At 48.5% G+C, this 121,896-nt stretch overlaps 3 protein-coding genes across 5 annotated transcripts; 1 reads left to right on the top strand and 2 right to left on the bottom strand.

Moving 5' to 3' along the window:
• Nucleotides 1–777: 777 nt before the first annotated feature.
• Nucleotides 778–25,791, bottom strand: ALDH2 (aldehyde dehydrogenase 2 family member; the record flags this gene model as incomplete). 2 transcript variants are annotated; one of them, XM_084253541.1, is made up of 13 exons in its annotated part: nt 778–1,082; nt 2,830–2,944; nt 4,392–4,549; nt 6,380–6,544; nt 8,682–8,866; nt 9,410–9,512; nt 9,627–9,740; nt 10,059–10,187; nt 10,983–11,094; nt 13,026–13,105; nt 14,114–14,254; nt 15,288–15,392; nt 25,666–25,791. In XM_084253541.1, 13 exons carry the CDS (start codon nt 25,789–25,791, stop codon nt 1,050–1,052), a joined length of 1,566 nt encoding a protein of 521 aa, XP_084109667.1. In that variant the 3' UTR covers nt 778–1,049. The 2 variants fall into 2 exon arrangements, with proteins under 2 accessions (XP_084109667.1, XP_084109668.1); XM_084253542.1 differs by lacking the exon at nt 14,114–14,254.
• Nucleotides 25,792–45,075: 19,284 nt separating this feature from the next.
• ACAD10 (acyl-CoA dehydrogenase family member 10) lies at nt 45,076–78,738 on the bottom strand (the record flags this gene model as incomplete). Its single annotated transcript, XM_084253691.1, has 20 exons — nt 45,076–45,216; nt 45,760–45,837; nt 46,871–47,014; nt 48,891–49,063; nt 49,726–49,884; nt 50,705–50,795; nt 50,917–51,054; nt 51,493–51,633; nt 56,584–56,978; nt 58,045–58,218; nt 59,685–59,830; nt 60,629–60,779; nt 65,490–65,671; nt 67,076–67,144; nt 69,021–69,162; nt 70,424–70,583; nt 71,519–71,677; nt 74,770–74,964; nt 76,532–76,680; nt 78,552–78,738. 20 exons carry the CDS (start codon nt 78,736–78,738, stop codon nt 45,076–45,078), a joined length of 3,174 nt encoding a protein of 1,057 aa, XP_084109817.1.
• Nucleotides 78,739–83,382: 4,644 nt separating this feature from the next.
• BRAP (BRCA1 associated protein) lies at nt 83,383–111,412 on the top strand (the record flags this gene model as incomplete). 2 transcript variants are annotated; one of them, XM_084254312.1, is made up of 12 exons in its annotated part: nt 83,383–83,464; nt 85,116–85,277; nt 85,944–86,133; nt 87,275–87,464; nt 94,159–94,272; nt 96,155–96,303; nt 98,952–99,027; nt 99,473–99,611; nt 99,947–100,056; nt 103,311–103,400; nt 108,617–108,720; nt 111,049–111,412. In XM_084254312.1, the coding sequence occupies 12 exons, from the start codon at nt 83,383–83,385 to the stop codon at nt 111,410–111,412; spliced, it is 1,770 nt and encodes a 589-aa protein (XP_084110438.1). The 2 variants fall into 2 exon arrangements, with proteins under 2 accessions (XP_084110438.1, XP_084110437.1); XM_084254311.1 differs by having other exon boundaries at nt 85,935–86,133.
• Nucleotides 111,413–121,896: the final 10,484 nt, after the last annotated feature.

Below are 121,896 nucleotides of genomic sequence, written 5' to 3'. Positions count from 1 at the left end.
AGGCCTGGGGTCAACTAGTACGAGTCACCCCCAAGACCATGTGCAAATTTTTACACAGAGGGTGTGTTTTCTTAAGAGAGGACAAACTTTTCCTCAAATTCTTAAAGAAAGCGATGACCCAAACCTGACCACAAGCCTATTGCAGTTCCCTCCTGGTGCTCCTATTCCGTGGCACACCAGGAAACCTGACTGCTTAGTTCTGATAGTAGTAATCGTCTGCCAGGTCCCAACCAAAGGAAGTCAGTGGTCCAGAGAGGAGACTCAGGCCTGATTACTGGAACTACAGCCCTCCCTTCACGAGTCCACTGACAGAGGCTTTCCCGCATGAGGCTAACTCCCTTGGTCTGACTGAGGGTCTAACACAACACTGAGAGCCCACCTTGGGCATCAGGGCCTTTCCTGGCGTAGCCCTCCCCAAGCTCAGGGATCAGGTCCTGCCTGGGACCTGGCACAGGGTCCTCCACGGGTCAACAGGCAGAGATATTTGTTCATTAAATGAAAGAACCAAAAGCTGTTCCCCTCAGTTGGGGATGGAGGGTGGGGATGGCTGGTAGGTGTCCACACATGACACTGAAGGTGTGTGACACGCCACGGGGAAGCCAGGTGGCAGCATCTCCTGGGGACATGGAGCTGGTGGAAGGATCACCCAACACGTGAAGAGCAACTCTGATTTTTAATGAGTTTTAAAAAGCAAGCACTAGCTGTTACCTTGAGATTAGCACAGTTATAAACAATAGCTTTTTCTTTCCTCTTAAAGTTACAGAAGTGAGTCAGGTGGACAGGATGAGGCATTTTAATCTGTCTTTGAGGCACCTCCAACCCCACCCAAGCTACTAACATCATTGCAGTTTAAAGGCTTTTTCCAAATACTCTTAACCCTACAGCTGCCCTTTTGTCATTTCACATTCTGAGACTTTCTTCATCCAAGAGAGCTGGGGGGAAAACTTCCTTTGAGGCTTTGAGCATACAAGGGCCATTTTTCTTAGTGTTGCTGCTAATCTTGTCGCTTTTTTGTGCTGCTGGATGAGCAGGAAAGCCAGCGTGGGCGCTTATGAGTTCTTCTGAGGGACTTTCACGGTGACCTGCAAGAACAGTGCAGAGAAGCTGAGTCCCACGCTGCCCTGGGGTCTGCACTCACTGGGCTACCAGAACACGAGTAGGAGTTCCCCTTCCTTCATTACTCTGACACCCCAAGAGCCAAGCGGCTAATACCAGCACCCAAAAAGAGCTGCGCTCTGTGTGAGCTCACACTGTCTCCCTTGAACCCAGTTATTCTGGGTTGTGACAGGGGTGCTACTGGTATCTAATGGGTAGAAGTCAGGCGATGCTATTCAGCACCGTATACCGCACAGGCCCCATACCAACTTCAATCCCAAATGTCGACCATGCCCAAGTGGAAGGACCCTGACCTGCACCTGTACTTTCCTCCAAAAGAAACAAAGCAAAAGCAAAACCACTGTGAGGCTCACAGGTGTCCAAATGTGAAGTGGGAAGATTCCAGGTTGATCTGGGATTGAATCCCACTTTCCCCCATGGCAACTATTCAGGACTATCCAGGGAAGGCCTGGTCTCGACCATTTCTCTTTTCTTTAAATATCAACTGTAGGGCCTCCCCAGTGGCGCAGCGGGTTGAGCACAGCACTGTGAAGCTGTCCGCAGCCTCCACGGCACCAGTTCAATTCCTGGCCAGCCAGGGAGATTCCCACATGGCGCGGCAGACCTCTCCTGTCTCACCCTCAGCAGTGCTCCCCTCAGCAGTGTACTTCGGTCCTTCTGCCTGTTCTGCTCCCTGCTCTATCTCTGGTGAATCCTCTCACCCTCCCGTACCTCTGGCCTGTACCCAGCTATTGTATAAATAAAAAGTAAATCTTTAAAAAAAAAAAATCAACTGTATGTTTCCTGGTTAAACTATAATTGGTGCTCATTACAGAGAGAAAATTATTTTCATTTCGGTGTGTTACTTTCCTGTCTTCTTCATATTTATAAATAAAGATATCTGAGGGGCTATACATGTACATGTATATTAATAGTTTTAAAATTGGACTTACACTGCATATATTACCTTGCACCCTGCTTTTTTACTTTAAAGGGTGAACATATTCCGTATCAAATATTCTATAAAAAGTTTAATGGCTACTTAGTCCTCCATAATTTATTGGGCATTTAGGCTAATTTTTTCCCTTTTAGAGAGATAAAGTTGTTATTAGCTTTATTTATATTTCAGATTAGTTCTTCAGGTTATATTCCTATCACTGAGACTGAAAACTAAAAGACAGGGGTATATTTATGGCCCTAGGTATCTAGTGCTGTATATGATTTTTTAAAAAAAAAAGATTGATTTATTTATGCTTAGAAGAATTGAAGTGTAGACCAGAGGTACAGCGGGTAAGAGGATTCACCAGAGACTAAGGAGGATTTATAGTAGAGCAGGAGCATTTACTGAAATATACTGCTGAGGGGAGCAGAGGGTGAGACAGTAGAGGTCTGCTGCGCCATGTGGATCAGCTCTCTGCCTGGGGATGGAACTCAGGCCACAGTGGTGACAGGGCTGAGAAATAACCCCTAGGCTACCAGGGAGGCCCACATGATTCTTATTAGAAGCTTTTCCTCCCTGCTTCATTCAGCCCCCTGGCATCTTCCTTTCTCTGTGGTTTGACAGAACCTGGCATATAACAAAAGGCACCACAGGGTCACGTCCCTAGGTATTTCTCAAGAGGCAGAGCAGAGGCTGGGTCTCTACCCTCTTTCTTAGCTTCTGTGGCTCAAAACAGGAAGCTAGGAAGAAACACTGGTGGAACCCAACAGGACAGAGCTGAGAACCATACTCACAGTTTTCACTTCCGTGTACGCCTGCAGGCCATACTCTCCCAGTTCCCGGCCATTCCCAGACATCTTGTAGCCACCAAATGGTGTCTGGGCCCCAAACACATCATAGCAGTTGACCCTGTCATTTGAAATGAGATTTCAGTATTGGGGGATATGTGTCAGCTCTCCTGTAGTGCTCTAAAATTTTACTGAGAAAAAAATGGGTGGGTAGAACCATTGTAATAACCAGACATAGGAGTTGACAGGAAGCCACATGAAATGAAGCCTTTGGTCATCTCGACCTTCATGGTGTGGTCAGAGATGGATGTCAATTGCAGGGTTCACCACATGTTAGTGTCCCATGTTAATGACTCGTTTTTGCTAATCAGGTGCTGAGTTTTTGTACTTTAAAAAATCTACTAAATTTTAATCAAATTTGAAAGTTACTTTTTAAAGGGGAGAAATCAATAATTTAAAGCATAATCATAATGTGTGCAACCAGCACCACTATCTCATCCAGAATATTTCCACAATTTCAAAAAGAACCCCATACCCATACAAAGTCAGTCCCCAACTCTTCCCTCCAGCTCCTGGCAACCACCAGTCTCCACACTGTGTCTATGAATTTGCCAATTCAGAACATTTCATATAAGCAAATCATACAATATGTGGCTTTTGCATTTGGCTTCTTTCACTTAGTATGTTTATATAGAGGGTAGCATGGATCCACAGTCATGTGTTGTTGTTTTATGAAGACAGTATGTTTGGGGAAAAGCACTGTAAGGTGATTTTGTTATGTAAACATCACAGTGTATTTACACAAATGTAGATGGTATAGCCAACTACACACCTAGGGTTTACACACAGGGACCATGTTGGATGTGCTGTCATTGACCAAAACATTATGAGGTCTGTGACTGCTTCATTCCTTTTCATGGCTGTGTGATATTCTATTGCATGGACAGACCACATATTGTTTATCCATTCACCATTGCTGGAGATTTCAGTTTATTTCCACCTTTTGGGTATCAGGAATATTCTGCAACAAACGTTTGCGTACACTTTTATGTGTGAACCTATTTCTCTTGGGTATAAACCTAGGAATGGAATTGCAACCCTATGTTCAACTTTTTGAGGACGTGTCAGGCTGTTTTCCACAGTGGCTGTCCCATTTTACATTCCCACCAGCAAGGTGTGAGAGTTCTAGTTTCTCCACATCCTCACCAACTCTTGGTATTTTCTGTTTTCAAATATCATATATCCATCCTGTGAGTGTGAAGTAGGTGCTAAGTTTCCAAGGCTAGTACTACATGTTGTAGGCCCTCAGCTCCGGTCTCCTGCATTATCACAGCTCAGTAGGTGGGAATCCATGCGCTTGTCCTCAAATAGCACAAGGGCGTAGGCACTGGAGAGTTTAACCTCCTGGAGAAGGGGTAGGAAATCTCTAATCTATCTGCTACACCACACCCTGACCCAGGAGGACCTGAACCTAGCACCCAAATTCTGGGATGTGTGCACTGGATTCTGGAACACCTGTCTTTGGACATCCCCACCTGGATTGTGAGGGACCATTGGGAGGCTCTTACCACACAGTTCCCGCCTGGAGGGCCTGAGACAAATAATTAGCCTTGTCCAAGTCCTTTGTGAAGACAGCAGCAGCCAGCCCATACTTGGAGTTGTTGGCTCTCCCGACTACTTCTTCTATGGTCTTGAACTTCAGGATCTGCATCACTGGCCCAAAGATCTGGGATGAGAGAACAGAGCAGGGGGACTTGGAACCACCAGCTGCCCAGCTTTCAATGTGCCGAGGACCCCAGATGTAGTAATGTGTCCCCAGACAGACCCTAACGGCTCTAGAGGGAGACAACCATTCCCAAGCTCACTGACACACAAAGGGGACTGGCCTCTCCTTGCCTTTCTCCTGGACGGGGCCATTTCTGCAAGGACACCTATCTCTGAGTGAAGGATGGGATTTAGAAACCAAGAGGTGGGAGCCAGGTGTGCTCATGGGAGGGAATGCTGCTTTCAGCCCGCAGAGGAGAGACTAGGGAACAGATGCCACAGCAGAAGGAAGGCTGGTGGGGAGGAGGTCATCAGGGAAAACCTTGAAGAAGGAACAGTCAGCTGTAGCGGGACAGAGACAAGCCAGAGGAGGGTGGGGGTGAGAAGCAGGCAGCCGGAAAGATCTAAGCACAAGCACACCAGTGCCATTCTCACATGGGTGCTAAGGAACTCAAACTTCTGGAAGGTTCCAGGACTGGGGAGTATCTAGACTGAGGTAGGAAAGGCTGCCAGAAGTGCCTTAGGGGTGGGCTAGGACTGTGAATTTGGACTCTAACAAGGTCCAAGAAAATCTGTGTCTGAGATCTCAAAGCATAGATGTACTCGTGATGAGAAAAGAGGCAGAAAAGAGTTCTGCCTCTTTTGCACTTTCATGTTTTATTTTGCATTTTCATGAAAGGGGTGACACCATAGTATTTTCCTGCATAAGGTGCTAACAGACTTAATCCTTGCTGGGGGTGCAGAGCAAGTCTGAACTGCACGAGGGCAGAGAACACCCAGCCAGATGCCCCTGGGATCACAGCCTCTGTAGAGACCTGGCACACAACAGGCATTCAGTCAAGATTTGTGGTGCAAAAGAATGAGACACAGGGCCTCCCATGGCGGCGCAGGCGGTTGAGTGCAGCGCTGTGAAGCTGTCTGCAGCCTCTGCAGTGCCGGTTCAATCCCAGCCGGCCAGCGAGGGTCCCACATGGCGCAGCAGACCTCTCCTGTCGTGCCCGCTGCTCCTCTCAGCAGTGTATTTCGTCAGTCTTGCCTGTTCTGTTCCCCGCTCTGTCTCTGGTGAATCCCCTCACCCTCCTATGAATCTGGCCTGTACCCCGGTTCTTGTATGTATGGATAAATAATTTTTTTTAAAGATTTATTTATTTATTTATATAAGTACTGGGTACAGTCAGAAGCACGGGAGGATGAGAGAATTCACCAGAGCCAGAGAGGGGAACAGAACAGGCAGACTGATGAAATACACTGCTGAGGGGAGCAGTGGGCGTGGCAGGAGAGGTCTGTCACGCCATGTGGGACCCTCTCCGGCGGCCAGGGGCCGAACCAGCACTGCAGAGGCTGTGGGCAGCTTCGCAATCCAGTGCTCAACTGCTGCACCACCAGGGGAGGCCCAAATAAATAAATCTTTTAAAAAAAGAAAAGAGTGAGACACAGCTCCTGCCCTTCATTCTTTCATGCCAAGGGGCAGGCATGTAGACCTTTCACTCTACAGGGAAGTCAGCCCTTTGGTCTAAACCAGTGTGCTTGCTTACTGGGCAAGGCACTCCTGAACTCATAACTTGCAGGGACCAAACACAATGGACTCTGGAGGCCATGCCAGAGAATACTCACAAATAGTGGCTAAAGAGGAAAGAAAGCACTGGGATTAAACAATTTGTAAATAATCTGTTCTAGGCATAGGGCCAGAATTTGGCCCAAAGTCAGTTGTTGGGTTATAATGTCAAGTTGCAGGACGGAACTGCCCACGTCTCCTCCCAAGAACATCCCAGAACATCGGCCCCACACTGACCTCCTCCTTTGCAATGGTCATGCCATCCTGCACATCTCCGAACACCGTCGGCTGGATGAAGTAGCCACGGTCAGCAGCAGCTCCTCCCCCACACAGCAGCTTCGCCCCCTCCTCCTTTCCAGATTTGATATAGCCAAGGATCTTCTTAAACTGAGTTTCATCCACCTATGGGAGCAAATATGTGTGTGTGCGGTTACCTATGGGGCAGGGAAATGGATGGGATCAAAGGAGTCTTTTTTTTTTCTTTAGCCACTTTATTAGATTTTAAATATAAGTTGGTATCACTTTAATAATTCAATAACCACAAATCACAAAGAAAAACAAGAACAAAAAAGAGCTGTTGGGATTCGCAGCAGCACTATTCACAAGAGCTAAAAAGTAAAGTTACCTGTGTCCATCCATGATAAGAGGATAAAGAAAATGCAGGCTGTCCACACAATGAGATAACAAGGAATGAGTATCAAGGCATGAAAAGAAACTTAAATCAAAGAAACATAAATGTACAAGAAGCCAATTTACAAAGGCTACATAGTATATGATTCCAACTGTATGGCATGCTGGGAAAGGCAAATCTATAGACAGTGAAATCTATAGAGACAGTGAAAATATCAGCCATTGCCAGAGGCTGGGGGAGGGAGCACAGAGGACTTTGAGGGCAGGGGGCTATTCTGTGTGACACTGTGATGGCAAGTACACGAATTATCCATTTGCCAGAACACAGAGAATGAACATCAACAGTGAGCCCTCTGGTAAGTGATGGACTTTGGCTAATAATAATATGTCAGCATTGGCTCATCAAGTACAGTAAATGTACCACACAAACACAAGAAGTCAGTAACGGGTGAGGGGGGTGGATGCAAAACAGTACGCTGGAACTCCGCACTCACTTTTCTATAAACCTAAACTATTCTAAAATAGGGAGTCTATTTTTTAAAATTCTACCTTGGGTGGCCCTGGAGACTTGGGAGTGGACACCAGAAGAGCAGACACGCTTGAGAATGGAGTCCACAAAGAGGTTCTTGTGGGCCCTAAAGAAGGGTAAGGACCCCATGGACAAGGACTGTGTGAGCAGGCCTGACCCTGGGACTCCTTCCCCTGGGAGGGGTGGCAGGACCAGGACAAAGTGACTGGCTGGGTCTAAGGACAGTGCTAGAAAAGGACCAGGAAGGGCCTCCCAGGTGGCGCAGCGGTTGAGCGCTGGGTTGTGAAGCTGCCCGCAGCCTCTGCAGCGCCGGTTCGATCCCCGGCTGCTCCCCGACCACCGGAGGAGGGTCCCACATGGCGCGCAGACCTCTCCTGCCGCCCGCTGCTCCCCTCAGCAGTGTGCTTCGGTCTTTCTGCCTGCTCTGCTCCCCGCTCTAGCTCTGGTGAATTCTCTCACCCTCCCGCACTTCTGACTGTTCCCAGTGCTTATATAAATAATAAATAAATCTTTAAAAAAAAAGAAAGAAAGAAAAGGACCAGGAAGAGGAAATGGCAGGGAGAGGCACTGTTTATTTTTCTTATAACCACTCTCTGGCACACCACAGATACTGCCCTTTTAACAAATTGAAGGTTTGTGGCGACCAGATGATAAGCAAATGTACTGGTGCTATTTCTCCAACAGGTCAGATGAGGGCTAGCACTTTTTAGGAATAAAGTAAGTAAAATATTTCGGAATTTTTTAAACTAAGGCATTTACATTTTTTAAAAAAACATAATGCTATTGCACACTTACTAGACAACCTAACTTTAATATGCTGTGGGAAACCAAAAACGTCATGTGACTTGCTTGACTTGCTTCTACTGCAGTGATTTGGAAATGAACCCACAGTAGCTCTGGACTGTGCCTATATAGTTTGGTTCATTAAAATGAATATGTGCTCAGGGTAAAAAAAAATTTTGATCCAACAGCTCAGAAGAATATAAAGTGAAACAAAATCCCTCCACATGCAATGGCGCTCACCCCACTGGGCAGACAGTCACGTGACAGATCTGTGTGTCCTGGTAGACAGATGCCTTTGGATGGCCAAAGTCCAGGAAGCAGTCATTCCTTGTACACAGACACCCCTAATATTTATTATGTGTATGTAATTGACAAAGTGCTTTCCTTCATTAATTTCCATCTCGCAATCACCCCATGAGACAGGAAAGACAGGCGGGAAGGATGGAAGAATGTGGCTCAGAGAGGGCATACAGCTCCCCGGGGATGCACAGCTGGTGGGAGGTAGCTCCCAGCCTGCCTGACTCTGAGTCCCAGGCCCTTTCTGCTTCTCTGTGCTGGTTGCAGACACCCAGGCCCGCCTGCCGCCATTGGGCTTACCTGTGGCCCCTGCTCGGTCCGGCTGTCAAAGGGGTTCCCCACCACCCGAGACTTGGCCCTGGTGACGCTCCGCTCCACAAACTCATTGTAAACGTCCTCCTGCACGAAGGTCCGAGAGCCTGCGCAGCAGCACTGGCCCTGGTTGAAGAACAGGGCGAAGTGGGCCTGCTCCACGGCCCAGTCCACTGGGGAGGCAGAAAGGCACTGTGAGAAGAGGACAGGCCTGCCTCCAGCGGCTGCCTACCCCTCCCCATGCCAGCCTTGGTGCCTGCTGGGGGCCAGCCCAGCATGGGAGCAAGACACACGCATCTCTCCTCAGGGTTGAGGCTGAGGGGCAGACAGACACAGAGAGCAGTGGTCATGCCCCTTGGAACGCAGCCCAAGGACAACCAGCAGCTAATGGCAGTTAGGAGAGAAAGCTCCCTGAGGGCAAACCCGGGAGCTCCTCAGCAGGACCAGGAAAAAGGAGGTGATGGACAGTCTAACAGAAGGTGAGCCGTTCAGCTGGGCAAGTAGCCTAGCGTGGCAGAATTGTAGGGAGCAAAGAGGAGAGAAACAAGGAGGTGAGATCCTACAGGCCACAGGCCATGCCAAGAAGCCCAGCCTCCGTCCTGAAGTCCTGGGGGCAGAAACCAACTCCAGTGGTCACTGAGAATTACAGAAGTGCGCGGAAGCAGTGTGAACAGCAAGTGGCTGACTTCACACTAGACTTCCTCACGGTAACTTACTGTCAGCATCCGACATGATAATGTTGGGGCTCTTTCCCCCCAGTTCCAGCGTCACCCGCTTGAGGTTACTGCTCCCAGCAGCAACCTGGATGAGGCGGCCCACCTGCAGGGGAGCAGAACAGACAAGCTCTTAGTGGGGCAGAGTTGGGGGAAGCAATGGCTGTCAAGGACATAGAACAGAGGACCCCACAAGCTGGTGGTCCTGGGGAGGGCTTACCTCAGTGGATCCTGTGAAGGCCACTTTGTCCACATCCTTATGGGAGGCGATGGCGGCCCCAGCCGTGGGGCCAAATCCAGGAATAATATTGACCACGCCAGGGGGAAAGCCGGCCTGCGGGCAGTCAGCCAGAACCATGTCATTCTCCTGCTCAGGAATTCTAAGTACTGCTCAGGAATTCTAAGTGTACAGCAAAGAACCTGTTTCCTGGGGTTCTCAAAGGCTGTTACCCCTTCCTCACTCAGGATTACCATTCCCTAAAATGGGCCCCGCAAAGAGGTCCATGTAGGCAACAGGTAAGAGGGGGTCACTAAAGTGTGGTAACTGACGGGATGGCATAACCCCTGCTCCACAAACACCACCCCCTACTGGGTCCCCTCCTCAACACTCCTTCAGAGGCAGCCAGCACAAGGGCACGTAGAGGTCACACACCTCCTTGATCAAGTTGGCCACATAGAGAGCGGTGAGTGGAGTCTGCTCGGCCACCTTCATCACAACCACATTCCCTGTCGCCAGGGCGGGGCCCAGTTTCCAGGCCTGCATCAGGAGTGGGAAGTTCCACTGCAAGAGACAACAGCTGATACCAAAATCCAAGCCGAGAACAAACTGGCAGCAGAAAGCAGTGCCCCAGAGAGAAGCAACCGCACCGAATTCTTTATTTTTTTTATTTTTTTTTTTAAGAATTATTATTATTTTTTTTTTTAAAGATGTATTTATTCATACAAGCACTGGGTACAGTCAGAAGCGTGGGAGGGTGAGAGAATTCACCAGAGCCAGAGCAGAGAGCAGAACAGGCAGAGTGATGAAGTACACTGCTGAGGGGAGCAGCGGGCGGCAGGAGAGGTCTGCGCGCCATGTGGGACCCTCGCCCAGCGGCCGGGGATCAAACCGGTGCTGCTGAGGCTGCGCGCAGCTTCGCAGCCCAGCGCTCAACCGCTGCGCCACCAGGGGAGGCCCCGCACCGAATTCTTTAAACCTCTCGTGGTTCTCCAAACCACAACTGCATTAATGGGCGAGGCCGGTGGCAGAGGAGAATAGTAGCAACTCACATTCGTCAGTGCTTTTTCATCGGACACCATGTGAAACCATCGCATCCCACCCTCTGGTGCAGAAACTACTTATCAGATAAGCGCCTGGGCACAGAGGGTTACTGGTCTTGCCTGAGATAAGAGAGTTCACAAATGGCAGGGCTGGGCTTGAACCCAGCTGATATTGTCAAGGCCCAGGGAGTCCGCCATGATCAAGGCCACCTTCTAATGTCCTCCCAGGTCCTCCCACCTTCACCAGGAGCCCATCCAGTACTGCTGCAGCGCCCAGTGCTCCCAGCAATCCCTCATCTGTAAGGCTGGCACTCACCGGAATGATCTGCCCACACACTCCCACAGGCTCGTGGCGGGTGTAACTGAAGAAGTCCCCATCAATGGGAATGGTCTTCCCGTGGTACTTATCAGCCCAGCCGGCATAATACCTTAGAGGAGAAAGGGCTGTCAGAGACCCTCTAAACCCTTCCAAAAAGAGAAGACTCCAACTGGTCCAGCTGGGTCTTTCTGACCATCACCCTTGCTCTCAACTTCTCCCCAGAGAGATTTAAATAACTGCTGGAGTCACAATAATCCAAAGAGGTGACTAAGCTCTGAGCCCCAGAGTCCCCAAGGATGCTTGTGAAAACACCAGATTCCACGCGCCCACTTCCTACCGACTCAATCTGGTTGTGAGACTGATGCCCAGAAACCCGTCTTTTTAATAAACATTCAGGTTATTAAAATGTGACTGCACCAGCACAAGGCCAGAGGTGAGTGTCTGGGAACATGGATTGGAATCCGGAAGAAAAGTGCAAACCTACCAGGCAGCTGGCACCATGTCAAGACTGGATGGCCCATCCCCAAACAGATCCTCAGCTGGGTCCCTCCCTGACCCAGGGATGCAGGGACAGAAAGCACAGCAAGTCAGAGATGGAAGAAAGGAACAGTCGTGTGTGCACGGGGAGTACTGGCTAGGTTCTCAGGGAACCAGGAGAAACAAGAGGTGGAGAAGGATGAAGCAAGTAGGTAAAAGCAGCTTTGTGAAATGGGTATCCGGCCAGGTTAGCTGAGAATAAAGGTGACCTGGGTTTGAACAAAGGTGACCTGGGTTGGATTTGTGACCAACTCATCCGCTCCCTCCCCTCCACATAGACCTCATGTGACTGGCGGTTATGCAGTCAGCACAAAGGCATGGCCCTCGAACTGTCGAACTGTCTGAAGGCTCTCCCTGACTTCACAGGAGGCAATCTGGGTCCTTGCAGAGTGTTTTCCATCTTGGCACTACTGTCACTTGGGGCTGGAAAATTCTTTGCTATGGGGGGCTGCTGTGTACACTGCAGGCTTTTTAGCAGCAACCAGGCTTCCTCCAGGATATCACCAGTCACTGCTCACTGTCTTCAGGGTGACGTGGCAGCCTGTGATGTGTCCACCCCCCACTTTTCCAGCACTGCTTCTCCCCCACGAACCTTGGTACAGGTAGTCACTGGGGAGCAAACTATATTTCACAAGGCTCTATCCGCAGGTAGTCAGGCTCCCAGCCAGCCCACTGGGGTGGCACTCGGCACCCAGAATTTGGCACTAGGACTTTGGTATTTGGCACTGGACTAGAGGGGTGCTGCTTAATCTGGCTGGAGCCAGACTGAGGAAGGAAGGCTGGGGTGGACAGCCAGGCTCCAAAAGGCAGACTGGCCCCAAAGGAAGCTGGAGGTGGTGGGAAGAATGAAGTGGCAAGGGTGGGGGGCAGCAGTAAAACTCGGTGGCCTTCAGGATTTAAGGCCCCCAACTCTGTCATGCCCTAGTCAGGCTGAGTGAGTTTCTGTTCCCAACCACCCAGAAGGCTCTTAATCCACCACTTACAGTTCTTGGTCATTAAAATATTTATGATTAAACTGCACCCAAAACTAACAAGAGGGAGAAAATAAAGAGCAGAGACACAAGAAATGAAGAGTGAAAAGGTAACGGAATCAACAAAACCAAAAGTTAGTTCTTTGAAAACATTTACAAAATGGACAGACCTGCAGCTAACCGAAGAAAAAAGGGAGAAGACACAAATCAAAAATGAAAAGTGGGGACATGACTAACAACCTTATAAAGGTTTTTTAAAAGATCCTAAGTGAATACCTTGAACAACTGTAGCCAACAAATCCCATCACTTAGACGAGACTGACAAACTCCAACACAACAAAAATTACCAAAACTGACTGAAGTGAAAGAGAAGCAATGGCTGGATTACAGCCTTATACTGAGGGATTATTCCCATGAGGTGGTGTCTAAACAGAACCCATTTCTCCAGCCCCATCATCCTTTTATTCTGTTCCCACCCCTTCAGGCACGCCCCTCCTCAGCCCCGAGGCAGCACAGGAAGCCGGAGCTGTACCGGAGACATTTGACGACCATGTCCAAATCCACCAGGTAGGAGATGACGTAGGGCTTGCCGTTGTCCAGAGTTTCCAAGGTCTAGGGACAGAGAACAAGGTCAGCACACATGTGCTGAGTCAAAGAAAATGAGGTGATGAGCAGTGCTGAGGCTCCCGGCCAAGAAGGGCGGCCCCTGGGTGCCAGCAGACATCACTGTGTTCCTGGGCCACTGTCCCTCCCTCGCTAAAATCAGAATGAATGAGGAGCGGGACGGGAGGAATCCTGCACCAGCTTTTCATATGATTATTTCACAAACACATTTTTCAAGCTTCTGCTGTGTCAATGTCAGATCTGGGAGTGAGGGGAAGACGAGTCATCACTCACCAGAGTTCAGGCCAGACCACAGGGGCAGGCTGCCCACCCAGACCGACCCCCACCTGAGAGTAGCCCCTAGGACAGGTAGGACGTGACAAAGCAAAGGGCTGTACAAATGGTGGTGGAGGGCAGGCAGGGCACTCCAGGCGAGAGAATGGCCCTCATGCCCAAAGGGAAGTGTCAGGAGTTGAGGGAAAGCTGTGGGGCAGAACTGCGTGAAGGCCATGGGCGAGCATGGCCGGGAGAAGGAGCCAGACCAGGCAAGGCCTCGTAGACTATGTTGAGGGAACAAGATTTTATATTAAGGATAGGAGATGCCTGGGAAGGCTTAAGAGTGGAGCACCATGGAATAATTTGCCTTCTAGAAGGTTCACTCTGGCTGCTAGGTACAGAATGAACTGGGGAGCGGAGAAGATACTACCTCCTGGTTTTCTCTGCCCCTGGTAGCCAGGGAGATGGCCCACCATACAGGGGTTCCAGGAGAGGTGTCTATCCCCAGGGTCCTCTTCTAGAAAGGCTCCCCTGCCATGGCTCTTCTCACTCCCCTCCGTCACCTCCTTTCTTAGCCAAATCCACTGCATCCAAGGTGATGGGTGGTGAAGGGGCACGCCCCCAAAGTGTCAGCTCTAGCCATTCTGACCAGGTACTTGCAGCAACGAGCCTCTCCCTGGCTGTTCACGGGAGGCTGGGCCCATCTGCCATGGGGATGAGAGCGGAAGAGCTGGGACTCACCGCCAGGTAGGTCCGGTCTCGCTCGATCAGGTCGGCCAGGCGGTGCAGCAGCCGGCCCCTCTCGGATGCGTCCATCCGGCGCCAGGGCGAACCCAGCTGGAAAGCGGCCCTGGCAGCCTTCACCGCCCTGTCCACATCTTCCTGGAAAACACCCACAGAGGCAGCTCAGGCCTTCTCAACCATAACTCCCTCCCAACACCACCTGTGGCTGCCCGGCGCACCCACATCTGCGGGGGTTCAGTCAGTGTCTCTGAGGAAGCCTGTCCCAAACCAGCCCTCCTCAGCCTCCAAGGCCGAGGCAGAGCAGCTTCAGAACCGAGTGGCAGGCTGCCTTCTCTCCGGGGGCCACAGTGGGAATGGGGATCCTGCCAGTTCCCATTTGTCTTTTCATGTCAAAATGCCCCAGTCGTGGAGGGAGAGGCACTCAAGGGTCAGTGCTTAGAATTTCACCATTTTCTCCCTCGGCTTCCTTCCAAGACCAGGCCTTACTAGCTGACAATTACAGGGTTAATCCACGTCCTTCTCCTTGGAGCAGTGAGACGCAGCTGGCGCCTGCTGCAGAAGGAGCTGTGTGTCAGGGCGGGCAGCCTGGTCTCCACTGACATTTAGCACAGCCTCCATCTGACCGCTCTCTCCACCAGGAGACAGTCATGCTTGCTTTCTGCAGAGAGGGTAAGGCCTCAAACAGGGATGGAAAGGATTGTCTTAAAGCAAAAGGCAGGAGGGATTCTTGAGTTATTAACGCCTTTCCTACTGAAAATGAAGTATTTTTCCTGAGTCTAATTTACAAATTTTAAAACTTTGTTCATTGCTATGATTATATATTATCGAAATGAAATACACCAGCACCACAGCTACATCTGGCTGTACCTCCCACCCCTGACCTTCAGCTCTCTGGTCTGCAAAGGAGACTGGATTAGATGCTCTTGAATTTGACCGCAAATCCACAATTCCACAACTGTGAGCATACTGAACCGGGGTAGAAGCTCGCACCTGTCTGTGAAGAAGACTTCGGTCCATTCATTTACTCAAGAAATTCAACTGGCACCTTTTAGTTGTGATAGTAATATACACAGGTGACGTTTCAGCCATACAAAGAACAAGTAGAAAGTACAGCCACCTTGCCTGCCCCCATCCTACTCAGCTCTGCCTGAGGAAAGTGACTGGTTCTCACCTTGTCCCCTTCAGCCACCTGACAGATGATTTCCCCAGTGGATGGATTGACCGTGGGAAACGTCTTCTTGCTGACGGCGTCGTGCCACTCATTATTTATGAAGATCTACAATGAGAAAGGAGAAAGTTCTCAGGACCAGCTCTCAACCCAGTAATGGCAAGAGATACAAAAGCAAGAACAAAGAAAGATTAGATATGAATGTGACCTGGAGGTTGAAAGCATGGGCCTTGGAGACCATTCAGGCTCTGCCCAGTGGACTTGGGTAAGTCATCTGACCTCTCGGTGCCTTGGCTTCAGTCGGGCATGTCTGTGCTACCTCAAAACTCAGTGGCTTCACATAATTTATTATTATCTCCTAGGGTTGTGTCCGCTGCATGGGCTCGGGCCAGGCAGGGCAGCTCGGGCTCACTCTTGTGGTTCAGAGCAAGGGCAGCGGGGCTCGACGTGCCACTGGCGTTGTCAGTTTTGTCTGGAACTGTTGTAGAGCAACCCCGATACAAAATGGGGTGCCTGACTGTGGGTCCTCACCCGCGCGCTTAAAAGGACTTATCAATGCTCTACTGCAGGCACACGTGAAAGGTTAATAAAAGGTTTATTTACAAGGGAAGGGGAAATGAGGAAATGTACAGCTCTGGGAGAAAAGTGGGAGACAAAGTTTTAAATGAGTCCTACCCGATCCGCCGATCAGGAAGCCCAAAATGGCGCTCTAAGAGCTGGCCGCCAGCCAGGAGCGGTGAAGCCGGGAGGCCAGCGATCGCGAGCCAGAGAGCCCAAGGCCCATGTGTTTGGTTTTTATATCCAACCTGGCTGCCCAACTCCACCCTCAGGTCCCAGCCACCTTCCCCTTGGTGGTGATGGGATTTGTCTTTCCCAATGTCTTGATGGCTTTAGTCTAGAGTGGGGGTGGCGTCCACAAAGCCTGTATGGGATTAGCTCAGGACATCATTTCCCCCTAACAGTACCACTGGACTGCGAGGCAGACTCAGGCTAGTCGGACTTCTCATTTGAACGGGCTTCCCACACAGCATGCTCCACGAAACTCAGGCAGAATTCACAAGGCTTCTTAAGATCTAGCTTTAGAAGTCCCACGGCCTCACTATCGACACCAGATTCCGCTGATCCAAGTGTGGCCCAGGCCCAGGCCAGATTCATGGGGTAGGGGTAGAGCCTGCACCTTTCCGAGGGGGAAAACAGCAAGTAACCTACAACCATCTTTCCTCTCCCTCACAACTACAGGGAGTTGTTGTGCAAATTAGATTTCTCTTTCAGCCATTAAGCAAATACTTAGTCAGGCATTGTTCTAGGGTGAGGACACAGTGGAGACCAAAACCAACAAGGTCCCTCCCCCATGGAACTGGCATTCTGGCAGGCACAGAAAACAAAACACAACCTCAGATTACAATGTGAAGTGCAAAGGAGGAAAGCAGGACTCAAAGGAGGGAGGTAAAGTGAGACTTTAGCTGGGGTCTAGGGGAGGACCCCTCCACGGAGCAATTTGACTTGAGCCCTGAAAGATTAAAAAAAAAGGAGGCAGTCACCTATAGGCAGCAGAATTAGCAAGTGCAAAGGCCCTGGGGCAGGAGTAGGTCTGGTGCATGTGCAGGAAGGAAGTACCAGCAGTTGGGGGTCAGAGAGGAGGTAGTCCTTTGAAGCCCTTAATCCTGCCCCAGGGGCAATCACTGTAGTTGCTGCCAAGAGAGCAACAGGACCAACTCTAGGGAGAGATTGTAGCTGGTTTAATGAGGCAACATCAGGGAGGCAGAATCTTCTTTACTTGCTCTGAGAAAGGATCTGTCCCCACAGCTGCTTAATCAAATGTCAAAGTTCGCTCTGTGCTCCCAGGAGCCAGGCCATGGTGTTAGGGGAGCTCAGAGAACTCTCAGCAAACTATCTGCCTCAGCTTGGAAAGATGGAGGGATCAGGGGGGAGGCACCAGTCACTTCACTGGGGCTGGAACAAAGGTCACAGGCTGGGCAGCTATTCACTCATCCAAGAACACTCTCTGCCTTCCTCAAGGGCTCTCCTTGCCCCTACACCCTGAGGTTGGCTTGGCTCTGGCTCAGGAACCAGTGAGTCCTCTGCAGTCACTCTGGGCCAGGGTCAGGGCCATAAAAAAGGCCAGAGGCCAGAGCTTGGCTCATGCTGTTCTGAAAGTCAGGGCCAGATAGGCCCAGGGGGCTGGCTGGCTCATTGGGGTCAAGAGCAAATGATTCTAGCTCTTGTGATTCTAGTTGCATCACACGGGGTAGGCACTTCCTCTATAAAGAGGGAGTCACTATAGGAACCTTTCCGTCAAGTGCCCAGTGAGCATGTGCACCGGCCTGGAGCGCAGCAGGTGCCAAATCCTTGACAATGGGATGGTGACCCGGCGACCCAGGAAGGGGCTGGTGAGGAAAGGGTCACCAGGAGTCATTCTCCCAGGTTCCATTTGGGTATTTGGGCACAATCCCACTCCTGCCATCATCACGATCACAGCCAGGCACCTAAGTCAAAAGGCTCTTGGCATCTGGCAGGGGGCAGCGGCAGACGCAGCCAGATTCCTTGGTTGAGTTGGTCCCCCATCAATCTTAAGGGAATACCCCCCCCCCAGGAGGGTGATGGTAGTTTCCAGTAGGGGACGGAGTTCAGGTTAGATGTGGCATTACTCCCCTCTCTGAGCGTGCCCTCCTCCTCCTCCTCCCAGGGAACATGGAGCTCACAGAGGGTTAAGATGACGACCTTGGAGGAGGCTGTCTGGTGGAACAAGCTCTGTAACCCTTGACTGAGTATCTGTCTCCACAATGCCCACAATGCCCCCAGCTAGGTGTATCATACCTACCACACACCTGCTTCACCAGGAGCTCTAGGAGAAAGGTCAGGAAAGGGACAGAGGAGAGGCAGGCGCCGGGCATGGGGGAGTCTGACTGCTTCTGATTACCCCCCACAGCCCCTCAGCCTGCCCCCAAGCAGGAGGACGGTCCACTTGGTCACCTGCATGTCCCAGAAACTGCTACTCATGATAAGGTGCCCCGATACCAAGGTCCTCACATACTTGGATTATTCCCATTTAAACCTCAAAGCTCACCCCTCCTCTCCAGAGTAGGACAGAGAGGTTAAGACACTTGCGGTCACTCAGCAGCAAGGGCAGAGACCGGACTTGAACCCAGATCTTAAGGACACCAAGACCTGTGTCCAACTCCAGCCTCCAGTCTGAGCCCAGCTCTGTTTCTGAGGAGGTCAGAACTCTTGTTTTCTATCTTTATCTGATTTTGAGTTTTATTCCAGGTGCTATTGATATAAAAAGCACCAGCCTCTAAGCCAGACAGATCTGGATTCAAATCATGCCTACCCCTCACAGGCGGTGACCTTGGGCCGGCCTTTGGAGGTTTCATAGGTTCCTAGGCTGAGGTGAGGATTAAATGCAAGGCTGTGAAGTTCCTAAGCCAGGACAACCCAGCACACAGTAGGTCTCACCAACACTTACCTCATTATTCCACATCCTACAGCTCTCCCCAGTTAAAGGTTTGGGGAAGCAAAAGCTGAAGTGGTTCTGTGTGTCTGCTGGTGTGGCCCTGCACTGCAGTCTGCTACATTAGTTTGCGATGAAAAGGTTTTGTTATTTCACAAACATTAAGGAAGCATGAAGTAAAGAGGTGGGCCAATCTGGCTAACCTCCCTGGGCCTCACCCCTTCCTCCCTGGGCAGGCCAGGCTGTGCCTGTTAGATTGGGACTCTGGAAAGTCCACTCCCCGGCATTCATTTGCTGGGTCACTCTCCATTGTTGAATTTTCAACAATCCATCTTTGTTCTCAACTGATAAGCTTGGGCTTGCAGGAGACTAGAATCTTCCTTCTGCTTAAAGCTCTCACTTCCCTGCTAGAGGCTTCAGTGGTCTCCCTCCCTCCCTTGTGGGGGAGGAGCTGGGGTTGGAACATCTCAGACAGAGCCTCAGCCCAAGGCCCAAGTTCTCACAGCAGCTTCTCTTGAATAAACATAAGGGGAGACTCCAGACCAAGAGCTTCATGACCCTTGCACGGAAACCCAAAGCCTGACTTATGTAACATGCTTAACCCGGTCACCCTGGGGTGGGTGGGGGTGGTCCCTCCCAGCTCACACTTCCTTGCAACAGTTTCTCAAAACAGAGCAGCTTCTTAGGGACATCAGGAGTTGATGCTTTACATTCTTACTGTTGGCAAAAAGCACAGTGCTTTTCCATTAAAATATTCTATTTTCTACACATTTCATAAATACATCACTTCATTTGCAAAAGTTGGACTCACATATCTGTGCAGTGCACAGTTTTACCTGAGTGCCAGCACCCTGCCGGGCACTGAGCCAAACAGCCAAGTCTTGGCTCCTTGTTAAGGTCCTGGGCAACAGAGCACATCAAACAGTGAGGTGTGGGCTGGGGGGCAGGGGCAGGTCTGAAGGAAGAGCTTGGGGACAGGAGGAACCCAAAGCAGCGGGTGAGTGGGGGACAGGGGGAGCTCTCTGTATTGTGCACATAGTAATGTGCCAGGAAGTGTACCTACTGTGTGTACAGCGCTGGTACCGGAGGGAACAAGACAGGTCATGAACTTCTTATTTCATAACTAGTTTTCCCAGTAATGCTGTATTCTGGGCACTCCCCAATACAAAGCCAACAGTTTATTAACCGCCTCCCATAAATGCACTGTCGGGACAGGACTGCATATTCCCCACCGCGCAGCTGCAAAAGCTCTCCATGTACATTTTTGCAAACTTGGGGTTGTTACCACATAGAAATTATTGCTGATGACAAGACCCTTCTTTGCCTTGGTTATCTGGTTCTCCAGGGCCCAGGGGATAACAAACTATAAACGGAAATGGGGGGGGGGGCAGGGGGCGCTTAGAAGCTGGGGCGGGGACAACACAGCAGGCCGCTCCAAGGCCAGGACAGAGCAGCAGCTTCCACATGCCAGTCAGCTCGGTGGCAACGGACAGTCATGATCTGCCCAAGGTCTCCGAGGAAAGGCTAAGTGATGTTCAGTAGCTCCAATTTAAGAAGGCAGGATCTTACAGTAGACAGAGATTTTGTTTTTAATTATTTGTTCTTATTTTAATCTGGGGGAGGAAGATTTTAGTTGAAGCTTTCCTGCAAGGAAGAATAAGGGATCTGTCACCCAGGAAATCTATATCCCTCGAATAGGATCCTTTCCCAAGGGCGAGTGAGTAAGTGCTGTGGTCTTCTGTCCTGTGGTGACTGTTGCTGGCACTTGCTTTTTCAGTGGCACTTAGGGAACTTGTATTCAATGAAAAGCAGATGCTGTCTTGTTTCACAAGCCCAGGGGCAGAAGTTCAGAATAAACACAGAATGACACACACTCACACTTCTCCAAACACTGAAGTCCAAACCTTGGGTTAGTTTTGAGTTGAGGCAAGGGCAGGTGTGAAGGGATATCCCGGCACTAAGCCCAAGGCTCCCCCGGCCCCCGTGTCTCAGGGCCTTTGGACATTCACCACCTCCGAGATGGGAGGGTTGATTCTGCTGGACACTGCCAGGCAGGCCGTTTCAACCTGTCCACCTGCCTATGGGCTTACAGCTGAGCAGCCTCCATCCTGCCGCAGTCACTTCCCTTCATAAATTTCCACATTCCCTGCATTCCCATTCATGTCCACTCCCTTTTCAAAAGGGACCCCTTTGAGGAGAAACATTGGGTTTCCACTCCTTGCTACGGGAAGACAAAACTGTAAGCATAGTTTCACAAAAGGTAGCCCTTCACATCTTCAATAAATATTTACTGAGCAGAGATTATATTCAGATCTTGGTGCTAGATCCTAGGAACACAAATGTAAACACAAACACAGCTCCTCCCTTCGGACTGCAAGTCTGTGATCCAATAGGCACGTAAATATAGCCTCATCCGAGCTTAGGGCCATGAGGTGGCGCCACGCACCAGAGGTAGACTGAACCCTGGTTCCAGGCCTACTACTTAATGGGAATGGGCCTCCCTGAGCCTCAGTCTCCTCCTGTAAGACAACTCGACTTGGCTCAGGGTCGCCGGTCAGATGAAAGGAGACAACGCAGGTACCAGTTCTCAGCACGGGGTCCGGCAGATCAGAAATGATGGATAATCATGACTATTGGATCAGTGGATAGGTAGGCCTAGCCACAACACCTACATCTTGTCTCAGCTTGCCCTCAACCCCATAATCATTCTTACAGCCCAGTCATCTGGGTCCAGATTCCAGGAGAGAGAAGGGTTTAACAGCTTAGTGTTCCCTTACAATTAACTGTCGCCAGGAGCAGAGCAGCCAAGGTGGAGCCAGTCATCCTCACATTCTCTGCGTTACCTGAATTTATTGTATCTACAAAGGGTCTTAAAAGGATCTTAAAACTCCTCAACAAGCAATAAAACTAACACTCGGAGGAGGGAAATTTCGCTGCACACATTCCACAGGCAGCCCTACTCCACATCACATCTCTCAGGCCTTGGCCCATTCCCTAAGACTCTCCCCAGGAAAACAAGAAAGAAGAAATTCCTATTCTGTTCTACATGCGGGCAATGATAACCTGCAGGGGTTGGATACATCAGAGGACAGTCACTTTTTTCCCTTCTTATATTTACTTCATATATTTTTAAAGAAATAAAATATTTATGTAAAGCTAAAGTCCCCTTAATCACTACTCCATAAGCAGATTCCCTGAGCAGCATGCAACAGGCAGTGCTGGAAATTCCTTCCACACACACACCTGGAACGCTGTTTTTGAGATCCATTCTTCATATCTTTCCAGGTAATTCCTTGTAACTATTATGGTACAAGGAATATTCCTCCCTATAAGATGCACTGATCACCTCTTCCCCCCTGGAAGGTAAAGCTGGCTGTATTTCCTAGCTTGCCTATTTCCAGCAAGTTTCTACCGCAGATTTCACAAGCGTAAGCAGAACATTTTACAGAGAGATCTTTTCTTAATTCCTTTTTTGTCAACTGGTTCTTTAGTTCCTGAGCTTTGTGGTCAAGAGACCAAAAACAGAGACACAATCACCATCAACTCTCATTCAACTTTACCACAACTTAGCTCGCCCTGCAGGAAACCAGCTACAACTGCAAGAGCACCCACAGCAGATGGAGTTACATCATCGTTCTCTCCTTAGCTCCACGGCAGGGGATGTCAGCTCTTAATTAAGGCTGCAGTAAATATGGAGGCACCGGAGCCACGAGGCAGGCCCTAGCTTAGGGCTGGAAGGGGAGGGCCCCACTTCACCTCACAGCAACCCTGTGACAGAGAGGGGGTTTTACACCCCATTTTACAGGTGTGGCAGTGAAGCAAGAGCTGAGTGACTACCACTTACCCACCTCATTTTCTCCATAGCTCGATGGTCTTGCACCATACTACCCATTTCACTTATTTGTCCACCTTCCGGGACACAAACTTCCTTGTTATTTTTTTGTTCCTTGGAACTGAGTTTGCTCAGGAAATGTCTGTTGAATGAACGAACCTACCCAAGCTGATAACAGCCAGCCAGAGGCAGGCAGCCTAGAGCTCAGAGTGAGAGATAGCAGCTGACATTATTTTCATCATTACTAATATTCTCACCATTGCCAACCAATTGGAATTGGGGGGTTGAAGGTGAAAGTATTAGCCGCAATCTAGAGGGACTAAGCGCAGAAACCACAGTCCCTTGGGTTTTTCTTTGAGTTGTCTTTCTCCAGATCTTAATTACTCTCCAAGCTAGGGAAGGAAAAAGAATGAAAAACAGTTTCCTTGACAGAGGTGTGTCCCTGAACTCACGAAGGAGGAGAAATGTTGATCTTCAATGGTCATTATCAGTCCCCGCCACCGGTCCCTGCTGCAGGGGGAGGGGGAGAATAATTTGTCCTAAAATCTAAGCGACTGAGTTTATCCCGCCCTGCATCCCATCCAGGGCAAGCAGAGGCAGGAGGATCCTAGGAAGTTGAGCCAAATCACTGCACTCAAATTCTTTTTTTTTTTTTTTTAAAGATTTATTTATTTATTTATACAAGCACTGGGTACAGTCAGAGGCACGGGAGGGCGAGAGAACTCACCAGAGCCAGAGCGGGGAGCAGAGCAGGCAGAAGGACCAAAGTACACTGCTGAGGGGAGCAGCGGGCGGCAGGAGAGGTCTGCGCACCATGCAGGACCCTCCTCTGGTGGCCGGGGAGCATTGGGGATTGAACAGGCACTGCAGAGGCTGCGGGCAGCTTCGCAACCCAGCGCTCAACAGTTGTGCCACTGGGGAGGCCCTGCACTCAAATTCTTTTGGGTGGAGAAACAGGCACGAAGGAAAAGACCTACTGCCTACCTCCTGGCATCCCACCCATTCAGGTGAGACATGACAAGCTTGAAGTGCAGCATTTCCCCTCCCATCCCCCGCCCATGTCCTCAGGTGAGAAAACCTGATGCCTACAGAAGCAACCTGAAAGCTTCTCCAAACAGCAGTTTTTTGGGCAACAGATTCCAGAACAGTTCATGGAACAACAAGGACCTATTAACGACCCTGCCCTGACTCCCGCAGGGAAATGTCCTGTTCTGTATGACATAGCTTGTACCTGGTCGGGGACTCAAAAGTTTAGTACTTTATGTCTTGTCTTTCCCGCCAGCAGTGTTTGCAACAACCCAACACTGAAATGAGCGCAAGAAGCTTCTTGTGGGGCCAGTTCCAGCAACGGGGAACACTTGAGAAGCCTTGGAAAGAATAAGCTGAGTGTAGGACTTGGATAATCCAGGCGCACAGGTCAAGGAGACAGGACTCCAGAACAGTAAGTGTTAAAATCTTGTCTAGGTAAGAACCACCCCCGCCCCATGTGGTTCCCGACACACTAGGACACACTAGAACGGTGCAAGGCGGCACCTACCTGGTAACAGTGCGCTTGCAGGAAGTGCAGTGGGGTGTGCGGGAAGCATTTGCATACTGTGGGCAAAAGTGTTACTCTTATGATCTCAAAAAATCTGGTTAAGAAAAACACAGGCAGGGAGGAGAATTTATTCCTGAGAGGAAGCCTCCTGAGACGGAGCCACGGACCAGGTCCAGATACACGTCTGGACTCAGTTCCCTGCCTCAGGTGAGCATGGAGGAGGAAGATCCTAATTAGACCTGTGGTCACCAAGGCTGGGGGCTGGTCACTCTCCCTTGAGGACATTTCTGCTGGATTTTTTTCAATACTCAAGTCTTCCAAGCACGACCCTCCTCCCCAGGCAGCCTACCCCCCAGCAGGTACTATGCAGAGGACCTCTGTTTTCTCAGGTCTTTTTTCCGTGGTAAAAGGCCTTCCGTAACATTCCTTAAATTGGGCAGAGGCACCTTTACCCTCTGGGTCAGGAGCAGACCTGCCTTTGAAAGTGGTCCACGAGGGGACCATTGCCTCTACCACGTCCTAAGTCAGTGACCCCTTACTCTACCAGGGTGGCATCAAGAGCACCACAGCCAGTTCCTGTTAGCAGCTTCCTCTTGAGAGTCTAGACACCACCCCCTCGCTTGCTCTGTAACTCCTGTCTGTTCATCTGGTAGAGTGGAGATAAGCTCCCCGCCTAACCACCCAAGCAGGTGACGGTGGTGCCCAGCCTGAGGATGGGCACAGAGAATCGGGCGGGGTCCTTCGTGCAGGGCGCCCTCGCCCTGTGCGCTCCCTCTGACCGCCTGTCCGCTGCACAAAAGAAAAGCCTCACGCTCCGGGAGGGCAGCAAGGACCCCGCTGCACGAAGTGAGCCTTCAAGATCCGCTTCCCCAGCCTCTGTGGATCCCAGCGCTCTCCCCAACTCAGAGACCCAAAGAGGAATATTCCAAAGTCCTGCTTGAGCAAGGCATCGCCCACTGGGAATGGGCGCCATCCTGGAAAGCCCTCCCTCGGTTGGGTCAAAGAACGCCAGCCCCTTGGCGGACGGACGCAGACGCCACTTGAGGCCTGAGCCCCGAGGCGAAGGTCTGCCCACCCGCGCCCAGGTCCCAGCCGTGGCAGAGCCCGGCCTCCCAGGGAGTTGGTGACCCTTAACTAGAAATGATCCCCTCTTTCCCCGTCTTTCCTCTGGGGCTGCCCTGGACGAGGGCAGGCCTCGGGGGGTAAAAGATGCGCAAGGAAAAGACAGGAAAGTTCTCGCACAGGGTCCGGGCGGACGCGTCTCTGCTGGGCGGCGGCGAGGACCGCGCGGGGTGAGGACACCGAGGCCCGACAGCCCGGCACGCTCCGGGGGCGCGGGGCGGCCGGACGCCGCCAGCCGAGCGCGCAGCCAGAGTCCACGGCGGGGAAAGGGCCGCGGGCTGCGCGGGGGGCGCCGGGGGCGCGCGCGCGGGGAGGGAGGGACGTGGGCGCCGCGGAGCCCTCGCGCCCCGAGTGGGTACACAGACCCCAGCCCCCGGCTCCCCAGCCCCGGGCGCCCGCCCTCGAGAACAAAGCGCGGGCTGGGGCCGAGCGGCCTCACCTGGTTGTGGAAGACCTCGGGCTGCTGGCTGGGCGACGGCACGGCCTGGGCGGCGGCGGCCGACAGCAGGCGGCGGCCCGGGCGGGGTCTCAGGCCGGCGGCGGCGCGGGCGGCGGCGCGCAACATGCTGCGGCGGGAGCGGCGAGCGGGCGGCTGGGGCGCGGGGCGGCCGGCGGGGGTCACTGCGCCCGCGCCCTCTCCCCGCCCCCCGCGCGGCCGCCAATGGGCAGGCGCGGGGCGGGGCGGGGCGCGGGGGGCGTGCCGGCCGCCTCCCCCACGCCCGGCCGAGCGGCCAGCGGCCCCGAGCGCTCGGGGTGGGGGCTGGGGGGCCGCTGCCCCCGGGGCCTCCCCTTCGCGGGAATCCGCGCCCCGGGCCCGCCGCCGCCGGCCGCGCGCGTGGAATGGGCCGGCCTCGCGAGTTCAGCGCGCCCTGGTCGAATCCCTGAAGTGTGCCCGAACCCCTCCCGCGTGCGTCCTGCGCCCAGCGACCCTGGCCTGGGCTTCCCGGGGCTAACACCCTAGCGGGAGAGACCGACCTTAAAACAGGAGAGGATTGCCGATAGTGGTAAGGCCTGGTTGCAGCAGAGGGCACAGTTTTGTTTGGTTTTTAGAAAGGTTTATTTATTTATACAAGCACTGGGGCACAGGCCAGAGGCGCGGGAGGGTGAGCGGATTCACCAGAGCCAGAGCGGGGACCAGACAGGCAGACTGACTAAGTGCACTGCTGAGGGGAGCAGCGGGCGGCAGGAGAGGTCTGTGCGCCATGTGGTTACTCCGAGGCCGGCGGGGATCGAACCGGCGCTGCAGAGGCTGCGGACAGCCTCACAGCGCGGTGCTCAACCCTCTGCACCACAGGGGAGACCCAGCGGGCACAGCTTTTAAGAAAGTGACACTTGAGACCTAAATTGCCAAAGACTCCTAAAGGTCCTAGGAGAGCGTTCCAGGGAACTAACGGTGTGCAAAGGCCTTGAAGATGGAACCACACTGGCAAGTGTTAGCGCGATGGAGAAAGAATGGTGAACAGGAGGGAGAGTGTGGGCAGGGGAGAGAGAATTGGGCAGGCAGAGCTGGAAGGACCCTAGAGGCCCAGGTGAAGGGTCTGGGGGATGATTTCCTTGACTTGCATTTTATTTTTTTTTATCCTTGACTTGCATTTTATTTTTTTTTAAAGATTTACTTATTTATGCTTGCAATAACTGGGGTACAGGCCAGAGGTGCAGAGGGCGAGAGGATTCACCAGAGACAGAGTGGGGACCAGAACAGGCAGACTGACGAAATACACTGCTGAGGGGAGCAGCCGGCGAGACAGGAGAGGTCTGCTGCGCCATGTGGGTAGCTCACTGGCCGAACAGAAATCCAACTTGTGCTGCAGAGGCTGTGGATTGCCTCATAGTGCAGTGCTTAACCCCCTGAGCCGCCAGGGAGGCCTGCGGGCAGTAAAGATCTTACAGACATGGGAGATGGACACTAGAGGTGCAGGAATGAGGGGACATTGGCTGGGAAGAGGGATAGATATGGGGTCACATGGGTGCATTTCAACCAGATAAGTATCACCGAAAGCCCAAGGAGAAGGTGCTGAGCTGTGCAAACATAAGCGTTTTGACATCAGAGAAGCAGAGGAAAGAAAAACTAGAAAGCAAGTATCTGGGAAGCCGTCGGAGGCTGGAGCCCTTGGAGTTGAGACCAGAGGTTGACAGAGACCCAAGAGGGAAGAACCAGGCAAGGTGTTGGTCTGAGACCTTAAGGAGACTGCCTGTGTGTTGTTTTCTAGCAAACCAAGACAAGCTCATATGATATCAAGTAATCCCATCTGTTAGAGCAAATATGCCACAAAATTCCTGTGGCCAGCGCAATAGAGTCCTCCTTACATGGAGTCACACAGATGTTCCCCTCCAGGCAGGGCCTCAGAACCCAAGCTCCTGTGTGGATTGTCAACACCTGATTCCCCTTCCGGAGACATCTTGCTTTTTTCACTTGATAATGCCTGTGGTAGGTGGCTCTGTAACCACATGCAAGGAAGTGTTCCCCTTGTCTTCAACAGCTACATAGTATTTTTTCCCCAGTTCTATCAAAATATAGTTGGCATTACAGCTGTGTTTAAGTTTAAGCTGTACACCATAAAAAGTTTCACTTAATATATTGTGAAATCATTACCACAATAAGTTTAATTAGCTTCCATCATTTCATAAAGACAATAAGATAAAAAAAGGTCCTCCCTGGTGGTACAAGGGGCTAAGTCTCAGCACTATGAACTATCCATAGACACTGAGGCATGAGTTCTATCCCCGCCAGGGAGCTGACCCACATGGTGAGCAGACCTCTCCTGTCTCACCCACTGCTCCCCTCAGCAGTGTATTTCAGTCAGTCTGCCTGTTCTGTTCCCCACTCTGTCTCTGGTGGGTCCTCTCACCCCCCGCACCTCTGACCTACACCCCAGCTCTTGGATGCATAAATAAATAAATTAGAAGAAAAAGATAATAAGAAAGAGGAAAAAAAAACAACAAGCTATTTGTCCCTTGTGATGAGAATTCTCAGGATCTGCTCTCCTAACTGTCATGTACTTCATATAGCAGGTTAGCGACAGTCAGTGTGCTGTACATTTTACCCTAGTACTTATTTATCTTATAACTGGAAGTTTGCACCTTTTAACCACTGTCCTCCAAATTCTTTTTCCTGCCCCCCACCTCTGGTGATCACAAGTATGATATATTTTCCTTTGAGTTTGTTTTTTTTTTTCAATTAGATTCTTCCATATAAGTGAGATCGTATCATGTTTGTCTTTTTCTGAGTTATATTTCACTTAGCATAATGTCCTCAAGGACCGTCATGTTGCAGATGTAAGAATTTCTTTCGTTCTAGTGGTTCCAATGAGTGAGCAAGAGCGAGAGAGTGAGTGCATGTGTGTGTATTTCACATTTTTATCCATTCGTCTGTTGAATAGTTAGATGGTTTCCATGTCTTGGCACTTGTGAATAATGCTGCAGTAAACAATGGGGTGCAGATAGTTTTTCAAGTTAGCGTTTTTGTTTCCTTTCACTATATTCCCAGATTGCTGGGTCAGAGGGTACTTCCATTTTTAATTTTTTGAGAAACCTCCTTACTGTTTTCCTTCGGCTTATATTGCACTGACAGTGCACAAGAGTTCCCTTTCTCCTAGTTAATACTTGTTATTTCTTGCCTTTTGGTGATATGTTATTCAAACAGGTGTGAGTTTCCTTGTGGTTTTAATTTGCATTTCCCTGATTAGTGATGTTGAGCCTCTTTCCATAGGCCAGTTGGCTGGCTGTATGTTTTCTTTGGAAAAAATGTCTTTATTCCATTTCAAGTTAATTATTGTGAGTGGCATATGATGAGGTCCAGTTTTCTTCTTCTGCATGGGGTTATTCAGTTTTCTAACACCATTTATTGAATATTTATTTTCTAGTGCTTTTATTGCTCATATTTTAAACTTTTAAGTTTGATTATTTTATCTACTTTAGTATAAGGAATAATTTAGAGATCAAATTCATTTCAAAGATGTCACTCAGAGTTCCTAACATCACTCATTGAATAATGCATCTTCTCCCCACCAATATGCAAAGCCATCTTTTCACATACGCCCTTAAATAGTTGAATATTTCTGAACTGTATGCTGCCTCATTGATCTGTCTGTCATATGCCAGCACAAGGTTATTTTGATCACTGTAGCTTCCTTGTAAGTCTGACTCTCTTATACTATCACTTCTCTTAAGCCTGGAAGTGATGAGTTTGCATATGTGCTTTTGAGGGACCCCTCCAGGGGCAGCATGGAAAGTCCTCTATAGAGAGAAGGCAGAGTGTATGAGAGAGCTGGAGTAAACAATGAGGGGGGCCTGGCCAGAGGCCCTGGATGCCTAAGAGGGAGAGCCTGGAGGGAGAGCTGACAGGTTGCTGGGTGGAGATGAGAGTGAGGGAGGAGTAGAAGGCGTTGCTGAGGTTTCTACCCAGTGCTGTCCACCAAGATGGACAAGCCAGGAGTAGCAGTAATTTGGTTCTGTGGAGGGAAGGAGAAATGCACTGGTGTATAGACATTTGCATGCTTAGAAGGCTCCAGGGAGGAGCCTGCGTCCCCGTCAGAGCGCGGCTGTCTGTACGGATACCTGCTGGCTCATTGGATCATTTATTCTAGTTTTTTTTTTTAAAGATTAATTTTTTTTAATTTATTTATGCATACAAGAACTGGGGTGTAGACCAGAGGTGTGTGGGGGTGGTGGTGAGAGGATTCACCAGAGACAGAGTGGGGAACAGAACAGGCAGATTTACTGAAATATACTGTGGAGGGGAGCAGAGGGCGACACAGGAGAGGTCTGCTGCGCCATGTGGGTAGCTCCCTGGCCGGGGATCGAACTCATGCCGCAGTAGCTTGTGATAGCTTGATAGCGCTGGGACTTTAACCCCTGTGCCACCAGGGAGGCCCTATTCTAGTTTGTTTATCTGTGGTGCACACACACACACACACACAGAACAGTTTTCTCACTCTAGTTTTGGGGACCATCTCTCCCCTGTCCATTCTATCTTCTCTGCTTAAGAAATCTTACCTACCGAGTCTCAGTCCAAATCCCATCCTCTGGGCAAGACTTCCAGAATGACACTAGCCTATTTAGCTGTCTTCACACAATCTTTAGTTTAAAGTCAACCATGCATTCGGGACCAAGGTCAACTGGATGTGCTGATGAACTAATGTAACTGAGCCCCCGTGGAGCTGAAGGTCCCCAAAGCAGTCAGTAAAATTTAACACTCAACCTAGATTTCTCCCAGTCTATCTTGGCTCTTTTCTCCCTTCCATGTTTCTTTCAAGCCATTCATTTTCTTGTTCTTTTTTAGTCTTTTCGTTAGGTCCAACTTTCTCTCTTATTGTCCATGGCCTCTTGTCTATGGACTCATTGCCAGGAGCTGACAAATGGAGCTGAGTGGAGCTGACAAAAGCAAAGTATCCTTAGAGTGCAGGCAGGAGAAGCAGGGGGAGAAACTAAGCAAGCAGAATGTAGCTTCTCTTTAGCTGTGGAGGGGAGAGATGTGAACTCTGACATGAATGAATGTCCTCCCACATACTGAGGTCATTTTTGGAGAAGCTCTGAGTTGCTAACTATTTGTGAGTAACAAATAGTCACTCACTTCCTCTAAGAAGATGGACAAATTAACTTTGAAATGCTACAGAACATTTATTTCATTGTTAAGGTCTACTGGGTGGAAAAAGATCAAGTTCGATCTGCTCTCCAAAAAAGTAGTAACTGTCAATTATATCTCAATTTTAAAAACTAATGAAAAAAATAAAGGTATCCTTTGGGGTCAGTGAATAGTGATATTTTAGATATTTGGTTATTTAATCTGCGTTCTGGAATACAGCCTAATGGGAGTTCTTTTTCGTCTGTTTTTTTGTAAACAATGGGTGTTAGCTGGATAGCAACATTTGCACAGCAAGACATTTGACCTCAGAAGCAGAAGGAAAAATGTGGCCCAACCTTGTGCCCAGGCCCTTATCTACACACACACAGAAATTGTGATATCCGCTGGCTCTCATGCCCCCACAGGCAAACAGGTACTCTGGGCAACACCCCACGTGGCTGCCTCTCCAGGGGTAGTGAGGATGCATTCCCAGGTTTAGCCAGCTTTGGAAACAGAATCATCAGGAGGAACTCTCCAAAACTTTCTTCAAGGCAGGGCATGCTGCCCTTGAGTGAGTGGGGCTTCTAGCCCCGCCCCCTTCCAAGTGAGGCAGCCAGCCCCCCTCAGGCAACTCCTAAGATCATAAAAATCTGTTGCCTAGGAATGCAAAAAACATCACCGTCTACTGAATTTAGGTTTGCAGTTGCTCATTAACTGTGTCCTAGGCAAGTCATGTAACCTCTTTGAATCTCAGTTTCCTCACCTCTAAAATGGGCAGAAAGAAAATATCTGCCACTGGTGGTAAGGTTTCAAATAACATAGAACAGTTCTTGGCACCTGGTGACCATTATTCCATCCAGGTGGTGCTGCATCACTCCCAGGAGAACGGGTGAGAGTCTATCCCTCTTCCTCACCCTTGAATCTCCAAAGGGGTCCCTCCCCAAAGCAGCATTGCTCGAAAGGCAGACTCCTCCGGCCTCCCTGGTGGTGCAAGGGCTTAAGAGGTGCAACCTATGAAGCAATCCACAGCCTCTGCAGCAAGAGTTCGATGCCGGGCTGGCCAGGGAGCAACCCACACGGCGCAGCAGACCTCTCCTGTCTTGCCCACTGCCCCCCTCAGCAGTGTATTTCAGTCAGTCTGCCTGTTCTGCTCCCCGCTTTGTCTCTGGTGGATCCTTTCACCCCCCGCATCTCTAGCCTGTACCCCAGCTCTTGCATGCATAAATAAATAAATCTTAAAGAAAAAGAAAGGCAGACTCCTGAGTTACACTGTTATGGCAAAATTCCATTAGGGGACCAGGCAACACTCAGGAAGAGGGAAGATCTTTAAGCCGGCAGGCCCAGAGGAGGTCTTTCTCCAAAGTCTGAGCCCCGAGCAATTAGGCAGCAAAATATTTATTGTCTAAGCAGGGGTGTATGTTGCACTTTGAAGCAAGCAGGGAGTACAGAAGCAGGAGATTTCTAAGCAGTTTTCTGGGTGTAAGTTAGGTGTGTGACCTTGAGAAAGTTTATCAGTTACCCCCTGGAACTTTCAGGCTACATTGAGGCTTTGTCTCAACATAACTTGAGACATTTTCCACTTCAACATTCTGCATTTTAGCCAGGTCCCTAGGTTAATTCCTTTGCACAATGTGGTCTGGGAAACTTAGCTTGTCCAGGCTGGTCCTCGGGCCTGGTGAATCCCACAGGCCTGTATCTCTCTGAAGCAAGCCTCTTCTGACCAACATTCACCCCCAGACATGAAAACTGGCATGTACTATGGGCTTCTTAGGAGCTGTGGGTCATCTCATGGCTCTTCGGGCAATCCTGGGAGGGAAGTGCTCTTCTCTCCATTTTTCAAATGGGGAAACCAACTCTACGAGCTGGAAAATCATATCCCAAAGTGGCCCAGCTACTCTGACAAGGGACCAAGATTCAAACCCAGAGTCATATGAATCCAGAACCCTAATGACAAACATTCTCCCCTTGACCAAACTCCAGCTAGATTTTGCTAAGCCCTCTTCCTGAGGAAGCCTCAACCTTGGCTCCTAAAAACTGCAGACTCTAGCACGGGTGATTTAGTTCCTCCGCTCTTCTCTCCCCGCCTCCCCCCCACCACACACACATACATTAAAAGTCTGGAACAAACAATAACAGTTTCTAGCAGCTCAAGACCCACTCCTAGGGGCCTCCCCCGTGGCCCAGTGGGTTGAGCACAGTGCTGTGAAGCTGTCCTCAGCCTCTGTAGCTCGGGTTCGATTCCCATCCGGCCAGGGCAATACCCACATGGCGCAGCAGACCTCTCCTGTCTCACCCGCTCCTCCCCTCAGCAGTGTTTTCAGTCCTCTCTGCCTGTTCTGTTCCCTGCTCTGTCTCTGGTGAATCCTCTCACCCTCCCACGCCTCTGGCCTGTACCCCAGTTCTTGCATAAATAAATAAATCTTTAATAAAAAAAAAAAGACCCACTCCTAGGATAACTACCGCAAATTGCTTGCCCCCAAAAACTCAAGGTTGCCCAACAAAGCTACCATTGGTTTCAGCCAATACCTCAAGATAAGACCCTGGTTTCCAAGTCTCTGTGGGAGGCTAGGAGTGGAATTTGCATAAACACCAATTGTTAAACACAAGCGGCTTTCACATGGACCAGCCCCTGCTGCCCACATTTTGTAACTTTAGCAGGAAATTTTCTGTCTGAGCCCAGCATTCTGCGTCCCTGCTCGCTCATTCTCTCTTTAAGACGGCCTCCACACAGACGAAAGTTGAGGTCAGTTCATAAGGGGCCCTCTCCCAGTTGTAATTGTTACTGATTAATAGCTGTCCTGACCGTGTTGTTTCTCTTTTGTAAAAAAATATTCATTTATGTGTACAAGAACTGGGGTACAGGCCAGAGGTATGGGAGGGTGAAAGGATTCACCAGAGACAGAGTGGGGAGGAGAACAGGCAGATCTACTGAAACACACTGCTGAGGGGAGCAGTGGGAGAGATAGGAGAGGTCTGTTGCACCCTGTGGGTCAGCTCCCTGGCCAGGGGATTGAACTCAGGTTGTAGAAGTGATAACACTGACAACCCCTAGGCCATCAGGGAGGCCCCCATCATGTTGTTTATCTTTGATGGCTCCTTTGTTATTTTTTTTAAAGATTTATTTATGCATACAAGAACTGGGGTGCAAGCCAGATGAGAGATTTCACCAGAGAGAGGCAGGTGGGGGGAGTTAAGGATGGCTCCTTTGTTATTTATGGGTGCTGATATGATAGAAAATCCCCCAAAGCTGTTTCTCCACTCTGCCATCTTGACGGAAAGAAACTCTATTCCCAGAGTAATTATCAAACAAACATCACAGGTTTGGATCCCCAGGTTGCTGAAGTGTGGGACCTGCCCGACATTCTGCTCTGATGTTCTCTTGCCTTGGTGAGGTCCATGGATGGGGGAGTGTCCAGCCACAGGGCTCTGTGGAGGGCAGTACAAAAGCCAACCCAGATGTCCTGAGATGCTCAGGCAGTGCTTCAGGCCTGGCCTGGCCGGGTTTCACTGTGAAGGCAAAGAGGCAAGTGTGACACAACCCTGGTATCCCCAAGGATCCCCGGGAACTCTTAAGTCCTCCATAATAGACAGGGGCTGTATCCAGGCAGCCACTGGGGATGCTGGAGGGAGTGGTGCAGAGCACTGGCCCGTTCTTTCAGTGAGGCTTCCAGCCTCACTCCACGGCCCTGTCCCAGATGGGTGGCCGGGAATTCAGTCCCTTTCTTTCAGTCTCTCTAGCATTATTGGAACTACCTGACAGTATTTGAAATCAGGGCTTGGGGGAGCACAGCACATTCCAAGGTGCTCCCTAGTCAGGGGATGACCACAGTTGCTATAAGGAAAATGGGGGAGGGTTTGAGGGTGCCATATTTGAGGGCATGAATGCATTCCCCCCCCACAAGAGGTCCATCCTTGATTGACCTCTGAGGACCTGTGGCTGTCACAAGATCACTGGGGAGAGCTCCATGCTATAGAGATCCAACCCCCTGAAGTGTGTACAGCCGCTGGGGATGGAATCCCGCTGGGAGAGGGAACATCGCTGGTATGTCAGGCTCTCATTCTGTTTTCTTTCCCGAGACAGGCTTGGGAAGACAGGTCTAGCCACGCAGGATGGTGCTCCACACATAAAACTCGTCAGGCACCATCATTAACAAACCAGGCTGTGCTGCACCTCCCCCTGCAGTGACCTTTAGGGCTAACCGGCCCTAGGTCCGGCTGGGCAACCAGCGCGCAGGGGAAGAACAGCAAAACCCTACATACTTGCTGCACCTCCCACCGCAGTGATCTTTAGGAATGGCTTTCGCCACCGTCCCTAGGTCCGGCTGGGCAACCAGCACGCGGTGGGAGAACAGCCTGAAGCAGAGGAAGTGCAGCGGAAGTTCCCTGAAAAGGCAGAAGCTTATCAAAAGACAACAACCACCAAGAACCACTACAAGAATGCTAAAAATCTTGTCCCTCTTCCTAGAACTACAAACTTTAATCCCTTATTTGTCTTTCTAAACTGCCTTCTTTCTTCTATAATGGTCATTGCTTGTTATGTAGATCACCTCCCTGATGGTGATAGACTGAGCCCATGAGCAAGCTGATTTCCTTGATAGTCATTCCTGTGCCTTTGGAAAACATATATATACTGGTCACAAACTTAGAGAAAATTACACTCAGATTTTCACTCTTGAAGTGTGTCTGTGTGTCATTTCTTTCGCCGACGCCCTGACCACCCTGCACGCTTCTCTCAACCCTGAGGTGGCCTCATCGTCTACTGCTGTGCTGGTCCGCGGCAGGTGGCGCCCGAACGTGGGGCCCCGACATTTCATTTCATTGAGTCTTCCACCCAAAGAAGAGGTGAGTAACGAAGAGATCGTGTTGGGTAAGCTATCTCCCTTCTTGTGTGTGAGTGTGAATGTGATTCCCTTAAAATACCCTCTTTTAAACAGTCAGGGATAGGATCCTCACTGGAGCGTCCGGAGCTCGCTGATAAAGGATGATCAGTTCAAGATAGTGAGAAGTTTTTCTAAGAGTGAATGCTCGTGGTGCTGTGTGTGTGCGCGAGTGTATGATTACGGCTCCACGGCCTCGTGGCTACGGAGTCTGAGTGGGCTGCACCCGCGATTCCCGTGGAGGAACGTCCTACGGCATAACGGTCATCTGCTCTTCGGAGCAGCCTGGTCCGGGACTTATACGGACAGACCTTCGCTAAGACGCCTCCGCAAGTTCCCGCGAGGGACACGGGCCGGACAGCACAGTTGAAAGAAATCTTTGCTTGAGTGAACAAAAGCACCACGAGACCAAAAACAAAAATCTTTCTCTATCTATATTAAAAAATATGATTGAAACACGAGGTATTAAAGAAAATAAGAAAGCTCTACTGCAACTTTATAAATTTATATTACGGGTATGCCCGTGGTTTCCAGAAGAAGGTAGTTTGTCACTGGAAACTTGGAAGAAAGTAGGAAAAGAAGTGAAAGAGTTTTATGCCCTTCATGGACCATCTCAGGTTCCCAGGCTTTATCCTTGTGGGTACAAATTAGAGATTTGTTGATTGATGCCACTGAGGCAGAATTGTGGGAAGGCCAACAGAATGAAGTTCAGGATAATCCTAAAATCAATAATGATCTAAACACGTCATTATTCACTCAAGCCTCTGCTCCCGTATCAAAAGAATCCCTTTCCCAGTCAGAGAATGAGTTTAATGATCATGAATATACTGAAATGCTAGATAAATTAACTTTCAAAAATGATAAACCCTCCCGCCCACCCTCTAACCTTTTTCCAGTTGTTACCAAACCTAAAATTGCATTACATAATAATCCTAAGCATATCAAAGCCCATCAAGGGCCCCTAGGTGGCATTTTAGGATCAGCAAGAAAGGCCAGTAAGGAGATTTTTCATTTACTTTTCCCGTTGCCGGACCTCCGGCTTTGTCTCGCGCTGATTAAGGCCCTGCATGGGAGGCCATCCCCATAAAAACTCTTAAAAAATTACAGTTAGCTGTTCAGGCAACAGGTCATAACTCCCCTTATATTTATCAAATTATTGACATGTTATCAGCCACCTGGATGACCCCTTATGACTGGCATAATCTTGCCAAGGCTGTTCTTCCTTCAGCAATGTATGTATTATTTCACATGGAATATGAGGACCAAGTACATGCCTTCCTTAAGAATCATGATGAGGTTAGGGCTGAGAAAATTTCCCTTTCTATGTTCATGGGAACAGACAAATATGCTTGAAAGGTCCATGCAGCAGGCCGGAATGCAGGAGCCAACCAGGAAGCCCACCTGGGGGGCAGGAATGCGGATACCTGCCTGGAGGACTCAGACAATGCGCCTCCCCCCTCCCACTACGAGTCTCATCTCAGACAAAGAACCTCTACCTGCCCTACAAACTAGAACCTCTACCTGCCCTACAAACTTTTCCCGCCTTACGAGCCCAACTACCCACCTGACCTCTCCTCACCCTATAAAACCCTGCTTCCCCCTAACAACGGGCGCAGCTTCACTGACCCCCACCTTGGGTCTGTGAGGTCCGCCCGGGGCTCAATAAACTCCCCCCCCCCCCCTTGAGAAATGTAGCCTGGCTCTCCTTGTCTTTACCGCGCCGAACCTTTCAATGCTGAGGTACGCAGACAAGCTGCCCTTCCAAAAGAAGTCCTAGTTGAAATTAATAAACTAGCAGTTGCCTCATGGAAAAATCTTCCTTCACCTGAGTACAAACCCACTAATCTCACTGATATACACCAACGCCAGGATAAAATGTGCCAGGATTTTGTGGCTAGATTAGAAACTGCTCTGGATAAGGTTCTTCCATCCTCCAGAGCACGAGATTTATTGTTTAAACAACTTGCATGGGAAAATGCTAATTCCCTCTGTAAAGAACTAATTAGACCTATAAGAAAAACTGGTATGCTTCAACATTACATTAAAGTTTGCTTAAATGCTTCCCCCGCGGCACTAGATCAAGGGCCTGTAAAAAATAAATAAATAAATAAACAAACAAACAAACAAATAAATAAATTAAAAACTCAAAAACTTATGGCTGTCTGTATCCCTAAATAACATCAAAGAGGACTCAGCTGACAGCCCCGTGTTAATAAAACAATTGCCTAAACAGATAGGTCGTTTTTGCCTGGCTGGAGGCAAAATGAAATATGCAAAACAAAAGGTAAAATAAAAAATAGCCTGCAGTATTACAGAAAGTGATCAGGATTCTTGGGATAGTAAAATTGTTTTTCAAAAGCCAAAAGTTGATTCTAGAGCCAATGCTGACCTCTTTGCAGAGGCATCGGTTCCCAATTATGAGACCATTCCAAAATCCAGCCCAAATTTCCAGCTCGGACTTGGCTAAAATTGTTGAGATAAAAATAAAAACTCAAAAACAAATAAAAGATAATGTGCCATAATCTTAAATAAAACAAAACAAAACAAAAATGCTCCAATCTTTTCCTGTTAATTATTTTGGGAGGAGGCTAGGTTCCCCCCCATGAAGTTTTGCCATTTGTTTCTTTAAAAATAAATAAATAAATAAATAAATAAATAAATAAATAAATAAATAAATAAATAAGGCATTTATAAATAATAGTATTCAAAGTTCATTCACAATTGTTAAAGTAATTTAAAAAATGGTTAAATATGAATGTATGAGACTATATGACTTTAATCTAAATAAAAGGTTTTTATTAAAATAGTATGAACCCACTGCAGTGGGCTGGTGGAGGCTGCCCTTGATCTCAACAAGCAGCTGCCTGGACTTTTTCTCCAGTGTTGGGATCACTGACAGGTCTCTACTACCTAACTGCTGTGGAGGACTGAACCTTTCTATTATCCACCTTAAATAACTATTTTGGTTCATTCTACAAATTAAAAAAAAAAAAGTTCCATTTCCCTGTGTTTCACTGATTTTAAAGTCTAAATTGTCTTAGGCAAAAACTGTTGAGTTACTTTTGACCTGCTAACAACCTATACAAAATGCTTATTGGTTGAATAAAAGCTTTTAATTTTACTTATTGGACCTGTAAAAGATGAAGTTTCTTGTTAAAACAAACTAACCTGGTAAAACATAAAGTGATGATACAGACATTTTTGAGCTAAATTCTAAACCTCAAATTTTACAGGCAGACTGTAAAAAATTTACCTCTTCTGTTCTCAAGATAACAGTGTACTTTTATGTTTTAAAATATGACCGTTCCCAGTGAGATAATATGTTAACAACCTAAAGCCATATAATCATTTCTTAAAAATGTATACTCCAAAAATATTTTCTTATCAAAAAAAAAAAATTAGTAAAAACTGCCGTGACTACTGTGTCTCGACCCCAAGGTCTTTGGTAATAATTAAGAGTAGACACTTATTCTGTGTACAGATTTTAGCTGTTGACTCATTAAAAACCTCAGTATCTTCACACATTGCTAAAATAACTGTTTCAAAATATATACACATGGCCAAAATTTTAAATGTTATCAAGAGATCTCTGTATCTGTTTGTCTGTCTTTGTGTTTGTTTTGTTTTTTACCTCCGGAGGACTAATTACAAATGGCGCCTTTATAAATTATCATAAAACAAATCTTAAAGATCTTAATCAAACAATTTTTTAATAAACAAAAACTAGTTTACATTTTATAATATAATTCAAAGTATATATGCCTTAAAGTTATGAATACTTTATTTAAATGTGTTTATTTCAAAAAGAAATTTCTGGTATAAAAGGTACTTTTGTCCTTCCTACTGAGTCACATGTATGTGCAAAATGTACATAGTATCTATATGGTGCTCTGATTTTTTGTTTGTTTGTTTTTATTAATTTGCCTAATTGCTTCTTTATTAGCTAGCCTAGAAAAACCTAGGTATGTGCCATTATGTTATTAATAGCCATGCAAAATGGAATTCCAGTCATAACAGAAACTAAAACTACAACTAAACTTTCAGGTTTACTTTTTGAACCTATTTGTGAAACCTAAAAATTCTAATGTCATATTACCTTGTGTGTTCACATTTAAGTCATCTAGTACAAACAACAGTATTATAATGCCTTACTGTTAGTGAAAGATGTGACAATCCTAAATCGATGTAATGTAAAATGTGTGTTTACAAAGAAAAACATGTATTAAAAATAGATATTTTAATGGTCCTAAAAGTAAAGTGATAAGTGAAAGCAAATGTTGAAGGTCTAAAACAATTAAAAAGTAACAAGGCTAAGGAAAGTGTTAAAAATCTCAAAGAAATTTTACAAAAAACAAATTGTGTATACTCAAACGATTTATATTATTTTAGTATTTTGGGAACACATTAGCTAAAATAATTTTTGGTTAATAATAACTGAGTTTTAATCTAATGGGTTGTTTCAAAACATGTACTTATACACTAACATTGGGTATAATCTTGGCTCTTGTCTAGGTTAATGATTTTGGGTACATAATGTCTTCTAGTGTCTGAAAAACTAAGATTTTTGAGATGACAATTAAAGGTTATGATTTGATTGTCAATATTATACTCAGGGCTAGAATTTTTATAAAAAATTAAATATGGTTGTTTTTGCTGCTTTCTAAGTATTTATGACACAGCGTCCCAAAAATCTAAATTAAAGTAAAATTTGGTAGCCTGTCATTTAACCAATTAAAGGAAATTTTGTGGAACCTCAGCAGAGCTTTAGAGATACTCCACAAACTTTCTCCTTTTCCTCCTGGGAAGGACATTAGATAATTTTATCCTATCTGGTTTACCTGGTAAAGTTACACTACAAGGAAACCACTGTCACTTGAAAAAATGGTAAAACTCTAATATGTACAAAAATGTTAACATTGGTTTTCTAAAACAAAATCTTTCAATACCTGATATATGTAAATTGTCAATGATTATTGTTGCCTTGCAATATTATATACTTCAATGATTTAATGTCTGCAGCACTTGTTTCTACACAATATAAGAAGAAAAGGCCTCAATTGATTCAAAATGATAAACTTTTGAGAGTAAAAATCTTTCTACAAAGGACTGTATAGACTGTTGGATATAAACCTGATTTTTACTGTTTTGTTTGGCATAACATTGAAAATGTTTTTACATTTTGCCTTAATTCAACAAAGTTTTCTTGTTTTGACTGACCACACTCTACAGCAATGTTATATATATATGTATATTTTTCTTTTTCTAGCAGAGCTAATCTTTTGTGCGGCTTTGAGTACAATTCTTCCAGGGAGTTGACATAGAGCTAAACTAAAATGTGGAGAAACTGCTGCTTTGTTCGTAGGGTTCCAGACACCTCTGAAAATGATGAGAAAGTTTGCCTCCATTGGCAGAACTGAATAACCCGGTTCCCTGAACAGAAAGCTCTGTCATAAAGCCTGAACTCTTTCGTCTTTTCGCTGCCTTTGATGTACACTTCAAACAACCTGGACAGGACACCACTAAGATCCCAGTGCGTGCCTACGTTGGATACCCCTTCGCTATACTTCTGGGGAATGCCTCAGCTACACGCATTCAATCGCATGGGACTTCTTACTCCATTCATTGTTCCAGTTGCATTGTTACTAATTATATTATCCCCTCTCTTGTTCGTCTATATCCTGTGGCGGTCTTGCTCAAAAGACCCTCCTATGTTATGTTACCTGTTGATTAACATGATATGCCTTGGTATGATAATATTGCCATGCAAGTTTTAGATGAGGTACATGCTCTTCTTCGTCCTAAACGTTTTATTGCTACCCTTATTCCTCTGTTGCTTTAATTCAGGAAGCTAAGACAGCTTCTTTTGTAAATGACCTTACCAAAAACGTGTCCATGGCGCTCGCAATACAGCAGGACATTGATTATAAGTTAGAAAGAAAGTTAAATGCTCTGGAAGAAATTGTTATTGCTATTGGCAATGAGGTTCAACTTCTCAAACAACAACTGTCTACTTGTTGCCATGTTCAGTTTCGTTTCATTTGTGTTACGCCTTTACATTATAACTCTTCCTTACATTGGAATCTTACCAAACATCACCTATTAGGCATCTGGCAAGACAATGACCTTTCTCATGACCTTTCGTCTCTCCAAGCTGAAATTTCTGCTGTCACTAAGTCTCATCTGCACACTTCACTCTCTTCCTTTGCTCATTCTCTAGCTTCCACTCTCCAATCTTTGACTCCTACTCACTGGTATCATCTCATTCTCTCCTTTATTGTTCTTTCCCTACTCGTCCTGTTCCTTTGTTTACTCCTTCCCCTCTGCCCGCTTACTTCACAGGTCCATTCATCATCTTCAACGAGATATGTACGCCTTCCAGCTCCCTTCTAAAAACAAAGGGGGACCTGCTGCACCTTCCCCTGCAGTGACCTTTAGGGCTAACCGGCCCTAGGTCCGGCTGGGCAACCAGCGCGCAGGGGAAGAACAGCAAAACCCTACATACTTGCTGCACCTCCCACCGCAGTGATCTTTAGGAATGGCTTTCGCCACGGTCCCTAGATCCGGCTGGGCAACCAGCACGCGGTGGGAGAACAGCCTGAAGCAGAGGAAGTGCAGCGGAAGTTCCCTGAAAAGGCAGAAGCTTATCAAAAGACAACGACCACCAAGAACCGAACCACTACAAGAATGCTAAAAATCTTATCCCTCTTCCTAGAACTACAAACTTTAATCCCTTATTTGTCTTTCTAAACTGCCTTCTTTCTTCTATAATGGTCATTGCTTGTTATGTAGATCACCTCCCTGATGGTGATAGACTGAGCCCATGAGCAAGCTGATTTCCTTGATATTCATTCCTGTGCTTTTGGAAAACATATATATACTGGTCACAAACTTAGAGAAAATTACACTCAGATTTTCACTCTTGAAGTGTGTCTGTTTGTCATTTCTTTCGCCGACGCCCTGACCACCCTGCACGCTTCTCTCAACCCTGAGGTGGCCTCATCGTCTACTGCTGTGCTGGTCTGCGGCAAGGCTGCTCACACCCACACGAGCGTGCGCACGCACACACATACGGGTGCACAGCACGCATGCACAAGTGGGGCACAATGATGAGGGGCAGACGTAGTGCCTACTCACACCACATTTGTGCCATCAGAAATGCCAGTTGTTTGCTGAAGGCAGAGAGATTATGACCTCGTTAAGTTTCTTTTGATTTTATGGGTCCTTTGCTCATATCTTCTTAAAGTCCTGCTCCCCACCCTTCTTTTCTAAAAAGGTCTTGTAGGAGGTTCTTTGGCACTCTCTGCCATGTTGGGGACTGGCTCTGATCCTCCTTTATTCCTTCTTTGTTCAGGTAAATTTTGGACTCAAGTCATGTCACACCATTACCTACCTACACACAGTGCGTTGTCACGTTTAGAACTATCACACGGCTTCTCGGCCTTTTGGCTAAGCTCAAGTGTAGAGTCAGTGCCAATCCTGACTGAGGCCCTGCGTGACTGGCACTTCCCACTCTCTGGGCTGCTCCCCAGAGTCTCTGCATTTGCAGCTCCTTCTTCTGGAGTGCCCTGGTCTGTTCTGTCTTTCGGGTCTGGCTCAAGTGCCTCTTCTGAAAGTGCCTCCTGCGTCGACTCCCTGACCCGCCCAGCAGTGCCCACCAACCACCTGCTGGTCTTGGGCACTCAGAGACATGCTCACTGGAGAGGTGAGCAACTTGAGAATACAGCTTGGCCTGTTTTGTTTACTCGCACATTCCCCAAGGCCTAGACCTTGCCAGGCCTAGGGCTGGGCTGCAGCTGGCAGTGGTGAGTGGGGATATTTCACAGAACCAGAGCCCCTGAGTGAGGGGCTGCTGGAGGCCACGGCTCAGTGACCTGCCATTTTCTAGGCATCTGTAGCAGAGCTTCTGAGGGAGACGTGGGGTTACCCCACAGCCCAGCTTCTATTTTCATCCAGCAGCTGTGCTATTGAACAACCCAGGTTAACCTCAGAGGCCACGAGAGAAATTCTAAGAGCCACGTGATAAGCCAGGCTCCTGGCCAAGGCTTCCTTTCAAAAAACCTCCTCCCTCCTGAGGCCGCTGTGAGAGCTTGTTGTTTGCCAGTGTGGCTGCGGGGTGACAGCTGTTCGTTTGGGGGTTTGGATTTAACCTTTCATGGGCAACCAACAGTGAGGTAGAATAGGGCCTGTCTCCCCACCCCGCTGGCGCAAGGCCCCCACCACCCTCTCGTGCCCAGAAAGCACTGAGGGCACAGGGCCCCGGTGGCAGCAGGTGGGCATCGGGCAAGTCAGTTCCACACAGAGGTCAAGTCTGAAATGCAGCTGACAAGGGAGCTGATTCCTGCCCATCTGGCCCGCCCTGAAATGGGCAGCCACTGGTCATAGCATCACAAGGGATGAACTTAGCAGCCCGGCCCCAACAGAGGGTGGCTTCTCTCCGCTTGCCGCCTGGACCCGTGGGGTACCCGTTTCTTGAAGAACTCAGGTCGCAAGTGAGGGAGCACTTTCACCTAGCCCCAAGATCGCTTTGCTCTCCAAGGGCAATGGCATCTGCCTCGCTGCCCCTCCACCGGCCAGCCCGAGGCTAGAGAGCGGAGGGAGCAGCTGGACACTGCGGGGGCCTCGCACACCAGAAAGTCTGAGGCCTTTGGGGACCCGAGCAGTGGAGAGGCGGCTGATTCGGGGTGTCTGCATCTACCCCACCCTGCCGCACCCTGAATACAAATGCATGTACCTGGCAAGATCCCCTGTAAACACAGGTGTGAGGCGGCAAGTGACGCACAGAGGGCTGACATGTGACCCTTTATTCTCAATTCCCTTTGTGTGACCTAGGAAGTTCACCATCTCCAAGGTGTACGTTCTGATTCTCTTGTGTCCCCAAAGCCCATTTCCAAAACAGCATCAGTGTTCTGTGTTGTAAACATTCAAGTGAAGAAAAGAGATGTGATGGCGGCAGTATGTTGGTTTCATTTCATTTTCCCAGGAGCTCTATTTGGGTGTTTAGGTCACAACCCGTCACGGCCACCCCTCTGCTTTCTGGGGGAGCCCCAAGGGGCAGCAAGCAAAGGCGCACCGCCCAGCGAGGGTAGTCATGTTCAGCCGGATTCCCACAGCCTCTCACACCGCAGCCCATGGAGGGTCACCGAGAGGCTGAAGACCAGCTTTCGGGCTCTGGACGAAACCCACTCAACCCCTGGCCGATCCCCTGCCTCCTTGCCTGAAACAGCAACCTCAAGGCAGCGCACAGAGATGTCTCCCGTGAGAACCCAAAAAGGCTGGGTTCACACACTGTCTCAGAAGGGAGCAGGGTACCTCAGGCAGGGCACACCCACCAGGTCTCTCAAAGCGGATCATTTAAAGTTCTGGGTGCAGCCAGGTGGGCAGTGATATTGGCTCCCACACTCCTGCAGGTCTAAATGCGGTGCCTCAACTCCATCTTGGCCACTGTGGCCCGGTGCACCTCGTCAGGGCCATTGGCAAAGCGCAATGCTCGGGCCCAGCCGAAAAACTGGGCCAGCGGGTAGTCGCTGCTCAGCCCTGCTGCTCCAAAGGCCTAGAAGACACAGGGCAGGGGGAGGAGGTCCTGGTGAGCCTCAGCCCTGAGAGCCCGGACTGAGGGCCTGCTCGAAATGGCTCAGAGCAGCCATCTTCCCCGTGTTCCCTGACACCAGCGTGATAATTAATGTTCTGGAAGATTCCAGGTGGTTTCACACTTGCTGTTCCATGGATGCCAGACTCCCCATGTTTGCACTGCAAAGTGACACGCTGCTAGAAAATCTCTATGTTGGGGCTTGGTGGTTAGATTTGGAAGGGAGACATGTGGCCATGCTTCAGAGGCCGGGCTCTGGTGTAATAAGGCCCTAGATTCCCATAAGTGCAAGCGAGCCCACTTGGGTGGACAAGTCACATCACTGTGCTGTGTCTCTGTTTCCTCGTAGTCAGCAAGGTGGTAGGAGCAGGAAAAGGAAAATCACAGGGGCCCTGAGTGAGTGACCAAGGGCGGCTGAGTTTACAGGAGGCTGGGCAGCCTAAGCGGGACATGGGGCAGGATTCTGCATCTGTTGTAAATGGTTCAGACAAACCACAGTCTGCTCACCTGAATAGCACGATCAATCACGCGGTAGGCCATGGACGGGGCCACCATTTTAATCATGGCAATGTCTAAAGCTGCAGCCTGAAAGGAAGAGGAAAAGATGTGTTTAGGAGGACAGGACACTCGGGAGAAAAACCAGTTTCGCCGGGAGGAGTAGAAACAGCAGCTCAGAACAGAGGCCTGAGGTCCTGCTGGACCACAAGCTCCATGAGGTGGTCCCTACCTGATCCGTAGGAGGTGCCCGGAACCTAGGGGGTGGAGGGCACAATGGTGGTGACCATGAGGTGACCCAGGACACATGAGGTCTGAGCAAGAGCCTGGGCAAGGACATGAGCATCACCAGCACATACAGAGGCTGAGAGGGCTGTGGCCTGAGCTTCGCTGGGGTTCACATCTAACAAGGTCTCCAACCCAACAGTGAACCAAGGTGAACCGGAACTCTGGGGACCAAGCCTCAAGCATCTGCCTGGGCCAGACATTCCAGTGAGGCTCCCAAGAGCCTCCCCCACATCCACTACTAGAGTGCCAAGAACCTGGAAGTTGAGCCTGGATAGCCTCCCATTAGTGAGGCCTCTCAGTCGAGGGGCAAAGGCAGCGCCATGGAGAGCTGGAGGCAGCAGGGGTCAGCATGGCGTCATGCCTGACTGTGAGAAGAGCCCAAAAAGGCCTGTTTAAGGAATAATGTCCAGTGAAAATAAAGCTGCTCTTTTGACTAATTCCCTTGCTTACTCTCAGTTTGCCTGACAGCTGTACCAGGGCCTGAAAGATCAAACTGGAGTGGAGCTGAGGCCGGGGCCCCAACAGGCCTGTCTTGGACCCAGAATTCAGCGGTTCAGTAATACAGAAGGTTCAGGCCTCTTTTACTGTACATTTTCCACTTTTGAAAAGCTGCCCAAACAGTCCCAAGTAGAACTGAAGCAAAGTTTCCAAAGTCAAGGAGCCAAGCTCTTTCTCCCTGGCTTGCTTAGTGGAGAGGAAACAGCGCGTGGGAGAGATTCCTGGGATGGATTCCTTCTCCAGCCCTCAGGACCTCCCAGGGGCACAGTCCAGACACTCACCATCTTCCCACTCACTGTACTCCTGATGCCCCTTCAAGCAGCCCCTTGGGTCCCACCTTATTTCCGGCCATATCCATGAGGTGGGCCGCCTTCAGCACCAGCAGCCGGGCCTGCTCAATCTCCACGCGTGACAGGGCGATGTCTGCCAGGAGTGTGCCCTGCTCCACCAAGGGCTTCCCGAAGGCCACACGGGACTTCACCTGTGGACAGGGGGCACATGCGAGCGGCCTGGGGGCAGTGCGCTGCAGAGGAGCTTCACGGAAGCCACACAGGAGAGGGCAGGAAGAGAGGGAGAGTGAAAGCAGGAGCGTGTGGCCCATCTGCCTGTTTGCCAGCTCTCCAGCCACAAGCCGGTCCGGGAGAAGCTCCAGCAGCTGAGATTTGTGTGCACTGCAGAGCTGGCTGCACAAATCACTTCCAGGAACCCTTTTACTAGGTGATTCAGCCCCTCAGCCCAGGTGCAGCTGCCAGGCAGGATAGTTCTGTCTGAGCTGAGCTGGCATCTCAGCCAGGGCTACTCTGGGAATGAGCAGGGACCGCAGGTGCCGCCAACAGGCAGGGGAGGGCGCCCTCTGCCGACTGCATAGGCCCAGCCTCCACCGGGCCCCCTCAGGGGCAGCAGCCGCGTACCAGCGCTCCCTTGTGGCAACTGCCAGTGCAACAGGGATTCTAGAGTCCTTGAAAGTCATGGGGGTATAATCACAGAAGATTATAAAGCAATCTTTTTGTTGTTTTTATAAACTAATATCTTATGGCATAAAAGTACCAATTTTCAGACAAAAAATAACCCAAACATCTGGTATACCATCATCTGATCCCTTACAGTTAATATTTGGGGAGTATCCTTCTAGACTTCTTGTATGTGTGTCTACCTATGTGTGTGTGTTTTTAAAAAGATTTATTTACTTATGCATACAAGAACTGGGGTACAGGCCAGAGATGCGGGTTGAGAGGATCCACCAGAGACAGAGTGGGGAGCAGAACAGGCAGACTGACTGAAATTCACTGCTGAGGGGAGCAGTGGGGAGACAGATAGCTTCATAGTGCTGTGCTTAACCCCGTGCGCCATCAGGGAGGCCCCCTATGTGTTTTTTGTTTGTTTTTTTTTTACAAAAACGGAGTTCTATATGGAGCCGGCTTCCCCCCCCCCCCCCCATTTAAGAGTGTATAGTGAACAGCTCTCTAATTTAAGAAATAGATTTCAGCAGCATGACTTTGGAATTTCATCACATGCCCGTACCAGGCATATCAGACAAGGCTTCAGGTTCACAGGCTGTTCCCAGCATCTTGCTATAAAGTCCGCGTGGCCATGCACCTCCTAGCATCAGCTCTTCTGCAGGCTCCTAATTATTCCCCAGTGACCAAGTCCTGAGAGCTGCCCTGTCAACACCTCGCACCTCCTGGAGGCTTCTGACACCCTGGCCCCATAGCAGGGAGGCTGGTCTGAGCTTCAGTGTGGGATGGGGCTGAGTGCGACACCTGAGCCCTCACTGAGGAGCATTTGATTTTCAAAGAAGTGGTCTGTCTCAGCTCAAAAGAATGTAAACACGGCAACTTTGCCCAGAAATCCAAAAGCGCTGAACCACCCCCATTCTTTGTAGAGTGTCTTGGGAGATGTTTGTCTGAGCTCAAGGGTCTGCAATAGCTCTCCTTTGCGTGGGTGTCAACTTTTGAGAGGGCCACAGCTGAATGAGGCGGTCGGACATGCTGGGGGAGGAGCGTGGTACAGGGCTAGAAGCAGAACCCCAGAGACAAAAGCCACCGCCGGGGGTTCTCCTTGGTAGGTTTTGAAGGATGAACCGCCAGCGGGAAAGGCCTTGGTGGTCCGGGACCTTCTGGATCTGGGAACCTTGCCCTCTGCTGCCACAGAGCCTGGCCTTTCCCTTCTGGGGGCCCATTCTGCTCGGAATTTCAAACTTCAGCAAGCAGCAGATGCAAAGCAACGATAGAGTCGGTTTCTTGGTTTCTCGGCAAGAACATCACCTCGCTGCCCTGCTAAGGCCGCGCCCGGGAAACCGTTAGGATTTGAGGTGACAGACAGGTGGCCGGGGCAGAGCCGCGCCGGGGAGCACTCACGCGCGCCTTCATGAGCGCCAGGGCCCTCTCCGAGTACCCGATCAGCCGCATGCAGTGATGGACCCGGCCAGGACCCAGTCTGCCCTGGGCGATCTCAAAGCCTCGGCCGGGGCCCAGGACCATGTTCTCCATGGGCACACGCACTTGCTCAAAGAGGACCTCGCCATGGCCACCTGAAAGACCCAAAGGGTTCCTCCTGAGCCCCCGCCTTCCCCCCTCCTAGGTGTCTTACCGTTGCCTGGGCTCGGGTCACACGCGGGCGGTATTCCTGCTCGTTACTCGGGCCTCTAGCAGGGACGTGGCGAGGGGGAAGGGCACAGAAGGAGCGTCTTAAAAGTGGGAAATAAAGCATGGCTTTCCAATGTCCAGTGAACATTCTGCCGCTGCTTTCATAAAGTTAGACTCTCCCTTAAGCTGCAGCTCCCTGGTGGCCCGCGCCTGTAACAAAGCCGTGACCCTGTGGAAATGCTGAGAGTGAAAATGTGGACGTCCTCGAGAGAGAAGGCGCCCCCGTGAGAGGCCGTGGCCTGGCGGTGGCGTCCACCGGGGTCCAGAAGGGAGGTTTGGAGAGCACATCCTGCCTCCTGCCCAGTCCTGTGTGGCCTCCTTCTCTCACAGATTCCTGCTTCTCTTCTAAGTTTTGAAGAGGAAAAAAAAAATGTACAGATGCCTGTCTGAAGTCTGCCTCTGTGGCTGATACTCACAATGGGAATGAAATGCAGGAGCACGTGGCTCTCCGAACGTCACCCTGGCCTGAGCGGGGAGGTCTCCTGAGCAAGGGCTGCCCACAGCCTTGCCCGGGCCCACACGGGGCTGAGCCGCCCCAGGGGCTAACCTGGAGCGTCGTCCAGCCCGTACACCGTCAGAGGCCGGATGACTTTTATCCCTGGGGTATCCATGGGAACCAGGAGCACCGACTGCTGCTGGTGGCGTGGGGCATGAGGGTCTGTTTTTCCCATAAACACACAGAGTTGGCAGCGAGGATCCAGGATGCCTGCCAGGAAGAGAGAGACAGAGCCCATCGTCTGACGCCGGGGCCATCAGATCTCTTTCCAGACACAGGGCGGCCCGGGCACGGCCAAGCCAGCACGCAGACAGAGCTCCTTAAAACAACGCATTCTCCGATGAGTACGGGCAGGCTCTTGACCAGAAGTAAGAACAAAAAGAGTTGGGTTTTGTCCCAGGGAGGACTGAATCCAACATCATAAGAGCAATTAAAAAAAAATAGCATCGTGTTGAGCTGCAAATATAATTTAGAGACAAGAGGCTGAAGCTGCGACTTTCTCCCTGGCGCCCGCCTGGCTCTGCTCCCAGCAGCGGCATGAGCTTCCTGCTGTGGGCCTGCGCTTCCCAATCACGCGAACCCTGAACCCTGCCTCATACTTGCTTAGCAAGGGGACTGGCATCTTAAGTAAGTGGCTCAAGTCACTTCTCTGTTCTCGTTTCCTCCTTGGTGAAATGGGGGAAATAAATCACACCATGAGGACCCCGTGAGCCGAGGTCCCCATGGCAGGGATGGGGGGCCCTGCAGAGCTAAGACGGTGAATTCAGGGCCTGGGGGTGGGGTGGGTGGGGGGAGCCACTGAGGACGAGGCAGGCAGAAGGAGGAGGAGGGAGTGAATGAGAGACCCCCAGTGTGCATGCGGGCAAGTGGTGGCCCACGTAGACCCCCCCGGGTCGCCTAGAGACCCCCTTTATGTCAACTGGAAATGGAGCTGGCCCTGCCGCTGCCCCGACCACAGCAGGCAGAGAGACACGCTGGCCGGCGCAGGCCCACTGAAGTGGAGTGGAAAACTGAATTTCAGACCGAATACCTGAGATCCACCACTTGTGTCCGTTTATCACATAGACGTCGCCCTCCTCTCTGATGGAAGCCTCGATGTTGGTAGCATCTGATGAGGCCACCTGAGGGAGAGCATGTCGGGTCAGAGCTGGCAAGCTGTGTTCCCTGTGCAGCAGGCGGGCCCTGGCAAATATCTGGCCCAAGAAGAAGGAGTTCTGGTGGGTGTCGGCCCAAGTGAGGTACCTGGGGCTCAGTCATGGCAAAACAGGAGCGGGCCTTTCCCTCCAGCAAAGGAGTCAGCCAGCGGGCCTTCTGCTGCTCGGTGGCGTATCGCACCAGAAGTTCCATGTTCCCTGTGTCCGGAGCGGAACAGTTAAATATCTGAAAAGGACAAAAGGCACAGCAGCTGAGCGCCACGTCCAGATTTAAAATGTTAAAACCCTGGAAGGGGACTGGGGCTCCATGTCACAGATCTCTGACGCCTTCAAAGTAATGCTCCCTCTCCCCAGAGAAGTGCAAAGACACACAACATTTTGAATATAGTAGCTGAGACTCCCTGAAGCCACGCCATGGGGCTTTGCGGTCGAGAGAAAGGAGACACGCAGACGCCAGCCAGCCTCGCGCCTCCCAAGACTGCCTCCTTTGCCTCCAGCCACCCACTGTCCTCCCGCATTGGACGTTCAAGTTGGTACCGGCGCTCCTCATCCAGCGCGGGGCAGGTGGGGGACTCAGAGGGGCGCCCAGAATGCAGGAGGGTGACTGGTATGCTTTCGCGGGACCAGGATATTCTCCCAACTGACAAGACCTTAAAGACGGCACCTCGGGGGCGTAGAGAGACATGCCCATGAGTTCACACAGATGTGCATACTCGACGTTGGTCAGTCCTGCTCCGTATTTTCTCTGGGGATCAGTCTCCAAGGGTAAGAAAAGGTTCCAAAGCCCATCGGCCTTGGCTTTTTCCTGTCACGGAAAAAATAAGTCAGAGAAGCACAGTGAATAGTTCAATAGAGCCCGGTGGGAAGTGAGAGAGGGGCTGGGAGAGAAGGCAGACAGCTAGGGGGCTGGACAGAAAGCCTGCAGGCTGTGGCGGCCTAAGCACTAGGAGGCCCAGTGATGGCTAATTCCAGTGACCCAGCAAGCAGTCACTTCCCCCAGTCTCCATAGGACAGACACCCCGCGTACCCCGCGTACCCCGCCTCCCAGCACTGTTAGCGTTGCTGTTGTCCTCGTGACTGTCCTAGTGGTGAAGTTTTCGTGCCCATTGAGGATGGTGGGGCCTCTAGTGATAAGACCTAGTGGATACAAGTGCTTCAGCCCCGGCTGCTTGGGCCTGGTGCGGAAGAAGATGCCCTGAACCAGCTTCCTTTATGAGGGACAACTTTGTTCCTGGAATTTCTAAATGTAGCTCCTCCCTGGGTAACTAGGAAGTCCAGCCTGGGGGTTAGGCGCTCTGGCTCTCAGTTCAGACTCAGCACGCCCAAGCTTGCCTGGGAGACTTCAGGCAAGAGACTTGATCGTACTCATCTGTGAAATGGGACCCTGCCACCCTGCCAGCACGACTGCCGAGTTACAGCAGTGGAAATGGACTGTGGCTCCCTGAGAGGAACTAGGAGTGGGAAGGTTACCGGGGCTCTTAAAATGGACAGAGAGACTTAAGAACAAAGCTCAGAAATGAACAGGAACCCGACAGCCTAGAGGCTGTCCACCGGCAGGCCTGCGGGAGCCCCAGAGTTGTGCAGTGAATGAGTGCCAACTGTTTTCTGTCTTGAAAACACTGTTCACGTCTCCAGTTCCAGGAAGGGAAGTCAGTGGCCTCGCTGGCTCACATGCCCACGTCAGACCAGGGCAGGCGGGGCTCGCACCTTCACTGATGGTTCTGCAGCCTGCATGCACAGTGCGGGAGGGAATGTTCCCAAAGAAACTTGGGGTGCTACTCCCAAGAGAAAGGGGAATGGACTCTAGGCAGCCCATTCTCTAACCGATGTGCAGAACATCCCCCTCATCCGGTTGTTATGAATCACGTGAGCTAACAAAGCGAATACAGGGGGGCCTCCCCTGGTGGCGCAGCAGTTGAGCGCTGGGTTGCAAGGCTGCCCGCAGCCTCTGCAGCACCAGTTGGATCACCGGCCACAGGCGAGGGTCCCACAAAAAAAAAAAAAAAAAAAAAGCGGATACAGGGGCCTGACAGCGAAGCGGGGACTGACTAAGCCCTGGTGCTGATGGCTATTGTCCTCGCTTCTCACGGGAGGGCGCCAGCTGCCCCGACTTTTACATTTATGTTGGGCCTGGTCTCATGTCACAGACTTCTAAATTAACCCATGCATTTGTCTCGCTGCATTAAGCTAACTCACTGAGCGTGCAATGACCAAGGACAAAAGGGGCAGAATAAGGGGACAGATCAACAGATCAAGTAGGATGGGAAGGGAGAAGTAGAAACAAGGAGTTTCTGAGAAGTAGAATAAGGACGTGTATATAGTCATCTCCTTGTAGGGGGAGAGGGAAAAACACAGAAACCCTAAAGATCCAGATCTGAATGCAGGTGCTATTATTTTTATTTTTTATTTTTTTAAGATTTATTTATTTATTTATGCAAGCACTGGGTACAGTCAGAAGCGCGGGAGGGTGAGAGAATTCACCAGAGCCAGAGCGGGGAGCAGAGCAGGCAGAAGGACCGAAGTACACTGCTGAGGGGAGCAGCGGGCGGCAGGAGAGGTCTGCGCGCCATGTGGGACCCTCCTCCGGTGGCCGGGGAGCAGCCGGGGATCGAACCGGCACTGCAGAGGCTGCGGGCAGCTTCGCAACCCAGCGCTCAACCGCTGCGCCACCGGGGAGGCCCGCAGGTGCTATTATTTCTAGCTATGTCCTTGGACAAGTCTGTTTTTGTTCCTTTATTTTTTTTAAAAGATTTATTTATTTATGGGGCTTCCCCGGTGGCGCAGCAGTTGGGCGCTGGGTTGCGAAGCTGCCCACAGCTCTGCAGCACTGGTTCGATCCTTGGCCGCGGGGCGAGGGTCCCACATGGCGCGCAGACCTCTCCTGCCGCCCGCTGCTCCCAGCAGCAGTGTACCTCGGTCCTTCTGCCTGCTCTGCTCCCCGCTCTGGCTCTGGTGAATTCTCTCGCCCTCCCACGCTTCTGACTGTACCCAGTGCTTGTATAAATAAATAAATAAATATTTTTTTTAAATTATTTATTTATTTATTTATTTATTTATGCATCCAAGAACTGGGGTACAGGCCAGAGATGCGGGGGGTGAGAAGACTCACCAGAGACAGAGCAGGGAACAGAACAGGCAGAAGGACCGAAATACACTGCCGAGGGGAGCAGCGGGCAAGACAGGAGAGGTCTGCTGCGCCATGTGGGTTTCTCTCTGGCCAGCCGGGGGTTGAACTCATGCTGCAGAGGCTGCGGATAGCTTCATAGTGCGGTGCTTACTCTTTGCGCCACCAGGGAGGCCCCTGTTTTTGTGCCTTTAAATCCAGGTCAACACGCTGACCTTGCAGGCTTTGTAGAATGCATTGTAAGTAGCCAAATGCTTCTCATTTGTGGGCAGTAATGACAGTTTGGATAAAAACCATGAGTTTCAATTTTACCAGTGGGCCCCCAAATCTTAGTTATTGCTGTGATTCCCCCTCAGGTGCACCTAGACGCACAATGGTCACTGGCAGAGGCCTTCACTGGGCTGCATTTCAGAGTCTGGAGGTTTTGCTCCAAGAGTATTTGCTTTTCTAATGCTTCTGTGCTGAGGGGCCAGGCTTCCAGCAGGTGGGGGGATTAAACATGTGAATCAGCATGTGGGGGATAGGGCATTTCACGCATTACTAATGGGAGGTCAGATGGCTAAACACATTTTTGGTGAAAATATGGCACCATTTATTAAAATTCTAATAGAATGGTCTCATTCTTGGACCAGTATTTTTTTTTAATAGAGGCATGTTTTATTTATTTATTTGTTTGTTTGTTTGTTTTGTTTATACATGCACTGGGTACAGTCAGAAGTGCAGGAGGGTGAGAGAATTCACCAGAGCCAGAGCGGGGAGCAGAGCAGGCAGAAGGACCGAAGCACACTGCTGAGGGGAGCAGCGGGCGGCAGGAGAGGTATGCGCGCCATGCGGGACCCTCCTCCGGTGGCCGGGGAGCAGCCGGGGATCGAACCGGCGCCGCAGAGGCTGCGGGCAGCTTCGCAACCCAGCGCTCAACCGCTGCGCCACCGGGGAGGCCCACCAGTATTTTTACTTCATAAAATGTATCCTCTAGAAACGGTAATTGTACAGAGAAACAAGAGCACCTTGCCTGCACAGGAACCAGGCTGTTTTCTTACTCTGGGGGGCTCCCTCACTGCATCCATTTCATGGGGTCAGGCCGAGTCTCCTCCTACAGAAAGAGGAGGCCAGATACCTCCTCCTCCCTGCCTCCTGGGAGGCATGTTTGGGCCTAGGACATGTGCCCACCCACTGAGAATCCCACCTCCAACTCCAAGTCCTAAAGCCATCTTTATTTATTTATTTATTTATTCATTCATTCATTCATTCATTCGTTTATTTAAAATGGACCCTTTATGGTTTTTTTTTTAGATTTATTTATTTATGCATAAAAGAGCCAGGGTGTAGGCCTGAGGTGCGGGGGGTGGGGTGAGAGGATTCACCAGAGACAGAGCGGGCAGCAGAACAGGCAGATCTACTGAAATACACTGCTGAGGGGAGCAGTGGGCGAGGCCGGAGAGGTCTGCTGCACCATGTGGGTAGCTCCCTGGCCAGGGATCGAACTCATGCTGCAGTGGCTGCGGGTAGCCTCATAGGTTGTGTCCTAACCCCTTGCACCACAAGGGAGGCCCGATAATGCTATTTTTTTAAAAGTAGATGATGGCAGAAATATGTGCTGCTAGACCTGAAATCACTTAAAACTAAAGTGAGTTGTGACAAATCCTGACACAGATCAGGCGGTGTTTCTGTTGATTGGCCTCAGTGGTGTTTTCTTGCGTCGAGAGCATAAACAACTCACTATTGATTTGGTCCTTTAGCTTTGATATTGTGGATTCTTTAAAGGGAGACTTTATTAACTGTTATGTTTTTTTTTTTTTAAACTTTATTTATTTTTTACAGATTTATTTATTTATTTATACAAGCACTGGGTACAGTCAGAAGCGCGGGAGGGTGAGAGAATTCACCAGAGCCAGAGCGGGGAGCAGAGCAGGCAGAAGGACCGAAGTCCACTGCTGAGGGGAGCAGCGGGCGGCAGGAGAGGTCTGCGCGCCGTGCGGGACCCTCCTCCGGTGGCCGGCAAGTGGCCGGGGATCGAACTGGCGCTGCAGAGGCTGCGGGCAGCTTCGCAACCCAGCGCTCAACCGCTGTGCCACCGGGGAGGCCCTGTTTTTGTTTTTTTAAACAGGTTACAGTGCTTTCTTTATTTTTAATTTATTTTTGCATAGAAGAAAGTATAAGTTAGAGGTTTGGGGCAGAGGGGTGAAAGGATTCACTAGAGACAGAGTGGGGAGCAGAACAGGTGGATCTACTCAAATACACTGCTGAGGGGAGCAGCGGGCAAGGCAGGAGAGGTCTGCTGCGCCATGTGGGTCAGCTCCCTGGCCGGGGATTGAACTCAGGCTGTAATGGTGATAGCACTGAGACAACCCCAGGCCACCAGGGAGGCCCTAACTGATGTGTTTTAAATCACACTGTTTCAAATTTACAGAATTCCAATGTGCATAAAATAAGCCTGCCCGTGCAGGATTAGAAGCCACAGACACCGCCTCCACCTGCCCGGGCTGCACTCCCTGCCTGAGGTGATGGAAGGCAGAGAATTCCATTCGACTGTCCTGTCCCTTCACCCAGGGGAGGGCACAGATGTGCCTGCTGGACAGGCTGAGGGTCCGCCGTGCTACCAGGGTCTTAGTGACACTCAGGCTGCTTTACCTTGAGGTCCTCCAGCAGCGGGGACGGGGTCCACCTCTCTGCGGAGAACTGGTGACGCTGCAGCTCAGGCTCAGCGGGGTACACGTGCTGCTCCATGAACTGCTGCAGCCGCTGGTGCAACGCCCTGACCTCGGGGGACAGGCCCTCTGGAGAGATGACCAGCCCGCCCTTTGGGGTGGGGGCAGGTCCTGGCAGGGAGCTGTAACTCCTCGTGCCGGGGGGGCTCAACAGGGACTGCGGACCAGCCAGGGTGTGGTGCCACCTCGCTGATGGCGTTGTGGCTGGCATCTCTTTGAAAACCCGGAAGCCCTCTTTGATTGCAAAGTCCCATGCCAGGTTAGCCAGGAATTCGATCACCTTCCCACTCTCTTCAGCGGTGGCCGAGCTCGCTTGTCCTACGGGGAGGCGAAGAACAGTGATTAGTCCCCAAGCACCCTTCACGCTAGCGCAAAGGAGTGACGCTGTGTTACATCAGCGGCCACTGCGCTGGCCTAGCACTTGCCACGAAGTGGACATGGCCTGCGGGCTTTGCGAGCGTTACTACAGCTCAAGGAGTTCCCAAAGCAGTACGCCGCCCTGACCCCCACTTCACAGCCGGGTCTGCGTCTGGAGGAGACGCGCCCGAGCGAACTCAGAGGGTCGGAAGCTGGGGGGCAGCTCAGCCTGCTCCCTGCTCTTTACCTCTTCTTGTCCTAAAGAAACTAAACTAAATCCAGAAGGCCCCCAAATCACTTCTGCCGCCGGCAGTGCATGGGCTAGAGGAGAACCCCACATTACCCTAGACGGGCCCGGCTAGGAAGGGACAAGGGCCGCACCAGCCATGGCGGCTGACTAACTGCCAGCTTCTGGGAGCCATTCTGTGGCCATCGACACCATCACCAGCACTGGGGGACACACCCTCGCCTCGTGCGCTGCCTCTACTTTCCTTAATACGTCACCCTGACAATTTTTTACATTAAGATACAGCACACACAAGCCCTGCTCGGTGTGCAGTTCCGCGGGCCCAGATAACCATCACTGTGCTGTCGAGATACAGGGTGCCCACGTCACCCTGAGTTTCCACAGGCTCCCTTTGCACGCAATCTCTGCCCCAGCCCCCGGCAACACTGACCTGTGTTCCCGCAGTGTCCTTTCTGGAACAGCAGGTAAACACACACCTCACGTCGACTCCCACGCGGCGTCTTTCACTCGCACCTTGCTGGTCCCCACAGGGGACTCCCAGCCACATTGCCCGCAAGATTTTTAGCATTTTCCTCATTCTCTTTGATGCAATAAATCCCCTACCCTGGGTGGTTTCACTTGAAAATTTTTGGTACGATATTTTAATAAATTTTGAAAACTAGTTTAAATATTTTAAAGACTATACGTATAGGACACATACCTAATGGCAAATGGTTGAATTAACTGAATCCTAGAGAATTTGGCTAAGCCGGGCCCTCTGCGGCCACACCGGCCGGTTACCTGAGAGCGCGCGCTTGTAGACTCCCTGCAGAACTGCGGCCCAGCGGAAGAAGGAGAAGGCCATGTAGAAGCTCCAGTTCTCCACGGCGGGGATGCCCGCGTTGACGCAGTACATCCTGCTGTATTCCTCTGCAGTCGGGATTCCCAGCGGAGCCAAGTCATAGTCACTCAAACCTGAGGCAACAGACAGAGCCGCCCCCGGCTGTCAGTGACCCTGCTGCTCTGAGGCCCGTGAGTATTTACATTCCTAAAATCTGTTCATTCCTTGCAAATTATCTTCCAACGAGTTCTAAGGGTTGACGAGGTATTTCCATAGTTCTGCCTCCCACGGGAGGCTGGAATCCAGGCTTGAAACTATTATTCACAAATGGCTTTAAAAAGTTGCAGACTGAAAAAAAAAATTAAAAGTTTCAGACTAAATGGGCAGTAAAGCCAGGAATGAGGCTTTCAGTTCCACCTGGAGGACAGTTCAGGACGGAGGCGTATTAGTTCTCATCAGTGTTTCCATTAAAAAATGATATTGAAAGAAAGATCCCACCAAATTACAAAAAAGATATTACAACAAATTAAAAAAGTCCTGCTTTTCCTCATTTGAAATGTTTTCATGGCTCAAGAGCATGTAATACATTCCAGTCCTGGGAATGATCCTAGGAGTAAACCTTAAACATGGGCAAAGATAGTTACTGCATTTTTGTGGGCACAGGGGAGAGGTAACATTTGTTTATTTATTTATTTTTAAATTTTTTAATTTTTTTTTTTAAGATTTATTTATTTATTTATTTATCCAAGCACTGGGTACAGTCAGAAGCGCGGGAGGGTGAGAGAATTCACCAGAGCCAGAGCCGGGAGCAGAGCAGGCAGAAGGACCGAAGGACACTGCTGAGGGGAGCAGCGGGCGGCAGGTGGGACCCTCTTTCGGTGGCCGGGGAGCAGCCGGGGATCGAACCAGCGCCGCAGAGGCTGCGGGCAGCTTCGCAACCCAGCGCTCAACCGCTGCGCCACCGGGGAGGCCCGAGAGGTAACATTTAAAAAGAAAAAAAGTGAAAACAAATTAAATATCCAAAATAGGAACCAAACCAAATGTCTTAAGTTAGTTCTACAATAAATCCTATCTTGTCATTTAAAATGATGCCATAGAAAAAACAATACTGAATGGCATGAAAACAAGTCCAGAGTATATAAATCAGAGGAAATCAGCCAGCATAAAATTACATAATCACATTTTCCATTAAAAATGGACAGGATGGCGACTCATTAAAATGAATGACAAGATGAAACGGAACTAACTAGTGAGGGCTTTAACAGTTTTTGTCATCTGTAGGCTCTAAAATTTTTCTAAAATTTTAAAATAAATGTGTATTTTGTTTTTCAAATGAAATAGAAGTTAGTTGGCTGAAAGCATACGAGGTGCCCAACACATGCTCCTCCCACCCACACCACCCCTGCCCCCACTGCCACAGGAGAGCGTTTCAACTGCATTTTCCAACAAAATCGCCAGCACCTCAATTTTACACACCAGCCCAATCACACACTACGTCCCCCGCCCAACATTTTGAGAGTGGAGCTGACTCCATCCCATCCTCCCTCACCACCACCACCCCCACCCCCCACCCGCACCGGCCCCCACCCGCAGTCCCTACCTTGCAGCAAAGGAAAGCTAGAAGGCAGGTAGTAAATCATGCAGCTGGAGGCCACATCCGCCAGGGGATCACCCAAGGTAGAGAGTTCCCAGTCTAGGACAGCAAGCACCTCGGCCTTTTCTGGATGGAGGAGCAGGTTGTCCAGCCTGGAGAGGTCACAGGAGGGACAGAGAGGCCGCTCTGAGAAAACTGACCAGCAGGATGTCCTCTGAGCTGGCTGGCTGTGTTTGCCCCTCAGTGCACTCCCCAGCCTGCCTGTGCCCGGGGGCCCAAGCTCACAGGTCGTCTGTCCACTGCCCACCCTCAGGCCCCGTTGGGCTCAGCAGATGAGGATGAGAGCGGGAGATGGGAGGAGGCCTAGCTATTCAGTCCCCCAGCTCCTCTCAGCACATAGCTGAGGGCAGCTCTGTTCCTCCCCTTGGGCCACAGCTCTGGTCAGGCCCCGTCTGCATGCAGCTGCCCCCCTCTGGATTCTGGTAACTATGCCTTCCCTGGGATGGTTTTAAAACAGCTCTGCAAATTCTCAGACGCTCCCATCACAAAAGGTAGACTCCAAGTCAAGTCCCTTGAAGCAGCTCCCTTCTGACAATCTATTGCAGGTGGAAGAGGAGCTGAGTGACTCCGGAGCCTGCAGCTGACTCCAGACCCAGCCTGAGAGCTGCCCAGGGGAAACCGCTGCCCTGTCCCCATGCTGCAGGTTTGTTTGCATTTCTGCCACATGGCTTGGGAGATGCCTTTTGTGCACCAGGAATGATGGGAGCCCATGCCTGCACTCAGGCCTAAGGGTGGCAACAGCTGCCTCAGGTGCCAGGTCAACCCCCCATCGTGAAGCAGGCCATAGGGGCTGAGGCTGAGAACCTCACCTTCCCAGGCCCGGCACAGGAGGCGCAGTGTTAGGGGATTCACTTGCTGTGTGTAAATCTGCACCCTCCTCGAGCGCCTACCTGAAATCCCCATGCACCACCGAGGTCCTCTGCTGCCTGGGCAGGTGGAGCGGCAGCCATTCGATCAGCCTCTCCATCGCAGGGATGGTGCTGGTTTCCGATGCTCGATACTGCTTAATCCAGGTTTGCACCTGGCATCGAATATAGTCTCCTGGGGGCAAGAGCATTAGAATCTGGGGTGCCGATTTCAACGCCCTCCAGAGGTTTCCACAACTCTCCGGGGGGGGGGGGGTGTGGAACCCCACAGTGCTCTGCGGCATCACCTTCCTGTGACTGGAGTTTCCCAGATGAGGCTCCTGCCGCCCCTGGTGGGAGCCACTGGCTGTTGTTTGGCAGCAACCATGCGATCTGGGCACTGGTCCCGGCCATGTGGCCTGAAGTCTGGTCCCCAGCCCTCTAAGAGATCCTAGGAGCTTCCTAATGGCCTTCCATAAATCCCTTTTTGGCTAAACAACAGTGACTAAGAGCATGGCTGCTGGGGCTGGACTGCCGGAGTTGGAGTGCCAAATCCGCCACTCTGTGTGGCCCCAGGCAGGCTACTTAACCTCTCTGTGCCGTAGTTGCCTTATCCATGAGCTGATCCTCACAGAGCTGCTGGGAGGATAAAGTATGGAAAGCCCCTGGAACTGTCCCTGCCACGCAGTAAGTGCTACATGAGCAAGTGCTGTTATTATTCAGTTGTCTACCAGGAAACCCAGCAGATACCACAGTTGAGGAACTTGCAAGTTCCATCTGGGATGGGACGCTGGGAGGAGTTCTGGAGCCACTTGGCTGGCAGCCGAACTCTCGGAAGGATTTAACCTCTCAGCCTCCTTGGCACAGCGAGTGTGGTCACACCTGTATTCCATTGGACTGTCGTGAACACTAAAGGGAATTCTCCTGTAACATGTCAAATCAAAATAACATGGCACAGAATGGTGGTCATTATTACCGTCACTATTGTCAATTACTAATTGTTATTATTGTTAATATAATTAATAAATATGTCCGGTCCCTAACTGTAAACCAATCTCTCATCTGAGAGAAGAAGATCCCCAGAGGCTGAAGGGTCTGAAGGCAAACAGAAGGAGAGTGAGCTCTTCCTGTGGAATCCAGTGCCTGTTTGGAGCCGCCCTTCGGAAGATCCAGCTTAGCCGTGCGAGATGGAGAGCAAAATCCATGATATATGCCAAAATGAATCACACCTTTAGGACAACTTCCTGTATTCAAGAATTACAGGATACAGGAGACAGCAGTAAATGAAACCATAAGGAAATAATCGAGGTGAATCTATTAAGAGAACTGACCTGCCCTCAAAAAATTCATTTAAAAAGAGGGGGTGGGGCCTCCCCAGTGGCACAGTGGTTGAGCGCTGGGTTGCGAAGCTGCCCGCGGCCTCTGCGGCGCCAGTTCGATCCCCGGCTGCTCCCCGGCCACCTGAGGAGGGTCCCACATGGCGCGCAGACCTCTCCTGCCGCCCGCTGCTCCCCTCAGCAATGTACTTCGGTCCTTCTGCCTGCTCTGCTCCCCGCTCTGGCTCTGGTGAATTCTCTCACCCTCCCGCGCTTCTGCCTGTACCCATTGCATGTATAAACAAACAAAACAAACAAACAAATAAATAAATAAACATGCCTCTATAAAAAAAAAAAAAAAAAAAGGGGAGGAAATTTAAAAAAAAAAAAATAAAAAAAATAAAAAGAGGGGGTGGGGAACTATTCTAGATTCCTTGATCAGACCCTGATTTGGAAAAGGAACCCCACTTATAAAAGCTGTTGAGAGGATAATGAGGAAATCTGAATATGAATTAGGTTTCAGACATTCTTGGAAATGGATCTGGGACTCCCATCACCCATGCAGCCAGCCTAGGGCTGCACAATCCCCTTCTCCTGGGGAGCAGACAGGCTGTCCCAGGCCTCTGGTGCTGTTGTCACTGGTCCTTAGCAGGCCGGCAAGGCACTGAAATGTCCTGCCCAGCAGCCTGCCCCTCTGGGATAAGAAAAGAGGATTATGTGTTCCCTGCTGGTCCATGGTGGGAAGGCTCTTGGTGACAATTAGCCAGTACCTAAAGGGTCTTTGTCAAAAGTTTCTATGGATTAGAAATCATGTTTGCATGTGCTTCTTCTTTCTTTAAACAAATTTAAATGTGTGCTCTGGAATAGAAAATACATTCACATAGCTAGAAATGAAAGTGACAAGAGGAGATGCATTGACGTATTTCTCCAACTCTCTGCCAGCCACTCAGCTCTGTCCCCAAAGGCAGCCGGAGACCAGTCTCACGGGTATCCTTTTGGAGATACTCTCGCCGTGCTAGCAAACATTTAAATTTATTTAAATATATTTAAATGAACCTCTTTCCCACAAATGGCAGCATCTGTACATAGCCAATGTCCTGCCTGGCAGTTGGGTTCTAACATAACTTGGGAATTTAAAAGGAGCCATCCCGGCCCCTGTAGCTGGGTCAGTAAATCTGAAAGATGATGTGGCTGCTTCATGCTGTCAAGCTCAAAACACAGCCATGGTCTGGGAGGCTGGGCTACCCGAAATCACTTCAGAGTTCTGCTTCATCCCTTTGTGCTTGATAGGTCAATGGAAAGAACATGAAGTCTTTGAAAATGAGAGGCCAAGGGGGCCTCCCTGGTGGCGCAAGGGTTAAAGATAGTGCTATCAAGCTATCGCCAGCCACTGCAGCACAAGTTCAATTCCCGACCAGAGAGGTGACCCACATGGTGCAGCAGACCTCTCCTGTCTTGTCCACTGCTCCCCTCAGCAGTGGATTTCAGTCAGTCTGCCTGTTCTGCTCCTCACTCTGACTCTGGTGAATCCTCTCACCCGCCCCATGCCTCTGGCCTGTACCCCAGCTCTTATATGCATAAATAAATCTTTTTTATTTTTTTTTTGTGGGACCCTCGCCGGCGACCAGGGAACGAACTGGCGCTGCAGAGACTGCGGCTCACAACCCAGCGCTCAACCACTGCGCCACCAGGGGAGGTCTGCATAAATAAATCTTAAAAAAAAAAAAAGAAGAAGAAAAATGGCCTCCCTGGTGGCACAGCGGGTTGCGGTCAGCACTGTGAAGCTGTCTGCAGCCTCTGCTGCTTGGGTTCAATTCCCGGCCGGCCGGGGAGATTCCCACATGACGCGGCAGAACCCTCCTGTCTCGCCCGCTGCTCCCCTCAGCAGTGGATTTCAGTCAGTCTGCCTGTTCTGCTCCCCACTCTGTCTCTGGTGAATCCTCTCACCCTCCCACGCCTCTGGCCTGTACCCCAGCTCTTGTATAAATAAAAAATAAATCTTAAAAAAAAAAAGAAAAAAAAGAAAATGAGAGGCTAAGGGTCTGAGGACAGCGAGTAGGACAGGGCCTGCCCATCCCCTGTTCTCTCCAAGGCCCAGTATCGCACTGCCCACGCTTCCCCTTTATGTCATCAAAGCTCTGGGACTGCTGCCATCTCATTGCCTTCCCATCAGCCCTGTGAGGGAGGCAGGGCAGGGTTTTTTTGATTTTTAACCAAATCTTTACTATTGAGAAAACTATGCAAAGTGCTATGACTCGCCCACAGTGCTGGACAAGCAGCATCTAGCTGCGGCCCAGCATCCTTGGCCTCCCGAAACAGTGGACCAATGTAAGTGAATCACTGGTCTCTGTCTTACGGTGCTCTTGCTGGTAGTGAGGGCTGCCAGATAACACACAGTTAAATTTGATTTTCAGATAAACAAACACACTGTTAATGTGAGTTTTTTCCAAAGACCACCAAGATGGGGACACCCCCACTGAGTCTGGATCTCTGGCCGATAGGTCAGAGTACAGGACGATGACAAGTAATTTGCTGTACTTGGAAGGGGTAGGGGCAGTGAGAGTCCCCACCCCGGGCTGGGGGTCAGCAAGCCTGTAGGGGCTTGCTGCAGGGGCAAAGTGTCTCTAACTATTTGGGGACTTGGATCATGTGCCTGTGGAGTGGTGGAATTTTAGGTGACTCAGCAGAACTATGTGAGGGTTTGATGTACAGTGGACACACGGCAGCCTTCCATGGGTCCTAAAGTAAACAGGAACATTTGGGTTAAAAGCAGAGAAGGAAAGGATTACAGCTTGGCTGAGCGATTCTTTTTGACTATGGCCAGGAATCCACACTGGCCAGATATCAAGAGTCAGATCACCTTGAACTCTACAGGGCAGAAAATATGAAGTTCTTCGGCTCCTGCTCCAGTGTCTGCGTGCAGAAGCACGGAGACAATTACAGTGGTGGGCATAAAAGTGTGCAGCTATTGCAACTAATAGGACGCTACACGTCTGACTCAAAAGAAAACCCCCGACAACATCCAATGCTGGCAAAAATGAGGAGCAGAAATAAACTATACAAACAAAACCCCCTGGCATACGGCATAAATCTATCTGTTAAAAAGAACATATAGGAGAAAGGATTAAAAAAATAGAGAAGGAAATACAGGGGGTTCTTGAACAAAATCCTTTCACTCACCATCATTCAGTTGATGAGAAAAAAAATTCCTCAAATGACGTTGAGGACTGACTTTCGTCATATGTCATTTGGCTTAAAATTCCAAGACCCTATGAATGATGTTAAAGGAGGATTTGCTACTTCTTAAGTGCCCTTGGCTAGTATCGGAAAAAGGAAAGATGAAGTTGCCGGGAAGAGAGATTCTGTTGTTCATGACTGAGTTCATGCCCACGGAGTTTTCGCAGGACAGAATGTCTAGGTAAGCAACTTCTCCGTTAAAATGAAACTGGACTTCCAAGAAGGAAGCTAATAAGCCCACTTCGCACTTAGCAAACACCGGTGGGTGAACACCCCGACACCATGCAAACCCCAAAAGCAAAGGCACCAGTGTGGAAATGGCTGGCAGCTAAGACAGACGGCCTTGTGCTCACCGGGTTTCCCGTAGTCTGCTAGGCCCGCGGCCTTGAAGTCCACGCTGTGGATTTGGCACAAGACTCTGTTCATGGCTGTGTAGATGGCCCGTCTCTGGCTGGGCTCCAAGCCTGGCAGAGAGGAGTCTTTGTAGATGACCCCTGGGCAGTACTCCATCACATAGAAGGGGGTACCGATGACCCTGGGGGATGGAGACAGGGGGCTTCAGTGGCCCAGCTCATGATGTAACTGCATTAGTCATGCCAATGCTATTTCTAACTGTCCTGTGCATATGGGAAGGCGTTCTGACTGGGGTGTGAGACACCTGCCTCTCCCTTTGCACACAAGCATGGAGGGCTACAAGGGCCCTCCTTCCGGATCAGTCCTCACACACAGCCCGCATGCCTCTCTTCTCTTCAGGCCACTTGTGGAAGCCTCGGAATAGGCTGTAGTGGGCTAAAAAAGCAGCAAGTTGCCATGAAGGCTTCTATGTCATACAGAATTAGGTTAAATCCTCCCTCTTGCCCTTCCTAGCAGTGTGATCACGAGAGACTTTGAACACTTAGCTTTTTGTTCTTAATCTGTAAAACTTCACAGTGTAGTGGTATGGATAAAGGGAGCAATTATATATGGAGTGCCTGGCATACATGTCTGGCTCCAGAGGGTTCAAAAATACTCCTCATTATTGATGCCATCTTTATCATAGCGAGGTAGGATGAAGGGCAGCTGTTAAGGTCACATGCTGAAATGTCACTAATCCATCTGTTAGTGTTGAAACCAGTTTATTAATCTAAAGAGTTGTCTTGAAAATTCTACCACCAAAACTGTTTATCCTGACTTGAACATGGGCTAGATATTAAGTTATATTATTAAATAATTGTGAATTATCTTCAGTGTAATATGCTGCTATGATGACGAACAAAATGTCTTTATTTTCAAGACTTCAGTGCTGTCTGTAAATTTCTTCAAAAGTTTCAGTCAAAACTAACATATAAATATCATAATATACTTAACTTATTTATAAAATAATTACGCATAATTATACATTATCTGCAACATTTTATTTTATAAAATTGTTTTATTATATAATCATTACTATTTATATAAAATTATTTTATCTAGACACACATATAGTGTGTACATACTTACATACATACAGATGGAAAGCAAACATGGCAAATGCTAACAATGTTTTAATCTAGATGAAGTAAAATGGATGCACATTATACTATTTCTTTTTTTAACTTTTCTGTATGTTTCAAAATGCTCATAATTAAAAAGTTGGGAAAGAGACAGACTTACAGAGAAATGTAAACATTTTAGAAAAGTCCATAAAAAATTAACAAGAACAGACAACATAAAACTAGATGGACATGTATTTTTGGTATTAAAGAGAATTTTTTCAGCCAATTCTCACAAAAGCAGGCTTTTCTTTATGTTTCAGGATAACTTAACAGTTATTAGCTCCTAGGGGAGGTTGCTATAAAGTCTTTTTTCTCTCCTATCCAAATGTTATCTGTCCTTACTCTAGCACACTGGAATTTGGACAAGGATGTGGCTTTTTCTCTTCTGAAGATGCAATGGAAAAAATAAATTTGAACATCACCTAGAATCTTCACAAAGGTCAAGAACCTTGGGGACAGGGACTCCAGCACTCTCTAGGGCTTTCATTACCCTGCCAGAACAAAAACAAAAAAAAAAAAACAAGCATCACTGCTGGTTGAATAAATGAGACTTTCTTGAAGTTATTCTTCTGATTCAAAAATTAATACAGGAAGAAATTAAAGTGAAATTTAAAAATATTCAACTGACCCAAAAGCAGGCAAGAAGAACAAAAAATCAAAACAAAACAGATGGGAGAAACAAAAAAGAACGAACAGTGAAGTCATAAATCAAACATATCAATCATTACATTAAATTTAATAGACTAACATTCCAACTAGAAGACAGAAACTTTCCTTCTGCAGAGCACAAAAGGCTGGAAGGAAGGAGAACAGAAAAGAAGCAAAAGTGGTATCGTTCAGCTTGCACTCACTCTGCAAGAGGCTTGGAGCTAATTTGTTCTGCTAAAATGTTCCTATTTGCAAAGCAAACTGTTTTATTTGGGACGGGCTGTGATTTATTCTTTTAAACATTTCTTGTTGGAAAATTTCAAGCATAAAAAAAGTAGAGCCTCATCTCACCAACCTTCATGAGCCCCTCACCCCGCTTCAACAGCTGTCAACCTAGGGTCACCCTTGTTCTGGCAACAGCCCAACTGCCAAACAAGCTGACTTTAAGACCCAAGGAAACAGCAAGTGTTGGGAGGACGCGGAGTGAAGGCGCCCAGGTACATGGCCGGGGGATGTAGATGGGGGCAGCCACTACAGAAAACAGCATGGAGCTGCTGCAAAAATTAAGGATAAAAATACCTAATGATCTAGCCATTCAACTTCTGAGTATTCAGTAAAAGAAGATGCAAATACTAGTTCAAAAAGCTATCTGCAACCTCTATACTCACTGCAGCATTATTTTCAATAGCAAAGATATAGAAACAACCCAAATGTACTTCAATGGATGAATGGATTAAAAAAAGAGATGTGTACATATATACATACAATGGAATACTGATCATTTATTAAGAAACAAAGATGAACTCTTGCTATTTAAAAAAGAAAGACTAGGGGCCTCCCCGGTGGCACAGCGGTTGAGCGCTGGGTTGCGAAGCTGCCCACAGCCTCTGCAGCGCCGGTTCAATCCCAGGCTGTTCCCCGGCCACCGGAGGAGGGTCCCACATGGCGTGCAGACCTCTCCTGCCGCCCGCTGCTCCCCTCAGCAGTGTACTTCGGTCCTTCTGCCTGCTCTGCTCCCCGCTCTGGCTCTGGTGAGTTCTCTCACCCTCCCGCGCTTCTGACTGTACCCAGTGCTTGTATAAATAAATAAATCTTTAAAAAAAAAAAAAAGATAAACACGATGTAAGAAAATAAATTAAAAAGAAAACTGATCTAAAAAAAATAAAAGAGAAATAAAAAAGAAAGACTAAAGAGTATCTTGTAATGCGTTTTTCTTTCTTTTTTTTTTTTTTTGTAATGCGTTTTTCATCTAGGTATAGAAAAGAGAAAACCAATATCTGAGTAAAATTAGATTCCATGTTTTTTTTTTTTTAAGAGTTCTTTATTTATGCATACAAGAACTGAGGTGTAAGCCAGAGGTACGGGGGGATGAGAGGATTCACCAGAGAGAGTGGGGAGCAGAACAGGCAGATTGACTGAAATACACTGCTGAGGGGAGCAGTGGGCGAGGCAGGAGAGGTCTGCTGCGCCATATGGGTTGCTCCCTGGCAGGCGGGGGATTGAACTTGTGCTGCAGTGACTGCCGATAGCTTGATAGTGTTATCTTTAACCCCTGCGCCACTAGGGAGGCCCAGTTCCATGTTCTTATTTGAAATAATTCTGATAATTCACCCTTGCAATCTGAAATGCCTTGGAGTATGCTGAGCGCTGACCTGGCAGCTCAGAGGCTGAGCTCAAGCCTGCTAGCTGGGCAGAGCACGCGAGACCCTGAGAATTTACCTGACCTCCCTCTCGACTGCATGCGCAGATGGAAGGAGCGTCCCTGGCGGCTTCTTCCTCAGAACCAGCTGATGGTTGGCCAGCCTGACATAGTAAGTTGGATTTGACTGCCCGTGATCAAACTGAAGAAGTTCCAACGGGCCTGCAAGTTTGAAAACAAAGAAAACTCAAACCTGCTCTGGAGCCCAGATCTGGACAGACATGCAGACATGCTCTCCACTGAGTCTGCGTGTAGAACATGCGAAGTGGCCTGATTCGTGCTGAGCTGCAAGCAAAGCACCCTGTGCCTGGGTAGCAGAGGTGAATGCGTCCCAGTCAGACCCTGACAGCTCGGGCATCACATGCTACTACAGTGTGGCAAAGGCCACTCGATTCACACCACAATAACTTTCTCACTTTGTGCGGGTGTCCAATTTTGTACTTCTTGCCAACTCCTGCTTCGTGAAGAGCAGCTTTTTAGTTCTGTTTAGCAACCACAAGCACCGTCATGGCAACCCATCTTGCTAAGTGGAATGCTTTAAGCCGAGGGATGAAAAGTGCCCTTGTACCTCCCTCAGCCCCTGCTCGGCCAGACCAGGCCTGCCACTGCTGACAGCTGAAAGGAGCCGTGCGGAGGCCGACAGCTCAAGCCGAAGCTGCTTTCACAAGATGTGGTTTCCCACCCCACTAGGATGAACTCTGTGACTCCCTTACAGAAATGTCCTAATTAACCCTCAGCTTCGTAACAAGACTGCACTTGGACATAGATTCGTTTCACTTAGAAGAGCAGAAAAGCAACAGGCATTTGCCTGAGCGAGCAGGCCGGGTTGCAAAAGGTCCCTTAGCTTTGTAGAGGCACTAAGACTAGTCCAGTCACTGGAAAATGTCATCATGTGACACTCCATACACAAAATTGTTCTCAAGGATCAACGGGTGAGGCAAGGCTTTATCCCCAGGTATAGAAATCTCTTCAAAAAGCTCATGAGGCACCTGTTTTTCTGAGGGTGGAAGGTGAAGAATGAGGGAGCGGCCTTTGAGAAGATGGAGACAACATGACACATTTTAAAATGAGGCAGACTCTAAGTCACCTTCCCCAAAGAGGCTGTCATCTCAAAAGCCCTGGAAATGCTTCAATGCCCGGGGTGCACAGCCGCCGCCTCCCTGGCAGCATTTGTGGGGACGGCTGCCACACCATGCCCTCAAGGCAAAGGGGGGGCAGGTACACTTTTGGGGGTTCATAAAAAAGGAGGTTATGCTTTTTCCCCAGGCAAAACTGAAAGCAGCACTCCGAGTGGCTGGGGCCCAATGGCTGTTCCCCCAACACCGCCTCTTTGTCTCCAGCACATTCCACAAGGGTTTGGAAGTAAGAACCAGACTGAAATGCCAGCCTTGGAAAGAGTCACCAAATACAAAAGCTTAAATACCTGTGGTCTGGGTGCCCAGTAAGTCTTTGAGGTATTTCTCCAAGGAATCTTTTGGAATTTCCATTGTCTTTCTCACAGGGCCAGTGTTTGGAATAACCATTTTCAAACTAAAACCCAAGAGGGCTTCTAATTCCTTGACTGCTGTCTCTGGGTCGTTCACCTGGTTTCAAAGAGAACATTGAACATGTACCGCCAGTCAGCCCTGACCTCTCCTCCTCTCTGTTCCCAGGAGGCCTGTTTTTTAGAGGCAAACAGCCAAGAAATCTGTTCTCTGACCAAGGACTTTGGAGTCAGGATGTTCAGCAAATGATGAAGCTGTTGCATGAGATTTCTCTTTCCATTTAATTCCTGACCACATCGCACTTTCTAGCTCTGGGAAGAGTGCAGGTTCAGAGTCCAGGACACCCTCTCGTGCCAGGAGGGAGCACGCTGTGCTGCAGCATCCACTCTGTCCCTTTGGGTCCGTCATCTTCATGATAAAAACCCAAACACAAAGCGCTGGCCTGCGACGCCCTCTCACGTGGCTTCGTGTGCCTCACAGCCATGACCTGGGGTGCCCAGAGTGGCTGGTACCTAGGCAGCCTGACTGCCACCAGCGTGACCCTCAGCCATTCACCTCCTTGTGTGCAGGGTCCACTCCAAGACCCACAATGGACGCCCGAAACTACAGACAAACCATTAAACCATATGTTTTTCTAAACATACATATGATGAAGTTTGATTCATAAATTAGGAATAGTAAGAGATTAACTACAGTAGTTAATAAAATAGGACATTATAACAATATGGTATAATAAAAGTTAGATAAGAACATCTTATTATTTGTTGTTATATTATTATAGGTAATACTTCTGGAATATGGTTGACTGGGGGTAACTGCAATCATGTAAGGAAAATAAAATGTGGATAAGGGGGGATTACTGGACCTCTCTGCCACACTTCCCATAGAACACACAAGCAGTTGGCAACATAGATTTCATCGTTAATAAAAAAGATTATGGCAGCACAGGGGGAAACCACAGAAGACAGCTACAATTATAAGCGTAAAGGTCTGTACAGAAATGCTTATGCGGTGCCAAAAATAGTGACCATTACCTTAATGGTGCGAATTCCGAGGCTGGCAGCTGCTTTTAGATTCAGCCCAAGATCGTCAAGAAAGATGGACTCGGATGGCTGCAGGCCTAGCCGCTCCAGACACAGCTTGTAGATCCGAGGGTCAGGCTTGCAGACACCTTCCAAGCAGGATTCCACGACCTGCAGGAGGGACAGGAATGAGACATGAGTCCCTAAAATGAGGCAGTGGGTGATCCCACATACACACTGGCACAGTAAAAAAAAGATGGGGGGGCCCTCCCTGGTGGCGCAACCAGTTAAGACGCAACCTATGAGGCTGTCTGCTGCCTCTGCAGCGTGAGTTCGATCCTAGGCCGGCCAGGGAGCAACCCACATGGCGAAGCAGACCTGCTGCTCAGCAGTGTACTTCGGTCAATCTGCCTGTTCTGCTCCCCACTCTGTCTCTGGTGAATCCTCTCACCCCCACACCTCTGGCCTGTACCCCAGCTCTTGTATGCATAAATAAATAAATCTTTTTTTAAAAAAGGTGGGGGACAGTTGATATTTGTTATAACAAGTAACTAAAGAGTGTTATGACATAAAAATGATGTTGCTTTTTTAGGTTGGATGATTTGGAAATACTGGGCTACAAGCTGGGACCAACCCAGAACCAAAGTTCTAGTTCAAACACAGTGAGTGACCTTGGGCAAACAGCGAGGCCGGGATGGGCTTCAGTGTCATCCTCAGCAAGACAGGGAGGCTGACAGCCACCTCATTTATCTTAGCGGTTGTGAAAGGTGAATGAGTTCCAAAATGACAAAGCATTTTCCTAGTGTTAGATATTGTGGCTACACAGAGCAAAAGAAAAGCTGTCTATTTCAGCTTCATGGAAAGTACTTCACGATTTTTCCAGAAAGAAAGCACTTTTTACTGCTAGAAAAGAAACCTCACTTTAATGTCTGTTTTAAACAGAGGTTAACAAACAAATAGTCGTGCTCAGTCTAGATGAATCCCACAAGAGGATCGAGACCAGTGGAGCTATCAGTGGCAAAGGGGAAAAAAAGGGACACTGTCGTTTTCATGCTAAGAGCCTCCTGTATCCTGACAGTCCTGCTTCATCCCTTCATCTGAGCAGGAACAGGGGGCTGCTGAGGCTTCAGGAGCAGTCTGAGAAAGCTGTCTCGGGGTCAGGTCATCTCTGATCCAGCCACATCCTGGAAGTCCTCCCACACGGTCCGTAGGGCTTAATTTCTGATAACGTGGGCCTAAGACAGCCCCAGGGCCTATGAGGGACACTTCCTGGTCTGTCCTAAGAATAGCACCAAGTCCCTGACTCACCCTGGAATGACCCTCGCTCTCCAAGACCAAGGGCAAAACCAAGGGCCTCTTCCTCTGCTCCACATTCGCATTATTCCAGGCTGGATGAGAACTGTCTTTTCAGGTCAATATGTCCTAAATAAAGGGGACCTCTCTTGTACTCTTCCCTGTCTTCTAAGGGCCTGCAGGAGCTAACAGAAGAGCAAGAAGCCCCCTCTAAAGAACCCATCCATAGAGAGTGGCAGAGTAGTCAGGTGTTTTAGGGACCTGCTGTGCCTACTATGAAGAGAGATTGGGGGCAGGCAGGTGAACCCAGAGCCAGGGGGCCAAGTGCTGGCCAGCAGACATCACTTCTTGGGTGACCGTGTTTAGGCAAGTGAAAAAATTTTAGAGTTCAGGTGATAAGAAGCTGGCTTTATCTTTCTGTTCTAGGGCATGGACAGCTCAAGGTTTCTATTACCTTCTTGGTAATAGAAAGGTTTCTATTACCTTCTGGGAGCAAGGTCGGTATGTTCAAATACAGATTAAATTAGAAGTCTTATTTATTGAAGAGTTGTTCCAGGAAGATGAGGGGAAGCCTCCTTCTCCAGGTAAGCCTGAATGACGATGTGCTACACCAAAGAGGGCATGGAGTCAGGCAGGGCCTGACCGAGGGGAGAGAATTCCATTGCTGTAAGTCTTGCTCCAAGGAGGGAGGAGATTGAATATGAGGTTAATTGCCAACACTCTGTGCTCTAAATTTCTGCCTGTCAGTTCTACTAAATGTTATGTGCTAAAACAGCAGTACCCAACAGAACTTTCTACAATGATGGAAATGCTCTCTATCGCACTGCCTAGTACAACAGCCATGAGCTGCGAGGCCACTAAGCTCCTGAGATTCAACTTATCTGTCACATTCAACACGGTGTCCCTTCGAGCCCAGCCCAGCGCCTGGTCACAGTAACAGCTCAGTAAGAATCTGTTTTCTGGCTGAGTGAGGTTTAAGCACATCATCTATCAATAATTCACATCTATCCTGGGATAGTGATCTATTTTGTTAGGAAACTGGGGAATCTTTCTTAGAAGTCACCTCCCGGCCCAGAAAATCACCTCTTGACATAGGTTATTCTCAATGTACTTGGCGAAACCTGCACGGTGCTGTCCAGTAGTAGACACTACCCACAGGTGATTATTTTTTTTAAAGATTGATTTATTTATTTATGCATACAAGAACTGGGCTACAGGCCAGAGGTGTGGGGCAGGGGGTGGTGGTGAGAGGATTCACCAGAGACAGAGTGGGGAACAGAACAGGCAGATTGACTGAAATACACTGCTGGGGGGAGCAGCAAGAGAGACAGGAGAGGTCTGCTGCGCCATGTGGATCACCTCCCTGGGTGGGGATTGAACTCGTGCTGCAGTGGCTGTGGACAGCTTCACAGTGCTGTGCTTAACCCCTCGCACCACCAGGGAGGCCCCACAGGTGATTATTTACATTTAAATTCATGAAAATGTAATAAACTTCAGTTCCTCGGTGACACTAGCCACATTTCAAGTGCTTAATGATTGTGTGTGTCTAGCACCACCTATTTGGGCATTTTCCCTTCTGCAGAAACTTTTATTGGATAGGTTTAAGGATTAATGCCATGAAAATAAAGGCAACAGGGTTGGTCTTTGAAAAGATCAAGAGACCCATTAAGTAAGGTCTGATGGAAGCACTTGTGTTACGTGACGATGAAAGTTCAAATCCCGAACAGAAGGGAATCAAAACTGAGTTTTCAACCCGTTGTCAAATCTATAAAGGTCTATAAATGTTTGACCTTGCTAAGAGTACAGTAATATTTCCAAAGCCCTCTTTGCAACCTATTACATCTACACCTAATTTACTCAAATGTCTAAATAAAAAACGTAGTCACTCAAGACCTACTAAAAGGCAGCGTTTAAAGCCTGAAGCAGGGACAGGAACCCTGTTTGATTGTTTTGGATCCCTTTCAGCTTACCACATCAAACTGTTTCCGGTCCAGGGGCAAGAAGCTTTTCCCATTGGAAAGATAAAAATTATTGCTCAAGACCGCAGTCTGAAGGCCTTTTGCCCGAATTTGAGTTATGGCCTCCGTCATCACTGGGAACTGCTTTGTCACTTGCTCACTGGTCATCAAGGAGAAAAAGGAGTCCACAGGCACGGACATCTTCGACTAAGGAAGGGGAGAGAACCACCTATTGTTAGGAGTCAGAAGCTCATCGCCAACAGAGACTTTTTTTTTTTTTTTTTTTGCATAGAAGAACTGGGGTATAGGCCAGAGGTGCAGGGGTGAAAGAGTGGGGAGCAGAACAGGCAGAGCCACCGAAATATACTGCTGAGGGGGCAGCAGGCGAGACAAGAGAGGTCTGCTGTGCCATGTGGGTCAGATCCCTGGCTGGATCCAACTCAGGCCTTAGTGGTGATAGCACTGAGGCTTAACCCCTAGGCCACTGGAGAGGCCCCAGAGACACTTATCATTGGCTACCTGTGACTACTTGGTTGTAAGGGCTGGGCCCCTGGTTTGCGGCCTAAAGGGGATGGTCTCCCTTGAAACTTGAGCAGAATCTGGCCTACATAGGCTGTAAAAAAATGACTCAGAATTAGAGTCACAATGGTTAGGGACTAGAGCTATTAATAGCAAGATTCCAGTTAATTGACTTCTTTTTTTCACTCAGGGGTTGTCAGTTTTAAAAAGTATCAGAATCCCAGAAGAGGATACATTAAACTCTCAAACCGTATTAAGCAGATGTAATTTAATTTTTAATGATCCAGGAGACATTTAATGACTCTGGATTCCTCAGCATCGCCATTACGACTTCAGTTTCTATTCAATTTTTTTGTTTTTAAATTCAGTCTGTGTGGTTTTGAAACTCTTATCACGTTTCAAAATCTGCAAAGCAAGTTTACTACTTTAAGCACATTCATATATTTATTGATACACAACTCACATATCACACAATTTGCTCATTTTAAAGTGTACAATTCAAGGGTTTTTAATATATTCACAAAATTGTGCAACTATCACTGCAATCTTAGAACATTTTCATTGCACTAAAGTGAACCCCCATGGCCATTAGCAGTCACTCCCTGCTCCCACTCCCCCATCCTAGAAAATCACTAATTTATTTTCCATTTCTGTAGATTTACCTACTCTGGACACTATATAAATGGAATCATACAACTATGAGGCATCTTCCGCTTAGCATAATGCTTTCAAGGTGTATATATATTCGTGGCTATATATATATATATTATACATATTATATATATATATAATATGTATAATTTACTATTTTAGCCCTCTAGTGCAGAGCTGAGTGCTAATAAGTAGATTAATAAGTACATTAAACAACCATCTTCATCCTCCGTCCACAGAACTTTACTATATTTTAGCAAGGTTATTATGAAGGTTTCATGAATTAATATAAACAAAGAGTTAGAACAATACATAATACAGAGAAAAGCCTTTAAATAAGCTTTTTGACCAGCGTTGTTACACAGGGAGGTCCTGTTTCAGACGAATGACGTCTGCTGGAGAAGCTTAGTGAAGGACATGCGTATTTATTCATATGTGGAGCTAAAGTTGTGTACCTGGGAAAGGAAGCAATAGCTGGAAAGCTTCTAATGGGTTATTAGGCTTTCACTTCTGTATTTGCAGTTTAACCAGCTTCATGGCTGTGTGTTGCATCCACTACTCTAGGCAAAAAGAATATGGAAATTCAAGTACACTTGTCACTCACCATTTCAGAACAATGGAGCCCAAATTCTTGTAAGAAAACTTCTGTTGTTATCTCTCCTCTCATAAATTTCATCCAGGGCCCGTTTTCACCACCCGCGATCAAGGCTCTCAGTATCGTTCCAGAAGGGATTTGATTCTGTGCCTCCCATTCTACAGGAAGCAAGACATACAATAAGTGCAATATGTTGACAAGTGGCTGGGAATTCAGAGAAAGTCAGGAAATGCAAAATCCCAACCTCCGACTTCTAAGGCTAGTGGTACTACTTTGTATGGGGTGGGGGTGGGGAGACAGGGGGAATACAAATGGGGTAGAAGCAAGAGGCAGAAATTTACTTTTGCACTTTTTATACTTTTGCACTTACTATTCAATAAATGAGGTTGGCATAACTGAGTTTCAATATGAAAAAAACATAAATCCGATTTCACACCATTGCAAGAATAAATCCCCAAAAGATTAAAAAAAAAACAGATACTAGAACTCTGAAACAGGAAACAATACAGAACATCTTTATGAGTTTGAGGAAGAGGCTTTCTTAACCAAGACTCATAAAGCTCAGGCCACAGAGAAAAACACAGATGATTCTAATGCCATTAAAAGTGGAAAATCTGGTATCACAGAACTTTATAAATAAAATAAAAGACAGGCCACAGAAGGGAGAAAATATTTGCAAGCAGTATAACACAGGACAGGCCATTCTTGCCAATCAATAATAAAAACGAGCAATTCACGGAAAGGGAAAACTTTGCCTTTTAGTGACCAATAAATATACCAAAAAAAAAAAAAAAAAAAGCACTCAACCTGAATATTAAAATAACCCAAAGAGAAAAAACCACAGCAATAGCATTTCATCCATCACACTGACAAAAATAGTCTGATTATACTATACCTCCTGAAGATGAGGCTAAAGTGTTTGGGCTGTAGTCTAAATTTTCGGTCAAGTGTATACTAATTTTGTAGTAAAATAGCAGCCTAAATCAAGGGTTGGCAAACTTTCTGGAAAGAGGCAGACATGCATAATCTACGAATAAATGGGCATAACTGTGTCCCCCCAAAATTTCATTTAGAAATTTAAATTTTGCATCGTTTTCGCATTTCACATTCTTTCACAGTAGGTTTGTCCAACATTTGAAGCCAAAACTACTATAAGAAAAGTCAGTTGAACTGAGTAGGGGAAAAAGCAAAGCCAGAGAGGGGCTGATGAAGCAGGGATAGGAGATGAGAGCTTTGATCTCGTAGCCCAAAAGCAAGTTTATAACTTTTTTTTTTTTTTAGAGGCATGTTTATTTATTTATTTATTATATTTGTTTGTTTGTTTTGTTTATACATGCACTGGGTACAGTCAGAAGCGCGGGAGGGTGAGAGAATTCACCAGAGCCAGAGTGGGGAGCAGAGCAGGCAGAAGGACTGAAGTACACTGCTGAGGGGAGCAGCGGGCGGCAGGAGAGGTCTGCGCGCCATGTGGGACCCTCCTCCGGTGGCCGGGGAGCAGCCAGGGATCGAACCGGCGCAGCAGAGGCCGCGGGCAGCTTCGCAACCCAGCGCTCAACCGCTGTGCCACCGGGGAGGCCCCCAAAAGCAAGTTTAGAGGGAGGGACGTGGACATGGGAAGCTAGTGACCGGAGCAAAAATTCCAGCACCCCAAATTTCACAAGCAGCACAGTTCTCAGGGACAGGCAGCCACGCTCTACCCCTGCCAGGGACGGCAATAACCGCAGGTCATCACTTACTGAGAGTTGAGGAAGAGCAGGGCACCTGCTGTGCGAACCGAGTGCTTTGTAAGCACTATTTCATCCTCCCCAAGTCCCAAAGAGGTAGGTTCTATTTTTAGCCCTGATTTAAGGATGAGGAAACGAAGACTCAGAGAAGTTGAATAATTTGTCCAAGAGGATGCTTGGAATTTGATTCAAGAGCCAGAATTTTACCCCCAGGATAGCTGCTGCCCACAGCCTCTCCCCTCCCCGCCCTCCCTACTTCCTCCCCTCCCGCAGTTTCAGAAAGTGAAGCAGAAAGAAGAGCTCACCTGCAGCCACTCTGCCCGGAGAAGGAATGAGAACCCCACTCATGTCAAAAATCACCGCCCGGTAGGTGCCGCCTCCAGAATGCGTCCATCGAGGGGTTCCCTGGCGCCTGCACCGCGTGTGTTTCAGGAGGGCTCCCCTCCATGCCCACTGGAGCTGAGCAGACTGGAAAAGCCTCCTTAGGCTCATGTCGGGCCAGGCTGCATGAGAAGAAAGACAGGGTATCGTTTGCCTTTGCTGCCTCCATCCTGATGCTCGGGTGCCAACTGGACATTTCCAACTATCTCCCCTTCAAAGCACAGCCAGAACTGAAATTGGGGTGTCCGCCCTCACCCATCATTCCTTTTTCTAAGTTCCTAGGTGAAGGGCTCCACCACTCACCTAGCTGCTCCAGTTAGAAAAATGGGTCTTGCCCTGACTTTGTCCAGCTTTCAATGCCACCTGGGCCGTCAAGGCCCCTGAGGGTCTCCGTCCTCCTGTCCCCTCTCTCCCAGCTAACATCTGACCCACAGATCCGTGCCTCAGCCTCCTGAATGGTCCCCTGGCATCTTCTCAAGCCTCCTTCTAAAACTTTCTTTACTTTTTAACCACCATAATCTTTCAGAATGGCCAATTTGATCACACTCTAACTCTGTTTAAAATCTTCAATGGCGGGCCCTCCCTGGTGCTGCAAGGGGTTAAGATGCAACCAATGAAGCTGTCCGCAGCCACTGCAGCATGAGTTCGATCCCCAGCCAGGGAGCGACCCACATGGCGCAGCAGACCTCTCCTGTCTCACCCGCTGCTCCCCTCAGCAGTGTATTTCAGTCAGTCTGCCTGTTCTGCTCCCCACTCTGTCTCTGGTGAATCCTCTCACCCCTCACACCTCTGGCCTGTACCCCCCATTCTTGTATGCATGAATAAATAAATCTTTTAAAAAAAAACCCTTCAATGGCTTCCAATTGCCTCCAGATAAACTCAGTTCCCCAACTTGGCTTACAGGGCACTCTAGGATCTGCCTTCCTGATTTAGCCAACAACCTGCCCCACCACCTTCTTTCTCTCTTCACCTTAATCTGGATGATCTGGACATGCAAATCTAGGTGCAGTTTCTTCAAACACATTCTCCTGCTACCAGGGTCTTGCTTATGCTGTGTTTTGGCCTGGATTGCTTCCCTGCACCAGTTACCTGGCTAACTCCAAAATGTCCTTTAGGTTGTAGCTTACCCATCACTTCCTTCATGAAACCTCTCTCTCTACCAGGAAAGAGCGATCAGGACTCTCCTCTATTCCAAGATACCCTGTCCTCACATCCTCCTAGCACTCCTGGTGCCACCGTCACATCACCATTCCTCCTACAGATTGCTGCAGCAGCCTCCAAACTGTTCTCCATTTCCTCTTTTCTAAACTACCTCTTTTTCAGAAACACACACACACACACACCACAGAAGCATAAAAAACAATGGTCAGTCAATCTAGGTGAAGGATACATGAGAGATTAACGTATTAATCTGTCAATTTCTGCAGGTTTGAAATAAAAAGGGCAGGGGGACGGAATAATTAAAGTAAATTCTATTTGCAGTCACTTCCTTGTGAAAATCTTGAAGCTTTTTAATGTAATTTCTATAGTTAAAAGTCTCAACTCTATCAAGCTATTACCAGCCACTGCAGCATGAGTTCGATTCCTGGGCAGGGAACTGACCCACATGGCGCAGCAGACCTCTCCTGTCTTGCCCGCTGCTCCCCTCAGCAGTGGATTTCAGTAGATCCTCCTGTTCTGCTCTCCACTCTGTCTCTGGTGAATCCTCTCACCCTCTGCACCCCTGGCCTACACACCAGTTCTTGTATGCATAAATAAAAATAAATCTTTTTTAAAAAGCTTACTATGGGGTTAAGAGAAGAACAGGTTGGTAAGACGAACTACATGTTTAAGGGAATCACTTCAGGAACTCCTTAAGGATTCAGTCAACTATGTGAGCATCTAAAGAGAAGGTCCTAAAGCAGTAAATCTTCAAGATGATATAAAATGTGTCTTGCATGACTGGAAATTTGCTGAATTGGTGAGTGAATTTTGGAATTAAAAATTTAGAGGTTGGGGCCTCCCTGGTGGTGCAAGGGGTTAAGCACAGCACTACGAAGCCATTCACAGCCTCTGCAACACAAATTCGATTCCCGCAGGCCAGGGAGCTACTCACATGGCACAGCAGACCTCTCCTGTCTCGCCTGCTGCTCCCCTCAGCAGTATATTTCAGTCAGTCTGCCTGTTCTGTTCCCCACTCTGTCTCTGGTGAATCTTCTCACCCCTGCACCTCTGCCCTGTACCCCAGTTCTCATATACATAAATCAATAAATCTTAAAAAAATTAGAGGTTGATTTGCATTTTCAGTTTTACTTGTTCCTATGCCAAGGCTAAAGTTTATGATGGAAGGAGAAATTTATTTATAGGCTCCTAAAAGTGTCAACACTTTTTGTGTGATGGCTTGACAGAGATGAAGTGTCTCTGGGGCCTGCAGGGCTGACTTTCATCCCCACTGGGAATGCTGTCCTTCACTTACTCTTGCTAGTGGATGAGTGGGCAACGCTCCCACGACTAGTGTGCTTATTCCTTCCAACTAGAGAGAATGGTACTGTTCTAGTCACTTCCCAGCATGCCTGGGACAGGGAGGTCGGGGGGCTGTGATTCCTCATACCTCTCTCCTGCTTTACCTACCTGGCCAACTTTACATCACCTTCACATCATAGCCTTGGCTTTACCTCCTCTGGAGAGGCTTTTCTTTCTTTTCCCGCACACTCTGCCTGGCCTTACCCTTTTTCCTTTTCCCCTCCCATTGCTGCTTGTCTCTCCCCAAGCTACTGCACCTGCCCCCCTCACCCAGTAACTGTTTTCATGTCTATCTGCTCCTATTATTTTAAGCTCCTTAAAATGATCTTACTCATCTTTGCGTATCACCATCCCCTGGGGCCCAGCGCAGTGTCTAGACACAGAGCAGGTGCTTAGCATAAATAGGAGTTGGAAGATTGAATAAACTAGATGAATCAGAAAATGGGAAAACAGATTTAGTGGTTGACAGTCACAAAGAACGACAATGCCCGACTTGCTCCTCCTTGGCTAACAAGTCTAGTTCTCTGCACCTGGCATTTTCCTTCTGCACAGTAAAAAACACTTGTGTTCTCCCTAATCTCTTAGAATGAGATTAGCATGACAATGTAATTTGCTACCTAATCTATGCTTTCCTAAATATGCATAGTGTGTTGTGTTTTAAATAGATGGTTTAGTAAAGAGGTTGAGAGTGGCTCTGGAATCAGATTGCTTGGGTTCAAATTATAGATGTCACTTACTGACTGTGAGATCCTGGATACATTACTCTCTCTCTGAACCTGCTCTGTAAGTGGGAATAATTATAGTACCTCTCATCAAGTTGTATTACATGAGGTAAAGTATGCAAAGCACTCAATTAGTACCTGGCACACCACTAAATATTGCCCACTAAATACTGTGGGTTGACACAAGTTTCATGTCACCTGCATGTACTATGCAAACACAGCATATGCACTTTCACATAAACCAGTGACAACTGGAGGGAAAGGACGAAAACTTGGACCCCAGGGGGACATTTGGCAATGTGTGTAGCTATTTTAGTTGTCACCAAGTGGAGTTCTACTGACAAGGGAGGCTGCGGAACATCTTATGGTGCATAGGACATTCACCCCTCCTTGCTATAGAATTACTGGCTTCAGAGTATGAATGGTGGCAAGGCTGCGAAGCTCTAATATAGACATTGTACTGAAACACATGTGCTAAGATGCAGTCACAGGTTATAGAGACACCTATATCATGTGGTCATATTATAGCGTGCATAGCTCGTGCCTCTACACATGGTCAGGAGCTGTGACATGTACCTAAAATAATGCCACCTACATGTTCTGTGTTAATCTCTCTATGCTGAAGGCAGTCTGGCGTGCTGCAGAGACTGCTGAAGCGCAGAATATCTGCATGAAGAGCCTGTGGGTATCATCCCAACAAGCAGCTGAAGGTCACACTACTGATGATCAAGGTCGACTCCAAATGAACTGTGTGCCACACTAACTTTGTGTTTATCTTAATCATCAAGCGTCCCCACCACCCCCCGGAGCGCCTAGGACCCTAGGACCCCAAGAAGCGCTGGGGAAGTAGCGGGGCGAGGAGCAGGGCCCAGATCGAGGTCCAGCACCGCGCGCGTCACCAGCCCACCGCCCACCTCAGCAGTCTGGCACTGAGATCGAGTCCCCCTGAGAAGCGGAGTCCCCCTCTCAGCCTCCGCGTACCCACCCGCGGCTGACAGCTCACTCTGCCTGGGGCAGGCGCGAGCGAACACGACGGCAGAGGCAGGAGGGCAGGTGCTCGGCCAAGCCAGCAGGCGCGGAGCCGGGGCCCTCTCGCCGTCAGCAGCGCTGGGCTGGCGGCGAGGCGTCCCCGGCAAGCGGACCAGCGCCTGAGCGCACACCCACCGACCGGCTGAGGGGGGACCGCGCCGCCGCAAACTCCGCGCCGTCCCTCCGCCCCGCTCGCTCCCAGACGCGCCGCCCGATCCCCACCCCGAGGGGCGCCCGCTCGCCTCCGGGCCGCCTCGGTCACGTGGCCATCGCCCCAGCCAATCGGCGCGCGGGACCCCGCGCATGCGTGACCCCAAGGGTCGGCGACGGCGGCCGGGAGGCGGAAGTGGAGGTTGTTGTGGCTCCGAGCGTCGCGCGAGGAGCAGCTGCTGCCGCTGCTGCTCCTGAGGCGGAGGCGGCGCTGCCGGGCCGCTCGGCCTCTCGGCTCGCCTCCCAGCCCTGCCCGAGCCCGCCGGGGCCCGCGCCGGCCCGCGCCTGCCCTATGAGTGTGTCACTGGTTGTCATCCGATTGGAGCTCGCGGAACACTCGCCCGTCCCCGCCGGCTTCGGCTTCTGCGCCGCGGGTGAGTCCCTGACGCCCGGGCCCCGGCGGTCGCGCTCCCGAAGGGCCGGCCCGGCCGGCGGCGCGGCGAGGGCTCTGCCTCGGGAGGACGCTGCGAGGCGGCCGGGATCGCGCGCGTCCACCCGGCCCCGGGCGGCCTTCCGCGGCTGTGGGCTCGGGGCAGCCCGGCCCGGCCCGGCCCATCCCTGCTCGCGTCCTCCTCCCACGAGCGCGTCGCCGCCTCCCTGCCCCAGAGCCGGGGGTGCAAGTTGCTCGCCCGTGGGCTTTGTGAGGGCAGGGGTACGGAAGGCGCGCCTCGCGGGAGAAGTAGCCACTCGGCGCCCGGGGCTGCAGCAGTAAGTCTGAGGAAACGGAGCAGTTCCACACGGAGCTCAGCGCCCTGCTTTAAATGTCTTCACGACAAGTCTGTCAGGGAGATGGGTGGGCTGCCCCTTTTACAGATTGGGGAAACTGAATCCCCGTGATGACATGACTTGCCCACCCTTATCTGTAACTGGGGAGACCGGGATTCTAGGCAAATCTGAGAGTCTGGACTTGAGAATCAGAGCTCTTCATCACCAGCCACTCACCTTCCTTAGCAGGGACTGCAGCTAAGAGCCAGTTCCTTGAGCCTCAGACATTACCCAACCATAACATCCATTTACGAAATAACTTACTGAGTGGTCTCTGTCTGCTGGAGCTCTAGTTGTGGGTAGAACCAGACAAGCCCCTGCTTTAATAACCCCAGCAGTGTACCCCAGACAGACGAGTGAAATCGCTGCAGAATAAATGTAGAATTACAACCGTGATGAGTTCTGGGAAGGAAGGAAGAGGCCATTTGAAAAGTTATTCGGAGAGGATCTCCCTTTGGTTTGGGGAGGGACCTGGAGCAGGTAGAGATGGTGTCATTGGAAATTTCCTTCTGTGTGCTAATTTTGGAGCTGCAAATTAAAGATTGACTATGATTTAATGGATTCCTGAGTTCTGAAAGTCAGCTGAATTGACATTAGCCCCATATGTACAGTGACATGGGTCAGCCATTGATTTTACAAATCATTAGAGCTGCCAGTGTATGCTCGGCACTGTGGAGTAAACGCTGAGGATCCAGTGGTAGGCGAAACACGCCTGGTTTCTCCTGGGACAGAGCTTTTATAATAAGGACATCCAATGAGTCTCCAAATCCTTTTCTGTTTTTTTGTGTTTCACTGGTTTAAGACAGTGATGACAGATTTTCATGCATGAGGCTATCCTGGGGTGCTTAAGAGGACTGCCCCTAAAAGCTTCTGAAAATCATGTTTATTTATGGACTTGATAGTTTCATTCTGAGCTCAACATAGTTTCACTTCACCAGGTATCACTAAAATGTTGGTTCTTCTGGATAAATTACTGTTGAACCTTCTCCAAAGCTCTGCTCTTTTTGATTTGCTTTCAAAGTACATTATTTTACTAGAATTGCCCTGCATTTATGAATGTATCACACTGGGTGTTTACTGACTCTCTGCTGGGCACTGCAGGAGCCCCAGAGATGAGTGAGATGGGTACCGCAAAGGCATCTTATTACCTTGGGGGAAGGCAGCAAAACGAGAAGAGAAGAACAACCTACCACCGATGGATACATTGAGTGCATGGGAACTTTTCTTATTTCACTTATTAATCATTGATGTGTTCTTTAGCCGGGGAAATGTCTGATGAGGAAATCAAAAAGAAGACACTAGCTTCAGCCGTAGCCTGTTTAGAAGGGAAGTCACCAGGGGAGAAAGCAGCAATCATACATCAGCACCTTGGGCGTCGAGAAATGACAGATATGATCATTGAGACCATGAAGTCCAACCCAGGTATGCGTTCTAGAACCCTAGACTCTTGTTAGTCCCTTGCTGCCAGTTTTATGCATGTTGTTGGTGAGCCCGTGATTTTGATCTCTAGCATGCTTTTCATCCGTCACTGCCAGTGTACCTTGCATAAGGTTGTCAAGCCAAATATTTCTCCTAAATTCTTGGAATGACAACTCTATTAGCGAGGAGAGCATCTTCCCACTTTAGTCAGGGGCAGGTCCTGAGTGAATCCAGATAAACATGTTGTACATCCCCTGCTCTGCCAGCTCACTCCAGCCAAGAGGAGTGGCCAGGTGTTACATCTCCAGCATGGCAGTGGTCAGAACTGGTAGGTTTGGTTTTCAAACTTAACAGCCCTAATGTTTATCCCACTTAGGAATGCATGATGGAAGACACCGTCTTTTTTTATGGTACTACCAAATATGAAAGACCTCCTTGAGTTTCTGGGGGCGTTAATAAGATTTTGATGGGGCAGAGAGTACTTGCAAGTTGAGATGCCCCCCCCACCCCAAATGCAACTGTTCATTGTCTTAGTTCCTCATGCAGTACATGGCAATTTCTGTCAGTTTTCAGTCTTTTGGCTCCAAGTTTTAATCTAATTAGAATCCTTCCAAATATTTCTTATCTGTTTATAATCTGCTAATTTTTGATTTGTGAAAGATGAGCTAGAAGCTGCCATGGAAGAAAAGAAGTCTTCAGAAGCATCCCTTACTGCATCAAGAAGTAAGGATCAAAGTAAAGAATGCGTAAGCACTGCTCCCGATTCTCCATCCAAACAGCTTCCAGACCAGATCTCATTCTTCAGTGGAAATCCATCGGTTGAAATAGTTCATGGTATTATGCACCTATATAAGACAAAGTAAGAAAACACTTTCTCCTTTTTGTGTTGGTCTATTTTTTGCCTTAGGACAAAGAAAAATCTCTTGCCCTGAAAGGGAATGGATTTTAGCTACTAAAGGATAATACTTTCTTCTATGGTATGTTTGAGAATTCTTAGATGTTTTACATTTACTAAACCTTGTAGATTGGGTCAAATCTTCTTATTAAAGAAAAGTGTGGATGTGCTTGAGAAAATAGCTAGCAAAATATTCCTCGGGAAGGTAGGCTTGAAGATGGCGGGAAATTGAAAGAAATGAAGATAAAAAGGAAAAACTACAGGTGACCCATAACATTGTGGCCTCATGACCCCTCAAAATTTTTACTAAAGAAGCTGCCAGAGAATCAGTTACTGGGTTGCAATGTCATCACCTTGTTTTTTGTTTGTTTTTTTAACCCTTACCTGTGGTCCAAACAAAGCTTACTAGAGGCCAGTGGAATGGGAGCATTTGGCGAGCTAATCTACTAGCCAGGCTGTCAGCTCCTGGGGTAATGAGTAGCTGATCTCTTAAAGACAGTCCTTGTCCTAATTTGCTTGCCAGGGCGCCAGTGGGGAACAGTGAATACACAGTTAGCCATTTTGGATCACAGCTGTTAAAGTGAGTTTACAAATGATCTTTTGGGAGGTTTTTCTTCCCTCCTTTGCAGCTGTTCCAACCAGCAACACTTTATATCTTCAGGTCCATAACCTCATAGTTGAGAATGCTCTTCCTTATTTAGAGCTTTTTTATCTTGTAGATCCTTCAGTGAAAGGCCAGAGTTAAAGTCGCACTTCTGAGTTACCAAATGTCAGGTCGTTTTTCAAAAGCTAATGAGAATAATGCAAAAACAGCAGATTGGCTGAATGCAGATTAATAACCACTAAAGAGTAAACATTTCCATAGTGGGTGTAATGTAGCACATGTCCGGGCTTACCTTAACTGCACTGCAGACGAGCTGAAGCAGAAACCTTTCCCCATGTAGTGTGTATTTTCAGGTAAAATAACGAGCCGTTTATGTTGATTGGTGCAGTATTACAAGTTGTCTTTTTCCCTATTTTGGGGGGCATAAAAGTTGTCTAATTAGTGTTGTCTGAACTAACCATACCTCCTCTATCTAAGACAGTCTAATTATTGTCTTATTAGTAAGATGACTTCCTTAAAAGAAGACGTGAGGCGCAGTGCCATGCTGTGTATCCTCACCGTCCCGGCTACAATGACCAGTCATGACCTTATGAAGTTTGTCGCCCCATTTAATGAAGTAATTGAACAAATGAAAATCATCAGAGACTCTACTCCAAATCAATATATGGTGCTGATAAAGTTTAGTGCACAGGTAAAAGTTAAGATATTAAAAATCTCTTTGCCACAGAAACTATTTTTTTTGAAACTGGTACTAGCTGTGTGTCATTTGTAATGGTTGTGCTTAATATTCTTGCTATGTATTTATGACTATATGGCTGACATTCTAGAAATATTTCTAAAATATTTCTAAGAAATATTCATACCTATAATTTCTTATAAATTCAACTGGGTATGAAATCTAGGTTTGTGTGTGTGTGTGTGTTTATCCAGTAGTAACTATTCTAGTAGAATAAGAGATCCCAAACATCTGAAGTTGACACCAAATTATTTGCCATTATAACCCTGTGCCCATGTGTCTTAAGTTCTCTTTATTTTTTTATGCCTTTTTTTAAGATTTATTTGTTTATTTACGCATGCAAGAGTTGGAGATAGGCCAGAGGTGCGGGGTGGGATGAGAGGATTCACCAGGGACAGAGTGGGGAGCAGACTAGGCGGATCTGAAATGCACTGCTGAGGGGACCAGCGGGGAGACAGGAGAGGTCTGCTGCGCCACGTGGGTCAGCTTCCTGGCCGGGGATCAAACTTGTGCTGCAGTGGCTATTGATTGCTTCATAGTGCTGAGACTTAAACCCTTGCGCCACCAGGGAGACCCAAGTTCTTGTTTTAAAAGGTGTTCTTTGGCACATTTTAGAAAATAATGAAGTACATTTTATTTCTTAAATGTTGGTGACAAGGGCCTCCCTGGTGGCGGCACAGTGGGTCGAGCGCCGCACTGCAAAGCTGTCCGCACGCAGCCTCTGCAGCCCGGGTTCGATTCCCAGCCGGCCAGGGAGATACCCACATGGCTCAGCAGACCTCTCCTGTCTCGCCCGCTGCTCCCCTCAGCAGTGTCTTTGGTCCGTCTGCCTGTTCTGCTCCCTGCTCAGTCTCAGGTGAATTCTCCCACCCTCTGGTGCCTCTGACTGTACCCTAGTTCTTGTATAAATAAATAGATCTTTTAAAAAAAAAATGCTGGTGGGCCTCCCCAGTGGCGCAGCGGTTGAGCATTGGGTTGCGAAGCTGCCCGCAGCCTCTGCAGCGCCGGTTCGATCCCCAGCTGCTCCCTGGCTACCGGAGGAGGGTCCCACATGGCGCGCAGACCTCTCCTGCCGCCCGCTGCTCCCCTCAGCAGTGTACTTCGGTCCTTCTGCCTGCTCTGCTCCCGGCTCTGGCTCTGGTGAATTCTCTCACCCTCCCACGCTTCTGACTGTACCCAGTGCTTGTATGAATAAATAAATAAATCTTTAAAAAAAAAAATGTTGATGACAAGAAGGATTTTATAACATTCCTTGAAGTATTTAGGATGCTTTACTTGGAGTTCTCATTGGAAATCACTGCAATAGAAAATACAGAAAGAATGGTGATATTTCTGGTTTTTAAATGTACTTGTGCATTATAACAGATTCTTTTTGTTCCAGTCACTTCATTTTCCTTGTTACATTAATCTACTCTTTCCATGCATCTCCGTTTTAAAGATGTTAGAAAGATATTCTCTTGGTTTTAGATATTCATCCTTATAAGTACTTGTTTCTGTATGAATATAAAAATAAGGTAAACTTTGGGCATTAGCTAGTTTATTAATGAACTACCCTGTCCATAGGTTTCATTAAATTTTTTAAAATAGCCTGGTTTATTTCGCCACTGGAATTTCACTTGATTTTGAAATGCAACTTTGTCAAAGTTACGTCTTCCTCACCTCATCAATAAACAGCCTTCCTGAATTTGCCCCAGATAAATAATTCAGAGTTGCAGATTGACAGAGAAATAGGTGTGCCTGTGCAGATCATTTCCCGTTGCCTCTGACCGAGCACCGAGATTTGTGGGTGAAAGGGAGCCTGTGACACAAGGCCCACTTGTAAGCTCCTCCTTCCTCATTGCAGAAATCCCCAGGCGACAGCAGCAGCAGCCGCTCATGGGCCAGGGGAGGAAATGAAGAGAAGTGAGAGTCGACTTGCATTTGTACCTGTTGCGTGTGCCACAGAAAGAGAACCCTTAGTGTAGAGGTCTGTGGAACAAGATAGTCAGTTGTTATCTATACTCTACGAAGCGCCGAAGCGCCTCACCATTAAGGGAGGTGTTTAAACGTATGTTTCAACTATGCTGCAGATGTAGATTCCACAAGTTGACTTGGAGAAAGGAAAAGCACTGAAACAGCTGCTTCACTCTTAGGAGGCCTTCCAGAAGCATGGAGGAGCTTTGCAAACAACGGGGAGGTGATACCTTAAATCTTTTAATCTGGTAGCACGTGTGATGATGATATGCAGCCTTTATCAGTTGCTAACCCTATACGGCTCACTGCACAAGTGCTTAACGTGCATCATCTCGTTTAGTCCTTGCTGCAGCACTGAGAGGTAGACAGGTCCTGTGTTAGTCTTGTATAAACAAGGAAGCTGACTGCACAGAGAGGTTACTGATTTGCTCAGGGTTATACAGCAAGAAATTAGTGACTGAGCTGGAATTTGAGTCTGCAGTTTTAGTTCTTTGGTGCATTCTTCTCTTAGTAGGAGTGGAATGAAAGTGTGGGGAAGGGAAGATAATCACTATTTCAGAAGCTGTATAACAGCAATATCTTAGTTAGGGCTTTTCCTGAGCAATTAGGGGCATTCAGCAACTGATGCAGGGAAAGTCACAGAAACCAATTTCAGGGAAAAAATTAATAACATTAGTCTTTTAACATAGTCTAAGATCTAATAACCCATAAAACTTCATTTGTCTAATAAAGCCACAAACTTCTCTGAACAAGTGCTGTCCTTTGTAGTGTGCAGGAAACACTAGTTAAAATTTTCCATTACTCTTAATGGATTTTCTTTGTACTTTTGCACTGTGTCTCCACCTTTGTCTTTTGACCAAGTACAGGTTGCTCAACATAATGGCTATTTTCTGAGACTGTGAAATGGCTTGCTGCATGTTCTTCCCCGTGGGGACAGGACCCTTGACCTTGGTTGGTGTCATGAGTTGTGTTATTTATTGCCAATGCTGGATCTCAGGGCCCAAGGCCCATCTTAGCAGGGATTTTTTATTTTTATTTTTTCTTTGTTTGGAAGATCTGAGGGTGCAGGCTAGAGGTACAGGGGGTGAGAAGATTCACCAGAGACAGAGTGGGGTGCAGAACAGGCGGATCTACTGAAATACACTGCTGAGGGGAGCAGTGGGTGAGACAGAGAGGTCTGCTGCCATATGTGGGTCAGGTTCCTGGCCAGGGATGGAACTCAGTGGCAGCGGTGATAGTGCTGAGACTTAACCCCTAGGCCACCAGCAAGACCCTTAAAGGGATTTAAAAACACCCTCTTGGCATGAGACTTGAAGTTGTTCAGGTATTATTGGGCCCTCACTAGAATCAAGGACTCATAGCTTCCAACTCTTGAGCTCTCTCTAGATGCCAGGCCTCTGTTAAATGCATTAGCTCCTGGAGTCCTCTCAGCAATGCCATGAGGTAGGTGGTATCATTTCATGTTTTCTTGTTAAGGAAACAGGCTCAGATAAGACACTCATCCAGAGTTACACAGCTCCAGTCATAATTCAGACCAAGGCAGCCTGACTCCACAACCTGGGCAGCTAACTTTCTGACTCTTTTCTTTTTCCTACCTGAGAATTTTTATTAAGAATGAACAGACCTCCTCTATATATTTTATAATCTCTTGAATTTCTGTTGGCCTCAGCTTTCTTTATGGTGGGGTGTTATAAAGAGATGTGCTTACAGAATTGTACTGTGGCCTTTAGGAAACTTAATCTTTGAGTAAGGAATTTGTACTTATCAGGACACAGGAAAGCAGGAGGGGTTCCCTTTGGTTAAGACAGATAACCTCTCAATAGAGTGTGTGGGCTTGTTTTCACTTGCGTGCTTGGGATGGCCTAGCAGACCCCTCTGAGAAGTAAAATCACGCTCTCAACACTGTAGCAGTAAAGGGACCTTGATCATAGTGGAATTTTCTTTTTCTGAGTTGATTCTAAGAACAATAAAATCAAAAGACTAGGGAAAAAGAAAATCTGGTTTCTTTAAATGTGGAGCTCTGTACAATGCAGACATTTGAAATAAAAGAGCTGTTTTTTTCTGTTTCTTGCAGTTAGCTTTTGTCCTGTGCATTTCATTGGTGGGTCGAAGTCAGAACCCTGTGCATTTTGTTCTCTGCTCCCATCCTGGTGTGTGGCACAGTGCCTGGCACATGCTAGGTGCTCAGTGCAGATTTGAAGGAGTAAAGCTACATTTCCAGGACCGAGATTTCTTTTTTTTTTTTTTTAAAGATTTGTTTATTTATGCATACAAGGTTTGGGGTACAGGCCAGAAGTGCAAGGGGTGAGAGGATTCACCAGAGACAGAGTGGGGAGCAAAACTGGCAGACTGGGGCCTCCCTGGTGGTACAGGGGGTTAGAGCATCGCTCTGTGAAGCAATCCACAGCCTTCGCAGCATGAGTTCGATACCTGGCTGGCCAGGGAGCAACCCGCGTGGCGAGGCAGGCATCTCCTGTCTCGTTCACTGCTCCCTACAGCATTGTATTTCAGTCTGCCTGTTCTGTTCCCCACTCTGTCTCTGGTGAATTCTCATCTCCGCAACTCTGGCCTGCACCCCACCTCCCGTGTGCATAAATAAATAAATCTTAAAAAAAAAAAAAAAAAACTGGGCCTCCCCTGGTGGCGCAGCGGTTGAGCGCTGGGCTGCGAAGCTGCCCGCGGCCTCTGCAGCGCCGGTTCGATCCCTGGCCACCGGCGAGGGTCCCACATGGCGCACAGACCTCTCCTGCCGCCCACTGCTCCCCTCAGCAGTGTACTTTGTCACTCTGCCTGTTCTGCTCTCCACTCTGGCTCTGGTGAATTCTCTCACCCTCCTGCGCTTCTGACTGTACCCAGAATAAAATAAATAAATAATAAATAAATAAATAAACAAAACTGGCAGACTGACTGAAATACACTGCTGAGGGGAGCAGTGGGCGAGACAGGAAAGGTCTGCTGTGCCATGTGGGTAGCTCCCTGGCTGGGGATCGAACTCATGCTACAGTGGCTGGCGATAGCGTCCCAGTGCTGTAATTAACCCCTTGTGCCACTGGGAGGCCCATGACCGAGATTTTAAAGATGAGATCAGTGTGTACAGAGTATGTCTCTGGTGTAGATAAACAGCCACCCCCTTCATCCCCCAAGGAACAGTCTATCTGACACTGCTGGTTTGTCCCAAGCCCAGTGACACATACCCTGTCCCTCTGAGGAGGTCCCGGGAGGAGTCTGCCTTTCCTCAGCAGGTGCCCTTGCAGCTGGCTCTGGGTGCTTGAGGCCCTGAAGAGCTGACCGGCAGTCACTCCCCTCATACACAAGTCCATTTGCTGCGTGCTGCTTGCTCACCAAAAGCGTTTCAAGAAAAGCCACTGCTCCTGAGGAAGGGGACAGCCATTTTAGGTTGCCGCTCTTAGTGTTGTACTGAAGGGAAGGATTACCCGAGAGTGGGTGTTTAACGTGTAGATGTTCAGATGCCCTGCACCCACCTAACACGGGTGGTTTCCTGAAGGAAAGCCCCTCCCCTTCCAAAAAATGCAACTGTTTAGAGTTGATCACCCTTCCTCAGCTGCCAAGCTCACTTGATCCTGTTAAGAAAGCATAAATAATCAGGAATCCACACTTGGATGACATCATTGGCATGAAATTGAAAGCTGAAAAGCTTACAGTGGCTGTTAAGATCCAGTGCCCTGTGAGGTGGGCAGCAGAGCTGGTTTTGCCTGGTGCGGACCTAAATCTCTGCCTGGAGGTTGGTGGTGCGGCATTTCTGCTTGCAGCACCCCCTCCTCCTGCGAGCAGCTCGTCTACACTGTAGAGCCAGAGCTCCCAGCTGCCTGTGTTTGGACTAACGCCCGAGAGGGAATAAAATCCAGACCAGCCTTGGCCTCCTGCTGCCTCTAAAACGTACCGAGTTTAAAAACTGGATTCTTATCTTTGCTCCTTTCTGCTAAGGCTAGACTTGGGGTCTGAGGAACCTGTGTCCGTGTTCACTTGTGCCTTTTGCGGCTGTAACTGCAAGGGACTCTTCCCCTCATCCGACCTGTCTTCTCCAAGGGAGGGAGACGATTCATATTTCAACGGCTAGCTCATCTTGGGCCTCTTGATCTTGGCCAAGAGTTTTAACTTTCGATTTATAAACCAGTTTCTTTAAAACCTCCTGATGGGAAACTTAGCTGTGGTATATGGTTATCTGGTTAATTGATAAGAGGGACTTGACTTTTCACTCCATCCCAGATCCACTGGTCCTTTATTTTTTTCTAACACAGATGCTAACATATTTTAAAAAGAGCTCTTTCATAACAATTGCCAGCTAGGGTTTGGCTCCAAGCTTTGCAAAAATAAATGCTTATTTTCAGTCGCTGTAAAAGTGCTGACAAGAGGGGGAAAACCTGATATCAAGGGAAACGTTGACCATCGCAGGTTGAGTATTAAAATTCTCCAAGTTGTCAACTTACTGCACTTGCACAGTTCCTGCCAGCGCATGTGCAACTGTCACAGGCCTGGAAATAGCCCGGTGAGGACACTGACCCGCAGAGTCCCACTAGCCTTGAACCTGCTCAGTAGATGTTACTTTTGGCTGTTGCTTTCTCTCCTAAGTATAAGTTTTAAAAGCTGATGAAAGGAATACTTGAAGCACTGCACCGTGAACATAAAGCAGGTTTCATCCCCCTTAACTTTCCCTTTTCCCTCTTGGTGGCTCTAGGCCGACGCGGACAGTTTCTACATGGCCTGCAACGGCCGCCAGTTCAACTCCATAGAAGATGACGTTTGCCAGCTGGTCTATGTGGAAAGGGCTGAGGTACTGAAATCTGAAGATGTAAGTGTGAATATAATTCCTCCATTTGATGTGACTGTATCGGGTGCACCAAGTTAAGAGATCTGTGGAAATGTCCAGAATTGGTTGATGGGGGGTTGCTGGGGGAGAACAGAGATGTGGGGGAGTGACTGCTAATGACTGGGAGGTCTCCTCTGGGGCTGATTGATGAGAAGTGTGCCAGGGTTGGTAGTGGTGAGAGTTGCACACCTTTGTGAATGTTCAGGAAACCACTCCATTGGGCACACTCTAGAATGGCGAATTTTATATACTCTGAATTTTATCTCTCTTTTTAGAACTTGTTTTTCCCACCCCCTGTCTCCCAGCACCAAAAAATGATACCTTTTTTGAAATTGAGTGCTCATGTGTTCCAGGTCAATAAAAAAAATTGCCTGGAGCTTAAAAGAAGTGTTTTTGTTTTAAATATTCACCCTAGTCCCCATCCCAGTTCTCGGTTCTGTTTTGAGAGCAATTTGTAACTGCTCTGATCTGTTGCTGCCCTCGGTGGGAGTCTTTCCTGCAGTATGTGCTCATTTGAATCGCTTTAGAAAGTAGTGGATTCAACTCTCTTAGAGTGTTAATATTTCCTTTCTTTTAAAGTTGATTCAAAGGTCTTTTACCTTAAAAGCAGTTTGATGGAAATAAATTCCAATTAGTTTGTTCCTATCATTAGATTTATCTAAACAAACATTATTATGTGATAAAATCAAGCTTCCTTCCTGCAAGGGGCTGTGCAGGGCCTCAGTTTTAAAGATTATTTTCTCTAAATGAACATGGTGTCTTGAGCCATTTCTAGAGTAATATGATTTTTCTCTGTTTTACTCAAGTACATGCCCCCCAAACCTTCCCTAAATTATTCCTGCTCATTTCACAGCAGACAGGGTTCAAGGCACAGTGCTGTCTTGGGGGGTCCCTTTCTTGAACAGCTGGAGCCCTATTTCACCCTCTGTGATAGTTTACTGTGCTTTACTTTCACAACACTTAATGACTGTTGATAATTATAATTTAAAAATCTTTTAATTTTTGTCTTTCGACTAGATTCTAAATGCTGGGAGACAGGCTGACTTCTTTGGGGGGTGGGGTCTTACTGAATCTATTTTTACTCACCATTGTTCCACATCTAGAACAGTGTCTGGCACACACAGTAGGGACTCCGTTTGTATGTGTTTGGTGAATAAATAAATCACTGCTGTCGATACTCCCATCATTTTTTAAAAGATTTCATTTATTTATTTATTTTTGCATAGGTGTAGGCCAGAGGTGCTAGGCAGGGGGAGGATTCACCAGAGACAGAGTGGGAACAGAACAGGCAGATTGACTGAAATACAGTGCTGAGGACAGCAGCAGGTGAGACAGGAGAGGTCTGCTGCGCCATATGTGGGTCAGCTCCCTGGCCATGGATCAAACTTAGGCCTTAGTGGTGACAATGCTGAGACTTAACCCCAAGGCTGCCAGGGAGGCCCAATACTCCCATCATTTAGTAGAAGGTGCAGAGTTTTAATTTACTCTGGAGAAATCACTCAGGTCCCTGTCCTGTTCGTTTCTCTTCTAGTTGCAGACACTTAGCTCTAGGAGCGCAGGGATATCTTAGATTCTCTGGTAAGGTTTGGTAGCCATCTGCCTTCCTAGCTTTTCAGCCCCACGACGGCGGGAATCTTGGCTTGTCCACCCCGGTGACCCCAAGCCCAGCACAATGCTGGGACGGTAGGAGGTGCTCTATCGGTATTTGTCGCATGAATGAAAATCTCAGTGGTGTAAACTGTTTGCACAGAGCAATAATGTCAAGAGCCTTTTGTTCAAAAGGCAGCAGGAAAACTATTGTTTTAAAACATGTATGTTAGAACTGGTGGATGAAGAGGGACTTATGTGAAATGTTTCCCTGCAGGGCGCCAGCCTCCCGGTGATGGACCTGACCGAGCTCCCCAAGTGCACGGTATGTCTGGAGCGCATGGATGAGTCTGTGAATGGCATCCTCACCACGTTGTGCAACCACAGCTTCCACAGCCAGTGTCTGCAGCGCTGGGACGACACGACGTGAGTGCGGGGAGCTCCCCTCCTGTCAGAGCCCCACGCTTCCTCTTCCCAGGGTTAAAAATAATCACCACCCATAAACACCCACTCCAAGTATTTGACTTTGTAAACCAGAACAGCACAAAAGTAAAGTGGTCCCATGGAAGGGCTGCCTCTTTCTTCTTCCCTTTGCTTAGTCACGTGGGACTCAGCATTCTTGGACCACATCATTTTAGGATGCAGATCCTTAGCCTTAGTCCACATGAGTTGTTCTTTCCGTCCCTGAGCCGGAGAACCAGAGAAGGACGAAGAGCTCTGAGGCTCTTACACTGAAGTGGATAGGTCTGCAGTCGTCAGTCACCTGTGCTTGGGGGCTGCCATTTTTCATCTTGGTGCCAATGAGCCTCAACTATAAACCTACTTTTTATTTTTACTCAGTGGACACAAATGTTCATAACTAGTATTTAGTGTTACTTTGTCTTAAATATGATAGAAAAGGGTTAATGGATTTTTTTTTAAGATTTATTTATTTTGTTAAAGATTTATTTATTTATTTATGCATACAAGAGCTGGGGAACAGGCCAGAGGCACGAGGGGTGAGAGGATTCACTGAGACAGAGGGGGGAACAGAACAGGCAGACTGACTGAAATACACTGCTGAGGGGAGCGGCGGGTGAGTAGGAGAGGTCTGCTGCACCATGTGGTTTGCTCCCTGACTGGCCGGTAATCGAAGTTGTGCTGCAGTGGCTGTGGATAGCTTCATAGGTTGCGTCTTAACCCTTGCACCACCAGGGAGGCCCCTAAAGATCTGGGGTTCAGGCAAGAGGCACAGGAGGGTGAGAGGATTCACCAGAGACAGAGCGGAGAACAGAACAGGCAGATGGACCGAAGACACTGCTGAGGGGAATAGCGGGCGCGACAGGATAGGTCTGCCACGCCTGCCATGTGGGACTCTCTCTGGCGGGCCAGGAATCGAACCTGCGCTGCAGAGGCTACGGACAGCTTCACAGCACTGCGCTCAACCTGCTGCGCCACTGGGGAGGCCTATTAATGGATTTTTTATTATCATTTTTTCAGGTTTATTAATGTATAATTGATCATCACAAATTACATGTATTTAATTTTTTTAAAAAGAATTATTTTTATTTGTACAAGAACTGGGATCTAGGCCAGAGGTGGGGTGGCGGGGGTGAGAGAACTCACCAGAGACAAAGTGTGGAGCACAATAGGTGGATCTACTGTTGAGGGGAGCAGCGGACAAGGCAGGAGAGGTCTGCTATGCCATGTGGGTCAGCTCCCTGGCTGGGGATTGAACTCATGCCACAGTGGCTGGCGCTAGCTTGATAGTGCTGAGACTTTAACCCCTGCGCCACCAGGGAGGCTCACCCTCAGCATATTTCAAAGACTCAATGCAATATTGTCAACTGTGGTCACCTTGACGTATGCCAGTTCTTCAGAACCTAGGCATCTTGCGTAACAACCTTTGTGCCCTTGACCGGCTTCTCCCTCTCCTCCTCACCCCCTTAGTAGCCACCTTCCTACTCTGTGTATCTGTGAATTTGGCCTCAGTGCATTTGTGTTGGCTTTTTGAAAACTGAAACTTGAGTAGTAACTGAACTGCTGATCCCACCTTACACACAGTGCTCAGGAAATACATTTTTTTTAATTAATTTATTTATTTATAAATTAACTTGATCCACTGATTTTTTTTTTAAGATTTTATTTATTTATACAAGAACCGGGGTACAGGCCAGAGGTGCGGGAGGGTGAGAGAATTCACCAGAGACAGAGCGGGGAGCAGAACAGGCAGAAGGACCGATGTACACTGCTGAGGGGAGCAGCGGGCGAGACAGGAGAGGTCTGCGGTGCCATGTGGGAATCGCCCGGCCGGCTGGGAATCGAACCCGTGCTGCAGAGGCTGCAGACAGATTCACAGTGCAGCGCTCAACCCGCTGTGCCACCGGCGAGGCCCCTGATTTTTTTTTTTAATTAGGTGAATTTACTAGATTTTAGTTTCAACTATTAGGAACAGCCTTGAGAGGACAGAATACATTTTGAGTTATTTACATCCTTGGGAAATGGTGATAAAGTAGATTGTTTGACATGAAAATAATGTAGATCACCAGACACAAAACAATTACTAACTTGCCTCAAGCCTCTAATTCTAACCTGTAAATAGATAGTTCTGTGGTTATATATTTGGTTAAATTTTAAAAAGAAAGGAACAAAGCACACTGATCAAGATTCCTCCCCTTTCCTCTGCTTTATCGAGATATTGCTTTGTTTTTTCATTTTGTTCAAGAATAACTTGAAAGTGTTTGTTGTTGTTTTTTAAAGATTTATTTATGCATGCAAGAGCTGGGGTGCAGGCCAGAGGTGTAGGGGGGTGAGAGGATTCACCAGAGACAGAGTGGGGAGCAGAACAGGTGGCTCCACTGAGATCCACTGTTGAGGGGAGACAGGAGAGGTCGAACTCGTGTTGCAGTGACTGCAGATAGCTCCATAGTGCTGAGACTTAACCCCTTGTGCCACTAGGGAGGCCCCAAAAGTGTTTGTCTTTTGAATGATAGTCTTAGTTATGAGAGACTTAGAAAACTTACTATTTTTCTCCTGGGTTTGTAACAACTGTATGTATAGTTAACCTGTACCATTGTCTTTGGTGTCCGGGATAGGTGTCCTGTGTGCCGGTACTGTCAAACGCCGGAACCAGTAGAAGAAAACAAGTGTTTCGAGTGTGGCGTTCAGGAGGTAAGTAGCGTCAGTGAGAAGAGTGACAAACACAACTTCAGTTGTTCCATCTGCTGTTTCTTTTCTGTCCTTTGTAGTGTAAATTCTTTTTGAGACTGATTTTCTTTTTGTCTAGGGTCAGGCAAGAAATATAAATACACAAATTATTTTACTCCTAAGCAGAATGCCTTTTGCTGTCATTCTTTGTTCTTTGGAAAGGCCCAGGCTTCAGTAAAAAGTGACTGTTTCTCTTGCTATTTACGTACAGTTCTACAGAAATCAGAACAACAAATGATCCATAAAAACATCCTTGTCTGTCGGGTTTTAAACACCTATTTATTCAAATCTCCTTTGGAATCACCTATAAATTTCATCCTGTATCAGGCTCCTTCCCACTCTGAGGGAGCCAGGTCCTATGTTTTTATTTAACTTTTGAATTTTAAATAAGATCTTACCTTCTTGGCAGAACCTTTGGATTTGTTTAATATGTGGCCACATAGGCTGCGGACGATACGTGAGTCGACATGCATATAAGCACTTTGAGGAGACCCAGCACACGTATGCCATGCAGCTCACCAACCACCGGGTCTGGGACTACGCTGGAGGTGAGGCCGCTCTCGTTTCTGCTGAGGACTCAGAACTCTCCACGTTCTCTCGCAGCTTGACTTCTTCCTCACCCTATGGCAGAAGCCCCTCTCCTGGGGACCTAAGGGGCACATTTCCAATGAGTAGTAGCCTGAACTACACATTATAGTCAGTGCCCCACGCTTGCTTTCTCTACATCTTGCTCTGCTTAAAATTCAAACAATTTAACACACTTTTAAAGAAATATTGCACGGTCTTTAATTTAGATCCTTAAAAATTTTGTCAAAGTTAAAAGGATAGGGAGACACTTTCATTTCAAAGAAACACACTTTGGGTGACTCATTCTTTTCTTTAGATAATTATGTCCATCGACTGGTTGCAAGTAAAACAGATGGAAAAATAGTACAGTATGAATGCGAGGGTGACACTTGCCAGGAAGAGAAAATAGATGCCTTACAGTTAGAGGTAAGATCCCTCACCAGTGATTTGCTGAATCCCATTGCTACTGTTTTACTGCTCTTACTTAAAAGGTTGTTTGAGCTTTTAATTTTGCCATTTTTCCTTCATGCATCTATTCTTTTTAAGTTCCATCATTGCTATGAAGAATTATTAAAATGTTTTTATTCTGACTTTCTTCATTGACAGTCTGTTTTATGATACCTTTTTTTTTTCCTAATTGGTTCTTTTATTTTTTTTAAAAGATTGATTTATTTATGCATACAAGAACTGGGGTATAGGCCAGAGGTGTGGGGAGGGGTGAGAAGATTCACCAGAGACAGAGTGGGGAACAGAACAGGCAGACTGACTGAAATACACTGCTGAGGGGAGCAGCGGGCGAGGCAGTAGAGGTCTGCTGTACCATGTGGGTAGCTCCCTGGCTGACCAGGGATTGAACTCATGCTGTAGAGACTGCAGATAGATTCACAGTGCTGTGCCTAACCCCTTGCACCACCAGGGAGGCCCTGTCTTTTTTTTTTTTTTAATATATATATATAAAGATTTTTATTTATTTATTTATACATACAAGAGCTGGGTACAGTCCAGAGATGTGGGGAATGAGAGGATTCACCAGAGACAGAGTGGGGAACAGAACAGGCAGATTGACTGAAGTACATTGCTGAGGGGAGCAGCGGGCGAGTCAGAAGTCTGCTGCACCATGTGGGTTTCTCCCTGGAGGGCCGGGGATCAAACTCGTGTTACAGAGGCTGCAGGTTGCTTCATAGTGCAGTGCTTAACCCCTTGTGCCACTAGGGAGGCCCTAATATTTATTTTTTAAAGATTGATTTATTTATGCATATAAGAACTGGGGTACAGGCCAGAGGTTCGGGGGACAAGTGGATTCACCAGAGACAGAGTCAGGAACAGAGCAGACTGAAATACACTGCTGAGGGAAGCAGCGGGCGAGTCAGGAGAGATCTGCTGCACCATGTGGTCCAGCTCCATGGCCAGGGATTGAACTCAGGCCGTCATGGTGATAATACTAAGTCTTAACCCCTAGGTCATCTGGGAGGCCCCATGCCTTGTTATTTTCAATGTGTTGTCACAATCTCAGTATTAAGGTTGTCCCCTGAAACTGTAATAAAACTGGAGGTTGAGAATCTCAGTAGCAGGTAGAGGCTCCTCAGACTGGGTCAGAATGAGGGAGCTCCAAGGGCATCTCTCCTTGGCTGGGAAGCCTTTTCACGTGTAAAATGGGCGACAGTTTGTGAACTTGAAGCTCAGATATGTCAAGCTGTCTTGGAGTATTCACATCTTTGAAAAAGAGCAAAATTAGCACAATTTGATTTTTCCTCAGAGCAGAGCAGTCAATTCCATCTCTGAATTGATGCAGTGTAAATTTTATATGAATGAAGGGGAAATTTAACATGTGAGTCCTGTTTTATATAAACTTTGAAAAAGATTGTTTTGAAAACCAATGCCTTAACCTTGGGAGAAAACAGATATTTAAAAGCTTAAGTAATTATAAGAAAGTATGGGCCTCCCCGGTGGCGCAGCAGTTGAGCGCTGGGTTGTGAAGCTGCCCACGGCCTCTGCGGCGCCGGTTCGATCCCCGGCTGCTCCCCGGCCACTGGAGGAGGGTCCCACATGGCGCGCAGACCTCTCCTGCTGCCCGCTGCTCCCCTCAGCAGTGTACTTCGGTCCTTCTGCCTGTTCTGTTCCCTGCTCTGGCTCTGGTGAATTCTCTCACCCTCCCGCGCTTCTGACTGTACCCAGTGCTTGTATAAACAAAACAAACAAACAAACCAGCAAACAAATAAATAAAGCATGCCTCTATTAAAAATAAATAAATAAATAAATAAAATAAACTCATTTAAAAAAAAATTATAAGAAAGTAAAAATCAGGGCCTGATTGAGCAGCGGTTGAGCGCTGGGTTGCGAAGCTGCCCGCAGCCTCTGCAGCGCCAGTTCAATCCCCGGCTGCTCCCCGGCCACCAGAGGAGGGTCCCGCATGGCGCGCAGACCTCTCCTGCCGCCCGCTGCTCCCCTCAGCAGTGTACTTTGGTCCTTCTGCCTGCTCTGCTCCCTGCTCTGGCTCTGGTGAGTTTTCTCACCCTCCCGCGCTTCTGACTGTACCCAGTGCTTGTATAAATAAATAAAACTAAATCTTTAAAAAAAAAAAATGTAAAAATCAAAATCAACAAACAACTATGAACCGGAGACACTCTATGAGGGGTAGAGGGCGGGGAGGGGAGGGATTGGGGTCAAAATAAGGGGGTCACAATTGTATGGGGAATATAAAAATAAAATTTATAATAATTAAAAAAATAATAAATAAGTAAAAGCTTAAGTCATGCTTCCACATTGACTATAAGAATGTTCCTTCCGTGGACATTTGCTGAGGACTCCTGTCAGCCACCATCCTCAGTGCTGGGAGCACAGCATTGAACAAACTCCCTCCCCTTGGGTGCTTACATTCATACATTGACATGGCAACACTCTCCCACCATCCTTTCTCAATGAGCCCTGTCTCCATACCCTTCACCCCTGCCGCACTGGTGTTGCTATTCTCGAAGAGGTCCTGAGTGTTGACAGCTTGCATCTGGACCTGGTAGTTCTCTGGAATCAGATTTCTCCATTGTCTGTCTCTTCCTCCTGTCTGTTGGGAGCCTGCTCAGATCTCATCTCCCAGCACTTCTACCTGAACCCAACCTGTACCCGTCCTAAGCTGTCTGTCCTTACCCTGTTCCTGCACAGCACCGCTCATTCATCCCTGCAGCCCGGCAGCACGCATCTCATGACATCTGGCATGCGCCAGGCACTGGGGTGCATGAAGTACACCCCTCACTTGCAAAGAGTTCACAGTCCAGTCAAGGAGACAGGCAGGTCATAGGTGCCATGCTGAGGTCACTGAGAAGCGGAGCGTGGGACCCAAGGCTGGGGGGACAGGAACTGCTTCCTGGAGGGGAAGTGGATGGATGAGCTAATTCAGTTTACACTTTGCTTTAAAAAACGTGGTTCTCCTGAAAGTCATCTTGAACAGGAATATGAGATCTTTTTAAAATGTGTGTTCCTCTGACACTCCCTGGCTAGACTGTAAGCGTCGGAGGACAGGAGTGTACATTTTCATCTCTGTTCCCCTGGTTTGCTGAGTAGAGTGGAACCAAGGTGTCATGTACATTCTGGGAGTTAGTCTTAGTCTTCCGTGAGTCATTAAAAGCCAGGTTTTAGAGACCAGCAACAGTGACTTACGTTTTGGTGTCTATTCTCTTTGTTTCCAGTATTCATATTTACTAACAAGTCAGCTGGAATCTCAGAGAATCTACTGGGAAAACAAGATAGTTCGGATCGAGAAGGACACAGCAGAGGAGGTAAGATCGTCATCATCCGGTGACTGCTGCTAGCCCAAGGGTCAGGGCAGTCTGACGTGGGGTGGGAGGAGGCAGAGGCAGGAGGCAGTGGGTGCCTGAGCCTCCTCCTGGTAGACATCTGTTTCATTTGTTTTTTAAAGATTTATTTATTTATGCATGCAAGAGCTGAGGTACAGGCCAGAAGTATGGGGGGTGAGAGTATTCACCAGAGACAGAGCGGGGAACAGAACAGGTGGATTGACTGAAGTACACTGCTGAGGGGAGCAGTGGGCGAGACAGGAAAGGTCTGCTGCGCCATGTGGGTTGCCGGCTAGGGCATCGAACTCGTGCTGCAGAGGCTGCAGACAGCTTCATAGGTTGCGTCTTAACCCCTTGCGCCACCAGGGAGGCCCTAGACATCTGTTTTGCCTGTAAAATGAAACCTTTGTTCTATGTCAGTTGTATCTCAATAAAGCTGGGAGAGTGGGGAGCAAACAGAAAACAGGAAGTAGAATCAGTTGGCTCCCCCTGGATGCAATTCTAGATCAGGATTCCAGAGAGAAGTGGCAAATACCGATGTGGTCATTAACTGCAGACTTAGCCCCCGAAGGCAGTATCAGGAACAAGAAATTCGAGACCACCGTGACAATAAAATTCGTCAAAAAGAGGAAAAGGAAGAGAAAATGTAATCAGCTAAGCATAATTTAAGAAGATGAGGGAAGCAGACTTATATTCTCAGCTGGGATTAGTATATCAGGAAGAATGTATTAAAAGTTGATTATATGCTGAGCTCTATACCTACTAAGCTAAGGTTAAAGAAGAAATAGAAATAAAATATCTGGCATGTACCCTAAAAAGGGAGAAAAAAAGAAAGCTTGGATTTAAAAGTTTGAGTATTTTGGTATTGGTGGGGGTGGGGGTGGGGGTGTCTTGTTTTTGTTCACTTCATTGGGTTTTCTAGTGTCTTGTGCAATTCCATTAAAAAATTGATGCATATGAGGGTTTGTAATTTGAGTCAACCAGTTGGTTTGCACTGGGAACAGCTGCCTGGGGAACTGCACTTGGGCTTCTGAGGCACAGAATGGTGCTTCAAAATTAATGGGAATAAAACTGGGCAGAGATGCTGCAATGGGCACTGCAGTGCCTCGTTGGCCCTGGAGCGGTGGTCTTCAAATTCTAACAAAATCCATTAAAGAAGATACCATTAGGGCCTCCCCAGTGGTGCAGTGGGTTAAGCGCCTCACTGTGAAGCTGTCTGCAGCCTCTGCAGCCCGGGTTCAATTCCCAGCCAACCAAGGAGATACCCACATGGCGTGGCAGACCTCCTGCCTCGCCCACTGCTCCCCTCAGCAGTATCTCTGGTACGTCTGCCTGTTCTGCTCCCTGCTCTGTCTCTGGTGAATTCGCTCACCCTCCTTCGCCTCTGACCTGTACCCCAGTTCTTGTAAAAATAAAATAAATCTTTAAAAAAAAAAAAGGATACCATTCACTGCTCCAACATAAAAGAGAAAAGTGTTACTTTGATGGAAGACCAGAGGAAGCCCAGAATCCTCTGCTTGACTTTCCCTGTGTCTCCAGTACGAGCACCCAAGAGTTGCAAAGGATGGGATTTGAGCACCAGTGAGCACTTGAGGGTTTATGTATTGTAGAGCCCTAGAAACCATTTTCAGGACCCTCGGACAGTGTTCATAATTCATTGATTCCCTTAGTATGTTAATGAACACCTTCCATCTTTTGAAATGATAACTATAGTGTCTTTGTGGATCCTTGTCAATAACTGGACCTCCAGATGGGGACCACAGAGCTGGGCTTGGGGCTGACCTCTGAGGTGGCTCAGATTACCCTGGAGCTCAGCAGGCAAGCCTAGCTCTTGCTTTGTACCAGGCCCACGGACCCCAGTTTCTGCATATGCCTGTAAATGATTTAAAAGTCAGGGTTTTATTTTTATTTATTTATTTTTAAATATTTATTTATTTATACATACAGGAACTGGGGTGTAAGCCAGAGGTACAGGGGGTGAGAGGAGTCGCCAGAGAGAGTGAGGAGCAGAACAGGCAGATCTGCTGAAATACACGGCTGAGGGGAACAGTGGGCGAAACAGGAGAGGTCTGCTGTGCCATGTGGGTTGCTCCGTGGCTGGCCAGGGATTGAATTCGTGCTGCAGTGGCTGGCAATAGCTTAACAGTGCTGTTTTTAACCCCTGTGCCACCGGGAAGGCCCTAAAAGCCAGGCTTTTAAATTAAGGCTCAGGCCTCCCCAGTGGCACAGTGGGTTGAGGGTCCTTCTGCCTGTTCTGCTCCCTCTCTGTCTCTGGTGGATTCTCTCACCCTCCCGCGCCTCTGGCCTGTACCCCAGTGCTTGTATAAATAAATAAATCTTAAAAATTAATTAATTAAGACTTAACACCCACTTTAAAATGATCTCTAGTTACAAGTTCTTCGTAAAATTCTCACAAGAACCTTACAAACAGTGGAAGTGCCTTTCCAGAAACTCCCAAGGACCCTATACACGCAGGTTCTGAGTAAGACTTGATTGGAGGACCTGGGAAGGTGAGCCCCAGCAGCACACAGGAGTGCGTGTCCCCGGCTGCTTAATGTCAAGCCATGGAGGCTGGAGAGGAGCCCTGGCAGCCCGGGCCGCCTCCCCGTGGGCTTTCCTAAGGCTCCATACTGCGGCTATCAGAAGCACTTTGTGCTGACCCTTGAGCTAAACTCAGCGTTCTCCCCGCCTGCTCACATGCCCTAGGATTAACCGCATTCCCCGCCCGTGACTGCGAGAAGCAAGTCAAGGGGCGGGGAAACGAAAAGCTGAAGCTTGGGTTTACTTTTAGGTGAAGCTAAGATGAGGCCAAGCACAGGGCTTGAAAAGAATGTTTTGTTTTGTTTTGAAGATTGATTTATTTATTTATTTATTTATTTATTTATTTATTTATTTATTTATACAAGCACTGGGTACAGTCAGAAGCGCGGGAGGGTGAGAGAATTCACCAGAGCCAGAGTGGGGAACAGAACAGGCAGACAGACGAAATTCACTGCTGAGGGGAGCAGCAGGCGGCAGGAGAAGTCTGCGCGCCATGTAGGACCCTTGCCCGGTGACTGGGGATCGAACCGGCGCTGCAGAGGCTGCAGGCAGCTTTGCAGCCCAGTGCTCGACCGCTGCACCACTGGGAAGGCCCAAGAATGTTTTGTTTTCTAATAACAAATATCTCTGATCCATAAGTTAATGGATGGAGCCAGACTTTTGTTCTTGCCACTGGCCTCTTCTGACCTGTCCTCTGATCATTGGCACCTCCAGGGTAGAGTGTATGCAGGGAAAACCAGTAACTGACAGGGTTTCTTTTTTGTGGGCTTCATTAAAGATTAAGGTGTGTGTTTGGGTGAGGGTAAAGCGGAAATTCACTGTGGAGTGGCTTAGGTGGTATAATTCTTATAGCCTGTGAGAAGAGCCTGTTCTAGAAAGTGACGCTCATATCCCCTTGAACGTCTTCAGTTTTTGTGGGGCCATGTGTGAAGAACAAGGAGAAGGCTGTCCTTACAGTGGCTGGTGATAGCTCAGTAGCTCTGAGACTTTAACCCCTGGGCCACCAGGGAGGCCCTATAAAGTTAATTTCTACAAAGCAGTTATTCACTTACTCAAAACAAAACAGTGCTGTTAGAGACCTTCTAGGCAGGCCATGTGGCAGATGTTTATGTTTTGTTGTTTTTTTTTTTTAGATTTATTTATTTGTTTATACAAGCACTGGGTACAGTCAGAAGCGCGGGAGGGTGAGAGAATTCACCAGAGCCAGAGCGGGGAGCAGAGCAGGCAGAAGGACCGAAGTACACTGCTGAGGGGAGCAGCGGGCGGCAGGAGAGGTCTGCGTGCCATGTGGGACCCTCCTCTGGTGGCCGGGGAGCAGCCGGGGATTGAACTGGCGCTGCAGAGGCTGTGGGCAGCTTCGCAACCCAGCGCTCAGCTGCTGCGCCACCATGGAGGCCAATGTGGCAGATGTTTAAAAAGAAAATGTTAAAAGTAATAGCCCTTTCCCTGAATAAAGGATACTGCGTTTACCACGGGTCCTGCTAAGAGTTTAGATCTTGCCCAGAGGTCTCTTTTCCCTTGCTGTAGCTTTGATTTACACTGTAGTGTGCAGAGTGTTTAGAGTCTGACTTTGAGCCCAGATTTGAGGTCTAGTCCTAGACCCACCCTACTCTGACAAGGTTATCTTGAACATACTACCTTGGTTTTCTCAAAGACTCCATTTCTGTAAAAAGTTTAAATACACATAAGTCATAGGCTTATAAGATACTGCTTATAAAACACCCAGCCAGGGCCTCCCTGGCAGTGCAGAGGTTAAGTCTCAGCACTATGAAGCTGTCAACAGCCACAGCAGCACAAGTTCGATCCCCCGGCCAGGGAGCTGACCCACATGGCACGGCCGACCTCTCCTTTTCTCACCCGATGCTCCCCTCAGCAGTGTATTTCAGTAGATCCACCTGTTCTGCTCCCCACTGTCTCTGGCGAATCCTCTCACTCCCACACACTTCTGGCCTTTACCCCAGTTCTTATATACATACATAAATAAAATCTTTAAAATAAATAAATAAACACCCAGTCAAAGGATTTAAGTTCTCAGTCACTTTCAGTTCCTATTATTACTCTGTCATGATCCATCCAGTCTCACTGCTTCCCTCGCCACCTCATCATCGTCTGGTGTCCTTAAAACAGTGGAGACATTTCCCAAATCTGTCGATCGTCACACCTGAGTGAAACCCGTGTCTGTCTAGCTACACTTCAGAGACCCTTGGCTGGGATTGTTGCCTTCTGACACGTAATACACCAGAATTTCAGAATCCTGTCAAGTTTTTAAGATACTGTAGTATAAACTAGTTATACACACACACTCAACAGCGGGAAACGATGGAGAATTAAGAATGGGGGACTGTGGTCTGGCCTGTGATGCTCCAGCTCCTTCTCTGCTGCAGGAAGCTTGCTCTGCTTCTGAGCAGTTTCTTGTGCCTCGTGCAACAACACCCGACCCCGTGTTCATCCTGGTAGAGAAAAAGTCAGGGAAGCAGGATATCTCAGACGTTTTTGCTCCTGTTGTCAAAAATGCTTTCCAACCATTGTCTTACCTTTCGAAGTTCTGGTCTTCAAAATTACATACAGTAACTGAAAAAAAAAAATTGTGACGTCAGCCCCAAAGGCCACATGACTTTGTCATTGGGAGTGACGCTGATCTCTGTTTGCACTTGCAGATTAACAACATGAAGACCAAATTTAAAGAAACAATTGAGAAATGTGACACTCTAGAGCACAGACTCAACGATCTCCTTAAAGAAAAGCAGTCTGTGGAAAGAAAGTAGGTATAACTGGTCTGTTCTTCAAATTCGCTGTTTGATTGTAGCAGTTCCCATAAGCTGCTTGTTTCCTTCGTGCGCGGGAACACATGCACTTCGGGCGTGCACATCACCAGGCTTTCAGGGGGCTCCTCTGTCTATTCGAAGCAAACTTACTGTGACTTCCTATTTGTTAGAAAACACCGGGCTGGCGGCAGATGGGCGCCACGTGGGGTGCCGGGGCTCTCCTCTCGTCTCTGCTGCAGTCTGTGCAAAGCACTTCCAGTTTTGCTTGCAGAAGCGTCTTCCTTCTGCCCAGAGTTGCGACTTCTCTGCGCTATGGCGACAGAGAACTGGTTGTTGGGCTGTGTCTGGGCTGGGGATGGCATATGTCTGGCTTAGACAAGAATTAAAGGCCAAAGACGTTGAGTATGGAGCAAAAAACCCATGAGCCACATGGCAAGAACAGATTTTACTACTGTGTTTTGGGAAGGTGGTGGAAAAATTAGCTTTCTGGTTTAAAATCTTTGGATTTTTCCTCTAGACAAATGCCTGACATAAATTTAAGGGGGATACATGTTCCTGTAAAAGTTTTTTTTTCAATTTTGTATAAATTTTGATTTATACAAACATTGCAAAATAGTACCAAGAATGCCCTTAAATCCTTCTTCTGTTTTTTCCCTAAGTGCCAAACGGTAGGGTTTTTTAAAATAGAATTTGTGTGTCTGTGTGATAAAATATTACATAACATGAAATGTCCCAATGTAATCATTTTTTAAGTGATAATTCAGTGGCAGTAAGTATATTCAAAATACATGGTTACCACCACTCTCTGCTTCCAGAATTTTTCAGCACCCAACACAGAAACTCTTCACCAGAGGTTCTCTTAACTGTTGTAAAAACAACACGGCAACATTAACAGCAACAAAATCTAAAACTTCTCCTTTACATGCAGCACCTCAACATGTTGAACTGTATTAAAAAATTAAAACTGGAACTTTTCTTTCAAACTCCGCCCCCCGCCCCACCCCACCACCCAACCCTGCTGTCTAGACAGCACCATGGAATGTTTATCCTTGAGACCTTTGCCATGCCCATGTGACATCTCACATACATGCTCTTTTTTTCCTATAAAACTAGAATAATACTATTTGGTAAAATATTCTGTTTTGAGGATTTTTTTTCACATTGACACATCTAGATCAATCCTGATATTTGCTGCCCAATATTTTCTAGAATGAAAGGCCCATCACCGTTTTAACCAGGTCCCTGTTGATGGACTTTTCACCTGCCTTGTCTTGACTACTATAAACAATGCTGCAGGGGGCCTCCCTGGTGGGGCAGGGGTTAAATCTCAGCACTATCAAGCTATTGCCAGCCACTCAGCACAAGTTTGATCCCTGGCCAGGGAGCTGACCCACATGGCGCGGCAGACCTCTCCTGTCTCACCCGCTGCTCCCCTCAGCAGTGTATTTCAGTAAATCCACCTGTTCTGTTCCCCACTCTGTCTCTGGTAAATCCTTTCACACACACACACAACCCCCACCTCTGACCTAGGCCATAGTTCTTGTATGCATAAATAAAATAAATCTTTAAAAAAAAAAAACAACCAATAATAAACAACACTGCAATGAGCGTCTCTCTCCAGTATCCTTCAGTGCAGTGCTGAGTGGGCCTGTGGTGTTGGATCCTTTCCTAGGAGGGGAAGAGCTGTGTCCCGGGGCTTGTGAGGCTTTCCTGTCATGGGTGTTGTCAAGTTGGCTTTTGCAGAGTCCATTCCGGCTCACATACCAGTGCCGATGTGTGGGATCGCCTCTTCCCACAGCTGAGCTCTTTGACATTCTGCTTCATAAAAATGGTATCTCCATAGTGTTTTAATTTGTAATTCTTCACTTATGAGTGAGATTGAGCCTCAAGAATGGGGCACTCCCTATTCTTGAAAACCCTTCTCCAGCAAATGCAGCAAGGTCAGAATGCTTGACTCTCCAAGAATGTCACTTTTCCTCATAGCTTCCTTATCGTAGGCATCATCTCTCAACCACATTTTTCACCACCAGCTGCTATACAGAGCAGCATTAGACATTTTACCATGAATGACAAAATAGTTTCTGCTGTTGAAAATTTCCAATGCTTAAAAAAAAGGGTCTTGAAACGACAGTAGGGTTAACCAGAGCAAAATCCCTGCTGGGTGTAGCAGGTTTGCTCACCAGCCCCACTCACGCAGGAGAGAGCAGTCCGCCCTGAATAGATGCTGAGCCCGAAATGTGGCTCCTCCGTTCCATCCCAGAGCAGAAAGGGGACTGTCAGCCAAAGAAAAAAAACGCGCATTTGTCTTTCTTTGTTCCCGAAAGGTGCACTCAGCTGAACGCCAAAGTGGCCAAACTCACCTCCGAACTCAAAGAGGAGCAGGAAATGAACAAATGTTTGCGCGCCAACCAGGTCCTGCTGCAGAACAAGCTGAAGGAAGAAGAGAGGGCTCTGAGGGAGGCCTGCGACCAAAAGGATCTGCAGATCACCGAGATCCAGGAGCAGCTGCGAGATGTCATGTTCTACCTGGAGGCGCAGCAGAAGATCAACCACCTGCCGGCAGAGACCCGGCAGGAGATCCAGGAGGGACAGATCAACATCGCCATGGCCGCGGCCCCCAGCCCCCCACCCTCGGGCAGCAGTGGGAAGCTGCCCTCCAGGAAGGGCCGCAGCAAGAGGGGCAAGTGACCTTCAGAGAAACGGCCGTCCTTGAGACTTTGCCCAGGCATGGCGAGGGTGTGCTGGGGCCTTCAGCTAAATGTGAGGGTGGACCCTGAATAAGCACAAGTGAGGATCAAGCCGCAGTTGTTTGGGGTTTCATTTGCTAGTGTGTGGTGTGGCGGGTGCAGAGGGCGCCGGCTCGGGGAGCTGCTGGACACGGACTGTCTGGAGAGGTGGCTGCTCTTTTCAGCTGTAATGTTCACTAACCTCAGACATTCTGATGACCATTTTGCCTTCCTACTTGACAGATGCCCCCACTCTGCTGTGCATTTTTCCTTTGTATTTATTGAGTTGGCATATTTGACCTTCATTGCTGGGGGCTTTAAGACATTGGATTTTTTTGGTAACCTCAAAGGTAACATTACCTCGCACAGAAGCACCAAACTCTCTGAGCTCATAGCAGCTGCTGTAAGGTGAGGTTCCCACTGGCTGCTGAGGGTTTATGAAATGTCCCTAGCATGAGTCTCATCATTGTCTTCCCTCCCTCCCTCCCTCTAGGGAATTGAAGAATTGGTTGAATGTTACATGAAGAGGCTGGGCCTGTAACCCAGGCACTGGCCTATCACCAGCAGCCGCCTCTTCTTGCTCTGGAACCAGCCAGGAAAAGCAAACAACCGAGGGCAGACCAAGTAGACCCAGTGTAGAAAAATGGTGGCGTTTCCGTTGGTTTATTTATGGTGGCTCCACACTCCATTATGAATCTCCTGTAAGAAGGAGGCTCAGTAGTTGCTCCAAGAGTCGAATCTCAGAGTGGATTTCCTCACGTCTAGCAAGAATAAGCAGGCACATTTGCCAGCCGTGTGAAGATGTGGAGGGCGGTCTCTGCCTCGCTGGTTGTGTATTTTGCTGGGATCAGTATTTTCTGAATGTTTACAAAAGACTGGGCGGTGTGTTCAGGTTGCGGCTAGAGGGAGCTTGGGCAGATTTTCAGTTATGCTTTCAAGATAGAACCAAAGGCTGTTTCTCAATCTGAAAATCAGAATTTTAACAGAGCCCCCTTTACAGCGGCCTGCAGTGCTCGTTGAGGGTCAACAGAGGGGCTGTGTACTTTCTCGAGAGACCTAAGCATCCAATAATTTGTCATACTCAGTGACTGAGCAAAAGGAATGTAAGATCTGCGTTACAATTCAGTTCGCAAAAGTGGTAGCTGGATGGTTAAGGGACATACTGTGAAATGATGGGCTTGGGGTGGTTTGGTTTGGTTTTATTTTTTCTTCTTATAACTAGCCAAAGTTTTCAAGGTATTACACTTCCAGAAATGTTTTATAGCCTTTGGTTCGGCCTCATTCCCTTTGACCTGACGTCTTACATGTTAACCTGTGAGCGCACCAGCTGTGTCGCTAACCATTCGTTGTTGAGGGATGTGCTGCGGCATTTCCCAAAGAACCTTACCTGTAACTTTGCAAAATGAATGTACTCAGACATTCTCAATTTCTACTTAGGGCAGACCAACTCTCTAAGTCCCTCTTGGACTTACATATATAAATACACACAGATATCCTAAAGCAAGGGTGGGAATGTAAAGCGTAACTTAATTCTCTTTCCTATAGAGATTCTATTTTATTTAAAATCTATTTTTACACTAGTTAGAATCTTGCTTTTTTGGCCAAGTACTTGTTTTGCCTGTCTGACCTTGTGGAAGCTGGGGTGGATCGCAGCATACTAATTAAGAGAATTGGAAGTAGTTTGCAAAGCTTGCTTGATCCTCATTTCTCAGTGATCACCTCCATCAAGCAGCCCTGCCACCAGCTGGGAGAACAGAGCTTTTCAGTCCAGGTGGGATAAATGTTCTGAAAGGCTGGGCTCAGAGGAATGAGCAACTAGGCAAATGTTTCCAAACTACTTGAAGGTTTAAGAAATTGTTCCAGGGAAAAAAAAAAAAAAACCTTACCAAGATATGTAAAGAAAAAAAAAATTTAATGGTCAGAGTCCTGTTTGATTTTGACAAAATTACATAAGATAGAAGCTGTTAGTGTTTTCCTGGTTGCAAGTGAACCACTTAACATATCCATACTACCTTGAACAATGAAATCACATTAAAATAACCAAACTTTGAAATGATCTCGCCCCGTGTGAAATGTGTTTCTCTCTGATTGACATTTGCTTGAGAAGCTGATTTAAATCATCTAAGAAAGTGTCGGTGGTCTGGATTTTAAAAAGCAGCCTATAAGTCAACCCCACAGCAAGTTAGTGCGCAGCCAGGATGCCTGTCTCTCTGCCCCTTTGCTCCAACTGCCCGCGCTAGTAAAATGTCACCGAACTGGAGACAGACTAGGGAAACCGACCTGAATTTGGTGGGTCGAGAAGACCCGGCACATAACTCTTTGGCAAACTGAAAGCGACCTGGGACTTTTTTCCCGGGCCCGGCACCGGGGTGGTTTCATTATAGGAAACTGGCACAAATGGGCAGTACCAAGCACTGAAGCAACTACCCCTCCCTGCTCGCATGCTGAAGTTGTCCTCATCAGAAGTGCTGAGAAACTGATTTAAACAGCCAGTCAGTCGAGTGTGGAGAATTTGGCAAGTCACGAATGAACAACCTTCTGTCATCTCTTGGAAACCCCTCTCCCATTGCAGTCGGGATACACCAGCTACAAACACTACCCTAGAGACTTGGCTGCTGTGTACGGTGCCACATTGCTCGGGCTGGTGGCAAATTTTGGCGGGTGTGATGAAGTCCACGGGCTCATGCAAAAAAAGGAAAGTCACTCAGCACTTGAGGAAAGCGGTTTTGTTGTCTCCAGGATCATGCTGTATTAACTGTCGCAGTGATTCTGCTGCTCTGCTTCTCGCTTGGCAGGAGAAGGGAAAATTTTCAGGAGTCTTTTTAAGAACCAGCTCCAGGCTCCTTAATGATGCCTGCGAACATCAAAACTACCCAGACCTGGCCACCCCCTTAAACCAGTCTAGGAAGCCAGCGTGTTCTCTGGCCTCTGCTGCCGGCCAGGCCTCTGTTCTGACCGGCGGATATTCCTGCACGGGAGTCCTAGCGCATCTGCGTAGTGAACACAGCAACAGATGCAGCTTTGAAAGTTAGAATGTTTAAATGACCGCAGAGAATGAAGGAGTAATAGGGTAAAAAGACTTTGCCATCAGGAGTTCTGTTTTACTCCAGGGCCAGGGCTCAGTGAATGTCTCTTCTCCAGTGTTTTCCCCACATGTAAACAAAACACGTTCTTCTTCGCATTGGTGCATTAGGAGACTTCAGGAGGTTATATAAGGCTGCTTTGTTGTGGTTTTGTTTTTGTTTTTGTTTTTGTTTTTTACTTTTGGGGGGTGGGGAGAGGTAGGGCCTCTTCCAGACCCTCTTGATTTTATAATGACAGTTGTTTCCATTTACCTCTACATGACAACCCTCCTTACCCTACCCCTGAAACTCACATGTGCTCTCTGAATGCTCACTATGACAGTAGGTTCAATCAGACATTCATTTCCAGAAGCCAAAACTATTTCCGACTCTTTCTGGCTCATAGACTTTTCATATTGAGCAGTCTCTCGCTGTAATTCTGGAAGCTTAGGGAGCATTGCAGTTGGTTCTTAATCTGGATTTTGCATTCTTGCTGCATTAAAGAAGGCCAGAAAGAGAGGAACGATCTGTTGTTTTATACAAGATGACTGGTCTTTGAGGCCTAATGCTGAATTGTTTGGGTCAGAAACCTCACTGGAATCATCTGGAAAATGTGGTTTCGGTACTTGGCACGGAGCTGCCTGGTGCAGATAACATTTGTTACTCCAAGGCTAATTACCAAGCACACTAAGTGAACTAAAGCAGCTTTGCTTCTTTTCAGACCGTGTTCTAAATCCGCTGACCCAAAACTCCTTTCAGGTTCAGCCTCAAAATAAATGCAGAGAGGTTTGTCCAGGGAGGGGGAGTCCGTGAAATCGCCTGCAATGAACCTGAAGGTTTACGATGCCCAGGACCCTAGTGTAATATGATGGATGGTTCAATTCCTTTCAAAAGATTGCGCTGAGCATAAAGGTGGGCGAGGAGACACAATTTCCGACCTGACCTCGGTGGAGATGGCTTTTACCGAAAGGAGCAGCAGGTCCCGGACTAACCCTTATTTAGAAAGGAGCCCACGGAGACTGCCTCCAGCTGCATCGATTCCTGATTTGAAGTACTCCCTCCCTGGGCTGTGGCCCAGTTAATAGGCAAAAAGTTTGAACCTTCCCTAGAGGACTGACAGCAGCCGAGTGCCATTAAAAGAATAGGGTGTTTCCACCACTTGAGGAATTTGCCTGGATTGTTTTACATCATTACCATAAGGCTTAGCACCAGAAGGCTCTGGTGCTAACTGCAAAGGAGGAAGGAGAACTAATTTCTGGGGCAGAACAGATCACAGAGAAAGCCCTAGAAGTGAAGAAGAGTAAGTGGAAAATTCTAGGAGGAACGAGGAGAGTCCCTCTTGGCAACACTCCAGCGCAGAACAAACGCGCTGACTTATCACACGCAGCCAGAGGGTCCTCCAGCTGCATTTTCCAGGAATTATCCTTTGTGAAAGACTTAGCCTGAGCGGTGCCCACTCAGGCATTCTAGCTCATTAGTTTATGTTCATGCGGAAACCATGAGCCCAGAACGATTTTGCAGAAAGGACCGCAGTAGGAGGGCCACGTCACAGCTCCCCTCCTCCGTGCCCCACCTGTCCTTGGGGAAAAAAATTAAAATCTTCTTTCCAAAATGCATGCCTCAGGAAAACAGCTTCATTGCATTTGTCTCCATGCTGCGGAAAATCAACACTCACTGGCTGGGATCCCAAGCGGGGCTCACTGCAGAAGGCTCAGGCTGCTGCAGGCAGCTGGAGGAGCACCGAGCCTCCAGCCCGCCCCCCACCCCCCAACTCGGTCTCAGTTATGTGGGAATGTGCCTGGGCCAGGAGAGGGGGGGTGCTGCCAGAACTCAGCTGGCCCCAAGGAGGAGGCCCCGTGCTCTGGCCCAGAATCTTTCCTAAAAGTCCATACAGAATCTCTCGCCGGCTGCCAACCCTGCACTTTCTCTTTGGCGAGATTCCTGGCTCCGTTAGGCCCGAGCGTGACTGAAGCTCTCCCGTGTGCTGGGTTCCCCTCTGCCTGCGGCCTCTTTGCCCCTCACAGTAGCAAATAAGAATGTTCCTCTGCTTTTCAGAACCAGGGTAATCCCCAAAATCATAAGCCCCGCCAAGCTGCCCGCTTCTTGGTTAACCCTCAGGAGAGGGCTGCCTCTGGGCGAAGGCTTGGAAATGGTCTTCTTTTCACCTACTGAGATAAGGTCCTTGTGGGAAGGACTGGCTTGTGGGAAGTACCTGAGTTTAACAACGCTGATTGGACTACCCCCGGCTGGTTGAACCCCTGGCCTAGCAAAAACCTAGAAGAGCATCTGTCTCAGAGACCCCTCTTCCGGCGAGCACCAGTAACCCCAAGTAGGAAATGCTAAGGGGCGGATCCTCAATTCTTCTTTCTTAGGAGTCAGAGCAGATGGAGGCCCCGGGCACTTGCTGAGAATTGCAGGCAGGCAGAGGCCAGGCCTGTCCTGCGTGGCGGTGCTTGATGCCAAGACTAGCTCACCGCTGTCCGGTTCCTACCCACAGAACTGCAGTAACCCTGTCTGTGCTTTTTGTTCTAGTCCGCGCACCAGCCTGCAGGGCAGGTAGAGCTGCCCCGTTTTGCAAATCAGGAAACCAGGACTCGGGGACAAGCCAGGACCTGGCCACACTGACTCAGGTCACACAGGCTGTGCGATGAAGGCCATGCTCAGCATTGTCTGTCCCCAAAGGCTGAGCTCCACCCCGCCTCTGTGGACTCCCCCGACTTGGGAACAGAAAGGACTCAGCGCCCAGCTCCTGTTTTGTGGCTGCTTTTGGAAAGATGCAGGATGTTGTGTGAAGACCCCCTTTTTTTTTTTTAAAGATTTATTTATGCACACAAGAACTGGGGTACAGGCCAGAGGTATGGGGGGGGTGAGAGGATTCACCAGAGACAGAGTGGGGAGCAGAACAGACGGATCTGCTGAAATCCACTGCTGAGGAGGGCAGGAGGCAGACAGGAGAGGTCTGCTGCGCCCTGTGGGTTGCTTCTGGCCCAGGATTGAACTCATGCCGCAGAGCCTGCCAATAGCTTGATAGCGCTGTGTCTTTAACCCCTGCACCACCAGGGAGGGCCTCCTCGAACTTTCTAACTTCTCCCTGTCCTCTCTCCCACTCCAGCTGTGTCTGAGCCAGAGCTGATAAAGAGGGCAGAAGAAAATCACACCAGTGCTTTCCCCAACACCCCCACGGGCTGGCTCTGGGAAATCACTTAGGTGCAATTGCTTGTCCTGGTCGCTGCACCCCGGGGGGCTTGGGGCGCAGTGCACCCGGGCCACCTAAATGGCTTCACAGCGCCTTTACAGAGGGCTTCGTGGGAGTCAGGTGCTTCCGGAGGGGAAAGTTGCTTCTGCAACAAAATTATCTAGACTCTAAGGAGTTCTTTCTTTGAGAGTGTAGAAGCGGTTACTGCCCCCAGAGGCACAAACAGGCTAACTGGGAAGTGGAATCTGAGTGATCAGCTCAATCTGCGACTCCGATTTGCTGCAGAATAAATAGGGGAGAGAGAAAACCTAAAACAAGAATTTTATAAACTGCTTGGGGATATTGTAAAGCAGCGTTGACTTGGCAGCTATAACTTGGTGAGTGTGTGTGTCTGTGTGTAAATAACTTCCTTGTTTTAATATAGCATTTTAATATTTTGACATACTATATAGTAAGTATATATAAAATACATTTAATGGATTGTTAGTTCAATAGTATCATTTCTTATTCAACAGGATTTTTATTTAATAATATACTTTTCCTTTTATATACATACTAGTATAACATTTAATATTATAAATATTTTAGTTAATCTTAGAATAAAAACTCAAATGCAATTTATAATGATCACATTTATTTATATTTATTTATATTGTATTTATTTGTATCATTTATATGAGTCAATCATAGCTTTAGGTGATATAACTCACATCTCCACTCATTTCCAATGATATATTCTAAACGCTGTGGCACAATAGCAAGAGCTTTACCTAGTAAAATACATAGGTATGCTGTTTGTATGTTTTATTTTTTTATTGAGCTATAATTAACATACAAGAGAATGCGACTCTTAGGCATTCAGCTGGTGGGTTCTGAGAAGTGTATATGTCTGCACAATCACCACCCAAATGAAGACGCAGGAGATTTCTTTGTCGTCCCCAAATCGGATACTTTATTTTTAAAGCAGGAACACACCCAAAGGAAAATTTAGGGGCCTCCCTGGTGGTGCACAGGGTTAAGCCATCAGCACTATGAAGCAATCTGCAGCCATCGCAGCCACTGTAGCACGAGTTTGATCCCCGGCCAGGGAGGTAGACCCACATGGTGCAGCAGATCTCTTCTTTTTTTTTTTTTTTTAATTTTTTTTATAGAGGCATGCTTTATTTATTTGTTTGCTGGTTTGTTTGTTTGTTTTGTTTATACAAGCACTGGGTACAGTCAGAAGCGCGGGAGGGTGAGAGAATTCACCAGAGCCAGAGCGGGGAGCAGAACAGGCAGAAGGACCAAAGTACACTGCTGAGGGGAGCAGCGGGCAGCAGGAGAGGTCTGCGCACCATGTGGGACCCTCCTCCAGTGGCTGGGGAGCAGCTGGGGATTGAACCGGTGCCGCAGAGGCCGCGGGCAGCTTTGCAACCCAGCGCTCAACCGCTGCGCCACCGGGGAGGCCCGCAGCAGATCTCTTCTGACACGCCCGCTGTATTTCAGTCGATCTGCCTGTTCTGCTCCCCACTCTGTCTCTGGTGAATCCTCTCCCCACACCACCCCCCCGCACTTCTGGCCTGTACCCTAGTTCTTGTATGCATAAATCAATTAATCTTTAAAAAAAAAAAAAGGAAAATGTAAAGTCCTTGATCTCAACAGAGGAAGTCATGAACACCTTAGTGTGTTTCTCCCAGGATTTTCCATGCATATTTTTTTATTTTTCTTTTAAAGATTTATTTTATTTATTTATGAATACAAGAACTAGGGTTTAGGCCAGAGGTGCAGGGTGGGGAGGGGACAGGGAGAGGATTCACCAGAGACAGAGTGGGGAGCAGAACAGGCAGATCGACTGAAATACACTGCTGAGGGGAGCAGCGGGGGAGACAGGTCTGCCGCTCCCTGTGGGTATCTCCCTGGCCTGGGATTGAACTCATGCCACAGAAGCTGGCGATAGCTTGACAGCACTGTGTCTTTTTTTTTTTTTTTTTTTTTTTTGTGGGACCCTCGCTGGCAGCCAGGGAACGAACCCGCGCTGCAGAGGCTGCGGGCAGCCTCGCAGCCCAGCTCTCAACCGCTGCGCCACCAGGGGAGGCCCGACAGCACTGTGTCTTTAACCCCTGTGCCACCAGGGAGGCCCTCCTTGCATGTTTTTATGTTTTATTTGTTCTTGTAGGACTTACTTGAGGGCCCACTAGGAGCTAGACAGGAATACAACAGTCACAGCCCCCGCCAACCTGAAAGCAGCAGAGGCGGCGGCCTTGCCTTGCCTCAGAGAGTTGCTCACCGCCCCACCTCTCCTCTTCCCAAAGTCACCCTCACTGCCCGGGCCTTCTCCTGGGGAGGCTGCCCTGGCTCCGGGACCAAACTTGGCTTCTCACTAGCAGTGATCCTGCCCCAGGCTCAGTCGCCTCCACCAGCCCTTGAAGGGGAGGGATTCTCAGGCTCTGTCGGGGCTTCCTCTGCCCGCTCTCCGTGGGGTCACTGGGTCTTGTGGTTTGAAAGTCCATCTTGAGACAATCAAGTTCCCAGATCTCAGCGCTAGCCCAGCCCCTGCGCTGAGCCCCGGAGTGACAGCTGCATCTGTGCTGACGTCTCCATCGGGATGTTGCAATGCACCGTCCCAGGTTCTAGAGGGTTCTTGATTCTTCCTCTTCCCGCCAAATTGATGCCCCCGGCCAGCTCTGGTCGACCTGGACTCAGAATAAGAACCTTCCCATCCGTGGAGCTGCCCGGGTCAGAAACTGGGCACCACCTTGACTCCTCTGTCTGTCTCTTCCCCCCCGCCCCCCACCATCAGCACAGCATTTTGTCCCTCAGAAGTCTCTGGAACTCTGTCTTCTCCAGCCCCGGGGCCCCCGCCTGGCCCAGGCCACTGTCTTCTCTCACCTGGACCACTGCAGCGGCTTCTTGCTGTTCCTCTTGCCTCTGCAGTGAGAAAACCCACCAGTGGTTTTCCATGTTGGAGTAAAATCCGAAGTCTGGCTTGAGCCTTCAAGGTCTTGTGTGATCTGACCCTGACCTGCCCTTCCAATCCCACCTCACTCCACGCTCCCCCTTCTGCCTCCAGCCCTACCTCGAGACTTAGGTGGTGTGCTAGTTTGCTAGGGCTGCTGGGGAAAAAAGTGCCACAAACTTAAAGACTCAGTCTGGAGGCCACAGGCCTGAGGCCGGGGGTCTGAGGGCTGGCTTCTTGGAGGGCCAGGGGGGCAGAGCCTCTCCAGTGGCAGGGGCAGCCTGCGTGTCCTTGGCCTGTGGGAGCAGCGCCCAGATCGCCTCCCTCCTCTCCTTTGGAAGTACTGGGGGTTATGAATTTGGGGGAGACACATCTCAACCCACAGCCTGCTGCCTTTGACTTTCCAAGGTCTTTCCCACCTGGAGGCCTTTGCAGGTGCCTGAGGGCGCTCCAGCCCCTCCCGAGAGGGCCTTCCCTTCACTTAGCCTTAGGCTTTATTTCCGCTTCCTGGGAGAGACTCCCAGTGCCTCGGGGGACTCAGGAGAGGGCGGGAGGGTAGGGAGGAGTCAGGAAAGGTTCGAGCTAGAAAAGGCTGGGGACAGGGCGGTGGAAGGACAATGAGGGCTGCCTGCCCTGTGGCCTCCGCTTTTGAGCGCTTCAGGGCTTCAGGGCTTCAGGGCGTCTGCACAGATTCGCCTCCAGCAAGTTCTGCCCGTATCAGGGGACGTGTCTGTGCAGGCGCCTTCAGCTGCCAGTCACAGAACTCACATTGGCTCCCACAATAAGGGGATTTCTTAGTCCAAGCAAGAGGAGAGACAGTGGCGGCCTGGGCCAGTTCATGAGGGCTCGACCACCTGCCACACAGTGCTTCAGGGCCCTCCCCCGACTTCCCTCCACGCGCGGCTCCTCCCGCGGCGGCGGGCAGTCATGGCCGGCCCCTCTGCTTCCCGACCAGAGAACGCTGTGCTCAGCAGCGCGGGCCTTCATCCTCCCAGCTGTGGGGTGGAGACAAGCTCCAGGAGTAGAGCCGCTGGAGCAAGCCTTGAAGAGTGGCAGGTGCAAAGGGGTGGGCTGGGGCTGGGGGAGGGGGGCTCAGGCGCAGCGGGGAGGCAGTGCCAGGTGGATCCTCAGAGCACGGGGCTCCCATTCGGCCAGAGTGGGTGCGAGGATTTGAGGGCCCGCAAATCACGCCGTGTTCCAATCCCCAGGACCTGCGCGCCGGACCTTATATGGTGATTGCCTTAATGACCTGA

The sequence above is a fragment of the Talpa europaea genome (assembly GCF_964194135.1).
Source record: "Talpa europaea genome assembly, chromosome: 14".
In the NCBI taxonomy this organism is placed as follows: Eukaryota; Metazoa; Chordata; class Mammalia; order Eulipotyphla; family Talpidae; genus Talpa; species Talpa europaea.
Note: the sequence above shows the minus strand (reverse complement) of the source record. Positions and strands in the feature narration are given on the sequence as shown.